The 131,004-nt window shown below is 27.6% G+C and overlaps 6 protein-coding genes and 5 non-coding genes across 21 annotated transcripts; 4 read left to right on the plus strand and 7 right to left on the minus strand.

Annotated features, from left to right (window-relative positions):
• Positions 1–2,834: 2,834 nt before the first annotated feature.
• On the minus strand, positions 2,835–32,637 carry LOC107171481 (hrp65 protein-like). Of its 8 annotated transcripts, none has more exons than XR_016191721.1 (12): positions 32,227–32,636; positions 23,503–23,691; positions 23,216–23,431; positions 22,477–22,647; positions 22,282–22,412; positions 21,913–22,208; positions 21,658–21,848; positions 20,407–20,464; positions 17,044–17,057; positions 16,744–16,770; positions 3,412–3,583; positions 2,835–3,001 (listed from the first exon to the last, which is right to left on the minus strand). XR_016191721.1 is itself a non-coding variant. In XM_089227598.1 (11 exons), exons 1-11 carry the CDS (start codon positions 32,419–32,421, stop codon positions 13,876–13,878), a joined length of 1,635 nt encoding a protein of 544 aa, XP_089083724.1. In that variant the 5' UTR covers positions 32,422–32,637; the 3' UTR covers positions 12,603–13,875. The 8 variants fall into 8 exon arrangements, 4 of the variants coding, with proteins under 4 accessions (XP_089083724.1, XP_089083722.1, XP_089083725.1 ...); XR_016191719.1 differs by having other exon boundaries at positions 20,374–20,464; positions 32,227–32,635; XR_016191722.1 differs by lacking the exon at positions 16,744–16,770 and having other exon boundaries at positions 32,227–32,635.
• Positions 24,125–24,215, minus strand: LOC149055937 (small nucleolar RNA snR60/Z15/Z230/Z193/J17). Its single transcript, XR_016191831.1, has one exon. It is a non-coding gene; the product is annotated as a small nucleolar RNA snR60/Z15/Z230/Z193/J17 (small nucleolar RNA).
• On the minus strand, positions 26,323–26,413 carry LOC149055938 (small nucleolar RNA snR60/Z15/Z230/Z193/J17). The gene has a single exon (XR_016191833.1). It is a non-coding gene; the product is annotated as a small nucleolar RNA snR60/Z15/Z230/Z193/J17 (small nucleolar RNA).
• LOC149055939 (small nucleolar RNA snR60/Z15/Z230/Z193/J17) lies at positions 29,212–29,302 on the minus strand. The gene has a single exon (XR_016191836.1). It is a non-coding gene; the product is annotated as a small nucleolar RNA snR60/Z15/Z230/Z193/J17 (small nucleolar RNA).
• On the minus strand, positions 30,284–30,374 carry LOC149055940 (small nucleolar RNA snR60/Z15/Z230/Z193/J17). Its single transcript, XR_016191834.1, has one exon. It is a non-coding gene; the product is annotated as a small nucleolar RNA snR60/Z15/Z230/Z193/J17 (small nucleolar RNA).
• Positions 30,802–30,892, minus strand: LOC149055941 (small nucleolar RNA snR60/Z15/Z230/Z193/J17). Its single transcript, XR_016191835.1, has one exon. It is a non-coding gene; the product is annotated as a small nucleolar RNA snR60/Z15/Z230/Z193/J17 (small nucleolar RNA).
• A 5,023-nt stretch (positions 32,638–37,660) lies between the features above and the next one.
• Positions 37,661–41,313, plus strand: LOC107163441 (activator of 90 kDa heat shock protein ATPase homolog 1). 2 transcript variants are annotated; one of them, XM_015510884.2, is made up of 9 exons: positions 37,661–37,899; positions 38,053–38,132; positions 38,876–39,152; positions 39,277–39,397; positions 40,063–40,166; positions 40,236–40,346; positions 40,818–40,919; positions 40,989–41,125; positions 41,198–41,313. In XM_015510884.2, the coding sequence occupies exons 2-9, from the start codon at positions 38,053–38,055 to the stop codon at positions 41,280–41,282; spliced, it is 1,017 nt and encodes a 338-aa protein (XP_015366370.2). In that variant the 5' UTR covers positions 37,661–37,899; the 3' UTR covers positions 41,283–41,313. The 2 variants fall into 2 exon arrangements, with proteins under 2 accessions (XP_015366370.2, XP_089082378.1); XM_089226252.1 differs by having other exon boundaries at positions 37,719–37,899; positions 38,881–39,152.
• A 163-nt stretch (positions 41,314–41,476) lies between these two features.
• Positions 41,477–49,392, minus strand: LOC107171482 (uncharacterized). The gene is made up of 8 exons (XM_089226253.1): positions 49,228–49,392; positions 49,008–49,097; positions 46,047–46,182; positions 42,786–42,832; positions 42,606–42,723; positions 42,453–42,538; positions 41,812–41,839; positions 41,477–41,753 (listed from the first exon to the last, which is right to left on the minus strand). Exons 1-8 carry the CDS (start codon positions 49,279–49,281, stop codon positions 41,665–41,667), a joined length of 648 nt encoding a protein of 215 aa, XP_089082379.1. The 5' UTR covers positions 49,282–49,392; the 3' UTR covers positions 41,477–41,664.
• A 1,103-nt stretch (positions 49,393–50,495) lies between these two features.
• On the plus strand, positions 50,496–70,524 carry LOC107163447 (intermembrane lipid transfer protein VPS13A-like). Its single transcript, XM_089225982.1, is given in 57 exon segments — positions 50,496–50,738; positions 50,799–50,906; positions 50,980–51,106; positions 51,254–51,425; positions 51,492–51,691; positions 51,762–51,936; positions 53,926–54,051; positions 54,120–54,264; positions 54,318–54,540; positions 54,604–54,819; positions 54,879–54,991; positions 55,058–55,266; positions 55,344–55,510; positions 55,660–55,946; positions 56,034–56,173; positions 56,580–56,715; positions 56,773–57,012; positions 57,083–57,225; positions 57,292–57,475; positions 57,546–57,659; positions 57,729–57,905; positions 57,999–58,337; positions 58,408–58,749; positions 58,842–59,008; positions 59,089–59,411; positions 59,485–59,696; positions 59,796–59,927; positions 59,998–60,334; positions 60,410–60,495; positions 60,555–60,705; positions 61,031–61,130; positions 61,197–61,303; positions 61,392–61,630; positions 63,781–63,845; positions 64,018–64,145; positions 64,212–64,363; positions 64,427–64,638; positions 64,735–64,855; positions 64,934–65,365; positions 65,439–65,789; positions 65,855–65,980; positions 66,040–66,186; positions 66,261–66,347; positions 66,349–66,546; positions 66,627–66,809; positions 66,870–67,049; positions 67,113–67,247; positions 67,426–67,568; positions 67,642–67,804; positions 68,404–68,594; positions 68,653–68,833; positions 68,902–69,073; positions 69,140–69,260; positions 69,318–69,381; positions 69,440–69,579; positions 69,639–69,765; positions 69,868–70,524. Coding segments are annotated over 57 exon segments (10,038 nt in total). The 5' UTR covers positions 50,496–50,597; the 3' UTR covers positions 70,009–70,524.
• A 1,303-nt stretch (positions 70,525–71,827) lies between these two features.
• On the plus strand, positions 71,828–108,162 carry mAChR-A (muscarinic Acetylcholine Receptor, A-type). Of its 2 annotated transcripts, XM_089226011.1 has the most exons (7): positions 71,828–72,004; positions 82,359–82,482; positions 93,851–94,656; positions 100,700–100,961; positions 101,037–101,160; positions 102,622–102,888; positions 105,328–108,162. In XM_089226011.1, the coding sequence occupies exons 3-7, from the start codon at positions 94,092–94,094 to the stop codon at positions 105,901–105,903; spliced, it is 1,794 nt and encodes a 597-aa protein (XP_089082137.1). In that variant the 5' UTR covers positions 71,828–72,004; positions 82,359–82,482; positions 93,851–94,091; the 3' UTR covers positions 105,904–108,162. The 2 variants fall into 2 exon arrangements, with proteins under 2 accessions (XP_089082137.1, XP_015366378.1); XM_015510892.2 differs by lacking the exon at positions 82,359–82,482.
• A 6,382-nt stretch (positions 108,163–114,544) lies between these two features.
• LOC107163450 (uncharacterized) lies at positions 114,545–128,957 on the plus strand. 2 transcript variants are annotated; one of them, XM_015510894.2, is made up of 8 exons: positions 114,548–114,980; positions 116,281–116,404; positions 117,357–117,505; positions 117,774–117,910; positions 121,132–121,434; positions 121,959–124,295; positions 128,131–128,169; positions 128,240–128,957. In XM_015510894.2, the coding sequence occupies exons 1-8, from the start codon at positions 114,814–114,816 to the stop codon at positions 128,329–128,331; spliced, it is 3,348 nt and encodes a 1,115-aa protein (XP_015366380.2). In that variant the 5' UTR covers positions 114,548–114,813; the 3' UTR covers positions 128,332–128,957. The 2 variants fall into 2 exon arrangements, with proteins under 2 accessions (XP_015366381.2, XP_015366380.2); XM_015510895.2 differs by lacking the exons at positions 128,131–128,169; positions 128,240–128,957 and having other exon boundaries at positions 114,545–114,980; positions 121,959–124,055; positions 124,109–124,249.
• Positions 128,958–131,004: the final 2,047 nt, after the last annotated feature.

A 131,004-nucleotide genomic window follows, 5' to 3' on the forward strand; every position in this document is an offset into this window, starting at 1 on the left:
TATCCTAGACTGACAATTCATCTTCGTTCAGAATCGTTTTTCGTATACAATGATACCTATAATTGCATTCAAATTTAACCTACCCTAGTCAGAGGTCTCATCCCTACCTCCTAATGTACAGCAGAGCGGTACCCACTTACCCGTTTTTTTTAATGGTTAAGATGGTTTTTTTTTTTGAAAATTATTAGTATAAATGTATAATACATCAAAATTCAAACGAGCAGTTTTTTAATTAATAATTTATTTGAATTTTGTAACTTATGAACATTTTCTAGTATAATAAAAACTTGATTAATGCCAGAGAAAAACTCATGCTCCCCAACAACCTATGTGAAATACTAGCACCAAACACGGAAAGAACATCTTCACTCCTAGAACTTCTCAAAGAAACGAACCTTCTACAAAAAATATAACTATATATTTATTGATATCATATTATTTATCTTATATACTTTTCTTCTTTATACTCTAGTATCATTATGTAAATATAATTAAACTGTAACATGTAAACGCCAATAACCCTGGTAGTTGAGGCGTATTTCTAAATAAAAAAAAAAAAAAAAAAAAACTTGATCAAATATTAGATTCATTTTATGTTTAGTGTAGTCATTAATAAACTATTAGGTATTAATACTTAACAGTAGGAACTGACAATTATAGAAATTAAAAATTCCATAACTTATGTCAGTTCTTTCTGTCATACTCTGCAGTAGTACCTATAATATAAGTTATTACTTATTATGTATAAGTAAAATAACTAAATAAAAAATATATTTCCAAGATACGCTTAACTGGTGGTTTTTTAAAATATTCAAAAGAAATACCTTGTATTTTAAAATTAACATACTTAAATTTATAAATTTGTACGATAAAAAATGTACACATATTTATAAATGCAGTACAAATTATCACAGGTTTTGAGTGTATTGTTGTCCAGTAAAACCATTCTACTTCTATTTAAAATATATCATGGTTTTCAGTATTAATATTTAATAGTATTAAATATTAAAATTTTAATCATAGTTTTCATAAGGGAAATCAGTCCTGTCTCCGAGCAGTGTATAAATAATATTAAATATTAAGTCACCTGAAGAAACACAATCATTATCCACAACACTATTTAATAAAAATGTTTGAATTGTGCAATACTAAAGTTTCCTACTCTTAACTAGAACAGCGCTGGCGGTTGACATAGTATAAGAAATAAACTTTAATTGATATTTAATAATATTGTGGAAACAGTTTTTTTTTCAACAAACTATAACATTAAAATCATACTTTTACGTTAATTTAGAATATAACTAATTTTTCATATTTTGGTACTATACAAGTTGATTGTAATAATGACATGGTGTAGTGGGATTTTGTTATTATAAGATTTTTTTAAATGTCAAATAGTTATAACAAAAATAAATTACCGACTATTATACATACGAGTCGTAACTCTTATTTCAAAATTATTTTAAAGCCTGCAGCCCATAAAAAATGATAAACGAAACAAAAAAATGGGAAAATGTGATTAAAATTCTCAACTGTTTATACATATGGCATTTAGCGCATACATAACGCATTATACAATATTATATTACAGTCAATTAAAATACATTAACGTTATTATGCATAAATAGCATATTTGTTGATGTGTAACTCGTAGTAAGATTTTGGTTTTAAGCTGAAGTGTCCTGTCATGTTATTTTAATGTATGTACAATGTACATCATATATATTTATAATATCTGCGGCAACTTAAAAGATTAGAATAAAATTTAGTTTTATAATGAATACGAATAACAGAAGCAATCAAATTGTTAATTTCAGTAACAACTTGTATTTCCTTCCTGTTTCCTAGAAGAGTTTGATGCGTTAGCGAGCATGTTCTAATTACATTTGGTGAATAAATAAAGCTGACCTATTTTCTTCGCTAGTAGTTGTTTTCTATTCGAGGTATCTTGATAAAGGAGTCTACTTTAACATTAGTTAAAGTTTCGAGTAATTAAGGATTTATTAGATGTATAATTCTTACAGTTTTCATTTCTACCCAGTACCGATCCATAAGCAACAACCAATTCGAATGCCTAGATATATTTTAAATGTATTGTACTGGTTGTTTCCAGTAGTACGCTAAAAAAATTCCTCTTTGATCATTCGTTGACCTTTGGTGTTGGTCAAGTGCACCGATCATGATAGATATCATAATATGCTATAGTCGTTATCTTTCTTAAAGTATAGTAGTAACGACACTAAGTTTCACCCGAGATACCAATAGTTTGTGTTAGTAGTTTGTTCTAGTTCCACAATGAGTACTAATCATATTATACAAACCGGACTAGTGAACATGTCATACGCTGTAATAATGAAGCCCCTCTCCACGCAAACACTAGATTTTAGTTTCAATTTATACATAATTATTTGTTCTTATAACTTATCATATTTTCATCACTCAGCGATGACTATTGAAATGTAATTTTTATTTGAATCTATTGACGAAATTGTATGACATTAATCTACTTACCTAATTAATTAAACTATTTTAAAACGTAAAACATATATTAAGCATTTTATTAAGTTTATTTAGATTTATGCAAGTCGATCTATTGCAATTGTTTAACACGTAGTTTGTTGATAATAGCATTAGCTTAGTCTAGATGAGTAATTAATTTTGAATGTATTTGTTTTATACTAAATAAATTAACATATTCCGCAATACATTCGAAATTTAGCCAAAAATTATGGAACGGAGAGATCCGTGGAGTATAAATAAATAATGTTGAAAGCAGACGTATGATGGATTGTTTAATGGAACGCAAAAGGAAATAATATATTAAAGAAGATTGATTATGTTATGAAATGTGTACTTTATTGAAAGTCTTCAATTGATATATAGTCGTCATAAAACATTATTTCTTTTCTTCTTTTTACACTAATCAGCATCCTCTGTGAACGGACCATTGTTGGTCCGAGACCAAACAATGTATGACGTACGCTTAATCCCATCAATTCAGCTGCAGAATTAAAAAAAAAAAATTATAAATCATATCATAAATGTCTCGAAAGGTTAATGCTGCCAAATTTATTTTTTTTAAAGTGTAAAATTTGGCACACCCATTTATGGGTCGACCTTTGTGAAGTGGAGGGTTGGTTAAAAGTATATTATAAAAAAAACAAAAAAAAAGTTGATAAACCGTTGCCAACAATGGCCATGAGGTTTCGTGCTGCAGACACATTCATCCTACAACAGTATTCTACGATGGTATTTATTTACATGGAAGGGCGAAAGGATGGGTTCGAGGTTTAGTAATCCTTTTAGTTTAATTAAGTGAATACCTTGTAATGGTGCATTGGATAGCATACTGCAGTGATATGAATAAGGTGGAGAGGCTTAAGTATAATATTTCAAAAATCAATATCTCACCGTTACGAAGTACTATGCACGTATGGCCATCGTATGACACGTACTATGCTCGTACACACATTCCATGAGAGAAACTACAGACTTCTACCATAATTCCACGATCATAATATGTTATTCCAGTTGATTCTTCGAGGAAACGACGGAGTTAACCGAATGCCGCACAGAGTCGAACCTGTAAATTAAACGTAAAACAAACCAATGCACGTGTTAATACATTTCATATTGACACCTAGTAAAAATGTAGATAGGCGCCTCGCGCGTCGTTGCGGATACCGGGTGGATGTACAATATTTAAAAATTGGAATTATCTTCCATAATCATAAACCTCCTGGACTGTATTAATATTATTAATAATATTCATTTTTTACTTGATTAAAAAATTGATAATTTTAAGCAACACAAAAAACCGAGGTTATGGAATGATCTATCTGTTCCCCAGCTCCAACTCCTTAATACGCCACTTAATTTAGAGATGGCAAACATATTATATTCATTCGTTATTATTTCTTTAAAAATTCAAGATAAGTACATATACACACAAGATGGCCTACAACAACATTACCGTGCCATCTTCCTGGTTCGGTAGAAGGTAGCTTTTTTAATGTACGTAATATATTGTGTGAAAAAGCAGTAAATCGTGTCTCGTGACTTAATTTTTAGGTCAAAACCTTAATCCACGAATGTCCAATAAAATTTAAATCACAAATGCGTGAAACGCGCAGTCGTCCATCACACCGTGAAACCATTAACATTATTATTGCTCGCACAAAATTCATTTCAAAAATGGAATTCGAAACATGCTGATAAAAAAACCATCAAAATATGTAGGCATTAACATTATAAATGTTATGTTTAGGTTTCTTACGATATCCTTGCGGTTCTTGTTTTGAATAATAAATACATACTTATGCACATATGATACGTGTAACTACGACTGACGTGTCTGCAGATCAGATAACACCAGCACGGCCGCCATCCGTGGGGATAATAATACGAGTAGGTACGTACACAGTAAAAATAGGAAAATCTCAGAGTAATATCTACAATTCCCATGACACTTTTAGAAGCTATTTATCTTTTTGAGATCGAGATCATCTAGTAAAAAAAAAAACTAGCACGACACCCAGAGGCGGAAGAAGTTTTGTTTTCGCGATAATAAATCGTAACAGAAATGTATATAGCTCTCGTAAGGTTACTAAAATTGCAACTATAACATAACTTAACTATTTAAGGAATTATAACTATGTTATATAATACTAGGCTATACATACAAAACAAATATTATATACAATGTTGTATTTTGCCATTTAGAGGAGATTAATAATTTCTTTATTAATAAAAACATTTAGATAGGTATATACACCTACAATATGACATATAGGACATGATACATATTTAGTCAAATGTATTAATGAACAAAAATAAAGGTAACAACGAAAAACATAATTAAATTTCTTTATTCAACTACACCCTACACCCTTAAATATATCATAATATTGTATATTTTATATATATAAATTGTAAGTAACTTTGTCTCATGAAATGTACAATGTACCTAGCGTAAGTAATATTGATATAAAATCGGATAGCTATAACGAAATATTTTCTCTATACCCTAGGGCCTATAGGTTAAGGTGCAGACCGGTTAAACAGAAATCGTTAAAATGTATGACTATAAATTGGTTATATTTTAGCAGCACGTTGTGTGTATAAATCAAACTCGTGTTAAATAAATATTATACTGCCTATCTCTATCACAATAGTAGGTATTCATAAAAGACAACAGTTTTTATATAGTATGTGAACAGATGATTCTGTTATCTTAAAACAATCATTTTCTCTCCATTTTTATGATTATATTATAATAACTGTATGAAGTTTTTACTTAATCTGAATTAAAAGTAGTTCTTAACCTACTTTTTTTTTAACAAAATATAAGCTTAATGATTTCAATAAGAAATTCTATTTAAAAATATTTACTGCTCTTGTTATAACCTACCAACTTGATAAGTACTTAGTTATATTAAAAATATATTTGTGGACTATGGATATTAAGCCGGATTCCCACGACTGGTGTACTTGGCCAATATTTGGTACTGGTGGTTACTTGCCATGCCGTCGGATCGCCATACTTGTACAATTATTTGTCACTGGTGTCGTTCTCGGCGATTGTCGGTAAATGTGACACAAGTCAAAGGAACGGTCAATATACTTGTACTACTGATCCCACGACCGGTTGGTATAACAGCCAGCAATGGAAACAGTGTACTTGGCTACTTGTACAAGTGCTCCAGTATTGGCGTACTTTACAAGTACGCCAGTCGTGGGAATCCGGCTTTTGACAAGTAAAACTTGAGTATGTAAACAATAACAACAGATATTTCAGAATAATTATTATACCTTCAAAAACACATACATTTACCAAGAAACCCGCTGTTTAGAAATAAAATATAAATAGATATGTATTATGTATAGGTATAGTCAATCTTTGGTTATCTTTGACTAAATTTAGCAATTCATACGGCACTATACGCGAACACATTTTCACTATTAAGCAAACATCATCCATGTACATACAATATAATCAAGACTAAAATTACATCACACGAAGTTTGAGTTGAAAGACACATAATATTTAGCTGTACGTAAGCCTAGAAAATAACACTGTAATATGGTTTTATAATCTTGTGAAAGAAAAACTTTATCATCGAAGTAAGTAAACAATATTTATTCGAATACTTAAAAATGTATTCAAATATTTTAACATTTTATGTTCAAATTATTGATATACTTTTTCCAAACCCTGTCCCCTTATGGCTACGTGTAACTTATATTTAATTCATTTCTCACAACAAGTATCCATTACATATTAACATTTATTGCAACACTTATTATTCAATAAACCTAATACACATCAACTTTATGTTAACACATTCTTCAAAATTTTGGTTTAAATGACAGGGTTTTTGGTCTTAGAATTATTATATTAAAAATAAAATTTCGAGGGATGAACTATTTTAAGATTCACTTTTACAATATATAATGAATATTCGTGTTAATATACCAAGTAATTTTCACACTAATAAAAGATGCATTAATTCAGATACATTTTAAATACTTCATCTTAAACGAATTCGAAAAAAAAAAGTTAAAATATTTAATTTCAAATACTTTACTGTTTGGTAATAATGTATTTAAATGTATTATTATACATTGTAGGTGCATAATAAATTATTTAGTTCTGCTCCCACCTTCTTAGCCGACACCCATTTCGACGCTAATTAAGTGGATGATCATCGCTCTATCTCTCTGCAACGAATAATTTTTTTCTTTAGACTTACCACAATAGTTCCAACGTCATTTAACAACACGTGAAACAACGCCTTCTGGCTATATATTAATTTAATTTTCGGATCCATTGGATTTGATAAAAACGACTATGTAATAAAATAATACGGCGCGTGATGTAGATGTGCACACACCGATATTGTAACCAAGATTAGATGATTATTTAAAAACTGAGAACGACTTTTTTCACGTCCAAATAACGGCGCGCAGCTGAAAAATAATCATATATTAAATTGTCATCTTAACTGATAGTATGACGGAATCAATTCTACACACTTGTCCCACCCAGTGTCCCAGTTTCTATATAATAACCAATATCTTAATTTGTTCGGAAAGCAATAATAAATGTGTTTCATAACTGTACATTGTACAATGTTAGATACCTATTTTATATTAGTTGAACCAGATTTAGACATTAAAAAATAAACATTTATTTATTCTATGAAAAAAAAAAAAAATGGTTGAAATCATCGCATATATAGTTAACGATTCATTAAATATTTTGAAGAAAATATTAATAACATGAGACGGTAAATTTTCCTTTTAAAAACGGTTGTTTCAAAATCTCATGGTTCATATTATGGTCTTGTATTTTATAACTTTTTAATAATTAAAACCAGAGTTTTTAACTTCAACAACGGAAGAATGTCAAACATTTGAATATGTAATTATGAAAAAAATCTATTATCATAATTCTCAAGTCAAATATAGTAAGTATATGCATTGGCATATATATCTAATCCGTCATATACATAATAAATAATAAACTATTGAAGATTTTATATATTCAAAAATATAACCCATGAAATATACAAATTAAACGTTATGGTACGATTTTAAGTCCACAATTTGTTAATAATAAATAAATAATTAGGTACATACAATAACGGGCGGAAAACGTTATTGATACCTACATGACACTTCATTTTAAACACGCATTTTTATGTTATTTCATTCGATTCATGACGGATTTTTAAAACGAGACAGAAATTGTGAATATATTTTGTCAGCAGTTGTACTATGGTAGTATAAAGGGATATTAATATTGCGTACGCCTTTATTTCTCACCAAAAAAAACCATCAACATCTCGAACGGTATTTTTCCACACTATTTTCCGACGCTTATAAGTCTTAAGTTTTTGGACTTAGAAAGTTTTCGTATGTCACATCATTATTAATACACACTAAGTAATCAACTGTTTTCATGTTCTCGTTCTATAGATAATAAATATATAGTAATTCAATACCTACATTAGAGGTTAAAATTGTTTTTAATGTAACAGGGGTTAGGTATATAGGGTATATAGGGTTATTTGTACTTTAACCCTAAAAAATTATTGACCTAACTATACTTTAAAAAAAATAGCAATTGTATGTTTTTAAATTTTAAAATCATATTTCTGGAAACCTAGATATAACTAGTTTTGGTATAATCAAATATAATTAACGATAATAATTTTTAAAAACGATAAACTACAAGGCTTTTTGACATAATATAAATAGAATTTAACTCAACATTTTAAATGAATTAAGGTTGATATTTAAAATTCAAAAATATCGTTAAAAATTTATCAATTCATTTGTTAATGGAACTATTAAAATGATTCACGGGCCCAAAAATAATACTGTAGTTTTCAAAACACGTTTAAAGGTTTTTAAAAAGATAAAATCTACAAAGAAAGTTGAGCGACTTTAACTAACTATTATATTATCATCATCAAAACAAAGTATAGAACTAGTATATTTGACTGAAACACTCTTTTTTTTTAAAATAATGTTCTTCTCTAATGTGACTCGCGTGATAGTTACTCTTAAATACACTTTAAGAGCCATCGTAAAATACCTACTTACAATACCACACAAAGTATATTAATTCAATTGTTTTGTTTTGATTCAATTATTCAATTGAACTGTCTACATCAAGTTCTAAATCACAACGTTGACATATTGAAAATGCTGAAAAATTATGAAAATACATTGAATATTAAAATAATATTAGTATAAAACCAGGCAATCTTCAATGTATTATTAAACAGCATATACGACATACAAAACTGTGATATACACAATAACTATACCTTAATTTTAATTTTAATAAAATCAATACAGTTTAGATAAAACTGTCTCATCATCTGATTTTAAAACATTATGTCAGTGAAATAATATGAAGATTGTCAGGTAATAATTGCTCACCTTCGTTAAAATTATGAACGTACGTATCATAAGACATATCTTCAGACAAAATTAACGAAGAACTTTTTAATTCTTCGTCAGTTTTAAGAGCGCTATATAAATACCAAACGATGTTGCTCTCGAAGGTCAATTCAAATGGCATCTGCATGTATGTTCCAAATTCTGTATGTAGGAGATGAAAACAGAAACTAGATGCAAGATAAATTTGGATTTTATTATGGAAATTCAAGTAATTTAAAGGAATAAAAGATTCAGGACTAGCCTATTGAACATTAACAAAAGGAAACTCTTTTCATGCATTATCATAAACATTAGGCATCTCTGGCTACTGATAATATAGCTAGACCTACAATTTTCTATTTATTCAAAACTAATTTTTAGATTCCTTTTGTTGCTGGAAATTGATAGCACATACGGAATATCGCAAAATTGCTTTTGACCAGATCTATGAAACATTTTTAAATACGCCGATAATTATAATATAATATTAATAATAATATAAATATTAAGTAATAAGCTTTAGTTAGGTAACTGCTATTAAATAAATATTTTATACTTTTTGTTTTTCTTAAACAACGTATTTTAATATTTTAAACTCTCAGAAAATATGAATAGTATAGAGATCAAATGTATTCAAACTAATTTTATTCCATGGCTTCGTCGATCTTCATAATATTTTAGTGTCTCTCAAATTATAAAGGACACAAAAGAAAATTAAAAATATACATAATATTTTAAACCAAAACAATGAATTGAATAACTATGAATGAAAAACTAAAATTAAATTTTCACGTCTATTATATTAATTGTCAATATTTTTTTTTCACAATTCTGTCATGGATCCTCGGACAAATATTTGTGACGACTCTTGAAAGACTTAATGTCGTTTGAATACATCTGGTATAAACAATTAAAATTTAGATCTAATTGTTCTACTTACTGCATAAGTTGTAATATAATATAAAAATAGTCTGATTAAACCACTTTTAATGAAAATTCAAAATTTGTATAAGAATAGTAAGTTAATAATATTCTCATTTTATTTAGGAAAACTTTAGCATTCTCCCCATGGAATATATCCGCTTTGCTATTAATAGAATATATATTTTACACAACTTGTTTTTTTTATGTTTGTTTAGTATTAATAAATTATTGTTGTGAATGGATAGGTTAAGGAATTACCAATTTGGATTAGCATAACCAGATGTAATCCTAAGAGGAATTGTTCTTCTTAAGAGATCAGTTTTAACCTTTATGAATGGTATTGCCTTCATGCATACAAAAATTAAAAATATAATATAATCTCTATAATAAAAATAAATATTTATCTATTGCCTATAATTTTAGTTACTATGTTTAGAAGATATCTATACCATAATTTTAGTTATAAAATGTATACTACCATTAAGACATTAACCAATTTAATTCTTCAATCGTTAATTACCAACAAAAATAACAACATAGTACCTAGTCATAACTCATCATTTCATCTACAATTTTATGATTATTAATTATATAATAACTCATTGTTAATAGCTACAAGTTAAAATATTATCAATTACATACAAATCATATTATATAAACACGATATATTATTATGTTTAAAATAAGTCAATAAATATGATAAGAGTATAATTAACTCATATTTTAATTATTTACCTTGTATAATTTTCAAGGGAGGACATTAAAACAAGTTAAGATGTTAAAGTTAAGTTACTTCTAACTATGTTACATAAAGAATTACTTTTTTATTAGAAGTAAGGAGTTAAATATTTTTTCCATGCTATGAAGTAAATTAATTGTATTGTCACTTTGTTATTTTTTTTCTAAGACCACTTTTAAAATATTTCCGATTTGAAAAAAAAAATTGTTATAATATTTCATGTTCAAAGATCATTATCATAAAAATGATAGAGAAAACCCACGTCGTTGACAAAATGAGATAAATATTTACTTGGTATCCTAAAACACAGTATATTATACAGTTTGTATACTCACCTATAAAATTAATAACTATCATTTATTATTGTATTTTTATACGTTCATAGCAATTATAATTTAATATATTTGTTGACAATTCGGTAAACAAACACATGAAAATAATTATTTTGTTGGATTGTCATTTATTTAAGTACTTAAAGCAAAATATAGAAATTTATTTTAATGCATACATTGATTTAATTTAGTTCATATTATACTCGGCAAAACCTCCATACGATTTCTACATTATTTGTTAGCTTTATAAAAGGAATTTCAAATGAAGGAAAAATGAAACTGATTTTTAAGCAAGTCACTTTTATTTTCTAATTAACATACAATTTTTCCAAGTTTTAAAAAAGAAAAGTAACTTTTTAACTTTATTCTTACTTTTGTACTATAATAGTTAACTTGTCCAGTTTTGATAATAATATCCAATAGGTATTAGTAATTATTAAAAAAAAAGGTGCCCTATAGTCACACAACGTCGAAGAACTTTCAATAGAATATTTAACTTATTTTAACTCTTAATCAGTATGTTATTTTTTATAATTTTTAAATTTTTATTTTATGTACATTTTTATTACATAGTTATTTAATAAATTCAAGTTTTGAAAAATAATTATTGAATCAATAGATAATGGCAAATTTTTACTATTATACTATAAAAGTAAAGTAGCCAGAACTCAAATAAGTACTCATAGAGCCACAAACTTATTGTAAATATTTTAATTTAATATCACAATTTATTTGATATATTACACTTGGATATACGAGTACATAAATTAAGTGAAATCAATCTATAATATTGTGTCAAACAAACTGAAAGTTGGTGGCTCTACCTACCACAAAGTTTTCAACACATCAGGAAAAAATTATTTGTGTAAAACTAAACAAAATACTATATAGAAGCAAGACCGGATATAGTTATGTGCATGAGTTGTCGTTGCATCATAATAATTGTTACACGTTATTATTTTATAGAATTATTGAGAAAACATCCACTATTGTTGTGTGAATTATTTTAAATAAAACATAATATTCAGATTATTTATTGAAGTCACTAATTGCCAGTTTTTTATATGTCAGCAAAACCTAATCCGAAAAATGAAGAAAAAAATTCCTAAATGGCATTCATTTTTGAAAACTTCCAATTGAAATATAGGTACGAGATCAGCCCTACAAGATCATTAAAAATCCATGGTATAAAAATGTAAAATATATTGAATATTAATGTAGAAAATCAGACTAACACTGAACTTATTACAATATATATTATATTATTTACAAAAAACGTGAACCCAAAAATGTGTTTACTATTGAAACATTTCATGTACTAAGTTTTAAGAGTATGTATAATACCTTTTTAATATCATATTATTAAAGTAATTTCATAACAATATTATTAATTCAATTGTTACAAAATTGAAAAAAAGGTCATTAATTATTGTTTGAACTGTTAGAGAAAAATACTGAATATGGTAAATATGGTAGAAAAAAATAAGGAACATTTCATTAAGATAAGAATTTATATTTATATTTAAATTTTAAGAGCTTAACATTAGTTTTTTTTTTTTTTACTTAAATAAGTCAGTTAACTCCAGTTTGAACAAATGAGGTAACTACTTATTTGAACATTATTTTCTTAGATTAAAAAATCAAACACCAAGTCATAATTCTAGTAAGAAGTATAATTTTGAAAATATATGTATGATTATTAATTATATTAAATGAATAAACTATTTCGTGCACCTAATTTTACTTAAGATTATATTGAAATTGATCTACACACAATCGCACACACGCACACACAAGAAAAGAGTTAATTTAATGAACAGTTTATTATAAATATAAGACTTACAGTTAAGTATATTTGGTTAATTTTACCTTTCTGTTACATAAATCAATCTTCATATTTTATCGTTGTTAGATTCAATATATAAGTAAATATATTTAATACAAAAATTACAAGTAACACTCGCGGTATGACATATTTCTACCAATTGCAGTATTCCTTAAAAATAGCGGTCATAATTAATTTCAATATTTAATTTAACGAATAATCAATTACTTTTTATTACAACTTAAGTATTTTATTCAAAAATACAATAATTAAATCTACTCAATTAAGAACTATTAAATACATTTTAAGAAAATATTTAAAACCTCATAAAAGCAAATAAATATTCATGTATATTCTATACCAAAAATACAATAAATTAATCACTACATAGAAAATCAAAGAAAAGTTGGCCTCTCAATCATCACGCCACTACATTAATACCAATTTGTAAATCATTTATATGATTATCCATAACGATAAGTAATGGTTTTTGAGACGATATTAAGATTGCCTATTGCAATGTTACCTATAATATTAGTACTTATATTAATAACAGTTAATATTTATTATTAAATAAATAATAAATTTCCGAAATCAAGAAGATAAAAAAATTAATAGTTTTTAAGACCATTGACCAATGCAGTGTCAAGAATAATATAAAACCACTTAAAACATTAAATTATATAAAAATTACTAGCATGTTATAGTAGGTAATCGAAATACTGCTGTTTTAAATAGTAATTCAGAAAATCAGCAATATATGTATATAAAAAAAAAACAATAAATGAAAAAAAAAATGCAGTATGAATCAGGATCAAAATTGGTCTTTGTTTATGTTGAAAATTGTAGCATCAAATAATAAATTGTATGATTTGCATTAATGTAAAAATCAGTTGACTAAAAAAGATTATACCTAAATAATTCATAAGATAGGTACCAAAATTAGTTTTATCCTATATCAAGAATCATAAGCGGTTATGTGATATTGCAATAATGAGTAGATAGTAGATAATCATTTCATCTTTAAATGAAGAGATTTAATTATCCATTTCCAATTTTTTTTTTGTTCTATAATCTGTTTATTCTTAGGATCTTTTGAAATATTAAAATCTTCTACGATCCTGGCCGTTACGTCTGTCTTGACCCCACCTTCCGCCCCTGTCTCCTCTAGGGCCAGCGTCGAAAAGGCCTGGTGGCGGCAATACTCCTTGATTGTCACGTACAAAAGTTTCCACGAACGGCGTCGATTCCTATCGGTTATCAAATCAATCAACGCATTCATAGGGAATTAGTCAAGTAAACAATAAATTACCTAATAATAAAATAAATAAAATATTCAAAGAGAAGTAAGTTCTTATAAACTTTTTATTAGACTTGGAATACCAAAAAGATATGCATTGACAAATTGAAGTACCCTAAATACTTTAGAAATAGCTAAGTACTGAAGATTTAAAATAAAAAATATTGGATTTTAATTGGAATTGAATGTTGTTGATTTCAAAATCCAAATAAATACTATGAGCATACAATATACTCTTTACTAAAAAGATAAGTTGATAGATAAAACATATGATGTCTTTGAAAAAACTCAGATGTATAAAAAAAATATCAAGTAAGTAGATATATTTTTGAATTCATTAAATGAAATAAAAACAACCCCCAAGGAAAAATATTTTACTTCAAAAAATATAACACCACTTCAGTATGTATGTCTTTTTCTTTTATAGTCAGGAGAATGAAAATTGATGATGTGAACGCTCCCAGATAGTGAATTTCTATGATGGTTTGTAAAATAATGAAAAAAAGATTAACTTAGAAAGGTAAAAATAGGCAACTACAAAAAATAAAAATAAACAGGGAAAAAGGTCTATAAAAACAAAACTGCTCTTAGTGCTGGTTGATGGCATACCGCACAAAATATATTTTATACCAATCATGATTTGCATTACTCAAATCGAGAACCTCTGTTAATCGAAATAAAAATTGTTGCTATTATATTTGCTCACGGCCAATTTTAATTCTTCTGACTATAATAAATAGACCTAAGACTTCATGACTAATCTAAAATGAAATAATGAATGAATTATCTCCCATAAATATTAAGAAATCCTATTAATTATAATTGTATCAAAAGAACTCAATAGTAAAAACCATTGTCTGTCTTTTTAAGATAATGCTTAAATATATTAAACAATACGCATTATGATTATGAACAAATAAAAATTAATAAAATACTCAAATGGAAAAAATATGTTGTTTATAATATTATCAGAAGTTTTGATGTGTTATCTTCAACTAAATATCATATATTTTTACTTTTACTATACAACAAACATTTCCAAGACTGTTTTTCAACTAAATAACATATATTTTTATTTTTACCACAAAATAAACATTGTCAATACTGTTTTAATTGATAGAATATTCTCATAATATAAATTGATCCGAGGTATACATATTTTAAATAATATAATGCATGTTTTATTATCCTTAAAATTACAATACTAAATGTTTAAATATTTACAACTGCAATTTAAGAAACGAAAATCCAACTTTCTTGTTATTTTATATTAACGTTACAAAATGGATCTATTTTAATAATATATTAATTTAAAAATTATAAATTTGGAATATTTCATTAATAACTCATTTTATCAGAGTTGACATCTGTCTTCATCTAACAAACCTACAACCTCAACAAATTTGCATTAAGCCGAATCAATTTCATGTTATTTCCAATAGTAGTCTTAATTGACCAATCAAACTTAAATGTTAAAAGTAAGAACACCGTGTATTCATATATTAGCTTTTTCTTGACAATATTTTAACTATAAGTATTTATACAATTTAATATTTTAAATACTAAGACATTACTGTTGAAAATTTGAATACAACATAATATATTGTGTATGGAAGAAGTACTTTAAAATCTCAAATACTTTAAAATTAAATATTATTCTAAATGTAGTAACTATTTATAAATAATTATATTTAATATTAAAATATATTCTTGTATTTAACGATTTCAAGAAATTTCAGGATGTAAAATACATAGCTCATTATAACTAGAAATATTTGCTACTCCTACAAATAACTAACTTCTTAGGTTATAATAAACCTTTTAGTTCATTGAACAGGGTTTTGCTCCAAAATATTATAGAAGTACATTATAATTCTACTATAAATCATTGAAATTATATATCTAACAAACTATATATAAGTATATTTTGTAACTGAAATTTAAAAACATTTTCAAAAAAGTTTCAAAACCAGTTATTAAAATAATAAAATAAATATATATTTTATATAAATATATATTTGTATTATTAAAAATTAAAATTTTTATCTTTTTAACTCTTATAAGTTAATGAGTGTATGAATTAATGTTTTATACACCAAATAATAGATTATTATCAATATTAATAAACAGAATACTAGAATATTTTTAATAGTAAAAACAGTCACATGTCTTCTTGTAAATAGTGTAAATAGATCAATATAACCACAAATAGTCAAATTCTTGTAATCAGCGATAATGAGGTGATTTTAAGTAAATTGTTAGATACAACACCAATTCATTCTTAAAATATGACAAGTGAAACTAAACACACATTTATATCATGACATTACTTTTTTGAATAGCAAAAAAATCACGAAGATGTCAAATATTTCTCAACCTGATACTACAAACAATTTTTTTTTTTTGGAACATTTGTAATGTTTTTAATTTGAAAAATACTAGTGTTATTATTTTCAACTGCATTATATAAATATATAAATAATAGCAGTTCATACCTATATGATTCCTGAAAATTCTACCACATACTTCAAACACGACGACGATTCATTCTTAATTATTATAAAATTTGAGTTATAATCAAGATATATGTATTTATAATTCTAAAGCAATCATACTACTAAGAAATCATAGATAATTATTAAAATATTAATTCATGCTTTAAAAGACTGACCTGCTTTGCCACTTGGCTATCCCCACCCTGTTAGGGAATAAGCGAGGAATAATTATTATGTATATAATAATTATTAAGAGGTTTATATTAGTTACATAAGTATTTAGTATTAAAATCATTGATTCACTGTTATCTACTATTTTATCTTATAACTAATTATTGTTGTTAATAAATGTAAACTGATAATTTAAAATCATTAAGACCATTTTTAACATTTTGCGTTACTAAAAATGGTAGCAATAAATTTAAAAAACAAGAATATCCTAAACTTAAAATAGTAATAAAAAAAAGGTACATTACCATTCCTCCTTGTGCTGTAAAACATTAAAATTAAAAAAATTAATTTATCATGGCGTAAAAATTACATTATAAGAATACAAGAATTTAAAATAGGTAATAACATGTTAAAAGCATGAAAAATAAAAATTGAAACCTTACAAATAAATATTAGTACTTGCATAAAGTGACCAGATTTTTTTTTTGTATATACCTGACAGATATTACAGAAATTGTGGGATAAAAGTCAATCACCAAAAGAACTACAGGATAAAAATATTACCTGCAGCATGTGGTTTCATGTGGAAAGTGATAAAATTTATATTTTTTAAACATTTTCATCATCTTTAATATTTAATTACAAATATATAGGAAGATATACTAATCATTTAAAAAAATTATTATTTCTAAGTCTATATATATAAAATCCAAACACCACCCACTCTCTGATCTCTGTAACCCAAAAACTACGCAACGTACGAACTCAAAATTTGGAATAGAGGTTCTTCTCATATTTTCACCGAACAATAAGAAAGAATTTGTTGCGTTTTAGTGGAGTAATTGACAGTTATAATTATTCATTGCCAATATGTATTGTGCAGCACGGCACGGGCTCATGAGGACTCGTGGGTTTTCAGCTACCTGAAACCTATCCTTTTTGTCCAAAGGTGAACAATAAGAATTTTTCCGAGAAGTTTATCGATAAAAATAATCTCATGCATTGCGCGTACACCAATTTATTATACTTAATATACCAATAGAATATTATACTCATTACTCATATTATATAATAATTGTTGAACAATAAAATACACACCGATGACAAAAACCAATACACATACAAATTAATGAAGAAAAATTGTTCATTTAATCGGTTTAATCTCTGTAACTATTTAATTAATTGTAAAATTTTCATCAGAAAGCAACAAAATCCCATGAATTTATAGACTATATTATATCTTGATAAGTTGCCCTTAATTTTTTAATGTAAATTTGAGATTTTTTATAGAAATAATAATAATAATAGATATATTTTTATACAATTTAGTATGTAAGAAATAAGCCATTTGTTATTAGACAGCAATTTTAAAAATTGTTTTACTTATACAAAGTTAAAAATCTGATAAAATATTATTGAATATACTTTTAGGCCGGTGACACACATGAGAAATTTATTTCGTTACTTGAAAACATGTGTATTTAAATGGAGCAACACACACCATTGTTTCCCAAACATTATCGCAAAAATATTTTGTAAACAAGTTTCATATGTAATTGTTTCGTCATTTCACTTTATCAACTCCCGCACAGTTAACGACGTAAATAGGTATGTAAAAATATGATAGTTTATATTGATATTGATTATGATTATATTATAGTAATAACAACCTTTTTAAACTATCTTTTATATTATAAAGGATCAGAAAAAGTACAAATATCAATAGGTAATAGTAAAAATGTAAAAAAAATTATGCAAAAGTTTAATACCTATTGGTTTCGATTTAACCACCACTGTCATCATCGGACGACATCTTTAGACCAACTAAAATGAGCTGGGTGAACTAAATGGTGGGTAGGTGAAAAAATATTTATGAAACAAATTTGTTCTGTGTGTATTGACCATGAAATAAGATGAATGAAGATGTATTTAAACTGTGAGTTGTGAAAGAAGGTGCATCAGAACACAGGAAACCAACATTAATGTAGATCTTGAATAACCATAAACATAAATGTTATTTATGATAGTTATGGAAATAATAACGATACACATCACGCTATCATTTGAAGATTTATTTCTAGTATTTAAGTCACTATAATTATCATCCATATTAGTCATATGGTATCTGTATCGTTTAAATCTGTTTATAATAATTTGGGAACCGTAAAAATATTTTGAAAACACAATGGAGTGTGAGGTAACTAAGTTTGAACACTTCTGTGTAAATTGTATACATAATTACCAAACAGCAAACTAAGAGGAGGGGAGAAATGAGTGATCTGGAAGTATTTTAATAACTATAAAACTTTGGCACCGGTTGAATGTATGACCTATGGTAGGAAATGCCAATAACCAAACCATGGAATGTTAATGGAAAATACAAATTAAGCGATATAAAATAAGCGCAAATGGCGCATCTTCATTATTACCTAGACCAGTAGTCAGCAAACTTTTTAGACTACCTATTCAATACTCGCGAGCCGCTGGTTGCCGACCACTGACTTAGACAATTTAAAGAGGAGTGATGGAGATGATCCCTTACCCCAAACAAGTAAACTATATTTGACAAATTATTTATATAAGGCATGAACGAGAAATGACTTATAATAATAACTATTAAAAATGCAGTATAGGTCTATAGTTTTATGTAGGTCACACGCTGGACCAAAAATGTACGTGTAGGTTCTACATAGGACTGGTGCTAAAAATTGTATTATTGTTAATACTTTTATCATTTTATGAAAGTTATCTTTTACCATGGAAGATATTTTTTGCATAATTATAAAACTGGAGACAATTAATTTATTTTGTTAAATAATAAACCTTCAACATTTTTTAAATATAATTTAAATGACAAGTAGTTGCTCTTTACCCCAGGCAACTGTGTCACAAAACAATGATTACGCCCATAATAAATGTCATACATCAAAAATAGCTAACTTTGAACTAAGTCCAAAACCTAATTTCTGATTGCCCCTGAATAATTTAATACCATCAATGTTTTTATTACATGGCTGAATAGCAGCAGTGGATTTTACTACGTCAACTGTAATAATTATAATTAACATACAGTGTTTTGTACACAATGTATTATTGACGACTAATCTGTTTTTTATAACTGTAACTTAACACACTGCAGGATATTTGAACACACTAATACACTATAATTAACAATTTCGTTGACCAAAAGGATAATCTTTTTGAGGTTCGATTATTGATTTTATATTTTATTATTATTTCATTTTGAATTCAACTATCAAACAGCTGATTTCACTAAAAAAAAAAAAAAAATTCTACATAAAAGTTATACCTATGTTGTGTGCATGAACCAGAGAGAAAACAAACAGTGCACTAGAGGCAACAACATAAACTGTATTATGATAAATTACAACCCACCAGAGATTTAACTACTTACTAATATTAGCAATATTCTATTCACTATCATGCTTTTCTATTAAAAATATGGTATTAGTACAAGAGAAAGACGTTTTAAGAAAATTAGTTAGTTGTAGTATCTTAACTAACAATCGCTAGTAAATATCAGAGATTTTCTGACAGCTAAATCAGGGCATCTGGTCACAATATACAAGCATTAATATATATATATATATATATATATACTAATGATTAGTTACCAGTTAACGCTTCCAGTTCACGAACAGACATACCTTCAACAGGAATAGGAGGTCCATCAAATTGTGGTTTACCCGGTCCTCCTCTATGATCCTATAATAAAAAAATGTATTTATATATACATAAATTATAATATTTTGAGTTATTAAAATTAGGGGTTAGCTGATACAACAATAATTTGAGTAGTTTTATTTTTGTATCAATACCACCAAAATGTTAGATAATCATCAGAGCTAATATTATATATCAGTTTTAAATTATCTGTTAATGGTTTATGCCAAAAATTATTTTATTTATTCATACTAAATAGGAAAATGGTAATAAGTGACATCCCTAACACAGATATGTACATACTACATATATATACTTAACGAATTAAACATAATATCTCTATTCAAAATAAGAATGATAATTGGTTGCCAATTCATGCACAAAAGTACAAGCGGATTTTCATTTCATGCACAGGCCTCGAATGTCGACTCAGTGAGGCAAGTGTCTGACTGTTGCAGATAAAAAATACTCAAACTACTGTTCTTATTTTGATTTTCAATGTATTTTATTAAAAGGGCGCTTACCAAATTTTAATTTTTTTCAGGAAGCAAATGGAACTGATTAATAATTCAATTTTAATGATAGAAAATTTATTTATACATTATGGTTAGCATCAGACTCCATGGTAATATAATTGCATATTAGCAATTTTTTTTTTTTTTTTTGGGGGGGGAGGGGGCGGCCTCTCTTTCCAGAGTTTTAACTGCCTGGAAAGTGATGCCGCCCATGACTGGATTCAAACCGTCTACGTTTCACGTTGCAACCAACACTTTAATCCGCCAGACCACTACAACCCCCCACGTCATTAGTTATTATATTGCCTAAACTACATTTATAATTAATGCTACATTAATTTTAAAATAATGAATATGATTTAGGTATTTTTTAACATTTTAATTTTTACAAATGCCTTTTAAAACAAATCATACATTTGATGTGGTATAAGCCCTTTCAACAATTCTATGTACATAATTTTCATTTTTAAAAGTGTAATTTTTCCATTTGTCGTGGCATATGCCTTTTAAACAAATACCCTAAAAAATAATTAACTCTATTCAGCTAGAGAACACACAACCAATTTTCTACATCCCCCCCACATCACTCTGATATTAAAGAGGTTTTTCTCCTTTTCACTGAATATTGGGCGGGGATGTGCAGAAGATTTTATTGGGCCGCTTTGTGTCTCCCGCTTATCATAAGGTTAGGTATATGATTCATATTTTTTAATCATTTACCTGCATGAATGATGAGTTATCTTGTTGACGCCTCCTCATCTCTTCATCTTGATGATGCATTCTCATACTTAAATCTTCGCTTTGTCTCCTGAAAATATCTTCTTCCCTAAGTCTTTGATCCTCTGCTTGACGTTCCTTCATTTCCCATTCCATTTTTTGTCGTTCTCTATCCATTTCTCGTTGGCGCAATTCTAAATAAACAAATACTGTTAGTATAAAATTTGCAACTAAAAGTTAAATTATAGTAATATTTACGTTCTCGGAGCATTTCAGTCTCATGTTCATAACGAGCATATTCCATTTGGGCCTCTAATTTTTCTTCTTCTAATTTCATCTCACGTTTTAATGCTTCTTCCTTAGATTTATACAACTCAGCTAACTGTTTCCAACGAGTACCAAATTCATGTTCAAAAGAATTTGGATTGGCAAATCTCGGACCAACATCTCTTTGTTTCTGGAAATCCATTGTTTTTTTGGGCAACAACTTATCTGGGAGACCATCTGAACTGTCCACAAACTCATAAGTTTCAACTACACAAGGGCGAAGTGAACTAAAAAATAAATATACATTTTAAAAGTCTCAGTATTTATAAAAATTAATATCACAAAGAGAGTAATTATTACCTGGTCAAAAAGAAACAACCTTCTGAACAACGTTTCAAAGCATTACTTGCTGCATTTTTGCGTGAAAATTCAATGATTCCTTCACCAGTTGAATTACCTCTTTCATCTACCATCACTTGGCAACGTTCAATCTAAAAATTTAAAATGAAGTTTAAAATATAAAAAATATTAAGATATATTAAATAAACGACATACATCACCAAAAATTGAAAAAGCATATTCTAAAAGTTCATTGGACACAAATGGAGTAAGGTTTTTTACTTTGATAGCAGCAGCAATGGGTGCAAATCTTATTTTTAACATACGCCCTTTACGTGTTTGACCATCTAATTCTCTTTTGGCTTTTTCCGCATTGGCGCGATAATCCTATTTCAACAAGCATACATTTTTCTTAATTATAAGTATGTCATACTTGCATATGTTCACAAATAACATGGTAAATCTATGAGGCAAATTCTTAGTAACAATTGTTTATAATTAAAAAGTTGTAGACAATTTTTTTCTTTCAATATGAGTATTTTAAAATTATAAATTGTTTTTACATCTTAAAATACTCATCTCACATTAAAATCAAAATACAACTAAAAACAATGATATGCTCTGTATCTTAATTTAAAATTTTATAAAAGCATCCACATGAGCATGTTAACTAGTTCTATGAATTTGAAAAAATAACTATTTAAGTATATTTACTCAAGCGTACCCATTAAAAAATTAAATATGAAAAAAAAAATCTTTACTTTAAACTTTATTTTCTCATATACCAGTCCAAAAATATCTAACTTTGATTTAATATTAACTATAAGTTAACTTAAACTATAATAAGAACCAGTATTATAAAATTGATTATATTACACTTGTGTAAACACAGACAATAGACCTCATTTAAACATTAATTACAATTCAATTTTAATTATTTTAACTATTAACTTACCAATCTGATAAAGGCAAACATTTTTTCTTTGTTCAAAAAATTTTCAGAAACTTCTCCATAAGGTTTAAACATTTCAATCAATTCTTCTTCAGTACAATCCACCAAGTTTCCTATATAAAGACGACACTGGCTAAGGAACTTTCTTTCAGTGTTATCAGTTTGTGGAAGTTCATGAGTTGGACCCATTATTTGCATTAAACGTTCATTCCATAGAGCCTAAAATTGAAAAATATGAAAATATACATTTTAATCTACCTTTAATCTTTTATTAATTTATAGTGACCCACATCAGCTCTAGTTAAACGATCATCTCCTCGATTTGGTGGACCTCCTCTAAAAACTCCTCCACCAACACCACCACCACGTCTTCCGCCTCTTCCACTTTCAGAATGATTGCGATTGCCTCTATTCATGATATCATTATCTCCTTGATGATTATCACCATGATTATTATCATTGCGAAAATCTCCTCTAGGCTGAAATTAAGTAGAAATTAAATTTTAGTTATAATTTATATTAAATTAACACAATAATAACATAACACATTAATGAAAGCATGGCAGCACAACTCTTTTTTAAAATCTTTTTAGTCAAACAAATAAGAACTCGAATGTAAATAATCATCACATAGGCTCAAAGATCTTAGTAGTATATATTTATAAGTTAACATCATGTAAGAGGAGTAGGTATTTGATTAGCAACACTTGAGGAAAATGTATTGGTTAGTAAAAGTGATAAAATCATACAATGCATCTATAATGTTGACACACAAATAAAACAATTCATTGTGTTTTCTAGAAGAATTTATTTTGTATACTCTTTATATCTTAATAATATGAATAGGCACAGTAAAAATCAATAATTAATAACATACAGAAAGGATTTAATATTATGTATTTAGTTTAGGTATCCATTTTTCAGATAGGAGCGAAAGACAATTGCAATATAGCTAAATTTCATCTTATTTCAAATGAACTATGTTGTCATCATACAAAATGAATACCGAACACCTATCTATTCTTTCTGAAGTGGGCAATAATGAAATTTTGGTTGATTTGATTGAAAAATTGATAATTAACAAAAATGATCAGAATATAAATAGGTATTAACATTATGATACTATAAGTAAACTAATTTAATTATTTCTACGGGATAAAAAGTTATCAAATACTATTTTAACAGTTTGACTAAATTATTTTCATTTTATATCTTATAAATTGTAATACATTCATATTAAAATGACTAAGATCTTTTTATAATAGCTGGATATTGTGTAACATATTATTAAATATTTTACCGAGGTTGGTGGTGATAAAATGATTGTCATCAACAATGACCAGTTATCTTAATACAGATCTCACCATTATTACAAAAATAATATTACACAATATTATAAGAATAACAGAATATCATTTTAGGTACATATTAAATTATTATTTATTATTTAATTAATCAGTAAATATATAATTAATGCATGTTTACTAAGTATAGTAGTTAAATAATTAATTAATCTGACATAAATAAACCAATGTGTTCGTAATAAATGTAATATAATAATTATAAGGTAGTAATTGTTTGAAAAAATATGTAAATCATTAGAAAAAAACGTACTGATTAAAAACTCAGATTTTTTTAATTATCACATAGACTCAAAGATCTTGGTAGTATTTAATTATAAATAATGATCATATAAAAAGAATATAAGAGTGAATAGTTTCTGCTTCTTTAAAACACATAATACATAATTACAAAATAATAATAATAAAACTCATTGTTTGTACTAATAACTTTGTATTGAGATAGTTTAGTTTCCATAGCACTGAAATTTCAAAATTATGAATCAACACAATAAACCCTAATATTTAGGTATAAAAATATGGGAAAACGAATCATACATTTAAGGGCATTATTGGTTTTTCAGATAGGGCCAAAAGGCATTTGCAATATAGCTTATTTTCACCTTATTCTAAGTTAATTATGCAGTTCTCCTGTTATCCTATAAAAAAAAAACTCTAAATATACTTCCATTCTTTCAAAGGTGGGTGGTGATGAAATAATTGTCATCAAAGATATCAGAATAATAAGAAATTTATCTCTTGATAAAGAATAACAAATACATAAAACATCAATATTAAAAATATAGTTTTGTAAATCATATCTTTATTATATATTGTAATCGTCAAACTATAATAGTTGTATACTGAAAGTTCTAAATAATAAAAAAATATAGGCAATACAAAGTAGCTAAGTACGATAATTACTAAATTATAATTGAAACAACAAGTTCAGTTAAAAGATGTCAGTTTTTAGAAAAAATTAATCCAAATCGTGATAAATTAATCAAAATTATTTTATTGATTTGTATACATAATGTCGACACACATATAAAACAGTTCATTGTATTTCCTAGTAGGACAATTTCTTTTATCCTTAATATTTCAATAATATGAATTATTGGCAAAATAAAACCCAATATTTAGGTATCATAGCATACCGAAAAGGCTTTAATATTACAAATTAAGCTATTGTAAATAAGTATCCATTTTTCAGATAGGAGCGAAAGACAATAAGATATATTTAACCACATGTTGTATCCATGACGTTGACACACTTTAGAAACAATACTATGCGCTTCCTTGCTTCCTAGTGAAATTTTACTTATCCTGTATATCAATTAATTTTGATTGTCACAAAAATGATCATGTATGATATTTAAGCATGACATCAAACATAATAATTCATAATTGTATACTTAAAAATCTAATAAAGGTAGGTATATCTCAGATTTTTAGAATTATCACATAGACTCAAAGATCTTGGTAGTATATATTTATAAATAATCATCATGTTAAAAAAGTAGATAAATTTAATTATATTCTTTCGTGAAAAATTGTAGATTAATAATAATAATTAAATCACAACATATATCCATAATGTCGACACACACATAAAAGAATTTATTGTGTTTCCTAGTAGGACAATTTATTTTCTTTACCCTTTATATTTCAATAACATGAATTGGCACAATAAAACCCAATTTAGGTATCATAGCGTGGCGAAAGGGATTATAATATTAGTTTTAGTAGTTAAGAACATATAATTAGGTATTCATATTTCAGATAGGAGCGAAAGACAATTGCAATATAGCTAAATTTCATCTTTTTTCAAATGAACTATGTTGTCATCATACAAAATGAATACCACATGTTTTTCTATTCTTTCAGAGGTGGGTGGTGATGAAAAATTGTCATCAAATATAATCAGAATGATTAGAAATATATCTCATCATTAAGAATAAAATATGCATAAAACTTGTATTTAAAAAAAAAAGCAAATTTAGAATACCAAAGGCCATTGGCAAGATAAAACTGAAAAACATCTCTTAAGCAAAAATTATTTTTTTTAGTATAATTTGGTAACTATTTTTTTTAAGATTTGTACCCATAATGTCGACACACATATAAAACAATTCATTGTGTTTCCTAGTAGGACAATTTAATTTTTTTTACCCTTTATTTTTCAATTATATAAATTGGCACAATGAAACTCAATAATCAAGTATCATAGCGTGGCGAAAGGGACTTGAGATATCTTAGATTATTTATAGCTCAATTTGAGTTCAATTTATTAGCTACATAAAATATCATACAAACTGTATTCATTTAAATACTGAAGAATAATTAATATACACTTGATTATGTACCTTAATTTACTCATAAAAAGTAATTTATACCTATTTAAAACATAGGTTCATAAAAATAATAAAAGCAAAGTAAATAATACTGTATTATTTACTAGTGTGTTTACTAATTTTTTTATTTAATCTATGACTTAAATAGATAAGCCATCTAGTAAAAATTAATTAAATTATCTTTAGTATTATAGTTAATAATTAAGCAAAAAACTAAATTTTTTCTAAATTTTATAAGATATATACTAAAGTATAGTTTAGCATATTAAGTATATGGGAAGCTATATTGGAAGAGAGACAAAACATGAATAAGAATTCAACCACTAGTGATCTTTGCTTGAAAGGTAAATGAAGAAAAAACAGTGATGGAAATATTAGGGAGACAAGAGACAACTAGACAAGAGAATTTAATTAATTAATTCAAAAGATCTCTGTACCACATGTATCAACCGACTGCAAGGTTATTGATTTGAAATGTATGGTTGATTGATCATTAGTAAATTGACAAAAAGTTAAATTATGGAGAGATTCAATTTTGTTAGAACTTTAAGTCTTTATGATTAAATAAATAAGAATTCAGATGTTTATAATTATCACATAGACTCAAAGATCTTGGTAGTATATATTTATAAATAATCATCATGTAAAACTAAATATTTGATTAATTTCTCCTAAAGAAATTTAAAATTAATAAAATCAAGATATATATCCATAATGTCGACACACATATGAAACAATTCATTGTGTTTCCTAGTAGGACAATTTATTTTCTTTACCCTTTATTTTTCAAAAATATAAATTGGCACAATGAAACTCAATAATCAAGTATCATAGCATGGCGAAAGGGCTTATATTATAAATCTTTATACATAAGTATCCATATTTTAGACAGGAGCGAAAGAAAATTGTAATATAGCTTAATTTCATCTTTTTTTCAAATGAACTATGTAGTCATCATATAAAATGAATACCAAATGTTTTTCTATTCTTTCAGAGGTGGGTGGTGATAAAACAATTGTCATCAAAGATAATCAGAAAAATAAGAAATATATCTCATCATAAAGAACAAAATTTACATAAACCTTATATAACGTGTAACAGAACCATTTAACAAATTTTCATTACAAACATAACTATATTTGTCAAATAGAGTACTGTTACACCTTGTATATCTATATAATATATTTATATAAAAAGCTTAAATAAAATAACAAAGTTCGGTTATATGACCAAAGAATATTTGAAATATATTATATTACCTATTATTAAAAAATATAATATAACATTATTATTATATTTTATATATAATATTATATACCATATATTATTCTGTGATATGACCATAGATATTACTGAGATAACAGTCAGGTGTAAGACATTATCTTAAGTAAAAAATCTATACTTTATTTAAATCAAGAGGAACCTTGGCTAGTGGCTACTAATTTGCACGAAAAGACGTGGACACAGATTTTCGACTAAGTAGGGTTGACAACCAAGGTGTTGGCAGAACCTGCTCAGCAAAAACTAGTTGCCTCAAGAGGTTCTTCCTCAATATTAATGAAGTCTAACATATAATTATTTTTAAGAAAATTGGCTATACAATATTTTTTTTGATTTGTACCCATAATGTCGACACACACATAAAAGAATTTAATGTGTTTCCTAGTAGGACAATTTATTTTCTTTACCCTTTATATTTCAATTACATGAATTGGCACAATAAAACCCAATTTAGGTAACATAGCGTGGCGAAAGGGCTTAAATTTTAAATTATTATACATAAGTGTCCATATTTTAGATAGCAGCAAAAGACAATTTGCAATATAGCTAAATTTCATCTTTTTTCAAATGAACTATGTATTCATTATACAAAATGAATACCACATGTTTTTCTATTCTTTCAGGGGTGGGTGGTGATGAAAAAATTGTCATCAAATATAATCAGAAAGATTAGAAATGTATCTCATCATTAAAAATAAAATATGCATAAAACTTGTATTTAAAAAAAAAAGCAAATATAGAATATCAAAGTAAGGCCATTGATAAGATAAAACTGAAAAACCTTGTGAATAGAAAAACATCTCTCAAGCAAAAATCATTTTTTTAGTATAATTTGGTAACTATTTTAGAGATTTGTACCCGTAATGTCGACACACATATAAAACAATTCATTGTGTTTCCTAGTAGGACAATTTATTTTTTTTACCCTTTATTTTTCAATAATATAAATTGGCACAATGAAACTCAATCATAAAATATCATAGCGTGGCGAAAGGGCTTATATTATAAATTGTATACATAAGTATCCATATTTCAGATAGGAGCGAAAGACAATTGCAATATAGCTAAATTTCATTTTTTTTCAAATGAACTATGTTGTCATCATACAAAATGAATACCACATGTTTTATTATTCTTTCAGAGGTGGGTGGTGATGAAATAATTGTCATCAAATATAATCAGAATAATAAGAGATATATCTCATCATTAAGAATAAAATATATATAACTTATTTATTAAAAAAAGTCTATATAAAATAACTAAGTATAATATTATAGATAATATATAACTGTGACAACATATGCATGGAGAGACATCTTAAGAAAAAAAAGCCAAGTAATCATGATTGGTAATTTAAAATTTCAAGAACTATAGTGATAACTTTTTTTAATTGAAGCAAGTAAATTTGGAATACTTTATTGAATTTTGATGTTAAATAAATTTAAAAATATACAATACACATTTTACTAATTCAAGCATTTTGTTTTAGTCATAACTATTAAGTAGAGGTTATAATAATATTTAATATTACCTTAGTTGTATAGCATTTCCAGTTTGTTTATTTATCAAAAGAGGACGTTACACCCGCATGTGTTGTCTCCGTCTTATAAGTGCGTAACATTGCAAAAAATATTTCGCGCAGGAAAAAATCGAGTAAGCTACATTCATAACTAAGAAACAAAATTTTCACCACATAAAAAGGAGAATTTTATCTGTGCAATATCGTTTTTATTTTTTTGATATCACTTATACAAAAAAAAAATCTTATTGTTTCATAATACATTAATTTTGTGTTTTTTAAGCATGAATAACTTTTTTGTAGTGCTGATATCGAAAAAATAAAAACAATATTTAATTTGTGTATTTATGTATTTATTTAAATATAATTTGATGATTATTTTATTTACAGATTTGTATCCATAATGTCGACACACACATAAAAGAATTTATTGTGTTTCCTAGTAGGACAATTTATTTTCTTTACCCTTTATATTTCAATAACATGAATTGGCACAATAAAACCCAATTTAGGTATCATAGCGTGGCGAAAGGGATTATAATATTAGTTTTAGTAGTTAAGAACATATAATTAGGTATTCATATTTCAGATAGGAGCGAAAGACAATTGCAATATAGCTAAATTTCATCTTTTTTCAAATGAACTATGTTGTCATCATACAAAATGAATACCACACGTTTTTCTATTCTTTCAGAGGTGGGTGGTGATGAAAAAATTGTCATCAAATATAATCAGAATGATTAGAAATATATCTCATCATTAAGAATAAAATATGCATAAAACTTGTATTTAAAAAAAAAATTAAATATAGAATATCAAAGTAAGGCCATTGATAAGATAAAACTGAAAAACCTTGTGAATAGAAAAACATCTCTTAAGCAAAAATCATTTTTTTAGTATAATTTGGTAACTATTTTAGAGATTTGTACCCGTAATGTCGACACACATATAAAACAATTTATTGTGTTTCCTAGTAGGACAATTTATTTCCTTTACCCTTTATTTTTCAATAATATAAATTGGCACAATGAAACTCAATCATAAAATATCATAGCGTGGCGAAAGGGCTTATATTATAAATTGTATACATAAGTATCTATATTTCAGATAGGAGCGAAAGACAATTGCAATATAGCTAAATTTCATCTTTTTTCAAATGAACTATGTTGTCATCATACAAAATGAATACCACATGTTTTTCTAATCTTTCAGAGGTGGGTGGTGATGAAAAAATTGTCATCAAATATAATCAGAATAATAAGAGATATATCTCATCATTAAGAATAAAATATGCATAAAACTTGTATTTAAAAAAAAACAAATTTAGAATACAAAAGGCCATTGGCAAGATAAAACTGAAAAACATCTCTTAAGCAAAAATTATTTTTTTTAGTATAATTTGGTAACTATTTTTTTTAAGATTTGTACCCATAATGTCGACACACATATAAAACAATTCATTGTGTTTCCTAGTAGGACAATTTTTTACCCTTTATTTTTCAATTATATAAATTGGCACAATGAAACTCAATAATCAAGTATCATAGCGTGGCGAAAGGGACTTGAGATATCTTAGATTATTTATAGCTCAATTTGAGTTCAATTTATTAGCTACATAAAATATCATACAAACTGTATTTATTTAAATACTGAAGAATAATTAATATACACTTGATTATGTATTTTAATTAATTCATAAAATGTAATTTATATTCAAACCCTTATACTAATAATGATCAATTAGATTTTATTCAAATTGAATGGCAATTTCATCACTGATTTATAATATTTTAACTTAGTTAGGAATATTTAAATAATTATAAAAAATGGTTAGTGGATAATATGGTTTTTGAGGTAATGTTATTTAAAAAATTAATTCAGTTATTGTAGCTATAACATTATTTGACATTCAAATTAGTATGCTGTAGCATATGACAGATTTCTATATTAGTTAAAGCATTTTATATTATGAAATCAATGGTTATATCCTAATAGTTGATAAAGCAATAACCTAACCTACTCAATTCTAATATTTTACCTATTTATGGCAAACCTATAAGAAGAAATTTGGGAAACACTGGTTTAAACAGTTGTATAAACATAATCATTAACCTCAGAATTCAAGAATATGAAATATTTCAATAACAAAATATGTGAAACTAGTAACTACAATAACTACAATATATATATATCAATACATAATTGACTTTCATTAAGAGCAAGATCATTTTTTCCAGCAGTCACACTAGGGTACAGCGAAGCGTTAAGAATTTTCGATATCTTAACCAACCACATACATTACCACCATAATATAATATAAACCAGTTATTTGTCATTACAATAACGCATGCATCTTAGCATTTATAATAGACCAATCTTGAGCACAGATGGCATAGTCTTGTAAAAGACCGTACGACAGCCGCACAATTCGAATCCGTCGTACGTTTGTGTACAGTACAGAGCGTAGTAGAAAACAAATTGAGAAATCTAACTACATATTATTACAACTATGATATTTACCATATTGTTGTCTCTTGGCGGACCACCTTTGCGGTCTCTATTTGGTCCACCATACGGTTGGTAGCGGTTGCCTCTTCCACCTCGGCCACCACCGTGGAATTCTTCTTTAGGCTTATGATTGGCGTTGGGACCGTGGTGTGCGTTAGGGCCATTTAACGACGTGTCACTGATCTTCTCATCTTTGATTTGCGCCATGGCGTTACTGCACAAAATGGAATTGAATTGAAACAATCGAACGATTTGAGGGACTGGTGAAGTAAAATGAGTTTGTTGAAGCGTAAGCGACTGACTCAATGTAATGCGAAATGAAAACGAGAGATGATGAGTTCAAAAATGTACAGTCACAGCATACGACCAAGCAGAGGGTCGATCGTCGAATAAAATGGCCGACCACAAACGCTTGGTAAAGTATAAACACATTAACGGAGTGGTACTTTATGTCTTGGTAGGGGGAGAGTGCGGTGTACGTTTTTGGACGGATGAAGGAGAATATGACGCCGTTACCGGTACAGTATTGCCAACGTGGTAATCGTTACACATCGCGTTTTTCCATGAGTAAATAGTAATGTGCATGTAAATAAATTATAAAAAAATACAATTTTTGGTATAATATGATCTAAGCCACGATGTAAAGAAGATATCTTCTCTACGTCATCATGATTCAAGTCCTAAAGTTACAAGACGTATACAGTTTAGTATACAAATACAATTATGTATATGCCGGTCTGATCACAGTAAGGGGATCATTAATTGGTCTATTCTGTGGTTGTGGTACTCGTAGTAGACTTTTTGAGGACCAGATGCCAAGGACTCGGTAAATAATTTCCATAAGCCCCTTCCCTTACGTTAAAAACCCGCGATATTTAAATTTTCTCTTAGCAATAAACATAATGCAACAAAATAAAATTCGATGAAAAAACATAACTCTATATATAAACTATTGTATTTCATTGATTCATTCAATTGATTATCAACTTTTGGTATTCGGAAACCCCTTAAGTAGAACACGAAGAAAATCTCTCTTTAAAAAAAAATAGAATGGATCATTTTATACATTAATTATTAGTCGGTTAATATGATGTTAAAAATATAAATAATAACTATTAATTATACTTATTTAACTTTCTTTTTCTGCATTAAAAAATGTTTGTAATGACATAATGCTGGAGTTCCTAATAAAATAAAACCAACGTCTTTCAATACTATTATAATATCTGTTACTATACAATATATATATTAAATAAAAAACCACAGTACACAAAAAATGCTACCTACTGATGTACATAGTACATGTGAATTTAAAGTAGGTATAAAAATTATAATATTTAAATAATATAATTATGCCATGATGGACTTTTCCAATAGAATCAGAACTCATAATCTGACTTATAATCATGTTAAACTAAAATAACTACTTACTTTTTATATTACCTATACATATTTATACATTTAACTACAGACCCTACAGTTCAAAACTATATAGCAGAGCCTATTTTTATGTCCACCATAATACATGCACTACGATTTGAACGTGTGTGCACTACTGTCTACAAAACAAAAATTGAATAATATTCCAGCTAAAAGAAAATATGAGTATTTCCTACATTTTGATGTTTTTCACACACACATATATACATATATATATATATATATATATTTACATATATATGTGTGTGTGTGTAATTTATTGGTTTTGCTAATAAGACAATTGTGAGAATACAATTTTCATTCAAAGCAGTAAAATTAATAAGTGCGCAGTCCAAAATTTTACAAATAATAGGGACTTCTATATAGTCAAAAATATAAATATCAACATTCCGTGAACAACGTAGGTAGCTTTCAAATACATATTATAAACGATACAATATTTTATGAAGTTATTTTGAAAACGTAGCACGGGTCATATAATAAAGATGCTCTATGGAAAAGATATAGCTATTAGCTAATATAATATTATGTCATATATATTTATTGTGTATATCTGCGCTCTATAGCGACTGACGTATGCAATTCCTTATCCCTGGCAATTGGTAACACTATACCGTATATTTTGACAGATTTATCGATAGCGCCATACTCTTATTATACATTACATTTGTACTTACTAGTAACCATAGTAACTACTTTAGTAAAAATGGTAAAATTTACTACAATTACTATAAATATAAATACCTACCAATAGGTATAAGGATAATAAAATAGTTATTAATTTATTTTTGTTATATCATATAAATAACATTATTCACAGATCACAGTATCTATAATCTTCTATAGGTATATACTATTCAATAATAATATACTTCAGATTTTTATATTTAAAATCATTTCTATACAACAGTCGACATATTTTGAAATATTTTTGTATATAATACACCGCATCAACATTCAACATCCCCCCCCATCCTTAATTTAGGGTAACATTCGATATCATCAAACTTCAAACGGTTTTAAAAACTTAATGTGATTTTCGCTTTCTAGTCAATTTTTTTACGATAAAGGTATAAAAACTCATGTGGAATCTTGTACTAAATTTGCACATCTTACTATCTTATAAGTATATGTTTAATCTATCCATTTAGCCAGTGGCGTACGCAAGGGGGAGTGGGGCTAATAGACTGAACCCATCTTCCTCATGAGCATAGCATAACTAGGATTTAATAGTAACAGCCTTACAGAGGCTATAGTCCTATAAAAAGAAAACCAAAGTTCTAAATAACCTGTAGAGGGCAGGTGGCAGAGCGCTAGAGCCCCCCCACCTGATATCAATACTAGAATTTAATAACCTAGTCATTAAAAACAAAATGTAAATAATAAAATAAGTAAAATATTTTTATAATTTATAAAATTAGAAGATCCTTACATAATTGTGGTTTGGAGGATGAGTTTTGTTACTTGTCATTGGAGGAAAATGCCAAATATCTATTGCTATTGGCTACTGGAGTTGCAGTACTGAGTACTGCCGCATATAGCCGCATAAAGTATAATCATAATATATGCCATTAAATCCTATCAATCGCCAACTTTACTTCTAATGAATGCATCATAGACATCACTGAATTCTATGAAAATGTTTACCATCCTACTAATTTACTTGTTTCTTAATATGCATCTCATCTAACATCAAAGAACAAAATAACTGTTTACCATTACATTTTATACTCTTCACTGTTTATTTTAAGCGCTATAAATGATTCAGTAGTAAATCCTTCGTTAACTTTTACTTCGTGATACCATGATCTCAATGTTGTTCTGTGAAGTAGACTTGATCCAAATTCAGTTCTAACAAAAAGGTACGCCTTAGGCGAGTACAAATTAAGAGTTCATGCAAATGCTCATAATGCTGGTGAAAAATTCTTAACATTTAACATTAACTCCTTCTTGATTGAAGTCACTGTTTAAAAAGTGATGCTGACATACAAAGTAATTTTTTCCTGGTTCAATATTTAATAACCCTATAGCACTTTTCCATTGGTCTGCTGTTTTCATATCACCAAAAGGAATTCTAAGTATATTTTACGCATTTAAAATTGTATCATTTTATTTTTAATATTTTGTATTGTACTAAAAAAATGTATTTAAATATTATAAATGACATTCATAAAATGTTGTACAAATTGGATTTTTAAGTGTCAATTGATCATAAATATATTTGGTATTAATGTCTCTTAAATACATTTTTGTATTAATGTTTTGTATGTTTCTTATATATTGCTAACTGTTATTTAGTTTATACCTAAGTAAAAAAAAAATGAAAAAAAAAAATTACAGCCAATTTTAGTATTTTACAATAGCTTAATTTACCATATTTTAATAGCAGTTTCATTTATACCATGTATTAAAAATTAACTTTTTGAAGTTAATATATCAGTTGTTATTTAGCTTATGGAACATTTTTTTAAAATTATTTCTATTATAAAATAATATAATTCATAAATTATTTGTCAAATATTATCAATAAAAATACTGTAGATCACTTGAACATGATGCTAAGTCTTTTGACATTTTCCAATCCACAATTTGGAACACAGCATTTTCGCACCATATTAAATAGAATTTAATATCTGATTCTTAATTAAGTTTAACAATTAATTAAGCTTTGGACATTTAATTTGTGATCATAAATGTTGAAACAGTTAAGAATTTGTATAGATGGGTATAATTAATTACAACACTAAAGTTTGTACATAATATTATACACCTTCATAAGTAAAATAAGAATGTTAGTTTTCAGAATTCAGAGTACCTATTGTAGGAACTTTTCATAGAATGTTATCATTGTTATCAATCATAACCAGCCTAATTGTTTTATAATGCAATGATAACTGGTATAATCGTATTATAATTGAAATTGAAATGTAATCTCAAAAATAACATTTTCAACCAGCTGGGGAGGCCCTAGACATAGAAAATCACTGAAGTGATTACCGATTTCAGAGATAATATTGTTGAAATTATAATATAAAACGCACCTATAGATCAGTCAAAACTCATAAAAATTACCCAATGAGGCAAAGAAAAAACAATTCATTGATTAAAATAAGCACATTTATTATTAAAATGAATTTGTACATTTATTATTACAATTAATAATTTTAATTAGTTACATCATTTATAAATTTACTTTGATTATTGGGTAGTCTCTACTCTTTGTTCTTCTTTTTGTCAAATTGCAACTTCAACATATATTGAGTATTCAGAATAGGAAGCTTTAAATATTCATAAAAAAATATCTACAGTTCAGCGGATTAATGTTCCTTGAATAGCCTTTCCAATTTCTGATTATCTAAAAACATAATTTAAAAAATAGCGGTATAATGTTTCCATGAATTATTGCTTATTCCATGAAACTGGAATCAATATGGCGCCGTCCGTAGGGTGGACATGTTAAGATTCTGTGGCGACCACAACAATATTATCAATGTAACCGCGGTACCGGCTCGTCAGCCGCTGCCAGCCGTGCCCCTCTCGTTGTCAGCATTGCACACTGCGCGCGCTCTCACTCTTTTTTTACGGACGTACGTCGTCGTTTTTAACCTCGTGTTTCTTTTTTTTACTCGTTTATGAAATGCCGAAAAGTCGCAAAATAACCTGTAAAATATAACGCATTGTTTTAAACTTTTTCTAACGTTAATTTATGTAATTAATCTTTGTATTATTTTACTCCGACTGAATTATTATTTGTTAAATATAATTAACTACTACATTTAATTGATTTTGTTTTTTTTACTCGTATTACGGGGCTAGTACAGTTCGGCCCCGAGATAACAGGCAGAATAATTTTCATGGAATAAACGAATAAATCGGGGCCGAACTCAAAAGCAGGTGCACCAACATTATGAATTTATGAATGATAATAAAAATAATAATAATATAATTAATATCGATAGTAGTCCGTTCTGGTGTTTTAGTTTCTTATCAAATTGGTCACACTGTTAAAATATTCTAGAATTTTCCATGTTTCAGTTTGATTCAATTCTTTCACTCAAATATCAAATATAAGCGCTGTTCCACGGTTCCGCCGCACTACCACAGCGTTCGCAGCTGTTGTCTGTACCACGGGTCTCTCCGTCATTCTATTTGCGATTGTACAGAACAGCTACTGAAATTTCTTCAAAAATTATATTTTATTAACATTTGATTGAGAATTTTTTATTGATTGATTTTCAATTCAAGGTAAGAATCTTATTAATTTTGTAAATTATCTAGTGTGATGTATTTCTTATGTGAATAATTCATTAAACCTATCTGTCATTAGTGCTTTAAATTATTTAAGTACATCATTAACATATAATTTAATTGTATTTTTTGTATTTTATAATTTTTTAGATGGCTAAGTGGGGTGAAGGAGATCCGCGATGGATTGTCGAGGAACGCCCAGACGCCACCAATGTAAACAACTGGCATTGGTAATTTGTTAAATTATTTTCATGCATTCTATTTTAATTAATAATTCATAGGTTTAAATTTGTTTTTAATGACTCAATAATTTTATTACATATTATTGTAAATGCTTAATCATTGTTATAATATTCTGAATATCTACATGGATATTGCAAGTTAGGAAAAACTTGAAAATGTACCTAATAAGATGCCTAGTTAATTTTAAAATTATGTGAAGTTAATACTTGATACAAATAAGATAAATTTAAAGTAGATTTAGATTTTAGTTTTTAAAGTATGTATATATATATATAGAGTAATTCACCAAGAATGCTCACCCACTTTTTTTTCTTAAATAATAAAGTTATTCAAAATCTGATTTTTGGAATCTTTAAATATACTCCAAGACCATATCTTCAAATTCTTGAGATATATATATATATATTATATAAGAATCTTTTTTTACTGTAAATTATTTTGTGGATAATTATTTTGAGAATCTTTACGACTTATCGAAATAAAAATTTGAATGTGTAGTTTCCTAGTTAGTCTCTATTTTGACTAAGAAATAAGTCAAATTAATTCATATTTAAATATGACCTCTTTAAACTAATAATAAAAAAATATTTTGACTATTTTTTTCAAATTTTGCACTATTTGTTTTGATATAACTTATACCTATAGGGCCTAATGCTATAGGTAGGTTTTATTTGTACTTTCAAGCCTGATAAATTAAGTAATTTATAACAAAACTGTGGTTTTTTTTCAGGACAGAAAAAAATGCATGCCAATGGTCAAAAGACAAACTTAATGCCTTGTTAGTTGGTATGGTATTAGAAAATGATGTAGCTAAATGTGAGATTTCAAAGATTGAAAGTTGTGAAGGTGAAGCTGTTGCAAATAATAGAAAGGGCAAGCTCATATTCTTTTATGAGTGGGATTTAACTTTAAGTTGGAAAGGACAATTAAGTGGTGGTGTCAAAGAGATAGAAGGCACAATAAACATACCAAATTTAAGTGAAGAAAATACTGTAGCTGAAATTGAGGTATTACTTAATTCTAATTTGGTTATAGCTTTTGTATTTATTATTGTTGTTTTGTTAGACATTTTAATAATTTGTTCATAAGAACAGAATCAGCATTATTACAAGTTCATTACTTTGTTTACAGATAAATATTTCATTGAAAGAATCTTCTAATGAAGCAACTATAGTTAAAGATTTTCTTTACCACCAAGGACGTAATAAAATCAGAGATCAGCTTGAAAAATATATAAAGGACCTAAAAGAAGGTACAAATGTTAAATTGATTAAAAAATATTTCCAAAAACTTTAATTATGTTATTTATTTATCTTTGTTTAATACAAATAATGATTTAACGAAAGTTTGAGTTTTTGATGATGCCATACAATGTATTATACATTATACAATGAATATTTTTAACTTATAATTTCAAAGTATTGATTTGAATTTTAGGTGTCCAGTTTTAAACATTTCTTAATATTTTTTTTATACTATTTATGTTTAGAGTACTCTTATAATTTTTCTCTTACTCGGTAAGCACCACCCTGTATATATCATAATAATTAACAATTAGATTGTTATTTTAACTGATCCCAATCAATTTTTAATATTTTTATGTTTTTATATGGTAAGAAGTACCAATTATTCTATTTTTTATAAAATCGTCTAATAATATATTGTTTTTACTAATTTGATGGTAATTTTTATTTTTTTTGTGCTTGGTATTTCGCAACAAGTAACTTACACCTTGTTGGTCCCTATTTTTTTTTAAATGGTTACTAATAAAAAAAATTGTCATAAATCAGATATATTTAAATTTGTATTAAAGTTGATGGATACAATTTATTATTATTAAAGATTATAAAGTAATTACTTTACATTTGTTATATATTACTTATATAATTATTGAATTAATAAATTTTTATATTCTAGAATTTTCAAAAGGCATGATTTTGCCCAAAAAAGATAATGACAATTCTTCTAAACCAAAATTATTGTCAAAAGAATCTTTGAAAGATGTTCACAATTCCAATGATGTAAGACCTGTTGAAGTTATAAATATTGATATAACTTGTTCAATAAATAAATAATTGTTATTATTATAGGGTGCAAAAGATGATAAATCTAAATCTAAAATAGATACTACTACTGTTGTAATGGATGTAGTGTTCCAGTGTTCTGGCGAAGATTTTTACAATACGCTCACAACACCAGAGGTCAGTATAATAGTGTTATAATTAAAATAAAATATATACTACCGCCATTGAGAGAGCTCTACTCCTTCGTGCATCAAGCTTTGTGGTTTTGTACCTAAATATCTACTATACCCTTTTTCACGAAAGAACGGGACCATCATTGGAAGATTCCAACCAAAACTAGTCGCCGCGGCACATTCCCCACCCAAAAACACAAAATTGACAATAATTAGTGACTGGGTGGTGGGGATTTCACAGGAGGGCGAGCCGGCCAGAGCTCATTCTACATGCGCAAAACGGACCCGTTCTCTCGTGAAAAAGAGTATACCACATTGTTGTTGGTGTCAGTGATGGAAGCAATGGCGGCTCTTGTTTTGGATGGTTTAGTGATAGGATATATGCGATAGCAGGCGACCAAAACTTGCCACTCAATAATGTTTTCCCAATGGCCTTAATATATTTATATTTAACTTATAAATTATTTATTTTTAGCTTGTATCAGCTTTTACTCAACAATCTGTTACATTTCAAGCAATTAAAGGGGGAAAATTTCAATTGTTTGATGGAAATATTACTGGAGAATTCATAGAACTTGTAAGTAAATTTAATCATCACTTAAGTTAATGTATATTAATGCACATTGTCTTTATTTATTTACTCCAGTGCCCTGGCAAAAAAATTGTCCAAAATTGGAAAACTAAACAATGGCCCGATTGGTTATACTCAACTGTTACTGTTACTATTAATCAACAAGAAGACCATACTAAAGTTAGAGTTTCTCTAGTAGGAGTTCCCAAAAGGTTATATATTATATATTTATAATTATTTTTGTAAAAATCATTTATGTTAATATTAAACATTACGTTTTTCAGTGATGAAGCTATTACTCGTCAAAATTGGGAAAGATATTACTTCACACCAATTAAAAGAACGTTTGGATACGGGATGTTATTATGAGTCTGAACAATTCAATAAATTCTTAAATATAGTTTTTTGTATTTATTTTTGAAATGTAATAGCTTGTCTATCCAAGAAGTATGCACTTTCCTCTCTTATGTGCCTATTGATATTGATTATTTCATATGCCCTTCATAGATGTTCATTACATCGTTCTAAATTAAGATAGATATTAAGATATTAAAATGTTTCAATTTCTATCACATAAATTAAATTTATTCAACAAAATTAAAAATAATAAAATAAAAAACAGTTTTTTTTTTTAAATTCTGTGTTTATTGTTTATTTTCACGTTAAAATTGTAAATTAATTACATTCAACATAAAGTAAGTATTTTTTTTTTAATCTATAATGTACTTGCTACAGACGAGTAATTTTCAAATTAAATTAATTTAGGTGGTGATTTGAATACTGGCGGGGGCATTTCTGGACATTTTTGCACCAAACTCTTCATATTCAAGCATTCTGTGCCTGTTAAAATTTAAAACATAGTTAAACTAATGCAAACAGTTTCCTTAACACTACTTACTTTCAACCCATATATCTTTGGGACAGTTCTGAAATAAACAATTTTGACTTTAGGTAAATGTACACATTGTATAATATGATATCTATGGTGTTCAATATATAGCACTATTCAGAAATAGAAAGTAGAGCAGTTTATGTTTTAATTTACAATCAGTTTAAATAATGTTAATATTTCATCATTTTTTTCTAATTGAATATAGAGTTTAGATTTAATAAATCTAATATACTTAGTAGTTTGTTCAACAATTTTATTGTGTGACATTTTAAGAGTTGTGTGTAATCTTAATTGCTTATGCTTTCTTGTTAAATTAGTAAACCTTACATGGTAATTTATGATAATTATATCTCATAAAATAACAATTATTATTATATTTAATTCAAATATTTTCAGTTTTAACTGTCTTAAGTAATTTTGATGTTCCCAATTTATTTTAGATCTATTGATGTTTGATTTTTCACTATGTGAATGTGTAGTTGAAATTTTTTCAAAATTACATACAATTTTAAAAATGAAAAGCTATAAAAAGTAGCATTTATAAATTAAAAAAACATTATCTAATATAATATAACTATTGTGTTATAGTTTTAAAAATAACAACTTCATCATTCTGAAATGGATAAATTAAAGAATAATAATTTTACCATATAAATATCTCTTAAGAAACATTTCATCAATCTTCCAGCTGGGGTATTCATAATAGCAATTTGTTTTTTATCTTCTTGTTTAACTAAAATCATAATATTTACATTTTAATTAATGATGATGTGTACCTATTACCATTTATACTAATTCACCATCATTAAAGCATTTATTTAGAGAATCCCGCCATGTAGACTTCCATTTTTCATTATTATTCATTCCTTCATTCATTTTTTTAGTGATAGCATCTTCATTGAGCTTTCCTTCACTAGTCTAAAATTGAATTTTAAAATTATTTCAATATAATATATTGTGTGTATTTATTTTGTACTTACAGTTAATCCAGATTTCATGAAAATACATTGAAAAAGACATGGTGGTTCTATAATATATAAATTAACTTGATCATTTTAAAATTATTATTTGTTAGATATTGTACTAGAAGAGGACATAAACACGTGTAAAGTGGCGGGTTTAAGCCCCCCCCCCCCCCCCCCCCGGAAATGTGGGCATTAGCATCCCCTAGGACTAAGCTATTTTTTTAAGACAAGTATTATGATACATCTATCATAATTATTATATAATAGGTACCTAATATCATCATTGAAGAATATGGACAAAATGGTCTCAACTCTCAACAGATAATATCATTAAACGATTTTCAAAAGTTAAAAAAGAAACTTGGAATTAATAATGTAATATAAATATTTTTCAATTAAACTATTCATTTTTATTAATGGTTTCAGATGAAAATTGATAACAAAATATTTACAAATTAATAAAAATATATTATGTTAATTAAAATTGTATGATATACTATATAGATTTAAAATACAACAACTAAATTCTTGATCATTAATTATCTTCCCCCACCATCGGTGAGCGATTAAACCCACCACTGTACGTGATAAATATCAAATAATAAGATATTATACACAGATTTTCCAGGTTTTCAGTAGGTACAGTCGATTGTCAAGGCTAAGCAAGTGATAATACATTTTCACCAACTTTTCCAAAAGCAAAACTAAATACATATCCTATTTAATATATACCTAAGTATAATCTGTTATAAAAAATATTCATATGTTTAATTTATAGTGATTAACACAATTACGATCTGAATTAAAAAAATAGTTTGCATGTCGAGTAATGAATCAGAGGCGGGCCTGTAACACGTCAGCTCAGGGAGATGCGAAAATCTAGAAGCCCATGTACTTTTTAATAGATAAACGTGTTACCTATAACATCTATTCTGATTTATAAAGCAACCTTGGTTTTGTACAATTTTTATAAAAATTGTGATGAAAAATTTAACTAGGTATCTCCAAATTTTAAATAAGTTTTATTGACAACTGATAGAAATGAGAGGAGGATATATGATTCAAGACTCCTCAAAAGTTTTCCACTCCTATATTAATTATGTCATTATAGTATATAACAGCAGATAGTATAATATACACTATAGACATGTGAACCGGTAGGAATGATGTGAAATACTACTGGACTGTAGGTTGGAGGATATAGGTTAGAGTCGTTTGAGAAGGTAGATGATTTTAAATATTTAGGCACTAACTTAAGTATCACAAATGACAACCATGAATAAATAAAAAAACGCATTTCATCAGGGAACAAATGTTTGTACGCCCTCTCGGGGTTATTGGGGTCGAAGCTACTGTCAAAAAAATCAAAAGAACGACTTCCTGCAGGTCTGTACTAACCAGACCAGTGATAATGTATACATATGTAAGAAATGGCCCACGACCCAAGGAGATGAGAATAGATTATAGTTATCATCACGGATAGTCCGAAGAGGATAAACGGACCAAAAAGAAACTAAGACCAGGCATAGGAAATTAGATTTAACAGCAAACTGCAGGAACTATTCGGAAGACCATACATAATAATAGCAAAAATACGCCACAAGAGACTGAGTTGGCTTGGTCATGTATTAGATGGACCCCTCAGGGAAGGAGGCCGGTTGGAAGATCGAAAAAGAGGCGGATGGACAAGAATAAGAAAGAACTGAACCAACTTGAGGTAAACAATATTTTTGAAGCAGCTCTGAACAGAGATAAATGGAAAGAGATTTGTTTTTCAGCAATGGGCCTTAATGGTTAATGACCTTTAAAACTGGAAAAGGAGAAAGAAGGAACTATAGACAGTGTAACAAAAACCCTGACTAATAAAAATCTGATACCTACCTGTTAAACATATAACAAATATGAAAATTATGTGATAAGAAATATACTTATGTCAAGAAATTCCCAAAAATAATACATATTTTGGAAAAAAATGTTGTGTTACAAATTAATTTACCCCAAACAAAATGGATATTTAAAAAAAAAAAAAATAAATAAAAACTACTTGATTTAAATAAACTATTTTACCATCAAAATTTGTTTAAAAAATTAGCTATTTTGAATTTATCAAAAAAAAAATTGATATACAATTTAAAAGTTTTCATTTTTAAATATCAGTAGGTACCAATTTAAAAAATAAAAAACTAGGTAATTGTATCCCGTATTTGTTGCATAATCGTCTTAAATTAATATATAAAACAAAATGATAATTAAACTTCGCTCAATTTTAAAATGCAGTCAGGCCTCAGAATCTAAAAGTATGAGCTTTAACAATTCTTTTTATGTACGAATATTTATGTATGTACATTGTACATACCTCGAGATATTATAATGTTAAAATCTCAATAGAAAAATAAAAATAAAATGTTTAAAGTTTAAATATTGATAAGAAAAAAAGTTCCATTTGTCAGGTAGGTACCTACCTATTTCTGTTACACCTTGTACCTAATTTAGTAATATACTAATTATAGGTAGGTAATAAGAAAAAACTGGATTAGTTTATATACGTTAGGTATACGAGTTATATACACTCATACGTTTAGTCGAAAAGCATTGTTATGTTTATTTTTAACTTCCTATTTAATTAACTAAATCCATTGGTGTAGATAGTCTTATAGGCTAGAAATGTCTTATTATAAATGAATTTAAAATAAAATTAAATAAATAATTGTTATGTTAATGGAGAATTTTACTTCGTACATTCTAGTATTTCTTAAAAATGTTTTTCCTTCAATAGCTATAACTACACTTATTTATAATAAAATTTATATATTATATAAATATATCTAAATTTTTATTCTCAAATTCCTGATCAATAAACTGAAAATTCTCCATTTAATGTTTTTTTTAACTCATTGAAGCTTTTTTTGCAATTTACCTAATTAAAGAACATTTCCTTTGGATTCCAGTAATTCACATTTTTTTTTTCGTGTGCATATACATGACCATGTTTTGAAAATTTTATGATATTATCGTCAAAACTTGATAGATGTAGAAAATAAATTAACGTCTGTCACTTATTTAGGCTTAATAGGTAGGCATATTGATAATGTAACAAACATTTTTATAATACTTTATGATTCATCTTAGATCTTCCTAATTATCAAGGTTTTTGGACAGAGCCATCATATGAGTATAATTTTCACCAGCCCAGGGAGATCTGTAACTCTCCTAGCTAGTCCGCCTCTGAATGATGTTAACACCAAATAGATACCAAATGGTATTTCTATGATTTACCTTTTCCATGTGACATTTCCTTGTATTCTTGTGTTTCAGGTTTATCCTTGAACTGCACGAATGTCTCAAAACATTTTTCCCAAGTACTGTCCAAGCCGGGTAATATATTTGGCATTTGACAACATGAAGGTAATTTCTGTTTAGTTATAATATGAATAAAAATACATAATATTTATACATTGCTATATAGGTACTTTATAGAAAATCAGAACTGAGAGCATATTGGAACATTGTTAAATGAGTGGAGGAGCGCAACATGTGATACAATTTTTAGGATTAAATGGGCGCAAATTTGTCATCTAGTCAGGAACACTTATTTCTCAGCCTGCTCTGAAGGTAATATTATAATTTATAACTTTTATTAGGGTTAATTTTAGGTTATGGGTACCGTTATTTTTTCCATACATTTATTCAAAATAATTTTAATAGGTACCAACTACCAATTAAATCCAAATACGAATACACGCGGTTAATTATGTTCATTGCATATTACAGGTTATAAGCAATTTAAATGATAGGTAATACTTATATATGTATAATTTAGCAATTATAATATTATATAGGCAGTAGGTCAGTAGGCGCATTTTCATGTGAATAAATGATAATAGCTAAATTCATAAGTGCTTATATTAAAGGTTGTACGGCTATACCGCTATGGGTTAGTATATGGTAAATAGTAATGAAAGGACGCGGATCTAGCTGAATTTGTAATTTGTTTTCTACTGCTCAAATTTATTGCTAAGTGCCTGCGTTTGAAATGCATGTCGTGTAAAAACAAACCAAAATCTAAAAGTTTGAAGGGAATTTTTTGGAATTTTATTGCAATTTCCTAGAATTTTCTTATTTATAGGCACAAATATTTTAGTGATTATAGTCGATCCTCGACCGCCGTGTTAATGTGTTATAGATAAGATTATACTTTAATATCGCTCATGATGTTTTTAACCGGAATTATTATTCAACTTCAGCTGATTTAGTATTTATTAACTCGAATTACTGATTTTTGCTGGACGCAAATATAAAATTAGAAAATCAAGGACTTATGGTAGTTGAAGCCGTTGGGGTGATTAAAAAAGTTAAAAATAAATTAGATGATATATTTTGTACAATTAGAATTTCAGTCCATTAAAATTTAAGAAAATTATTGAAAAGATTTCCGGATTTGAAATCAATGATAATCAAATATTGAACAAGAAAAACTGTTCGATATAAGTTTACCCGAAGACTTGACAGTAAGCGATAGGTATAGCCTATTTTAAATACGTTCCACTTATGATTTATCCCTAGAAAATGATCGATTTCGAAAATTAAAAATTAACACTTATAGTGCAAATAGTGCAATACAGTGATAATTATATTATATGATTATAATATAATATTGTAAGTAATAAAATATATATATATATATTATATTTTTAGTAGAATTTTAGATTATAAGTTATATAAAAGTAAATATAAATAGAACAATAAATTTAAATTACAACAAAAGGTTGTTATTTTTTAGTGCAATTTTTAATACTATTTTAAGAGGAGTTTTTGTTATTTTTAGTGCAATATAGTGCAATTAACTTAACTAGTTTCTAAGTAGATATACCTACTACAATATCCGAGTCCTAATAATGAATATTTTAAATTCTAATTTTATGTATTATCATAAGAATTAAAAATTTGTGGTATACTATTTGGGCATTACCTGTGTCGACCAAACTCATATATATCTAAATATTTTCCGTCTCCATAATTCTATATAAACTATTTATTTTTTATCGATTTGCTTGTTTGCATAAAATAAATATAAATTGTATAATATATTGGTATAATAGATACTTATATTATTAGTTCATAAAACAGAACTATAATATAGTAGTGTATAGGTATAGTAACTTGCAATAATAATATATTACCATTTGGATTATACCTCACATTTCGCCTACCTAACAATCCGATATTTCTAAATACTTATAATACTTAAATCTTAATACCTACTATTAGATCTAAAATAATTACCGTGACAGTGATATAGGTACCTAGTTATAGTACCCACCTACTACATCTATTTTTTTTTATGTTATGAATATTTGAAAAAAGGTATATTGTCAGTAATAGTTTTAAGTTTTAATAGAAGTATAGGATATATTTTCTCAATAAGGGGATAACTATAATATATAGGTACTGTCTTCTATACCTTTTCAGTTATGATCTATTCTATTTTTCTTATCAGAAACTTAATTAATTTTAAATAGGTATCTAGTATCTACCTACCTATTTAGTTACATATATGATATATAGACTGTCGACCATTTAGAAAACCTATAAAAATGTAATATCAATTTCCAAATTATTACACTATTTTACCATTCAAACTCATTAATGTCACGCAGTCACACCTACACACCATTATTACCATAAATTCCTGATAACCACACCGCCGTTTCAAAAGATGTTAGTGTTTTGATCTCTTTAATCCTATGTCATAAAGATAAAACTCCCTGTGACAAAAACTATAATAAAAAAATGTTTAAATACCTAAAACAAAATTTTAAAATATATCTCAACCGGATAACAGTGGTTCCTGGCCTATATTACTTCATATTATGTAGGTAGGACATTTCTTATTCTACATATAATTATGGGTGGTGAGATGGAATATAGTAATTATATTGATAGTTTTAATTATGCTATTATATTATTAAAAATATCACTGAATATCTTAAATGGTCATAGCCGGTTCTAAAATTGACTATTGTAATAAATTGTGTTGATGTGTGAGTATTTGCGTCCTATATTTATTTGTTATGTTTCAGTTACACTTTTGTACAATAATTATGAACAAAAATACCTATTCAAAATTAAATCGATTTAAAAGGTTCACAGATCAGTATTCAGTTCCAGGTATTTAAGTCATTCTACATGTTATGAAAAAGAAAGATTTTAATTTTTTTCAATATTTATATAACATACCTTTTCCGAGCTAGGCAGGAGAGTTTGGCATTCGTCAACATTTGTCATTCGTTTTTGGCGTGAAATCCATGTTCTCTCGTACCCAACAGTCTATAAAAATATATAAGTTTTGAGATATTTTTTTAGTATCTTATAGTAGTTAGAATTTTGTTAGGTATTAATTTTCAGTTTTATTTATATTTTGTTTAATTTACAAATACAAAAATATTAACACACTTACAAATACTGTTTGGTAGATGATCGCAAAAATACATATAAAAACGACTTTTTGCATTTTAATCGTTAAATTAATATCTCATTAAGTTGAATTGACAAGTGACAACTAGAAGGTAGGTAGATCCTCTAAAATGAACACTAACTTCAGATGTATTGTTCATTTGCTTTTATACATAATTTTTTTCCGTTCTATGTAAAAATACAATACAGACAAATGCCATATAGGTATGGTAAATTACTATTTAGTTATTAAATCTTTGTCAAGGCTCGGAACAATTGTTTGAATAGGTAATTATTTATCGTTATTAAGGTTAACTACAGGAAACCAATAACCATCTAGAATAAATACTTATTTTGAAAAACACCATGGACCAAAACAATTAACAATTAACAAGTATGCATGTTGGGTATAGCTATTGTTATAAAACTTAAATAATATTCTCTAGTATTTAATAATAATTTTTGTATTTAACCAGTAATTGTTGATGACATAGCTATATTATTTTAAATTTTAATATGAATTAATATTGATGTTTCTCGTACTATATATGCATCAAACCAAGGCCGTAGGTAGTCAAGTGGTCCTCAATAATCATAAACAACGTCATTGCGTTTTTATTTATATTTCAAAAATGTATCAATACATAAAAATTATATACGGGTACAAAATATCTGTATATTATAGATTATAGATTAAAAATGAAAAATGTTACTTTAACATATAAGTTATTTTATTAAAATTATTCAAAAATAATTTGAATGATATTTAAATGACAAATGGTACCGATATTTTTTGATTAAATATAATTCTATACTAATTTTAGTAGGTACCTATGTATGTATTGCTAGCTTATACAATATTAATTTAAAGGAATCATTATTTTTCAACATTTTCAATCTGTAAAAACACATTTTTATGTAAAATAAACAGTAATGGTGAATATTATTAAATACAAACTTATTTTTTTAAATATGTCAACAATTTTAACTTGTTGATTAAACCTTAAAAGTTACTGCAATTCATTATTCATTGTTAATATATATTAGCTTAATACACTTAAATACATATAGATATTAACAAATGTTTTATTTATGATAAAGTTTTTGAAGTAGTTTTAGCAGATTTATTTTTGTATTTTTGAAATCTCTATATTAGCTACATATTAGTTCCGATTCCGAATGACGTCAACGCGCCCGTTCCCACGTGTTTAAATGGATCAATAATGCCCGAACTTTCAAAGCTTCTCGCTAGGGTTCACCACATGCATTAGTCCTGACTTCCATACGGAAGCTTTTCGCTTGCAATCATTTGAATACAATATGTACGTAAAAGAGTAAAATAAAATCGGTATTTTATGCAAATATCCTTAAGCCATGTTTGAGGGTATTGTTGCATCGTTACTGAACAGATACTTGGGTAAGTATATCGAAGATTTGGACTTAGAAAACTTGAATGTAGGCATATTCGGAGGGAATGTTTTTTTGTCAAATTTGAAGTTAAAAACTGAAGCTTTGGTAAGGTGTTTACATTTATTCATATTTAAATAAAAATATTATGATCGTATTCGATTTTAGTACGAACTTGGACTGCCTATAGAAGTGAAAGCTGGATCAATAGGAAAATTCAATGTGAACATACCATGGAATGGGCTTTCAAGCCAACCAGTAGTTATAAAAATCGAAGTATTAAAATATTATTAAAATTTAAACTCGCATTATTATCATTAAACTGAATTTTAAAATGATTAATTTTTAGGAAATATTCATAGTCGCGGGGCAAGTAATCGATAGAGAATGGGACACAGAGTTGGAAAAACGTTTAGCGAGAGCTGCGAAGAAAAGAATTTTAGAGAGTATCGACAATTTATCAATATTCGGAAATGGTTAGTATGAATATTATATTAATTAGTTCCTTTTAGATATAGAATTTTAACTTTGTAGCAGGTTTATAGGTATCTTTTAACTATAGGTACAAGGTACCTAATATCTTATATTAACGAAAAATTAATTTTATGAATACATATAATTAGGTTCAATGGAAAATGGCGGGTTTCTTGAAACCCTTATAACAACTGTTATGAATAATTTGCAAATATATATTAGAGGTATTCATATTCGATTTGAAGATTCAATAACTAATGCAGATTCTCCTAGAGCCTTAGGTCTATGTATACAAACAATTTCACTGGAAACAACTAACAGGTTTTAGATTATTTGCTTTATTGAAAAAATATGAACCTTTATGATTTAGTTATCTTTTAATTTCAGCAAGTGGAAGCCAATTTTGTCACAACAAAATGGGCAGACTTCGGTGTATCAAATTGTCAAAATTGATTCTGCTTCATTTTATTGTAATACAATGTGTTCAACTTTATTGTATACTAATAAAACTATGGTATCAGATTGGCAGGATAAAATGCGATCAGGTCTTAATAACTTTAATATAAATGAAGAACCTTTGGAATTCAGTGAGTATTAGATCTACCTATATTATCTGTATAGGTAAGTTATTTTCAACTACTTTTTTTGTTTAATTAGTATTGAAACCAGTCGTATTAAAAATCAAAATTATTGTCAACAAGTCAAATGAAGTCAGAGTTCCTAAATTACTTGTTGACTTTGTTCTCCAGGACGCAGCTTTACAAATGTCTAGAAAACAATTTGTTGCATTGGTGGAAACTGCAGAATTTATGAAATTAGCAGAGATTAATAGGTTAATAAATTCATAATAGATAAATATATAATATAAGATATCTATCAAATGTATTACAATAGATATTACAAGAAAAAATAATTGCATTAATATTATAGTAATAATAATACTAATAATAGATAGGTACTATATATTTATAATGCAATAAAATTGGCGGAAGCCCAATTTAACAGATAAATATACAAAAATTAAATGTAAGAAGTTGTATAGAACAAAAATATTAATATAAATATACCATATAAACCTTGTAATATGTATATATTGTACAAGGTATAACAGGTATGACCTGACAAATAACTTTTGTTTTTTTCAATCGGTATTTAATTTTTATTTTTATAAACCAGATAACTTTTTTATCTTTGAACACTCTTTATTTTAAAAATTATAAATATTGGTAACATTTTTTTTTTTGGACGGTGTTTAGTCGTTAAAAACAACATAAAAAAATAAAGGTACCAACCTATATAATTTTTAATGTTTTTAACCCTCAATTTTTTTTTTTTTTTTGCTTTACTGAATAATAAAATGATAATTTAATTTCATATTCCAAAGCAGAATATTTTCTAAGTATTTCGATATGTATATAAAAATTAAATTTAGGACGAGTAGCTTATGAGTTATAACTTATTGATAGTTTTGATAATGTGCATCGTCGACAGTTCGAATCTTGGTGACGGTGGCATCTCTTTCTGGACAGGCAACTGTTTAGGGGACGAGATCGCCATCTCTCAACCGGGTATGGCAGAAACCTACAGGTGGCCAATTAAAAAATCTGTCAAAGTAGGGCGTCTAAAGTAGGCCTTCGAGCCTACTCTCGAACATGGTGCCATCATAGATAATAAATTATTATTATTTATTTATTTTTATTTATTATTATCTAAGGGCGCCATACGCAAAAAAAGTAGTTTTGTCGAGCGGAGTAGTGGACCAACAATTTCCGGCGTAACTGCATTATGCTCCACTTGACTATCTATACTTTAAATACTTAGAACTAATTTATTAATAGTCCAAAATTAGATTTTTATGTACTTATAAAAATACCAATATAGATTAATTAAATAATTAAACAACTCCCAGTCAAGTGCCACTCATGGGTGGCTTCTTATTAGGTACCTGCTCTAAAATTCAACAATTTTTTTCTTGTTGTATCACCACTTACTCTTATTGTGTTAAAGCCGTTAAAGGTATTACAGATTTTGTATGTCTTAAAAAAATTAATACATTTTTATTTTTTATTTCTAAAAGATATATACGATCTGTATCTTGAGGAAAAATAAAAATTTGGGCTAAAATTAACAAAGAAAATGAAAACTTGTTAAAATAAGCCACCCAGTAACCACATTTCCCAATAAATTATAAAAAATAAATACTTAGAAAAATAGTCTGTTTTGGAACATAAAATTAAAATTTCTGTTGCCATTTTAAAGTAAAAAACTTAAAAATGTTGATGATATAAAATATTTAAAAACATACACATATTTTAAAAATTTTGTCGAAACAGTTAGATTTATAGAAATATATTAATGGTAAAACATTTATTTAAGTTGAGTGGTTGATTTTTAAAATATTAATATTTTTAAATGTTGAGTTAATTGAATCAAGACATTATTTTTGGGAATTTTTTAGCCAAAGTAAATCTTTAATTGTCCATATAATTTTCATATTTTTTTCCATACGAACACTAGTACACATTTTTAATTTTTCATTCATTAAATCTTTTAGTTGCACCATGTACATAAAAAATAATGTATTAACTTTAAAAAAACAGCAAAAAGGTAATTACTAATTGACAATAATAATATAACGTTAAACAGAAAATTTAACAATATACATCATTATATAATAGAACATAATTTATTTAAAATTTACAAAGCTAATAGATTATATTTATAACAATTAAAATATGTAACTTTTAGTGGACTGTAAAATAAGAACTAGAAACATTTTAACTTGACTTAATTTAATTGGCTTTATTTTTGTCTATTATAGATTATTTCGGGATATTCGACCTACAAATACTGTATTAAAAGATATTAAAAGTTGGTGGATATATGCTTATAAGTGTGTTTTACGACAAAGAGTTACATTCTTGTGGAACAAAATTAAAATGCATAGGTAAATAATTGTTTAAATAAATAAATAAAATAAAATTTATGTCATTATAAATAACATATGTGTTTCAGGAAAAATTATAAGAGTTACATAAATGTGTACAAAAAAGTTCTTGTAAATCCAAATGATACTGAGTTAAAAATAGATTTGCAAATGCAGGAAGATGAATTGGATATTTTTAATTTAGTTTTAGCGCGAGAACATGCTAAAATTGAGGTTTGATAGTTAATTTTATTTTCAAGAAGTTTTATTAAATGTAATTTAAATAGCTTTGTGAAGAGAATCCAGAAAGTGTTACAATTCAAGAATCTCAGTCAAAATGGTGGGGTCCAATAAATGCTAAGCCCAGGTATCGCCTATGTTTAACATCCGATAAATCTAAAACATTTTGGAATTTACTGAGTCAATCAGAAAAAGATCGACTTAATGATCTACTGTGTAAAACTGGCGGATCAGATACACTCAAATATGATAAGCCTAAACAATATATTGGTATAGTGGATGACTACAATAATTATTAATTATTTATACAGTAAAAGAAATTAATTTGTTTAGAACATAAAATAAATTTAACAATAGCTAACTGCCTAGTTAGTTTAATAAGTGGTTCCAATGAATTAATGGTAATCACAATTGGCCATTTAATGAGCAGTCTTGAAACTAGACCATCCGGTAAAGCGTACAAAATATCTACAAGAGTTGAAAGCATAAATGTTGAAGCTTCTGTTGAGTATAGTTTGGTCCCGATAATTGATACATGTGCAATGAGAGGTAAATATTTTATAATTAAAGTTAAAATTTAATTATTATATGATGTGTAAAAACACTAGGAAATTCATCAAAATATTTTTTGAGTATTGATTTTGAAAAGAATCCACTCAATTCAGAAGCAGATTATGGATTGAATATAACATCAGAATCCGTGGAAGTTGTTTATCATGAAGTAGGTTTTCAATTCAGTATTTATTATTCTTATACCTATTGTCTGGATTTTTTTTTTCTTATATAGTTTGCTATATCTGCGTTACTTAGTTTCTTTTATTACAATCAAAAAATAAACATTGAATCTACTATTGAAAAGTTTTCAAAGACAATTTCTAAAATGTTTGGAAAACTATTTAATCCAAACAGACCAGAATCAAAGTTCAGAAAAATTCTTTTAAACATTGATCTTCAATTACCATATATTGTAATACCAGAATTTGGCTCTATTCAAAGGTAAGTAATATTTTAATTTGATATTTGAAATTAATAAAATTATACTTATTATAAATTATAATGTATTCTAATGATAGGGGTGAAAATATAATGGTGATCGATTTTGGTGGGCTCAAAATCAAAAGCGACTTACAACCGGAAACCATTTGTTTAGATGATGTCACACAAATGGAAATGGAGGAAAAACTATATGATCGATACCATATTGATATTGATGGATTTCAATTAATATTTTGTAATTCAGGTTAATATTTTTATTTAACTACCACAAACTTTAAAGTAGTATACAATTTGGTAACTTAAATGTTATAATTTTAAGGTGTTCTACATACCATGGTTAAATCATTAAAAGTTACGAATATGAGTGTATATGATGTGTATTGTGGTTTTTAGGAAATGATTGGAGAAGTTTAAAAAATGAAATGGATTCATCATTGCACCTTTTGGGAAAAACTGTTACACAAATTGTTGTATCGAATAGCATAAGACCAGAATATAAACAATTGGCAAAAAGAAAAATTAATATATCTGTACTAAGTGCTAGGTTCAACTTATCTGATCAAAAGGTTAATTCCATTTTAGATTTCATTGAAAATACACCAATACCTATAAACCATGTTTCTTCAGCAACATTAAAAAAACATTTTAGCGATGATGATGAAGTTTACGCATTAGATATGGTTTGTGATCTAAACATCTAATTAATTTTTGCAATATAACTGTAATAATATAGCTTTTTTCAATTTAAAATTTATCTGATCAAAAAGATAAATTTGCATCAAAAGATAGAAGAATTACAAGAATTGAAATCCACATTGGCATTGTATCAACAATTTAAGGGCATTAGTACCAGATCAACTGAGGAAAGAGCCGAAGTAAAAAAAGCATTTAAGGCTGTAGATAAAAGGTAAGTTATCAAAATATTAGGCTAGTTAAACAATGCTTAGGTAAGATATAATTTTTACTTTACAGTAAATGAAGTTAGGAATTTTTAAGTACATGCAAGTTGTGGCCACAGGTGTATAGCCAGTGTATAGACATATCACATATGTAACACACAGGGTGATTTTTTTAGGCATGCTTATCCTATTTATTTTCTTAAAAACAACAAATTTGTTTTATAAGGATTAATTAGGTATGGGACACGGTCACAGCACGGTCACAGCACAGTACACTGCACTCTAGCTCCAAAACTTAAATTGGACTTACTTTTTTGATGTATTTAAAAAATATTGGTATACTTACTGAATTTTATAGGTACCAGAATTGTTTTGTTAAATATAAATAACTAAATTGTATTATTATTTTTATAGAAGCATCGTGTCATCAGAAATTAGTGATGAGGAATTTGCTGAACTGTGGGCGCGTACAGTCGATTTACCAGGTTTTGATGACAATGTGTCACCAAATAATTCTATAACATCTCTTTTTAGATGTGTTATTGGAGAAGTAATTTTTTTTCAATTTAAAATGTATCTTTGTTAATTAATAATTTTTTTCCTCTAGATTTCTATTAATTTATATTGTTCAAACGAGATAGTAGAAAATTCTTTTTTGAATTTGACATTTAAACGTTTTTGTTGTGATTTGGCAATTATGGAGTATGGGCCAGCTGTACAAATGTCAATTGGATCAATTATTTTATCTGATTTACAACATATTTGCAAAAATGGTCAAACCGTTCAATTATTTTCAATAACATCCAATTGTTTGGTACAAGAATCTACTAATTTACTTTACAGAAAAGTATGAAAGTATTTATATAATAATTCTCATAGGTACATACTCCTATAATAATTGAGTAAATTTTTTTTAGGTAAAAGCTGACTGTCCTGATTTTAAAAGTCATTTCCACAGCGTAGAAAAGTCTCTTGTATTAGATTTAAATCAAGTATCATGTGTGTTTCATAGAACTTCATTCATAACATTTTACAAATATATGCACTATATTACACAAAAGTGAGTTTTTTAATCTTAGCAGAACAATATATTTTTGACCATATTAAAAAAAAATATTTTCTTCAGAATTGGTAATAGGCGTATTTTTTCATCTTTATCAACTGAAAATATTCAAAATTGTGTGAGCAATTATTTTTCTAACAATGATCCACCTGTGCCACAAGGAGCCACAAAGTTTAGTTATTCTGCTAGAATTTCAAATTTTCTAATGTTAATTTGTGATACTGAATTTGAATTTTTGTTTGTCAAGGTAAATTTTTCTTAACCTGAGTTCTTAAATAGTACTATATAATATTCACTAATGTGCATGTTTAAATTAGGTGGGTGGCTTAGAAAGTGATTGCACGTTTAAAGCAAATGATCGTATGGTATTTAGATTTTATGTAATGCAGATGAGCATTGATGATTTATCTCAAACTACTTTGTATCCTAAGGTAAATATAATTTCAATGTGTATTTAAAATAAATATTCAAATTGGTACATGAATAAAAATATTTTATAGCTACTATATACAGACGAAGATAAGCTTTTGGAATTCAAATATGTACGACATAACCCCAGACTTTATAAAACAAACATTGAAGCACAGACAGATGACGTAAAATCAGATGGAAGTATAAAGTTATATGTAGGACAAGTACACATAACAGTTTTATGCAGTGTTTTACTAGATTTTCAAGTATGCATTTAATAAAAAATAAAAAAATAATAACTTTAATAATATCATACATTTCTAAACTTATTATTTAATTAATTATTCTTTTTGATTTAGTTTTTTATAGATCCAATTATTACTGAAGAACTTGTTGATTTTGGTCGGCGTCTACGTGAAGTTTTTCATCTGTTTACTCCTGATTTTCGAAATGGATGGAAGAGCAAAATGCATCTGTCGATATGTATACATTTTCCTGTGATATTATTCCCACAGAATTCTACCTCTCCCAATGTTATTTTATGCAGTTTGGGAGATCTTACAGTAGAAAACTTTTTTAAAGAACAATCAAAAAAAGATTATGACAATCTAGACATTGTTGATAATATTTTAGCTAATTGGGATGCAATTAGTGTATCTAGAGCTATTATGACATTAGATGGAACACTCGTTACACAAGTACCTCAATAGCTAATTAAAAATTAGAAATTATCATACAATAAAATAATTAATTTTATATTTTTTATAGGAACCAATAGTCGAATCTTTTGGAATTCGTTTAAATATTAAAAGAAATGCTACAAACAAACTTTTATATTGGATGAATGGGGGAATTGACAATATTCAAATTAATCTGGGACAGAAAGATTTTGCAATATTCTTACAAGTTTGGGCAGACAATTTTGATAATGGTGAATTTATTGTAGAAATATTCTGTATGAAGATGCCACAAATTTATGGGAACTTGAAGGAAGATCAAGATCTAAAAAAAATTCAAGTGTTTTTCAATCACAAAACCTCTATTCATGAAATTGATTTCAAATTTTCAATAGATGGTGTCCAAATTGCACTTTTTGCAAATTCAGATGAAGTAAATATAATATATAATATAATATACATAGATTTATTTCAATAATAGATTAATAGAATATTTAACTATTTTAAAACTAAAAACATTTTCAGATATTAAGTTCTCCGATCAGAGATATAAATCATTCATTGTGCAGATTTGATGTGGATGAAATAAATATTAAGATAGATATGTTTTCAGACAATAGAGTAGTTTCAAATACTACAGTACAAAGATGTATGTTAGAAGATACCAGGAGGCTTAACAAATCTGAAAAAATGTTAGTAATATTTAATGATTTAATGTTTTAATGATATTAAAACTTTTCACAAAACTTTTACAAATTAAGCTCTTTTTTAGGATTTTTGAACCTGTTGGTCCATCAGATTCATCTAATGAAGTACATATATCTGTATCAACTCCACCATTATTTGATTTATCTTTTGAAAAAACCTATTCAGGTGATAGAACAATCCATATTCATTTGGATAAAACTAGATTGAATTTATCTATTCCATTTGTTGTGGAATTAACACAATTTGTATTGGACTCTTTACCAATAAAAAGTAAAAATACTGATAGAACCTTAGCGTCTCCGACGATCAATCTTGATAGTCATAGAAAATACCCATATGAAAAGCGATCAGTAGACAGAAAATCAATGAATATTGAAAAGCAGTCAGGTAAAACAAATAAATAATTATACTAATATAAATTTGTAGAACTATTAACCAATGAAATTTTTTTTCTATTTAGCTTTAACTGTATCTGTTCGTTTTGGTCGTCCTGAAATAGCAATATTGCCTTCTGGAGTAGAAGAATTAGATATTCGAGATCAAGTACTTTTATGTCGAACAGAGTTTCTTTTAGATTATGGTCGTCATCCAGGACATGAAGAGAGACTTGTTTGTTCATTATCAAATTTTCATATTTTAGCAGTGTCGAAAAAAAGAAGAGCCGAAAAGATGGTATGTGTGTTGTGTATTGTATATACTATATTATGATCTATGATAGTGATTTCATTAATGCATTTAATATGTGTTATTTCTAATTTTTGGTCTTCATAGGTTTTGCATCCATGTGACATTGAGTTTTCAAGAACTTTAAAATCAGGTGACCGTGATGCCATTGAAATTTTAATTCGTTCTAGTCCCTTAAATGTACATTTATCAACTAGTACTATTCACATTATTCTCAATGTACGTAAATATTTTTCAATTTTTTCAAAACTGTATAAAGTAATAATTAATATATGAATTTGTTTAAAAGGCAATTGATTTCATTGATTTTAATTATGAAGAAGATCCTGATTTTGATAGATCATCTTATTGGGAGTTTAAAAATGATGATTTATGGACTCCAAAATCCATAGTACCCAGTCGTGTCCCTAACAAAGTGTTACCTAAAGGAACATTTTTTTCATTTTTTCAATCAAAGTTTTCTGATACTATGGATGTGAAATCAGAAAATCTTGAGCTCTATGTACAAGACATAAACATATTTCTAGAATTAGAAGAACTAGATTTAGAGGACATTCCTATGATCATGTTAAAATCATCATTAAAAATTCAAGTAAAAGATTGGTCAGATCAGTTTCATTTAAATGGTAATGTACATCAAAGTTTTTGAGCTATATGATTGTATATAATTATATTTTATCACCTATATATTTTATTTATAGGGGGTCTAAATTTAAAAGCATCATACTTTAATTGTAATTTGAGTGTTTGGGAACCTTTTATTGAGCCTTGGAATATAAAATTGAAAGTATGTATACTGAAATATTAAAAAAATATATAATCATATGGTAAAAATATTTTTAATAGGGTTTCTTGGGAAAATTCAATATAAAAAACATGGATTTTGGAGACATGGTACAATCATCTCACCAATCTATTGTGGAAGGCGAGAGTGAAAGTTCAGATGATGAAAGTGAAGCTGAAATGAAATTTATTAGAAAAACAGTGAAGTCAAGGGGTGATTATCATAATGTTAATTTTTATCTAATAAATATAAGAACATATTAAGACAATCTGTGGAGCACAAAGATAATTTTAAAGTTTTAAAAACAGATTTTTGCTGCACTTCACAATTATACTCACTTATTAATCACTGTAGTTCAGAGAAATTTATCATTATAGACTAAAGTTTATATTATAAATTTATAAACTTTCTTGTGACACTAGTGTGACATACACTACCATCGAGAGCACAAGCAGTTGCAGTACTTGCTAACTTGTCTATGCCTCAATGAAATTAATTATTAATTATTTGTTATATAAAAAATAAATACATATTATAGAAACTTCACTTGAAAAATGGTACTCTGATGACTCAGATTCTGATCAGGAAACAGGAGTTATGGATAAATTAGCTAAAGCTGTTACACATTTAATATCCGAGTATGTGAAATGATATGAAAAATAATTTAAAAGACGTAGAATTTAATTTGAATAAATTTTGAACAGTGAATTTAGTGATGAAGACTTAACAAATTCAGATTCAAGTGATGAAAGTGGAGCTGAACAGGAGTCCAGAAATATTAATCAAGAAAAGATTTTAAAGAAAAAAATTAGTAATTTTTATAAATAAATATTTTTAATAATTTATTATTGGTAATTTGATTGAGTTATTACTTATTTTTGACATTGGGATTTTTTAAGGTTACTCTAGTGATTCTGGTTTAGAAAATGATTCTGAAGAACTGGAAACATCAACATATATACTTATTGAAACAGAAAGACTAGAAGTATCATTTACTCCAGCTAATTTATCTGTTATTGACACGCTTATAAAATCGTTGTATAATCCAAAATCTGATGATTGTGATTCAACAGAAAGTTTTGTTCTTGTTAATGATCTTGCAGTGAGATCTATTGTTATGTTATATCAAAAAACTGAGGTAAATAATAATATATATTTTGCTATGTTTGTATGTTAGGTAATTAAAAATCAATAATTACTGAAGAAAAAATTCAGATGGTAAATGTTACATCTGCAAATATCCGATTAATTTAAATAATTTTGTTTATATAGTAATAGTAAACTTACTAAACTATTATAATTTATTTTAATTATTAAGAATTTGTATAAAAATTTCATTGCATAAGAGTTTATATTTGTACGTTATAATTTAAGTTGTATTTTTTATAAATTATAAATAATTTAAATAATTATAATGATTAAAAAAATATTCTATAATATTATCTTATTATTGCACTATACATATTATATTTTCTTAGTTACACCATTTATTAATTACAACTTTGAAAATATAGAATTTTTAAGATAATCTAAAAATGGAAGAAAAAAATTACCATTTAATGCTCATTTAGTTAAAATATAATGTATTAAAATGGTTATAACTTTTTATAAATTTTTTTTTAGGGTTAAGGCTTCGATAACTGAGGTCATTAGCCTGGGGGAACTGTAGGGGAAGGTACTGTAGGTTTTAAACACGTGGGTATTTTGGCAGAATTTTTAATGGGCACCCGTAGGTTTCTGCCATGCCCGTTTGGGGGGCGACGGCCTCTCTCTCCAGACACCGCGTAATGCCCAAAGAGCGATGCCGCCCGTGACCGAGGTTCGAACCAGCGACTGCGTGCATGGCAACAGACGCCTTAGTCCGCTCGGCCACTCCACCCCCAAAAGTTTTATAAAATTGTTATGCTTGAAGTATATATTTATTTTTTAGAATCGGTTTTTTAATTATTAAAATTAAACTAAGGTAATATCAGTAGGTATCATTATCTAATCAAATGTCTGTACAAAATATCTCAATTATTAAACATTACTTAACTATCAATATTATTATGTGTAAATCTTTAATTTTATATGCAATATAGTTTAGCAAATTTATTGAAACAAAATCAATCAAAATCAAAATCACTGTTAGCTGATATTACACAGATTTGATACGTGTTGTACATCAGTAAATATCAAAGTACATTTTTTTATCAATCAAACCAGTGTAATACCAGCTTTAGAAGTTTCATTTCAGTAGCCACTTATTTAAATTTTTGTGAATATCATACCATACTATATATAACCTGCCCAGTTCATCTTAGCATTCAATATCTGATTTAAGAAAAATAAAATGTTAAATGAGTTATAATATTAAATAATTTTGGTGCATTTAAAGGGGTTGTAATTCTGGAAATAAATGTTGTGCTTACAAATAACTGTACCTATAACAAGATATTTTTCTACTTTGTCCATGATTAATTTTTAAATAGATACATAACATTTTTACATTATACTTTCTTGTTGTTGAGCAGTTAAAGTAATTGCAATTGAGATAATAGGTACTCCTAACTTTTGTGATTGTCAAAGCATATTTAACTTAACGTATAACTTAACTTTATTCTAACATGTGTGGTACTGCGGTATCCATTTTATATCGCTCAAATAACAAACTTTACATCAAGTATAATCTATTTTAACATATTATTTTTAATATTAAAGTGAATTATCTTGTACAATTTAAAGGTAGGAAAGAATATTATTTAAGGACACCCTTAAGGTTTTTTGTATATTTTAATTTTAAATTTAGTTGTTTTGTTCATTTAATTCGACTGTCGTGTACATATATGTATATTCATTATTAACTGCACTCTACTTAAACTTAATATAATAATAATCTTAATAGTTAATCATCATTGTTATTATTAAAAACCTAGATAACATAGATCTTATTGCCTAAAATATATCATTACCTTCTTACATAGAATACATTTTATTATTTTGATATATTTTAGTATGGAAATGAAATGAAATAAAATAAATAATATTTATTTAAATTAATCAGTTAAAACTTGTATTTTTTTATTGTATTTATATTTTTTTGATTTATAAGATTTATTTTAAGTAGTTTACAACAGAATGGAATCAACTTATTGAAATACAATGATATTAAAAGACTAAAGATTTTTTTTATACCTTATCATTATTAACTTGTTCATTAAACCATTTTATACAAATTTTAGTTTGATTAATTATTAAAGTTTATAATTTACAAAAATTAATCTAATTCATGTTTTTTTTTTATTTCAGCGAGGATTAGAACAAATATTAGAAGCAATTGATGGTTCTAGAACATCTTCAATATCTAGACAAAGGTAAAAAGTAATAAAGAATGAAAGAGTCGAATGGAATTATTTTTTAAAGTACATAATAGTAAAATTGCATATTTAGGAAATATTAGTGTGTAATATAACTATAATATATCAGATTATTCTGACTTATGAATTTGGTATTTTAACAAGTAAAATTATACTTTTTATGTTCTAGCATGTCCAACGATTGTACTTTTGTAAATAATTTAACAAAAAAAAAGAATTATGATAACATTGATGACAATTCTAGTGAAATTATCTACAAGAAAATTACTGATTATCAACTTAACATAAAAGTTGAAGGTATAATAAGCTAATTAATTGTTTTATGGAAAAAAAGTATGTATTCTTATCAAATAAAATGTTTAGGTTTTGATGATTTGATTGTGGTTTGTCCTAAACGTACAAGCAATAAATTACATGCTCTTTCTCCGATAAAAAATGATACACGGTATTGGATTATGGTGTCTGTAGTATCAAAAAAGCTGAGTCACATAATAACAATAAGATCACCTCTGATGGTATACAACTTTATAAATTATTTTATTTTTTAATTATTTTATAACGACTGATTTATATTTCAGTTGAAAAATGACACATCATACCCTTTGATGATCCATTATAACCGTACAGAAGCAATAGATACTTTTGAAATGGATTCTGGAGTTGTAGAAGAGTCTGACAATCCATTTGAATCAATATGTACTTTGGCAATTCTTGAAGCAGGATCAGTTTTTAATGTCCCAATAGCTTTAGCATATCATTCAAAACTGTTCTTATCTCCTGCTAATTTGCAGTAAGTTATAGAATAGTATATTATATATTTATAAGTTATAATGAAAAAGCTATTGTACCTACTTATAAATACAATTTTGTAAAATAATTATTTTAGGAATTATCTTGTGAGTGATAGTGGTGTTTGGTGGCCAGATTTGTCCGTTGATACCAGTTGTGCAAAAGAATTATTATGTGTCACTTCTAAAGTTGATGAACAACCAAATTTTTCTATTCGAGTGAGAATACGAACATACTTAATCTAATTATTATGTGTTTAATAGTGTTATATAATATTAGTCATAACTTATATTTAGGTCGTTTGTGAAGAAGGAGTACCAGTGTTTAGCCGTGCTTCTAGAACAGTGCCAAATTATACATTAAGAGCAGTTCCTCCAGTCATCATACATAATTTTCTCCCGTTTGCTATAGAATTCAGTTTTCCAAATTTCAAGCATCATATTGAGGCTTCCGAGAAAATTGATGTTTACATGTTAAATATTACAAATAAGGTTTTAAAAACAGATTTAATTGTACCATCTTATCTTGGTATATCGTGGTCCGGAAGCTTTAACTTGCGAAAAGATATAAACGAAAAAACTGTAAACATGAGTACTGAACATGACACTGACGGCGGTAATAAACATTTAAAAATCGCAATAAAAATTACGAATGAAGACTCTTGTCGTATTTTTATACATTCACCATATTGGATTGTAAATAAAACAGGATTACCATTACAATTAAGGGTAATGTATAAATTTATCTATAGCGAAGTTTAAAAGTGACATGTGGATCAATAGGTACTATTTTATATTCTAGGGTTCTCGATCAGATATTGTGTATGAATCACACACTGAAGAACCGATTTTGTTTTCATACAAACGCTTAAAAAAGAGATGCATTAAACTTAGGGCGTACCACTCAAATTGGTCTTCAGCATTTTCAATGGACACGGTTTATTGCCCGGGACTTGTAATTTGTAAAGATAAAGAACGACAAAAAAAATACAGAATTTTAATGAAGCCAGTTTTATCTCACTTATGTCCTCATTTAACTACGATCGTCACATTTTTACCAAATTTCTCTGTAGTAAATAGTTCCAACAGAAGTTTACGGTTCATGGAGGACAATCAAGACGCAGATTTATGGACAGACATTTTACAAGGACAGGTATTACCAAAGTAAATACACAAATAATCTTAATAGGTAATGATATTATGTTAATTTTATTGAAGACATTACCATTTTGGCCTGAGACTGATTCAATGAGGATGTTTGTTAAACTTCGAGATAGCAAATCTGGATCACAACATTTTTCAATTATTAAAGAACAGCATACTGTTCTTAGAATGGATAAAGGAGTAAAAATAACAATACTAAGGTTATATAAATTAAGAAAATAATTTTTTTTTTTTTTTAGCGAGCTCTTGTAGTTAAAATAACAGGTGGTGGTGAAAATCCGTTTTTAATAAGTTTTCACAAATTCCATCAAAATGATGCTCCAGTAAGAGTTGACAATATGTGTGATGACATTTTCCTAAAAATTCATCAAAAAAATTTGGGCCAAGTATGTGAATATTCTTTTATTTGTGTTATTATAGTATTATATAAACGATTAACAAATTTCTAATTAATGTATAGGTAACATTACTAAGTCCTAATCAATCCCTTTTGTATACTTGGGATGATCCTACTGAAGAACGTGTGCTTTACTGGAATGCGTATAGCAAAAAAAAACAAAAGTTATGTAGCTGAGTTTGAAAAAGATGGATTTGGTCAAAAAAAGATAAGTTTCTGTCAAATCAAACCAGCAGAAATTGCAAATATTAACTTAAATTTTATTAAATTAATAACAAATCAACATCTTGAATCACCCGATACAAGTGATACGAGTGATTCAGATTCTGACGGAGGGCCACCTATTAGAGTAAAACATTTTGAATAAATATTGAGAATATTTTTGTTTTATATTTTTTAATATTTCGATTGATTAATGATTTGATTTAGTTACCTCGAACCAAAAAAGCTAAGGTTGTGGTTTACTGGGTAAGTTATATGGATGCCGCAGGTCAAAGAGTATTGCTTTTTACTCAAGATGAAAAAGCAGCGTCAGCTGCTCGTAAAAAAATTGAAAATAATAAATCTAGTATTGACTTAATTGTATCCATGGAAGGACTGGGATTATCTTTGGTATTATACCTATGCTTAACATTTTAAGTTATTGGTTTTTTCATAATTTATATATTTCAGAGCACTTCTCATGGTGTCCACACAGAGGAAATTGCCTATTTTAGTTTAACAGATTCTACTTCTGAATGGATGGTGAGGGTAGGAAATATTTGGAAATCTTTTACAGTTGAACTCGCATGTTGGTTAGAAGATATGTGGAAAAGCGATAATAAAAAAGCACATTTAAAAGATTATGTCCACGTAAGAAAGTATTTAACATATTTTAAACTTTCAACACATGTTTTAAATAAATGTTTTACAAAGGTGGATTTTGACAAAATGCAAATGATAAGACCGTTTTTTGGACAACTTCGTCGTTCGTATAATCCTGCTGCACGGGTTCGATGCAAAATGACTTCAAAAAATACTACCGTGTCCTTCAAAATTCATAGAATACAAGTACAGTTAGAATTTATTTATATTCAAATCAAATATTTCTATAATACTTGTATAATAATAAAATATGTGTAGTAGGCTCATATAAGTATCAGTATTGGTAGAGATTAAAAAAACAAATTATATTTATACATAAATTATATAATATAAATTTGTTTTGCATGTTATTAAAATTTTATAGTTGGACAATCAGTTATCGGATTGTACATTTAAAACTGCATTGTATCAAACACCTATGTGTAAGACATCTCCTCGATGTTATAAATCATTTTTGGAAATATCATATACTAAAACAACAATTTCTAATCATTACGACGTTTACAAGTGTGTTAAACTTATACCATTTCTAATTAATTACGAAAGTAAAATATTCACTACATTTTTTAAATAAATTTAGATATTTTGATATAAGTCTTCAAGATTTTACCGTACAACTCGATAGAACATTTGTGGTTTGTATGCATAAAACTTTATCACCATTCCTTGCAGTTTTTGAATGCCCATTAGATGCGAGATTTAGACAAGATGTAAGTTCACTTCATGCACCTAATATACCACCGGTAAGGATAAGGACATTTAATTGAATAGATTATTGAGTATAATATCCAAATTACCTGTATTGGTTGATAATTTATCAGATTACCACTGATGTTGCATATTTTTACTTTAGATAATTATTTCCATTAAATAAAAAATAAAATCAATTTTGTTTCGAGAGAAAATACAGTCGAAAATAAATGATAAAAATATTACGTTATGAAATAATAGGTATTAAATTATATATTAATATTATTGTTATTATTATATAATTTAGTTCTTACTTATAGTTAATAATTATTATGGTATATTAGATATGTTTTATGTATTATTGAATTATAATCATTTTTCTCGCATTAACGAGATTTTTTTTGCCAGTTTACCACATATATTAAATTAATAATACCTCTGTGTAGTGGTGCTAATGTATTGCGTTAGAAATTAATTAGTATATTTATATTAATTTTAAAAATTACGAAAAACCATATTTCTTCTATATAATACAGAAAATACCATGCTATCATAGTCCAGTAAATTTTCAGTTTATTCTTACAGGTAGTTCGGATATTACGTATTTAGTAGTTATATTATTTTTATGATTTTATCAATGAATATATTTTAGGGAAGAAAACCTGGTAAGGTGTTTGCTGAGTATTTTCATTGTTCTCCATTTAATGTACAATTAAGTTTTTCGGCTAAAGTACCCGAACTCAGCCCGTTGAAGAGTTCCAATAGTTTTACAACAGATTCTCTTTTGTATGTACTTGATGGCCATTCGAACCGTTTAAATGACATAAAAGCCGTAAATCTCAAGTATGATTTGGTAATTGTTCGATGTAATTTATATTAATTCTTTATTCAAATATTTTAGTGTGACTGGCTTAACACGAAAAGGACTTTATAAAGAATCATTTAACTCAATGTTTAGCTACGGATTAAAATATTATGCTCGGCAATTATTAAAACAATGCCATGTTTCTATTTTTAATTTGGATGTATTGGAAAATATTTACGAAATGAACGAGATTGATGCTGAAAAAATTAACTTCGAGGTAAGCAGAAAATTACGCATTCTTCAACACTTTATACCAATAATTTTATTTTATTTTTACTAATGCAGGAATACTTAGGACCTTTTGTCGAAGAAGTACAAGGTTCGTTTAGGTTCATTGAAAGTGAAGAAAAATGGAATTTTGAGGAAACATTTCCTGAACAGATGATTTCTGCTCACAAAGGAACAGAAATGTCTGTTTTGTTATCTATGTCTGGTGCAATACAAAGACCTCATGTTGGTGAGTATTATTTGTAATGTTTACATAGATTACATCGTGATTATTCATTTAATATGGAATATCAAGGTGGAGAGGACGAGAGTGCTGCAGAGTCGTTTTTCAGAGGTCCTGGTCGGAACTTACTGGCAGTTCTGTCAAAATCAAACGTTTCCGACAAGGTGTCAATGGCTTATGATGGAGTTAAAAGGTATTATAAACTACATTACTTGCGAATGTATTCACAAAATATATTGTGTGATTTTAGAATTATTGAGTCAGGCGAAGAGGTAGTGATGCGAACACGAATTCCAAGATATGTCAATCCAATGGTTTGTTGTGTAAATTAATAATATTTAAATAAATAAATAAATAAAATAAATGTTTTAGGGAATGAAAAGCTATTCTATGTATGAAGCTGTCGGTCTACATTTGTTTAAAATGTTGAGTCGTTCTCTATCAAATGATGGTTATTGGGCACACGTTAGTTTTCTTCCAGAAGGAAAAAAAGTCCTACTTATTACATTAAGGTATGTAAAATTTAGTATTGACATTTTTTTTTTTTTTACTGATTTAAATATTATTTTAGACGAGTAATTTTGGCCGAAAAATATCGTACTAAGGGACCGTGGGAAATCGAATGGAGTATTTATGTTGATAACATCATAGATGTACCAACAGTTGAAGAAAATAAATTAAGCTTCAAAGTTCGGCAAGTAAGTGGCGGAGCGAATGTACTATTAACATAATATATAACATTTTTTTTTTTTAAATAACGATTTTAAAGTTTTGAATACTCATTTTTTTTTTTGGCATAGGATGAACATCATTCGAGTTATTTTTTTCATGGAGATGAGAAATGTATCGAATACAACGACAAAACGACTTTGAAATGGATTAAGAATAAAATTCAACAAGTTATGGTTTTAGGATATGAGGATAAACCTCTTAATTTATAAGTTATAATCAAAACGTATACACAAATAATATATTAGAATATAGTTAAGAATAACTTCTTAGGTACATGAAATGATTTAATGATATCAACGTTGATTGCCGTTGAATAGTATAACAATATAGGCATGAATAATCCAAAGTAATTTACTATTATTGTTTTTCATAATATACTTGGTCAAAAAATATAATAAAAACTATAATCTATAAACTATAAACTATAATAAACTATAATTTAAAATTGATAGTAGTCAAATATTTATGTGTGTAATTAACTACCTAAACTTGATGAACTATTATGTACGGATGTATATCCTTTTTGTATTGAATATTAAAGTATTGAAGAAAATCCATAACTATCTATATTCTACATCTTATAAATTATAAGTCAATAGTAAACAGTAACTTTAAATAATTTGATTAATTTTCAAATGATTGTTGTTACTTGATTCAAAAATAAATATATTATAATATAACATATACCTGCATATGATAAATAAACTATAAAATATTCTTCTCTACTTGGTAACATTATTTATTCCTTAATGTAGTACTTTTTATCATTGCTGCAAATATTTTTTTATAATTATTCTAATGCATTGGATTGAGTTGGATTACTTTGATTGGTAATATTAAACAATCTTGACTGGTATGTATTATTCTTACACTGTACACGAGATTATCAAATTTAATTTTCATAGTTAATGTAAATCAAAACATAGAACACGCATTAAATAAAAAAAATGAGGACATTGATTACCTCGAACTGTTCACACATCCTAACACTCGTATGTCATATATATTTTGTGACCATTGTAGTTGACAATATGTAGATAGTATTCAATAGCTAAACGAAGGACGGCGTTTAATATAGGCAATTTCACTACTCTAGTGTGTAGCTTGCATTGTATACGTATGTGAACATGATAATAATATTATTGTTATAAATATCTTGTAACTACATATTATTAGATATTTCTATATAACATAACCAGGTGATGTATTTTTTATTTAATAATTTTCCAAAAGTTTCATTGTTGCGACCTAAATAATTGATTGAATACGGTCGTATATAGGTCTTAAAGGCGAGCACGTGCTTAACATGAAGACTTTAGGTATAAATGGGTTATGTGGTAATAATTTCGCTATATGATCTACACCGAACGAATAATAATTTACGTCGCGTCGTATTTCAATAACACGTTTTAGGGACTGCACGATTTATCATTTTCTTGTCAACTACCAATATGTAACGGTAATAACGACAATAATAAAAATGTGTCATATTATAACATATTATTATGTATCTAGATATTTATAATAATGATGCGAGGTATTAAAAATAATATTATGTGGTATTCATCGACTGCGAACATCAGTGGGCTATAAATAAACGGCCAACGAAACAATATTGTTTTCAACAGCCAATGTGCCATATTGTTTTCATTTCCCGGTCGACTTGGTGATATCTGCCTACTTCAGTCCCCTTCCGGAACGATAATTATTTTATATTACTACAACAACGCTCTCTTCTTCGTTGCCGCCGCGTCCAAGGCGCGAGGGTGATCCACACACAGCCTCCCTCTCACATCACCCCGACCTGGGGACGGACGACGCCACCGGGGCGTATTTTTCGGAATCGATGCACTCGGCGATTGGTTGGGCGTGAATCGTTCTGCTTCGGTGCAATGTGACCCGCGCGTGGTGACGGGCGCGCGTGGCCACGGCCGTGCGGGCTGGAGAGACGACAACGGGTGCCGAAAATCAATGAGCCCCCTGACCTGCCGGTGGGACTGCTCGCACAGCTTCCACAGTCCCGGACCAGCGGCCGCCGCATGAGCACGACGACTTTCGGGCGCATGCCAGTACAACAACAACAACAACAACAATAATAATAAAAATAATAATATTAATAATAGTAATAACAACGTAAGTCAGTGTGTTCACGTGCGTATGACCGATGTGCCCTTTTACCAAAGTATACAATATACAACTGCACAGGTACTCGTCATTAGTATGTGTGTATATATATATTATTAGTATACACGTGTGCATAATATATACATACATATATATATATATATATATATATATATAGTGCGTAGGTAGTGTTAAATATATTTATATATTATGTATATATGTGTGTGTATGTGTATACATTTATTTGTGTGTATGTTTAAGTATTAAATATTATACATAACTTCTATATTAGTGTATATTATATTATTGTAGTGTAATATTACGTAGGTGCGTGCATCATATAATTCTATAAGACAGGACCTAGGTATGTTGCATTATTTTGTTGCAATATAATATGTGACCATTGGTGTGGTGTTATGCGCTTGTAATTTATTTTAAACCGTGACTTTACGCGACGGTTATTTTGTCATCGCACCCGCCGCAGCACCGCCACCGTAGTCGGACGGCGACGGTTTTCGCACTGAAACGGCTGCATGTGCGCAACCGGCCAATATATTATATTTTATTTCGTTATTTTTCTTTCGGTTTTCACACCCGTCGACGATCGATCCGTTCGCTACAGCGCAGCGGTCTTGGATCTATAACATTTTATCCCCGACGTCGTACCATGATATCCGCAAGTCGTACACGATTTACACAAACCGTGCACGCCTGCAGCTAATAATACTGTAATAAGTCTTGTTCGCTCTCTTCGCATAATGTTGCATGCACGCGGCGTTTTATCTCGCACAGTGTTATTTTATCGGATCGCTTTTCCGCCTATGCCTGCGGATAACGCGTGTGCGACACGCGCTGCACCCTGCCTTTGCATGCCGCGGACACTGTTTGCGTCTGTTACACGCGACGTATTATTTTGGGTTTTGAATTTTTATCAAACGCACCGTTCCGCCCGATTTGATAACGGCGATATCTGCACGACGTGTATATTAACTATATTGTTATATTTTCTGAGCACATACCATCTACGCACATACAAATATAATTAATATGTATATGTGTGTGTGTGTGTGTGTGTGTGTGTGTGTGTGTGTGTGTGTGTGTGTGTGTGTGTGTGTGTGTGTGTGTGTGTGTGTGTGTGTGTGTGTGTGTGTGTGTGTGTGTGTGTGTGTGTGTGTGTGTGTGTGTGTGTGTGTGTGTGTGTGTGTGTGTGTGTGTGTGTGTGTGTGTGTGTGTGTGTGTGTGTGTGTGTGTGTGTGTGTGTGTGTGTGTGTGTGTGTGTGTGTGTGTGTGTGTGTGTGTGTGTGTGTGTGTGTGTGTGTGTGTGTGTGTGTGTGTGTGTGTGTGTGTGTGTGTGTGTGTGTGTGTGTGTGTGTGTGTGTGTGTGTGTGTGTGTGTGTGTGTGTGTGTGTGTGTGTGTGTGTGTGTGTGTGTGTGTGTGTGTGTGTGTGTGTGTGTGTGTGTGTGTGTGTGTGTGTGTATGATATCATTATATCGTTATGTATTTATTTATGTACATATCTATACATATATATATATATATATATATACTTTTTTCATGCTATAAATTCAATCCGATTTACACATCACCTGAGTATATATACGATAACTATTAAGTAGAGTGCACTGTAATATAGTTCTATGACTATGTGTGACGATTTATAGTCTTCATCTGGTATGCTTGGTACTACCTCCAACACCGCCGCCGCCACCGCCACAACCGTTATCGTAATCTAAACGAGTGTATTTAATATACAACGAATATGTCTACTCCGGGAATCATAAATCGCATCGCCTTTTGCTGGTTCTATACATCTACCAATCGTAATTCATAATATCTCGCCGGTCGTGTTAAAGTCACGTGATATTATTTACTGGTCAGAAATCGCTCACGTATAAAGGACTATATACGTAAAGGACGATCATATTATATAAATAGTAAAATATACGTAAATCAGGGCCGATCTCAAATGTAAAACTTACTGTAGCAACGATAATATTAGTTTGTGCATTTATTAGCAATTATGATTCATATATATATAAATAGGTAGGTTATTGATTACTGTTCTCGGGGGTGTACCCGAAATCACGTCGATTATGAAATGGTGTGGCGTTTTCTTATCACACATACTTATTTATATATTATATTATAATAAATACCTATATACATGATTATACAGAAAGATCTGACCAAAAAAAAAAAAAATTATGCTAATTCAACGTATAACAAAAATTGTTATGACAAGTAAATAATTTAAGAAATTTACTCATATTAGTAAATTACCAAAAATCAGTTTTAAAAAAAAGTTAATACGTTCCAAATTAACTTAACCAAAAAAATATTGATTTATAAAATAAACTATTTAGATAAATCTTTTTACCATCAAAATTGTTCTTATAATCAGATTTACAATTAGGCTATTTTGAATTTATCAAAAAAAAAAAAAAAAAAAATGTTATTAATTTTCAAGTTCTTTATTTTCAGTATTGTTAAAAATATAAACGTAAAAAATAATTTATTGTCCATTATTAGGGTCACTTAATGAACAAAAAAAAAAATAAATTAAAAATTAAAATTTTAATTCGAACAAAAGTTATTCCAAAAGTCAGTTCTATCTGTTATACCTTGTTTAGTTGTATCTAGCAGTTTATGATAATCTCGAATTCGAGATCTATTATTACGCATGATAATATATATTGTATAAAAGTTTTAGGTACACCACCTATCATAATAATTATTTCGTCATTACCTATAGCCAACAGGCAGAAATTTGTTTATGTTAACAAATATCATAAATATCTTCACTTAAAATAGGTATACTAATGTCGCATCAATTTCGTAAAAAATAACGTTATACTACACAATTATTGAATAATATGCTTAATTTTATTTATTTTTTTGTAAAATTGACAAAACTAATTTTATTTACATGGCGTAATCAATTATTTTTATATTATTAAATTAGAATATTCAAAGATAATATTATTGTTTTATACAATTACATTACCTACAAACAAATATTTTTGTGGTTTAAACAAGTTCATATTGATGTTCGGCATTAGATTTTTGACTTACATAAACAAAAAGAAAAGCCTTGTCCACCTGATGTGAATGAATAGTCAGCTCTTTATCCAATGAATCAACTTAATTTACTTTTGAGAACACTTCACATTTTTTTCAAGCGGTCGCCACCATATTTTTTATGCTTATCACATCCTTTGATCATTCCGTGTTTTGTCCCTAATTTCTACAAACCATTTTTTTTTTAAATATTACATTTAAAATGTTTGGTTGATCAGCCGGTTCTCTGTTGACTTTGAGTATAGCTTTAACGATACAATAATCATTGACATCAAAGTCTGGTACGTTTGTATGACGTATGGATTTTCTTATGCTTTATTTTTATATATTAAGTTAGATTAAAATTGTACCTTTAACAATTTTCCCTAGCATTTAATTATATTTTAAACAAATAAATTTTTGATTTTAAGAAGTTTATAATTTTGTTGTTTTGTTCAGGGTTGGGCCTAATTGTAGCGTCTAGGCTTTCTGTCATGTTGAGATCCCATCGATCTAGTTCGTGTCGTTGATATTCCGCTAGTAAGTGGCTTACTGTGAATGAAATACCACTTGCTTCACATATAACTATATAAAATATTTTTATTTTTCCATAAGAAATCCGTATGTAAGTTTTGTGTACCCGATTCTTAGTCGACTAATAATTTGGTTTATATAATTTGCTTCTGCTCTTCTTCTTCTGTAGTTTCTATTTCAGTAAACACGGTTTTAATTAAGTCATAAAAAGCACTGATAATTTACAGTAAAACCACATGTTTGTGTAATATATAGAAATGTATTTCTTCGTCAGTTGTAAATTGTAATTGCTTTAACAAACCCAAATGGTAGTCTTGAACTCATCAATCCAACTTTGATTTATTGCAAATAATGTTTTTTACTACATACTTAATGAATGATGACGTGACACGTGAATAGCTTTTTTACTATTGAACAAATCGAACACCAACTGACTACTGACTATTTTTCACTCATCGTCTTTCATTCGCGATCTTAGCATGTGCTCGATATCTTAATTGGTTTATTTGTGGGTGAATTGGACGTCCGTGTAGGAAAACACAATCTTTAGTCAATGTGATTTCAATTCAAAATTCATATAGACTCTAGGCCATTATTACTTTGTAGTAAACTTGGTTCTTAAATCACACAAAAATATTAAGCAAATGAGTCTTAATAATATAACTTCTAATGATTTTTTACTTTTCATAGTAAAAAGAGATACAAATTTTGTGTTGATAAATTTTATAACTTTTTACATCAAATCATCATCTAATAAGGATATTACTTATAATATTTTCTGATAACGAATTGTAGAAATTATATTTTTAACAACCAAATACTATGTTATGTTAAATTTGTAATATATTTTTATACCTTCCTACTTATATTCAATATTTTTAAAATTTGTATTTTATTTTATTTTATTTAGAAAAAAATATATATAAGTTAATAATTTGTTACATTATGTGCTTGTTTAACAGCAAAAATGTTTGTTTGTTATGAAATTACTAATTGTATAAAAACAATTATATAGTAAAATATTTTAATTCAAAAGTATAACAATTATTATGTATTTATAATGTGGATGAAATTATTTTTGTCACTTCACTAAAAGATCAAAAAATCATCCAATTTATGTAATAAAATATAATTTTCACAAAATGAATACATTTCATGACATCCACGAAAAGAGCAATTTCAATAAAAGGATGCAACATATCATATATGTATATATATATATATATATATTGTATACAGGATAATTATTTGTTTAACATCGCAACCCTAACTATATTTATAATGTCCTTTTGAACAATTTAAGTTACTTATTACATTCAACTCATTTATTTTGACTATATAGGCTTATTATTATCGCTTTTCCGTTATATAATTAATTGACTCGTTATATTTTTATCGTTATTATAGTATTTAAATTTATTCATTCAATTTATTGTATAATATAATAACACGTACAATGTAAAGAAAAAACTTTAGTTATAACCACAAACAATTGGTACCTATTCGTTAAATAACGCTTTACCTACATGTTATTTATGGTTAAGTAGTACTTTTCGAAATGTAACTATTAGGATAATACTTATTATTACTCACTAGTTAATGAAGTTTAAAAATCACTTGAATAAAATAAATGTTATTGGATATAATTATTCTGTGGCCGTAAACTACACATTTTGGGTATCGGTAATATTATAGATAGGTAATTTATAGAATAAAATATGGAATAAGTATAATTATTAGTACCTACCTACCAACCAATTTAAAACGAAATTTTGCTCCCAGAACACAGTGTGAGTCATCTTGTCTGTTTTCAGTAGCACGAGTCTATACTACTTACATAGCTACTTTAATAGTATTATAGTAATTTAAAGACATTAATTTTTGGTTGAAAATATGAATGAATAGACTTTAATTGGATCTTTTGACCAGTTTTTAGGAATTGAATTACATTCGTTATACGAAATACATCACAAATCTTATAATATACAATTATATTATTCTATTAAAGTACCAAAGTGAATTACTACAAAATAATATAAGCAAGTTAGATAAAGAGACATGGGGACCTTAGGTTTTACAATCTTCAGTTTGGAGAAAACAGACATACAAGGTGATTCACCAAGCATGCCACCCTCTTTTTTTCTTAATAATGAATTTAATGAAATTCTGAATTTTGGAATTTTTAAATAAATAAAAAGACAGTATTTTTAAATTATCAAATTTAATGTTTTTACTACATATTATTTAGTAGATATATTTTTTGAAAATTGCAATGTATGTACTTAATTCAAAATATGAACGAGTTGGTTCCTTAGTTATTAAAATCTTTATACTATTATGATAATTATGGTACGTAAAAATTATTTTACAAATAAAATAGATACAATAATGGATTTATTACCTATTTATTACATATAAACGATTTACAAAGAACAAGTTACAAATTATTATTACGGATCACTAATATGTTTAAATCACAATAGCCCTCATATCTTACAAATTCATTACTATGGATCTGTTCACTTAAGTGCACAAAGTTAAATAACTTTAAAACAACTCATTTAAATGTTGATTAATATTTTAAGAAAAATTATCTAATAAATAATTTATGGTAGAAAAACGGGGGTTTCATTTGAAAAAGAGAAGTTATCGTTTCTCTACATGAAGTAGTACAGCAAATTTTAAGAATTTGAAAATATGATCTTTAAGAGGATATGTTTAATAATTCCAAAATTCAGTTTCAAAATAACTTTATTATTGAACATTAAAGAAAAAAAGGGGTTGAGCGTGTTTGGTGTATCGTCTTAAGCGTGGCTGTTTATGTCTCTATACTATGATGGATTAAGATTAAATATGGTGGGTATTTTCTCATATCACTATGTAATTTTAGATTGGACACTATTTTTTATACCTAATGAACTGTTTCTATGATCAATGTAGCAACTAACAACGACCTGAATCATATAGCTGTGATCTGCTGTTTTCATATTTATAATATAATGTATGCATACATTTTTTTTATGAACAATCAGAGCACTTAAAGTAGAATTGGAAAATAATTTATTGTATTATTTTGTAATATTAAACCCATTTTATTGATTTCCATCAATATTTATAATAAATTGTGATAGTTGTTTGGATGAATATTTTAATTATATAAATATATATTTTTACATGCCACCTTATATTATGCATATATTTGTATTTATGTACTGAGCTACTGCAGTGTATACATTCAGACATTCAGCTATAGAAATATGTACATCGTACAATAACACACATTATAAAGATGTGTATTGTGACTGTCATTATAAATAATTTAAAATTTACAAAAATGTAATATAGTAAATATTCATTAGTTATTACCATTAGTTACTACTCATATTACATTTCTCCGTTATCAATAAATATTTATCTGATCGTTACCATCATAGTTCATTATCATGGCGTTAAAAAAATTAATCAACATATTATCATATTTACTTTTATTTTTTATTGATATTGATACTGAGAATTAAGCATCAACCAAATATATATCATCTATGTTATTTAAACACTATATTATATTCATTCATTATTATACTTCGTATATATTTTCAGTATATACTGAATAACTAACGTCGATATTCTCTGTGAATACATAGACAAGAGCTATAGTGACATTAACTCAAATCGTGTTCTTCTGAATTAGTGGAAAGTAGAGTTTCAGAAAAATAGCTAAGGGGTATAATATATTACGATTTTGCGAAACAAAAAAAAATTAAATCTACTGCAGGTTTACAGTTAAAATGGACGTCCGGATAAACATTTCTTATTTAGGTTTACAATGTTAAGCATCTCTAAAGCTTATATTTTTAAATTTAAAATAAAATATATGATATATATTTAGACATATTTTAATTAATTAAAAATATTATGTAAGCAATTAAAATATCGATCACACAGTACGAGGAATTATTTTAAAATTGATCATTTCCTTTTTAAAGAGCGTATCATATATTACTTTTAAGTGATGCCATGCAAAGATTTACAATTTTTAAGTGGCGGGCGGCAGAAACGGTTGTGAACTTCATTACGTTACAATCTTCAATGATTAGTAAAATCCTTATTGGGCAACCTTTGTATACAAACGATTTACTAAGCTATTCAATATTCTGTTGAGGTTATTTAGTTCGTTCACCATGGAAAAGCGGTAATCTTTTTTATAAAAATTTATATTATTCAATGTATTATCGGCTATAATTTTTAAACCTGTAGCTGTAAAGTCTACAGGTTTAATTAATTACAATGTTAACAATTTATTAATTTACTTTATATAATAATATTAATAATGTGGGAAATTAAGTTTTTATTAATCTACAAAAAAAAGTAGTACGATGGGTGTAAGATAATTTCAAGTTTGGTATATTATGTAAGTGAGTGTTTCCTTTCCTAAATTGTTACAGGTTGATTGCGATTTCACTTTCAGACCGTCGTTAATAGCTTCTTAAAAAACTATTTTAGATTTAGATTTATTATGGAACTCTCAAATTTCATAAGTTATCATCATTGTAGTCGTATATTTTTTAGTGAGTATACGCTTAAATGTGCTTGATATATAAACGTGGGGGGCAAAGCCCCCAACACTCCTTATGACCCTATATACTACGTTATTATGTGTATATTTATCATTGCATATACTTTATTACTACGCTGTCGCAATTAATCCTCTGCAATTTGGAATCATACAACTAGAAATATACTAATATACATTTTATTTTTTTATGATTACCTATGATTCTTAGATATAAATAATATTAAGTAATTTCCTATATTAAGTTTTGATTAAATATTATGATTTGTAAGTGTCAATTACATATATAATTAAATATTAATCAATAAAAACAAGAAACAGGATTATAGGAAAATATTAAAAATATAAAATAAAATTTATCTCATCTCCTTTGAAATCTATCTTAAAGATACTGTTAAATTTGGTATTTTTAAGGCACCTAACATGCTTAGTTTATAAAATACTAAACAAATGACAATTAAAAAAAATATATTTTAAATTAGCAAATAATTTAACTACCGAATTTTCCACAAACTAGCCTTTTCTTCATTTAAATTTATCTGTCCAACTTTTGGATATCTGTTATCATTTGTAGATCTGTGTTTGATCAGCCAACTTCTTAAGAGTTAAGAGGATGCTACATCCGTACGTATTGTCTCCGTCTTACAAGTGCGTAACATACCAAATTTTACGCTCAGCAGATCATGTTTAGCTCTGTTAGTTTAAAATTAGTGGATAAATCTTATAAAAATTAAAGGTTATATTATTATCTAGAGCAGTGGCGTACGCAGAATTCTTTAATGGGGGGGGTTACCATATCGGGAAGAGACCGACCGACAAAACGCGTAACATGATCCTAGCCTAAATTCCATAAAAAAAATCATTATTCGTATTTCACTTGGGGGGGGGGGATTAACCCCCCCCCCCCCCCCCCGTCGGTACGCCACTGATCTAGAGCATCTCAGGCTTTTTTTTTATTTTTATTTTAAAGCGAATATGAGTATTTTTTAAATCGTAAATTGTTTGTATATCTTAAAATATTCATAACTCGGTTTAAAATTAAAATATAATAATAAGTCTATGAGATAATAATAACGTGACCTTTAATTTTTATAAGGGATCAATTCATTCTAAATTTAAAAGGGCGTAACACGTTTCCACCAAAAGTAGACCTTTTCCTTTTTTACCAATAACCGTTTCCACCAAAGGTATATCTTTCCCTTTTCCACCAATATCCGTTACTACCAAATGAGATCTACCTATAATTTAACCACGGTTAATTTACCAAAATAATTTGTATACTTCGCTTATATTAAAATCTTTAATACGGTCATAAGTTTATATAAAATACTAATGCTGGATTGAAAAAATGTTATATTAGTGTATTTAGTTATGTATATATTGTATCTACTTATATATTAATATATAATTGGTTGATATTTTTTTTTTTAATCGTAGAATATTGTAGTATACAATTGTTTTTTTTAAAAACGTGGTAAATAATTTTATTTGGTGGAAACGGATATTGGTGTAAAGTGAAAGATACACTTTTGGTGGAAACGGGTATTGGTGGAAAAGGGAAAGGTACACTTTTGGTGGAAACGGGCATCGCCTATTTTAAACTATCAGAGTTAAATTGTTCTGCTGACCGTAAAATTTGCCATGTTACGCACTTGTAAGACGAGGACAACACTTGCGAGTGTAATGTCCTCTTAACACCGTGTGTTGGTGGTGTTGTGTAGAGTTTATCAATTGCATATAATACGTTTAACCGCAATGTTTATAAATAACTCTATAGTCAGTATACCTCTCAGATAATGATGTCTAATTACAGTGTCGTGCTGTCGTATATATATAATATACTAAAATACTATGAAATATAAATACGTTTAATATAATCAACTGTTTTGATTATGGAAACCGTCATATCAATAAGGTTCATTCGACATTTATATTCGCGTATACCCGCGTATCATGTGTTATTCTATATGTAAATGATAACTTATCATAATGATTTAGTTTTATTATTCATATAAATTTATTGAGCTTTATTTTTAACTAAACTAGAAGAGAAAGAAGTATAGGATTTTTTTTTATCAAACCACAAAGGTAAAATAATTATAGTGTTAACAGTTTTTATGGGACAAAATATTGTTAAGGCTTCTTAGTGCTTCCTGAAAAATAAAAACAGCTGCTTAGTTTTCAGGATTTCTTAAATTGTTTAGTTAAAATAAGTTTACTTTATCATAATTAACTCTATCGATTGAATGTGATAATTTTTAATGTTTTAGGTGCGTTAATGGGTAATTTTAATAGTATTTTAACTGTCGGATGATAAGTGCCAGAAATTCATGGAATTTATTGGAATTAACGGATCAACCTGAATCAATAATAAAGCTAAAGTTCGAGTAGTTGGTATGTTTTAAATTGTTTACATCCATACTGAGCTTTGCTCTCACAGTTGTTTTTTATTTTAATATTTACAATTTTTTGAATACCTTTATAAAGAAATGAACTTTCTCGTAGAGGAGTACTAGACTGTACTAGAGTACTAGACAATACACTACGAATGTACAATAGAAATCTGTAAACATATGCATAATTACTTCATAGGTTGGTGACTTATGTGGGACTTACCGACTTCAAGTGCCGCTCTTTGCTCGTAATCCTCGTGAAACTCAATTCGTAGGACCGAAAGTGAGTGGACTCGTAAATATACGTGTATATTAAACTCTCTTCACAGTAGATTGTCGAGTCACATTATAAAAAACTTGACGGATTTTCAAATGTTAACTTAAAAATGTTTTAATCGGATGGTGTGCTGGTCACCTAAAGTGACCAGATAATAATTCTATAAAAGCGGGACAAGTTTTCAAAAGGAACCATAGGCTAAAATTAGATTTAAAAAAAAAACATAATTTTATAGTTAAATAATAATATTATATAATAAAATAAGTAATAACAAAAAAAAAAGATAAATATTATTATCATATAGATAATCATATGTTATAAATTATAATATAGACGCAAGTAACATTAAAAGTAATATAATAATAATAATAATATATTTTATTATTTATGAGAATGGTATTTAACATTTGATGTAATAACTTTGAGCAATATAGGAGATTTTTTCAAAAAATTATAAAATTCTGAACAATTCATATCTATATTTGTTTTGGTAACTAAAATTGCTTTACGAGTTTCTATTTTAAACTGTGACTTTTCATTTGTCCATATTTTATTCATTTGGCTAAATACTCTCTAAACTAATATAATATAATACTATATAGCCATAGTTACTATACATAGTATAGATAGTAAGAACTGTCCGAAATAATCTCATATTATGATCTGATGGAACATAAAATAAACAACACACTCGGCATAATAAGTGAAACATTTTCACTGAAAATAAGAGCCAATTAACTATTATTTGAAATCGGGACAAAAGCGGGACAAAAGCGGGACGAAAAGTATAAGTCGGTACAGTTTACTGTCCCGCTTTGATCATAATATTTAGCGGGATACCTACTTGAAAATCGGTACTCTCCCGCCAAAATCGGGACGTCTGGTCACTTTATGGTCACCATTCTCTATTAAGACTGACCAAGGAAATATTATAGCTCTGTAATCTAGCTGTGAGCAGAGCTAGATTTCCACTACCTATACACTTACCGTATGGTATAGAGTTGAATGGTAACTTGTTACTGTCATTTTGTAGCGAATGGAAATTTGCTTTACATAAGGTGCCTTCACTTTGCGTCATCACATACTCTATATGTTTTGTATAATATAGTCAATACGTATAAAATATTCGCGACACTTACTTTAGAAGTTGAATTTATTTCAAACACAACGGCACGATGTAGACGATGCAGATGAAGGTCCTGTCTTAAGAGCTTCCTCACAACTGTGCACCATGTCTCGTTATACGTTTATTGTGATAAAAAATAAATTCGTCCTAGTATATTACATAATAATATAGTAACTATTAAACACTTATTATAACCACATGGTGAAAAGTTGAATATAACCCAACTTCACGGTATCATATTGGTATGTGAGTACTGATTAGTACGGATTACCGCAAAATGAAACCAGGAAATATCTGGTACCTATATCAAATGAATGTTGTGGTCAATCAGGAGGGCTAAATTATTACACGGTACACGGTACTCATATGCACTACTGCAGTTGCATATAGAAACCCGGTTTAAACCATACTATAACAAAGTCTGCCCAGTCAATCACGGTATACATTTGGTTACCACAGTTCACAATGTATTTATATTGTATTCTGCGAACGGTTAACAGTAATATTTTCCGCGGTCTTCCTAAAATTTTTATTTTCCACGTCCTTCAAATTATTTGGTTCTTGTTCAAGTCGTTTTCGCACTGTCGTTCCACGAGTGCATGTTAATAATGGTTTGTATTACAATGAATTCCAGTGAAATAAGTTATGTACCTACGTATATATTATGCGAGCCTAATTTCCGGTCCGTCAAAACGCTTTGCCCATTTTCCGAGGATTACGAGAAGCAAAGGGCGGTGCGTCGAGGTAATGCCTGGTTTCCACTTTACCGTTTTGTCTTGGGTTCTGTGTACATCTAAAACGCAGGTAGCCACGTTGGAAAGGTAACAAAATGTTGGTTAAATATACGTTACTTAAAAGTTCAACAATGCCCAACTCTGTAATACACAGTACCTATAGTGAAACCTGGCTTTATAAAGCAAAATATAATGTCCCCTATTTATTATTCACTGGTTAATTGTAGGGATGCACATTCATACGCTTCTACGACCATCATAACTGCCATTTTTACTGTTTTAGAATTATTTTAATATTCACAAATCATTGTATTGTAAGCATGTGTACTTAGATAAATTATTATGATCTAAATCCAACCTCGGTGAAAATTTCACCGGTAGATAGTCACGTAACGCGCTGGTAGTCATTTTATAGTGACGGGCATAACATAATATAGTATAATAATAATAATAAAAATGTAATAAAATAATTATAAATTAAGAATAAGGCGAGGTTAATCTTGGTTAAAACATCTCCATGTGTGTGTATAAAAACAAATTATTATTAGGACTTTGTCAGTCTGTGTTTAAAATTTAAATTCTCTATAATTTTAAGTACTTACCTACATTTTATTACGATTCTTTTTTCATTATTTACTGTATTATTTTATTCATTGCTAGTATAAGGTAGAACCAAGGTAAAAAATGTCTATATTATATTTAAAAATTATGAAATATCGAATATCAGCAGTTCGGTACATAAAAACTTTTTATTTATATATTAAATTATTAAACTTTTGAATAATGACGAGATATTGTTAGTTAGCTCGTTAAAACCAATAAAACGTGTTTGTTTAACTAATTGGCTCAACAGTTGGTTTATTTTAAAGTAGGTATACGTATTTTTTACGACACGTTTTTAAACTAAAAATTATGTTCTCAAAATGTGTGCTTCAACTATAAGTATTATTAAAACATTAATCCAATACAGGGTATGAAAATCAAATGAGTGAACTTTATTATGAACAGGAAAAGCTGCACTATATTAAATTATCAGTTATATTTTGAGGACGTAGTTGACAAATATTGAATAACGTCAATTATTTATGTATAACGAAAATTATAAAAGTAATTGTAGACATTTCTGTATTTTTTTCGATAATCCATTTAATTGTTAAATTATGCTTTATAGGTGATATAATATAATATTAAATTCATAGGTATGTCATATTGTCATATGGATTAACTGCCGTCAATATGAAATACTGAAAAAGTTTTTGAATTGGATAGTTTTTAAGATTTATTGGAATATAAATCAAAATATGTTGTCATGAACTGGATTTGTACACTATTGAAATAGCTCGGTTGTATACTTGTATGTTAAGTCAAATTATTTAATATTATCGACACGTTATTACTTATTTTTATACATATTCCAACAACAAAACAGTAAAACGGAGGTATTAAGTAAGCACATCATCATGATCAGTGTATGTGCATTACTACATGACTGATCTCTTGGTACCTATAATAGTACCTATACCATCAAAAATGATAAATTAACGACAAAGGTATATTGTAAACGTAAGATAAGTAATCAATGAATTTCGTTCAACGCTGTATGATAATACATTATTTAGTATTTACTATGCGTACGTAGTTGCATAAATATAATACATTATAGTCAAACCACTTATAACGCGTTTATTTATAAATTATTAATGTACCGCAGATTACCAACGTATGCGATGAATCTCAAAATGTTTTAATTAATTTTATGATTATGTGTAAAATTTAAAACTGTTATTTTTACTCTGTAAAATAATAATAAATATTTTAATCTTTTAATTTCGAGTCAAAGAATAAAATTTTGAGAAAATGCACCTATTTAAGAACTGACGAAAAACTCTATTTTACAATTTTATTATGCTCTGTTCATGTATTTTAATTCCCATCTTCTAGTTTCTTCTAAGTGTTATTTCAATTTAATTTGAATTTATGTGCGGTTACTTTGTATGTATATATTTTTTATAAATTTTAAATTTAGCATTGGAATAATTCAATGGTAACGTAAACTAAAATTATCTCAAAACAAAAAAAAAAATGTTGAAAGTGATAAATACTCTATTTAAAAATAATTTGAATTAAAAAGTATTATTTCTATATTAAAATATATATTATTCGTTTTCTACATGTATCTTATCGAGTATTTTGAATTTGGTTGCTTTTTTTCGTGAATATAAATTGATATAAAGAGATGCCGCCGGAGTAAAATATATACGCATAATGGAAAAGTAAACGGCTGAAGCGTATTCCAAGACAACCCTCGCGGGGTAACATAGTTACTACTTTACTAGTACAAAGTGAAATTGCATTGAGAAAATTATTTAATAAGAAAAAAAAACAAAATAAAGCTGCTTTTAAATTAAATTCTTATTTTACATTTTTGTAACAACAATCTTATTGATAAATGTTTTTACACTTTTCCTTACTACCTTTTTTTGAAAATACAGGATCACGTAAAATACCTACAGTAATATTTGCTTTATTAAATTTAATAATAGTAAAAAAATGTGGTTATAAAATTTTCAAAATATTTCTTACACTTTATATGTATACTTCTCACTTTTATTTATCTAAAAATAAAATATTTATTGAACTTAATAGATTTATAATATTAAAATCATTACCTAGGTATGTAATGTTTTCTATAGAAATATTAATCGATTAACAGTTTATTGTTTTAAGTGGCTTAATTTTTATTTGTCATCATGTTGATTAGAACACGCATGCAGCATTTCTGGGTTAAATTGTAGCATTAATTATTATTTATCCAATATTAATATTTTACAACCTCTAAACCTAACTAATTTAATTTCTTTCATCAGTTAATTCAGTATAATTATTAGAAAGTTGATTGTTTACTTTCTCACTTTTTCTGAAGAGTGAAGTTTTTCCTAAAGTTTTATTTTGGTTAGTAATGTTTAGAAGAGAAATAAACAGTTTTTATATTTAGACAATACATTGTTTAATAGATATAGGTTGGTAGTGAATAAACGATACGGGACCGGGTGGTAGTATTGTGCTAAACATTTCCCACCCGTTCCCGTTGTTTGAACGGAAAAAAAAGATATAGGTTGGTAATATACCTACAAATATAGTACAGTAAAATGATACCTGTACTAATATTATTATTGATTATAATTTTGGTAGATACCTTATAGACAGGCTTATAGCAAATTTTAAACAATTTATTTTTAATTGGATAATCTATTTATGCACCTTACAATGTGGTAAATGACGTGTTAAATCTGTTTTTTTTTTAAATGTAATAAAAGTCAATTAAGTAAATAATTATTGGTTATCTTCTGATCTTCATATTTTACTTAAATATATTATTATATTATTAAAATATGTTGGTCGTTTTTAGTCTTATTGGTACTATAAAATAATCAAATATTAATATAAAAATATATAATATACAATACACATAGGCCAAATACCCAATTAAAATAATAGTGCATGCATATTTTATAATAATCAAAAGTATAAAGTTATAAGACGTACCTACCTACCTATTATTTTAATGGTCTTTATAATACATAATATTATACAAATATAAAGTAACTAGGTACCTACTACGTAATATAGCTAGATTTTTCCTTGTGATATAAATAATAATATGATAATGATTTTTAAAAATTAGTACTGCTTTAACATATTTTATATTATATAATGTTATAATACAATTTATATAATTATATGTATAAGCTGAATAATTGTTTTTAACACTAAATGAATAAAAAAAATTTCTTTGCTCTTTAATTTTCACATAATTTCACAAATAAACGTATAAACACCGATGATATTATTTAATTTTATATTTTCCAGTTATTGAAATTATTAAACTTAAAACGGAGGTAGTGGTATTCTGTTAATGGTTCCGTCTTGTTTTCATTTCCTCAGTAATCCACCTACAGCTCATTTACACGTCAATACAAGTTTTCTCTTCCTTCCTCCATTTCCATATCATTTCACTTTCCTTCAACAAATTGAAATATGTATGTATTTATTATTACTCCACTTCTTTATCTGTGATTAAAAAATTCAATTATTTTTGTTATTTCTCTAAAAATATATATATTTTTGTGGTTTTTTTTTATTGAAGAGCATTCAGTATTGTTAATATGTTTTTTTACATACATTACATTATTTTTATATCGTCCTAAAACAAAATGTTTCCTATCTTATATCGTTACCATCTTTTAAGTTCTTACTTTTATACACGATAACATGCATTTTAAATTTTATATTTTTAAACAGAATATTATTCGGAATATATCGTTGTATAAAAATCAAATTTCAGACAATTATAATAGTTAATTAGAATAAGGTAAATATTTAAAGTTTAGATAAGTAGAGTAGAGGGTAAATGGTTAATCAAAACTTTGAATACTTATACATTATATAAGTTTATGACTAATTAATTACTCATTTAAAATTATTTTTATACAAAATATTATGAAAAACATTTTGTTTGAGAATTTGAAATTAAAAATGTATGCTTTCATTCAAAAAGTAAAAACATAAAAAATGTCAAGTATAAATAATTTAAAAAATATTAAATTTTTTCCCAAAAGTGTTGTTTTATAGTGACTCAAAAGATATATAAAAAAATATTTTCAAAAACATTAATGGTATTTTAAGTTATACGTATTATTTGATAAATTAATTGTTTTTATTAGTTGTAAGTTTATTACAATATACAACTATACACATACTAAAATCATTAATACTACCAATGACAGTAATGTGTATAGTTTTTTAAGTTACATTTGATTATTAGTTCTTTGTAAATATTCTATTGCTAAGTCACATAAAATATGTATTTAAAAGGTTCTCTAAACGAACCATTACCTCACTATAATTATATTAAATTTAGAAATTGTTCATGTAATCCAATTTTAGAATTGTGCATTAACAATAACAATACGGCTTCAAATTTATAAGTTGTTTTATGAATAATATCATGGCTGAATTATATGTTGTAGCCTTATAGTTAGGTGCATATTAGTATACGAGTATTACTATAGAATATAGATACATAAATCGGTAGTATTCATTTTTCACTCTTTTTTCAATCGAATAGACATCACTAGATTATGTTTATGTTTGTAAAAATGATCGATGGTTTTTCAAATAGAATGTATTTATTAATACAAAATATATTCAGTTGGTTTAACCTCGCAGGCTATTAAATAAATATTATAATGTTACTATATATATATATGTCATATATTACTATATTTTGGCATTTAAATAATTGAACACGTTTGTATAAATTTATAATAACTATACAATACAATTAGATATCAGATATTAGTGATTAGTAGGGCCCAGATTTTAATGCAAAGTGCATATATTTTTGCTTGATCTTAGACAAAGCTTTCCAAGCACATAATTCGTTTCATGTAATAATTTTTTCGCATATTTCAGCGTTTTTTTAAGTTTTAGAGCATTTTTAGCACTACTACGGCATTTTTTTGGTTAACATATAGTATATTATACACTATATTATAAATAAACTATACAAATTTGACGTATTTATTTATTTATTTATATTTTGGTAGGTACTTATGCTTAGAATAAATAATATTGCCCCAAAATATATGCGTATCAACAACATAGAAAAGTATCAAATCAATTTTTCCAATTTTCTGTTTTTTTTTTTTTTTTTTTTTTTTTTTTTTTAAATAAAGCAATAAATAATGATTATATTTTATTTATAAACTCCAAATTAAAATACCGATTTGTATAAAAAAAAAAAAAACATATAGGTGGGATTTTTAAGGTCATGTTTTAAAGATATTTTTAGATATTTTTTGAAGCATATTTGTATGATTTTAAATTCAGGCCCTAGTGATTAGTTAGAACAGGTAACCTGGCAATGTGTAAAAGTAAGTACCTACCTTGTACTCTATAGTTTTAATGGTGTTCTTATTAAAATGTTTGCAAAATAATTATTAAACCACAGACTTGCTTGGTATTTACATTAGTAAATATGAATAGAATATATTATTATTGTATAGTCACAAGTCCTGGTGTAGTGGTATCTGATTATTAGTTGTATTTCTGAACATTCCAAACCTTAAAAGCGGTTGGTTAGATTTAGATTCGATGTATGTACCTACCACGAATTTACAGTTAGGTATGTCATGTATGTTATTGTATGACGTATGTTATGTATATGTAATATACGTCACAACGACGATATTATTAATAATATCGAGTATAGTAATAAATGTCGTAGTCTGTACCTATGTTACGATGGAATACTTTGCAGTGTTATATTTGGTGTAAATACGTGTTATTAAGTTATATCATAATAAAGTTAAAATTAACTCATTAAATACTAAATGATACAAACTTAATCGTTATGCATATTGTATGTAATTTACATAATACTCGTATAATTGTCGTGGCTATAGCTGTACATCTGTGCATTGTCTGTCTAACGAAGATTTTGACGTATGCATAGATATAGTATACATAGTGTGAACTGTAAATGTGTGATAAACATATTGAGATGGTTAAATTAATCCCATCACCTTATTACCTTAAACTTTAAAGTAGTAAATTTTCGAAAGTACTTATTTAACCTATACCTACTATGCATACGCGAGTACACATACATGGTCAGGTATATAGACCAGTTAATAATAAAATATCGCTAGAAATGTACATGACTCTAAATCTCTCGAAATTTGAGAATTTCTTTAGGTTTAGTGTATTTCTTATTATACCACCGGCATTAAACGTTAAACGATTAACTCTAGCGCACGTATACCTAAATAAATTAGTGGTATCATAAAAAAAAATCTTGAAAAATAATCTCTTAAACCTTTATTCATAATGTGGTTCTATACAAAACACTATAATCTGTTCTGGATAATCTTGAACGTGTGTTAAAAGTAACGTATTATGTAATTTATTAATTATTTATATAATATCAACTCAGGTGTCTATTGCACATCGGTAAATAGATTATAGCTATATACTACAGATTAAATTAATTTATAAAAATATAATATATATTTTTTAAATAGAAATTTTCACTGTCATTTTTTATTGAGTGATAATAGTTATAGCGATTGTATTTAAATCTCATACTGCCTATACATTTTTTCAAACTAAAAACCACAAAAAATATCTGAGAAAATGATTATTATGTTTACAAATTGGCCTGTTTATTTGTATATTATAATTTATTACTATTTATGATATGATTATTATTTTTATAACGTTTTCACGATGGTAAATTGATCGTCACCGAGCGGAGGGAGTTTTAACAACATACATGACATATAATAACACGCTACCTTTCCTATCCTTCAACTGCTGGCGCACACGTATAATATATCATTCTAAATAGTATAATAATACATTTATTAAAAATGATATGGTTTAATAATAAATTATAACTAGTTAAATATTACAATATTAACGTGTACCTGCGTATAATATTAACAATTATTATTCGTTATTAAATCGAAGTCAAGCCATTTTTTATTGGATTTATGATCATCAATCAGTTAAATTTCAAAATATTTCAATTTCTGTGATTCAACCTCGGTCTATATGAGTGACGGTAGAATGGGATGTTTGTGTGAGAGATAGAGATGGAGAGTTACTTCTTGGATTTATGTCATGGATTTTACTTCATACGTATAAGTATATGTATTTGTATACATTTATATGCATTACAAGCGTTTACAAAATAACAACATTAGGGCGTAAAAGGTTTTTATTCATAACGTTCGGCACAAAGCCGACTACCTATATGGTCCCTATCTCAAAAGACTAAATATTAAAAAAATAAAAAGTAAAATCAAGTTAAAAAGATACAGTTATGTTGATATAATAATTTCTGAACGTGAGCTTTTTAAGTCTAATAATCTTTGATATAGGTACTTTCAAATTATTATAATAAAGAGATGATTGCACTAAAAATTAATTAAACCTATAATACAAATAATCTCGCTAAATTTCGTTGTGCTTAACTAATTAAGATTAAACTAATTTGTATACCGATAGGCTGATAGATATCATTTATAAATCACTTGTATTCAACCGGAGATGCTGAATGCGCGGTAATTAAATTAGATAATATTTACATTTCATGAACGTACATACAAAAAAAATTACGATGACATGGGACTATAGTTTAGTTTAAAGCATATATTTAATGTTGTACAGTGTACACTGACAACGAAAATTATTTTAAAAGAATATGAAAATCTCGTGAAATTATTGTATTCTTCTAATATTGTTTTTTTTATAACTTTGAAGATTTTCGTCTACAAAGCAGTAATAATGTAATATATTCTAAAATAATTTTGATGCAATGTTTAAATCTGTTTTGTAATATTCGTTAGTTCATCTGTCAGTTGATTACATGCGTTCTCGCGGAAATTAATGTTATTCGTTCCGCCGAATAATATGAGGACATATTTTACATTTAACTCTAACAAAAAGGGGTACCTATATTTCCTTATGGTCCATTGAATTTGTTATTTAAAATCTGATTTTAATGGAGCATAAACAGTACCTTTTTATATTTAATCCTTCTGAGGAGTGCTTTAAGAATATACAGGTGTTACTTAGAGAGTCGATTATAGGATTGAAAAATATTTCATTTCAGAACAACCAAGTAAGTACCATATTCACTTTTCACTCTCATCACCTTAATTTTTAGGGATGATGTAGTTACAAACACGTCCTAAGTAAGGTATACAAAAATAAACTTTACAATAAAAGTTGGTCTATAATGTAAAATGTTACAAAATTAAAAATAATAACATTGGCAGTTAAATGTATAATGTATATTATAGGTACGTAATTGCGCTCTTTGGTTATGTTACAAATTTTAAAAACATATGCTTATATAATATGTCAATACTGGTCAAAAGGCAAAAAACGAATTAGAAAATACATGCATGAACATAAGGTAAACATTCGTTTGTTAAAATCCGAAATTAAAACTGAACATTTGAACTTGTTGATTGTTGCGTTATAACAGTATACTTGCAACAGTATAAGTATAGTACTTGAGATACTTGAAAAGCTATTTCGGAGGTACAAAATCTTCTATGGGTACCTACCGGTCAACCTAGTCCTAAATTATAATATAAAAATTGAATCGACCATAACAATAGTAATATATTATTATTCTGTCTTAATTTGTTTTCGATAGAAAAAAAAACACGTAGCGGTGGCGGAGGAGGAGGCAGTGACGGCGGCGGCGGCGTCGGAGGAGGTGTTGGTGGTGAATACGACTACTGCTGCGACGACGACGGCGGCGGTGGTGGTTGCGGCGTCGACAGTGGCGGCGGAAGTGGTGGCGATGGCAGCGGCGGTAGTATGGACGGCAACGGCCACTGCAGCTAGTGCCTAGCCCGCTGTGGAGACACCATGGAGACGAGAATGGCCGCGTAATGAACGCGCTCGCGGCTCGGGCGGCGTTGTCTGCACTGTACACCGCGTCGACGTCATCGTCGTCACTCGAGGCGGCGGGCACCCATGCGTGGACAACAGTGGCGTCGGCGGCCGCAGCCGTTGTTTCGAACGGCACCACCGCCGCCGCCGGGCAACCCGACGGCGGATCGCTGCAGCCCAGGTTCACGCTGTCCCAGACGGTGTTCATCGCGCTCGTGTCCGGCATGCTCAGCTTCGTCACCGTGTCCGGCAACATAATGGTCATGGTGTCGTTCAAGATCGACAAGCAGCTGCAGAACATCAGCAACTACTTCTTGTTTAGCTTGGCGATGGCCGACTTTTTCATCGGGCTCATATCCATGCCGCTGTTCACCGTGTACACCATACTCGGCTACTGGCCGTTCGGTCGTCACGTGTGCGACGGTTGGCTGGCGCTCGACTACCTGGCCAGCAACGCTTCCGTGCTCAACCTGCTGCTGATCAGCTTCGATAGGTACCTGTCCGTCACCAGACCGCTGACGTACAGGGCCAAGCGGACCAAAGGCAAAGCGTTGCTGTTCATATGTAAGTATACGCGTATGATAAGTCATCGTTTTTAACAAACGTTTTGTGATTGATACACGATCACGATAATATATCAACGGTATAAGTTGTAGACGGCTGTACTATATATTTTTAGTCTAGGGTTTGAATAGTAAAACACTGAAAATCGTTAAATGAACAATTATATTACACCTTTTTCATCATGCGTTGTGAACAGTGGTTAACTTACATAATAAAATATACATTGAAATTATTTCTACAATGAAATTGTATATTTAATTTTTAGTAAGAATATTGTTTAACAATTTCGTTTGAATATATTTTTGCATTTTGCTAACATTTCTCTACCATAAATACGAATTCCACATACGCGACTGATAATATATTTCCTTTAAAATAAAGTTGAATATAAAACTAATTAAAATATTACTATGTCTTTGTGTATAAGTATAATGATAATAAATAATAATATAATATAATAGGTACTCGCGTGTATATATAAAGCGCAGGACATACCTGCATAACGAATCGCTTACTAGATTCAACATCTCTAATAATACCTATGTGGTATTTATTATGTAAATATTAAATGAGCCAAATAAGGTTTGCTAGTTTGCTACCCACTACGCCAACCATCCCTAGTTCTAACATGATGTAGTTCTATCTAGGTGCAGATACTCTTTACATTATTAAGTATGACTTGTGTTAGTTATTGCATAAAAAGTTTTTGAATTTACAAAACACAAAACAAATATTAGTTCCAACTTCAATAAAATTTAGTATATATACTGCACTGTGTGCACTCGTAGTTCAAAATCCAATTTGCTAAAAACTATTATAATATATTCCATAAATGTACATTGTACCTAATACATTTCCAAGAATTAGTGTTTTTATTTGGAATAAAAAATACACAACTAACTGTATTATTTTATTACCTACAATATTATTTGAACCAATAATATAAGTCGTTAATATATAATATTTATATAATTTTAATATATTTTTATTATAAATAGAGAGAAGATTAAATAAACATTGAAGACAATTGATAATTTATAAGAAAATTATTATAAACGCTGAATGTTTTTTAGTTATAAATTATGTGAATATGTATATAATATACAAAAAAATAACAAAGATTATTCACAGAGAGAAAAATAAAACATAACCAGAATACTGAGTGTTTTTAAATTATTGCGTGACTTATCCATATGGAATACTTGGCAGTTCCCATTTAAAACTTACCCAGACTTACTGCATCTTCTAAAACTCTTACACCTTTTCCCTATAGTAGATTCACAACATTCTAATAGGGCGTACTGAAAAAAAACACGTGGATCAGGATAAATCATATATATAAGCCGTAAGCCATTTGGTATACGTGGTCCAGTAGTAATCTATTTGGACTATAATCTTACTTCAACGCCACACGTGTTCGATGGGCGATAGAAAAGGAATAATTCCACATTATTCTTCGTTGACGGAGATTGAGAGATTATCTGACATTATTACTGCACAAATTCTTAAAATAATCTAAAATTTCTTGAAGAACAAGAAAATCTTCGATTTCCGAAATAGTATAAAATATTTTTGAGTCATCACTAAGAAGAAGTACCTGATAAGGATAAAAACAGAAGTATTTCTATTTTGACTTTAAATATATAATACTATATTGGATATTCTATAAATTATAATCTTTTGAATTGCGTATTACGGAATGAAAAGCTTGTAAATATGTTTTCTATTATTTAAATAGTTGTATTGTTGTGAAATTTCTCCAATATTCCCCTTCAAGATACTAAAATAGAATTGTATTTATAAAATACTGATCACAGATACTTTAGTATAATTATAAAGTTTTGTTAACACAAATCAAGTTTACAATATAAATCTTATTTAGAATATTGATTATCAGTAAGTTATTCCATTATTCAATTTATTTCAGACTCTCTGAGCAACTGATTGTAAATCAAACTTCGAAAAAAATTATGTTAATGAGTACGTTCATAAACATATACGCATATATACATATATACCATTCGATATACTTAAAACACGTGGTACGTGATTGTACCTATCACATACGACATACAACAAAGTTGCATGGAGTAAAATTTAAAAAAAATCCGTTCAATTATGTAATTATAAGTGCACGATTGCGTCGTGTCTATGAATCAATGGAGCTCTAATATGTATATGATTACGACACTACAAGGAAAAATCAAATTTTATATTTTTGAAGTTTCTACTCGAAATGTTGTAAGGTTTCAAAATTAAATCCATTTACAGTTTATAGATTACAGTGTATATCGAAAAAATATTTTTAAAGACACGATGGAAATATAAGAGTGATTAAATATTTTTAAGTTAAAACAGATTAATGAAAAACAAAAATCATTTAAGTTGTTGTGGATTAATGGAGTATGTATAAGTAGTATGCAACCATCATTTGCTGCAACAAATCCAGTATTAATCTGAAATAACGTAAAAAAAATCTTCATTGTATTCTGTTTATAATATGGTCAAAAAAAAAAAAAAAATTAAATTGACAAAGTGTGCCCATGGTCATACAAGTAAAAAATTATATAAAACCAAGGAGTCCGCTCTCAAAGAAGATTCGCTGGCTGCCAAGGCGTCACTGCTAATGCAAGGCAGTCATTCAAAAAACCTAAAATAAAGGTTAGATTGCAGCGGAAACAGATCGGCGTCGTCGTCGTGATACCAATAAAGTTCGAGTAACCGGAAACGCGCATGAAATCTTTGCACGTGTGTAAGCTGACGTTTATCTGCAACTGTGGTCACTGCGTGTCGGTTGAATAGTTCTGTTGAACAGCATGCCAGCATTCAAATGAAGACAGGTCCCAAACCCCAGCATGAAGTACCTAATTCTTTGGCTAGGGTATCGAATTTGGAAAGCAAAAAATTCAATGTATTTAAAAAAAAAAAAAAAAAATTATAGAATTTTAAGGCTAAACCAGTTTTCTATAAAATCTATTTTGTTTTCTTTTATAATTGAAAAATAAATATTGGTAAACTAATATTCTTCACTGAAATTTAAAAAATATATTTTATAATAGCTATTTTGTGTTATTTATAGAAAATTTAAATTGCTTACTCTTTTTGTTTTGTTTTTTTGAAAATGCCGCGTGACAACAATTTTATTTTTGGTTAAAATAGCTTCATAATTAAATACAAAGTTTCTCATATATTCACATTTTTGATAAGGACATTTCAAGGGTTAAATATAATTCGTAGGAACTTGAAATTTATTGTATGAGTAGAATATAATCTACACAATGTGTTTTTGCCAGAAATTAGTTCAATCCACCGGATCACTAGTGGAAAAATAATTTTTTTATAGAAATATAATATATATATATATATTTTTAATTATATTATATTATGCTGACTTAAGATTTATTATTGAATTCAAATTCAACTCATCCATTACAGTGATCTACTCAATGTATACATCACTCGAAACCTACAATCTAGAGTTGAGCATCATGTATCGATGATTAATATATATTATTCGTGGCTTTATCTATGTTTCCATACACCTTGAGTTTTTATTTAGAGTTATGAATTTCCACCCGATTCATTATATTATTATATTATTCATTATATTCATACTGCGCGTTATGTATTTTAAAACTTGTCATACAGATATATTTTAATATAATAATTAATAACCTTATGACAAGTGTAAATTAAATTGTGTAATATGTATTTTATCGTTCAAGACTATATTAAGATTAATGTATTGCATAGTATAATGTACATACACATAGACAAATACACCGCCAAACACGTAAAACCAGGAAATACAATGAAAATTCGTACCTATGTAATTTAATACGATAATAATATAATGTAGGTCCCACACGAACAATGTAAATTTATTGTAAATAGTATTGTATTGGTTACTACGGGCGTTGTCACTAATCCTTGCCAACAAGTGTTGTCGAATTCGCGTATTATACACAACTCATAGGTACTTATACGGACAAGTATCAGATGATTTGACAGTGCCGAGTAACGAGTAGATTGCTGTATGACAATATATCCTCCACATGGTAGTACATAATATATATTATAATGCAGATAGTCATCGGATTACGGACCGTGATGAAGATGTCGCAATTAAATATTGATTAATGTAGAGCGTTTGATAGGCAGTCGCGAACAGCGAACAGCGAAACGTATCATATTATTATTATCACGGTTAGGGGTACAAAGCACAGAACATTTTCAAATATTCATTTTATTCTATATGCCACCAATTATGTAATTGTATGGACCAAATTCGTATAAATAAGCACAAGTATATTTACAAATTATATGATTTGTAAACGCTTCAAAATAATATATATTCTGAATAACAATAAATAAAAAATATAAATAAATATATTTGTTTATAATTTAACAAGCTGAATTACCCGTCGTTGTTAATTAAATAATGTTATCTAGTAAGATTAAATATTGTCTAGTTCAATTAAATTTAAATAAGATCGTTTAAAAAAATATGTCATATTACATTAATTGTTTATTAAGCTGATTTTTATTGTAATATTTCTCTATAAACTACATTAGCTATAATTCCTGTTGGTGCCAAAATAACTAAACTCGTGGGCGTATACTGACTCTGGACTCTGGAGCATGCCACATACAACTGGCTATGTGAAAATCAATCTTCTCTTATATCGATCCCTGCAAATTTCAAGGTTTGTCCTTGTGATTTGTTTATTGTCATGGCAAAACATACTTTTTCAGAAAACTGCATTTTCTTGAATTGGAATGAATAATCTGATGGTATCATTGGTATGCGAGGAATAAGATAAAAGCTTCAATCAAATTCTTTTTTAGACCAATAATCTGTAGACGTGTCCCATCGCACAATTTTAGTGGATTAAGATTTGAAAAACAGTTATAAATTATAATTTGAAAATGGACTAATAGAAATATTTGCAGATTGCAGCCCCATAATGTTGTTCTAAAAGGAGTTTTAAAAAAAAAATTATATAAGTTTGAAAAATATTATTGCACCATACCAAACATTAAATTTGTGACCTAACAGATTTCTAACATTTTTAAACTTTATTCAGTAAATGTAAATTTTAATTATATTTTAAATGTTGAAAGTTCGTTAATGAATATATAACACATTAAAAATATAACAATCGTTATGTATGACTTAGGGTATCAAAGTCATGCAAATATGTTAAGTAAAATTTAACTGTCAAAAAGTATATATCGATTTGTCTAATATTGATTATATGTCTCATAGACTCTGCTTTACTTTTATATACATTACTGATAACAAATTGCTACAAGTCCCAAATCCCGAATTTATAAAATATACGTGGTAACTTGTATAGTTGTAGTTAAATACTTAATTGATTGAAAAATATTAAAGTATTATGCTGATAATAGATTTTTTTTATGTTATATAACCAAATAATTATGATTTAGTTGTGCATTTTCAATAAAATTTGTTTTATACAATAGTAGCAAATCAAACGTAGGTTTTAAATTAATATATTTGACGTGAAACATATTCAGGTATAAAATTAAAAATATTAGCTACAAATAGCTTTTCGTTTTATTTTATTTTTTTGTTTGTCTAATACTCTAATTCAAAAACTGTTGCTGTGTTGAAGTATGCTAGTAGTTATATATATATACAGAGGATAAATGAGTTAAGAATAATCAAAGAATTATCATTCAGTTTAAGTATCTAGCTATAGTAATTTACCTATTTATATAATTAAATAAATATTTAAAAAAAAAAATGTTTTCATTAAGTGGACAGAGTTTGATGGCAAGTTATATTTAGTCAATGACGTGTTGTCGTGATTTAATTTAAACATACATATGATTTAAACGAACTGTTAAATTGGATTCTCATAAAATTTTTTGATATTATACAGAACTTCGTCATAATGTACTACGATAATGATATATAATATCTTTAAGGCGTATTGTTCACCGTGACTTTTGAAGTGCACGTGACTCGCATAACAGTTTTTATATCTACTTAATATGATTTTTTTATTTTTAGCTGCCGCCTGGATTATTTCGCTGGGCTTATGGCCACCGTGGATTTATCTGTGGCCGATCATAGAAGGTCGTCGGACCGTGCCAGAAATTCAATGTTACATACAGTTCATACTGACCAATCAGTACATTACTTTCGGCACGGCCATTGCCGCCTTTTACGTACCGGTAACGGTCATGTGTTTTCTGTATTTCCGAATATACAGAGAGACAAAAAAGAGACAAAAAGATTTTCCAAATTTGCAAGCCATGAACAAACCACACAAGTGAGAACTTAGAAAAGAACACCAAAAATCTTTTTCATGGAGCAGTGGTTACTAATCTTTTAATACTCTTTTTAGCGATCATCAACACGAGGAATCGTGGGGTCGCATACGATCTGAATCGAATCAAGTGAATTCGTTGGATCGACGGGAAATGTATGAGACCAGTTCGTTGCGCAAAGCGTACTCTCAGTGTTCATTGGTATTTATAAACTAACGAATTTAATTTCAATAAAATAAGCTAATGTTTCCATTAAAGATATTTAACAGAATACTATTAGGTACAGTGGTACACGCGTCTAGGTAGGTATTAAATTTAATAGGTACTTAACGAAAAGTTAAAAAGTTCTTAAAAAATTAATATTTTCTTTTAGTACATTTTATAATATTTTTAAACAATTATTTCGCATAAAATGTCCCTTGTGGAAATGTAGGAAAAATATCAAGACATCGGATTGTCTCTTATTATATTCTTATATAATATATATAAATATAAGATAAAAGAATATATACCTATTAAAAAATAACCTCAAAAGCGTTAATAGTGACAATAAAATTACGGATTATCAAATTAGCTATAAGACATATATTCTTATGTTAAAAGGATGTTTTTACTTCCGATTAGTCGTTCCCGGGAGCAGCCCGAAATAATTCGTTTTTGTTAGTCGTCGAATGCGAGCAACTCCCGAGACGGCGAGTCTATATATATACAGAGCATATAGTCCAACCCTAGAGCGCGCGTATTGACCGCGTGCATTCCTCCAGGACCGACCCGGTGGCTTAGTCTGGGAACGGAAACCTAACGAATTCCCACAGGGACTGTAATAATAATCGTTTGCTCGGTAAGAGAATCCCTGTTATGTCAGAAAACATAAATAAATTTGTATTTTATTTATAACGTTCTTCATAAACAGTAAACTTGTAACATGAAATTTTATCATATTGTTCGAAAAAATAAATTATATTCAACGGCCGATAACAGCTATATAACGCGGCTTACTGAGCATTGACACAGAAATAGGTTTTTATGAGTGAATTTATGAGGCTATTTTCTTTAAGTAATCATGCAGCAGTGTGATTTTATATTACCGTATTTGAATTTCAATTTTGATTCTATTTATATTCGATAAGATATTAAGTAAATATTTTATGGTAAAGAGTAATCCTATCGAGGATATAAATTGATGCAAGTGCATGTAAAATATGTGAATGGTCTTATAGGAAAAAAAAATGGTTTGTTTATCAAAGACTAAAATTTGCATGTCACGGCGTTCAGTTTAGAATAATAAAATCTTTTAAGCCCTAAACGTATTTTTGTCTCCACAGTATTTGTTATTATTCCACCCGTAATATATTATACATATAATATAATATATTATTTTAAGTAAATATAAGGATTATTACTTCTAACCTATGATTAAACTTATTTTTACATATCTTTAGGCCTTTTGAGTTACAATATTAATTACATTACTTAATTAATATATTATTCAGATTTACTATATTTATTTTTTTATCTTTTTCACTAAGCGTTTTTGAACAGCTTTTGGGACAACGCCGTCCGAACGTCCGATTATTATCCGCTTACTCCTAATACCTACTCCTTAGCCCATACGGCTTACCAGCTAACCAACCATAACAGAAATTCGGTATATTGTTTTAGAAAGCGAGGCGCCTGCTAACGTGGTCGTGGCTGCGTGATTGGTGCGTGGACTGGTGGCACTCAGGCCGCGACGACGAGTACGACGAGGAAGACGACCAGACGCCGAGTGACGTGCCCGGTGGCATTAGCTACGGTACGACTGTGTCCAGGTCGACGTCGCTGAATGTTATACACCAGCAGCAGCCCACGACACCGACGCCGATGAAATCTTATCACGCGGTCAACAACAATAACCGGCTGGCCAATCGGTCCTTGTCAAACGACTCGGTAAGTACGCCGTTAATTTGTCATACTAAATAGAGTACATATTATTTAAAAGTTCTAAAACCCATTGAAAATCATTTAAAACAAAGCGAAAAACCCCTTATTATATTTTATTACTGTAAAATTGGGTTTTTGATGTTTTTTGGTTTTTTTTTTGATTAGCTTCTATTAGGAATTCTATGAAAGCTCTACAATATTATGCAACAAGAAAATATTATTACAGCTAGTACAAATAAAATACCAAACAAGATTAGTACAATATTTTTTGTTATTATTTATTACTTTTAAAATTATACCAACAAAACTGTTAGTATCATGAAACTTCTGTACCTAACTTTGATTTATAATGTAACAGGTATGTAGGTAGTATAGGTTAGGACGGTTAGGTTATAGTATAGGTAAATTGATATTTATAATTATGCATTTGATATAAAAATAAATATCTGATATAGGTACTACAAGTAAAATATGCTTAATTTATATTGAATTCCAATTTTATTTAAAAAATTGTCATCAAGTTTATTATTTCAAAAGAAAAATACAATTAGTATATTTTTTGATGTGAAACATGTATAATGCGGCGGGCGAGACCGGCTGTTGGCTTGGTGACGCTCATAACGTACGCATGCGCAAAAAGCACGCAATACGTGAAACATCTTAATATGTGCTTTATAATAATAATAATTTTTCTTAGATAATCTAAATAATTTGTTTCGGATTATGCCATGTTTATTTCCTTTAATGTACCACCCTGTCAAATGTAACGAATATTTTCTATACAAAATAATTTCGATGTTTTACATCCCGTGACGGCTCACTTTTTTTTATTAATTGCTAGTTAAGTTAGTATTTTACCTACAATTATTCTAAACTTTACGAATCACAAGCATAATATATTTATTTATATAAATATTTATAAAAAATAATTGTCATTTAAGACCTTAAAATCAGGAATTTATTGCATTTAAAAATGTCGATTTTCTTGTTATCAATTTCTATTGTTTTTATTTATATTAAGTCTTATTTTTTGTATAATTTTATCTGTATTAACTGTCGAGCTATTATAGTTTATTACCAAAAGCTATTAATAAAAAAAAAAATGTTGAAAAAATAATAACGCTCGGATTTACATAATATTATAAATTTTACCAACGAAATCAATTCGATGCCATCAATTAAATAATATTTGTCGATAGAAATAGTATACTATGCATAGGCGCAACTAGACCTCTAAAACGTGGGGTGCTATACTATTAAAAACATAAAATTGATGTTATTTTATTATAATTATAATAGTTAGATCTAAAATATCAAGGGGTGCTAAATTAGAACTTGGGGGTGCTAAACACCCTTTTGCACCCCCCTAGTTGCGCCAATGATACTATGTAATATATTACTTATGTATTAGTATTGTTTTATCTATATTACTATTAATTAAAAGAGGATACAATAGTATGAAAATGTATTTTAATTCTATTTCACGTTGAATTATAATAATCTACTATATATAGTAACCTTCCCGTCTACGTTAAGTGACGCCACTCGGCATCCGATGTATTTTTAAGTTTATGAAAAATCAAAGTTCAAAAATATTATCATTGCGTACACGTCGATATTGTACGTCATGAATCTGAAATGTCATATAATCACAAAACATAACATTATGAGTTTTTGTTTTATTATTTATTTTGTAATACTTCTTTATATAGCTACCATGTTCGAAATTCATAATTTTATCTGAAAAGCAAATTTGTAAACACACATGGACATTTAAGATGAAGGTCGAGTGGGTATATCAAATAGATTCCTAATATTTTTAGAAATGACGGTAATCGAATTACAAGGCATTTTCAAGTAAGACAGACGTCGAACGATAATATATAGACATTTTTTTCCTCCTTTTTAAATTATATCGTTGTTATCGTATAGACTAAAGACTCTTTAAGTTACATATAAATATATAGTATGCGGAGGATATCTGCATGAGTATAATTTTTTTCAATTTTTCTCGAACGCTTAGATATTAACACAATTCCGTTGTCCATATAATATATATTTTATTTCTCTATTATATTATATGACCTCATTAAAAACGTCAAAACACGTATAAAGTTATACGATAAAGGTGCGTATAATGTTTTGACATGAGACTATGATTATTATTTTGATTAAAATTCATTCCAAAATCATCTCCCTCTCACCATAAACCTATTGTTAATATAATGTCATATTCTTGAAGAAAAATCGTAGTAGTTTTAAAAATATCATTGAGCGCATCGATACTATTAGTTTTAAAAATATCAGCTCAAACACGACAGCAATACCAATAATATCAACTACCTACTAATAAAATAACAAGAATAGTGAAAATAATAGCAATAATAGTAATAATAATATGAATGCGTGGTCTTTTCGTGCCACGTTCGATAATAAAATGTGCAGGTGTACACGATCGTGATTAAGTTGCCGGGCGACAGCGACCTCCAAGACGCGCCGTCTGTGAAGCAATATCACGGGTGTTACGAGGAGTCACGGCGGCACGGAGCGGGCGGCCCAATGTCACGTAGGCCGTCGTCGCAGGACATGCGGTTGCCGCTGAGCGCGGCGAAAATGGTGCAGCCCAAGCAGCTGACCCGGGCGCAGGGAGCCGCTTTCCAGGCCAAGGAGAAAAAGAAGAAGAAGTTCCAGGAGAAGAAGAGCGAGCGGAAGGCGGCCAAAACTCTGTCGGCCATACTGCTGACGTTCATCATCACGTGGACGCCGTACAACATACTAGTGCTGCTGAAGCCGTTCACGGCGGCCACCGGCGGCGATGACGGCAGCGGACACGAGGGCGACAGCAACAAGGAGTGGGTGCCGCAGGGCATGTGGGACTTTTTCTACTACCTGTGCTACATCAACAGCACCATCAACCCGGTGTGCTACGCCCTGTGCAACGCTACGTTCCGCATGACCTACGTGCGAATACTCAAGTGCAAGTGGAACACCCGCAGACAGCCACCGCACTTCCGCGCGTGATAATGACCGCCGCCATCACCGGTTGGCGGCCATATAGCGCCATAGTTACCGCATGTCCGCATATGTTTAGATAATAATATATTACTTTTATATATTATTATATACAATTTTGTTTTTTTCGGTTTTTTCTCGTCGCGCGGCCCTTTCCCCCACTATCATGCACCACCGACAAACGTGCTATTGTATATACGATTGAGCACGTTGATTGAGCCATTGATTGTGTGAATTATTGACTATTGAGTGCCGACTGAGCATAATAAGCACATCAACGGAATAGGTATCGAACACTGGGAATATAAAATATAATTGATTACGATTTTGTGGTTTATAATAAAAAAATAAATTGCCATCTCAATTTGTGTGAGAATAATATTATGTTTTAGTTGAATATTCGAGTCACCGACGATTTTCGTTTCAATAATTTTGGTGACGTTTTTAATATTGAAAAAAAATTATGCGTGTTCAATTGTTAATAACATTTAAAGTGTAGCTTGAAAATAAAAGTGTGCTTAATCGTATATTGTCCGTGTTAGGTTACATTACGGGTTACTATACTCATTCATATTATTTATGACAGGGCAACCTCGTAATACACGTGTGTTTAAAACTGTCGGAGAACGTTCCACCACTAGTGTATTGCACGGTGAATGTAGGGTGTGCAGCAGAAAGGTGCGTGGGAGCTGCAAGGCCGCTAGATAAAGAACACTAAAACTTATTGAAAAAAAAAAAAAAACTAAAAAAAATTAATAAAATGATTTTAAGACTGTTCGCGGGATCCACATGGTTATCCAGGCATAAGCGTGTATTTTATAAATTATTTAATATGCCAACGAAGGCACACGCGCGTATAACATTTAACGTTTGTATAACATGTTATATCATATAATGTCCATAGGTGAAATGTACCTACGTGAATATCAGTGGCGTAAGACATGCTGAGGCGCATTTACGAAGCATCCAAATCTGTCTCCGTGGCACTTTTTAACTCTCTTTTTATTTTATCGATATTTTTCGCGGTGTGAGGAACAATCATCTTTATAAGTACCTGCCATATTACATAATATTGAAACGATTTAAAAAAAAAAAAAAAATGTATCATCTAAAAAATATCCTTGCAATGCGCAACAGAAGTGCTAATACTAGCTGTGTAAATTTCCCAATTACGCCACTGATGATAATATAATATGAACGCGTGCGACCTATTGTTTGTATAGCTTTTCATCGGCCCATATCCATATTATAATAATGATAGTAATAGTAATAATAATATAAATAAATATAGTAATAAAGATAATAACAATAATAATATATATGAACAATAAAGATCGAGTGGTTCATAGAGGTTATTGCAAGGAAGACGATTCGAAAAGCTTGTTTGCAAAGAGGCGTTATGGGATTTCAGCCAAATATAATTAGAGAACGTGTTCGATATCATCATTATCATTATACATAAAGGCCAACAGTAAATAATACCAAATATAATATGTTAGGTGTATCGTGTATGTTCAAGTACTAATAATTTAGTGTAATTTATTATCAATGAACGGACAGACAATGGACGAGATTATTATTATTATTATTTTTTTAACAGTAATTTGAATAATTTGACTAAAAATTTAATTTTTTTATTTTATACTAAAAATACACTCACTTCAATATTTATTTAAATTCAAACACGATACACGTGATTTTCCGATGTTAAAATTATCATAGCATATTATAAATAAACACTGGTTTAGTGTCATGTACATTTAAGGTAGCTGAAATTTGTTATTAAATTACCAAATAAATAAAACCATAATATAATAGTATTATTTCATAGTGACAGCAGGGGAAAAATAAATGGTACTAAAATTAAATATTTGTTTTTATTTCATAAGTAATTGGTTAACTTTTAATGTGTCTAACGCCAACGTAATAGTAACGTATTGTCAAATAGCCATACGGCATAAGTATATTATTGTACATGATATTAGTTTATAAGTATATTAGCTTTTAAGCGGGTTGAAGGAAGTAAAACATATTTCTTTCATAAACTACGTCTATTGATTATAAATTAAAATTAAAAAAGAAATCTGTTATTTTGATTTTGACAAAATTGCAATATGTTCAGTAATTTTCGGGAAAAATGTACAGGGAGATAATAACAATCGGTATAGGTTAACACGGCCTTAATATTTTCAACGCTGAATTTTATAAGAACATTTTACCTGTAAAAATAATGAATAATGTTTGCAAACAAAACCATTTGATGATTAATTTGTGTATATTTTTGTGGAGCTTATAATTTTCTATTCATTGTACTGAAATCTACTGTGACTATAAAAAGTCCTAAATATTTCTGGTTTTAATGAACGATTTCAAGAGATTTAAGAAATACATCTAACATCTTACAAACATTTTATAGGTACTCATATTCATATACCAAGCATGCTGTACCCAGGTTTTTCTTTTAATAAAGAACTTATTCAGATTCTGATTGTATCGGAGTTATATTTAATTATACAATAAGGACCATTATATTTTTAAATATTTAGAATTTTTTACACAATTTAAGAAATATCTGATGTGGTTAAAAAAACTTATTAGTTTCAAATGAAAATAACTATTTTTCATAAAAGTTTTTAAGTAGATAACTATTTTGAAATTGTTGATGTATCAAAAACGAAATTTTAGCGAATAGTTTTTGAGTTATTTGACTTTATATAACTATAACTTTCATAGGTACCCAACAAACATTAAACAGGACGCTTTTTGTCCCTTTTTTAGAAAATGGTCCCGTTTTAATTCCATTATTTCTATATTATTATGTGTACAAAAAAATGAATCAAAGAAATAAGTACAAAAAAAATAACAATATAATATACAGTTTAAAATTTGAAGCTTGAAAGTTATTAATTATAATAGTTTTTGTGGAATGAGTGTTGATTGTGATGATTTATAATTTAAAAAATGATGAGTAATCAACATCAATCCAAAAAGAGTGAGAATACTTTGACCAATTTTTCCAACCTCACAACAAAAACTAATCCAAACAAGACGTGTTTTATTGAAATTGTTTTTTTTTTTAAGAATATTTACCTCCAACTGTTTGTCCCGTTTTTTATTTTTTATAAAAATGGTCACCCTAGCTTTAAAGTTACCTTCTATAGATGTATGCAATAATAGGTTAGGGCTGCAATAATGATTTACCATAGGGCACTCTTGAATGATACTTTTAACAAATTCAAATAGTTTAAAATATTGTCCTTAAGTATGGGTACTTAAAAAATCGGAAAATTTTGATTAATTTATTATTTAAGGAAAAATTAGAATAATCATGCTTGGTGGATTACCCTGTATATTGTATATATAATATATAAGTTTAAAGACCGACAAACATCAATTTTTATGATCAAGTTTTCAGATTTGTAATGAAACTTATTTTTTAGGGTGAAGGTAATAGGTACCTATGCATAATATGCATTTTCCATCTGTAAATAAACGTATAATAAGATATTCAGGTTGAAGTTTTCCGTGGTAGTGTTTTCTATTATCGGTTGCCGTCTAACCTTGTTACCGATTAATTTTAGAGTAGGAATAACATAAACACACTTGAAGGAATGATCTCATGTATAAAAAGTGACCGATTTGGGGGTAAAACCAATATGGGGTAATTTCTTTATGTTTTAGGCCTGTACATAAATATGTTCCTAAAAGCAGGGACCAAAAAATGGGTCGAAAAGCACTTATTATATTAGGTACAAGGGATTGTCCAAAGTGATACAGAAACTTTTCTTTTTATAATTTAAGTCTTGTACAAAACAGCTTTAATAAGAGAAGGGCAATGTGTACCAAGGTTGTTTTCAATAATGGAATATAAATTATAAAACTTTTATCATTATCTTAGATGTCCTTATAACTCCTAACAACTGCCTTGAACAATTTTTACTATTTGAAATTTTTATATTTTCAAATTTAGTCAAAATGTAATATATTTATGTATAACCGCCCAGTATAATAAAATATAAAATAACATACAATTTAAAATAGACATTTTATCGAATTTTTCTTTTTATATTTTACCATATAACTACCTAGCTAGGTACCATCATATATGAGATATAACTTAAATGATCAGATTAAAAACCTATTTGCCTGCATAGAAGTGATTTAGTACCTACCTATCTATATGTCTGATACGTGAAGTTGTGATTAATTGTTATATATATAAAATATGATTTACAATTTATATTTATTATATAAATTGAATGTGAATTTAATGAAATTTAATCAACGATATTAAAATATATTATAACTTAAAAACTATTATATTTCAAAGTACTTATACTGTTATTAATCATAAACAAATTGTACTTTAAAATAAAATAATTTTTTTTTATTAGTTTGATATTCTTAAGAATCGAGGTGTATAAATTATATTATTATCAAAATTTGTACTATTGTCAACAAAAAATAAAAACAAAACAAAACAAATATATTTTTTTAATGAATATTAATAATATATCTAATGTTTTTTCAGGCGAATTATTGAATTGTCAATAGGTATTTTGATGATGAAACAAATTACTACTTTTCTGGTGAGATAGGTGCCAACAGAAACTGAGGAACACTGAATGGTCTGAATGTTTGTTACATGAAATTTCGACACTTCATAGTTTTACCTACGTATCGCGACACTAGCCATCGTTCATTATAACTCTAAATTGGGGAACAATAAAAATCAAATAAATTAAAAGACGATTCTAAATAAAACTCTTAGTTTCCTAAGTATTGAAAAAGTAATATTGTTGGTTTAGTATTTATAAAATAAATAATAATATAAAGATTATAAAGTAAGACTAGATAATTAATAACTTATGAAGTTATAAGTATGGAAAAATAATGAAATCCTCTGAGTATTTTTATACTATACCTATATAGTTATTTAGATAACATTCTAAAAAAATCTAATATAAACATTACGAACTTTTTTATCATTAAAATTAAATATACTTCACTCTGTTTATCAAACAAAAATATTAAGTAATAGGGATGTTTACAGAACAAAAACATTAAGTAATCAGGATGATAAATCACATAAGTATAATATACAAAAACATTAATGAAGAGGATACCATTCATTATACCTACTAGAATCATAGAAAAATTCATAACAGACTTGGATACCCTACCCACTGTTCTTAATTTTTGGTTTGGTGTATCCAATTAATATTTATTATTATAATATGAAAATGCTTTCTAATTATCATTGCTAACAAAGTACTGGTTAAAAGCAAAATGTCTATGTTGTACTCAGATCAGAGAGAGAAAGAGAGAGAGAGACAAACAAACAGATAGAGTGAGTGAGAAAGCGGAGGGAAAGGGGAAAATAGTGCGCACTGCGCCGAGTGCTGACAACTATCCTTAATAACTATTTTTTTTATAGTATATACCTTGTTGGGCTAGTTGAATAGTTATCAGTGATAACTATTGGTGATAACTTATTACCTACTTAAAACTACAAATTGTTTTAATATCATATTTTTTAAAAATGTTTAAAATAAAAACAAATAATTATTTTTGAATGCAATATTGTAATAGGGTAACAAATACATTCTCATTTAATTAAAATTAAGTCACTACGTTAACTAAAACGTTGTGGTAATGGAAAAAATACTTCTCATACTTGAGTTTACAATTATTGATAACATGGGTCTTTTGATTTTATCCTATTTTTTAGAAAGTCCTGCATAGAATGTCAAAAAACTCATTTTGATGGCAGAATCTTAAAAAATAGTAGGCATTACAATATAAAAGTTTTGCAGTCAATGGTTTTTTTAAACTGCCACTTGTATCAAAGCTTTGAGCAGTGGCATCATTCAAACAAAGAAAAAGTTTTTTTTTTTGTATAGGTACTCATGCACAGAACGACCCTCATTTATTCTTATAATCAACTTTGTGCAAGAACAACGGTTTCTATATTTTTTATATTTTTTTATTTTTTGATAGTAATTCTTAAGTGATTATTTTTAAATAAAAAATGATATTGTGTTCTAAAAAATAATGTAACCGGAAATAAACGCATCAGTATAATATAATATGTGGTTATACATTTTCTACATAAATTAATCTTATATAAAAACTAACATTGGAAATCATAATAATATTATATAGGTATAGGTACAAGCGGTGGAAGACATAAGCGCCAAAATAAGATAAGAAAAAAAAGTCGTATCCTACAAAAGCGCCAAAATCGTATCGTTCATAAGCGCCAAAATGGGATAAGAAAAACAATTCGTATCGTACAAAAGCGCCAGAAATTAAATGACAGATATTAAATTTAGAACTATATCGCTCAAAAACTCCAAACGCTTAATTTTAATCGACAAAATATGTATTATCTGATTACGATAGATTGTCAAATAGACAGTGTATGAGCAGTTTGTGTTATAACAAGTATTGTATTATAAAAAATCGACCAATTTATTAAATCTATTGAATATTGATGTGCATCATCAATCAGGTAGGTACCTATATTATAATTTACTATCGACATAATAATATTAATATAATATAATTTTTATAAGATATAGAAATTTTTAAATAACTACCTACTTAATACTTATATAAAATATTAAATTAAATGATAGGTCATTTTTGTACCTTTGGCGTTTATGTCATACAGCCGGTACAAGGTACGTACAAAGGTATTGTAGTTATGAGTGCGTCTGAACATGAGTGCTGATTGTTAGGGTGCTGTAACACTCAAGCACCCCATGATCCATTCCATGGGATGCAAAAATTAATAAAACAATAGGTACATAATATTACGTAGGTACCCCATGCATTTCGTGTAGGTAATCGTGCTTATGGGCGTATATATAGCATATTATATACTATAAAATATGTTTTTATTTTTATTTATAAAATAAATGTGGTATTATTATATTTATAGGCATGTCATTAGTTTATAAAATATAATATTTGTGAAAATAAAGTTAAAATGTATAAAATTATTTAATCATTCAATAATAATATACAAAAGTAATTCTCTTATAAATTTTTTTTTTAATTTCCGATCAAAATTGGTCTTAAAAGGGGCTTATACGTTATACATATTAATATAGTGTATTTTAATATCACTTATGTAGGTACCCATACTTAGTTTCATTAGTGAGAAAATAGTGGCAAGGCGTAATCGGTTTATTTATAATAGGAAGATTACCTGCTGTATGGCTATATAACTCAACTATATAATAGCTGGCAATTATGGCAAAACCAACAGAACTATACTCGTTGGATCACAGTATTTAAATCAGAGAAGAAACTATTACTGTTGAATATAGTGTCATTATTGCATATTTGCATATCCTGCTGGCTACTATCCGTGTGCATACCAATATTTAGGAACGGAAGTGGGAACAAAATACCATGGTTTGTTCTAAGAACGACAAGAACGCTATTTTTTATTTTTTATATATTTCAATGAATTTTTTTGATTTATTTGTCTATTCCTGTTCCGTTATATTTTGTTAAAATCCATTGAACATTAATTGTTCTAAAAATTATGTGGTAGTACCACAACACTTTTATTGGAAATAATCACTAATATAAAATATTACTTATCTTCTCTACATCGTGAAATGGAATGAATAATTATTGTGGAGTACCTAATGGTATATGCAATTTAGCCGTGGTGGCATTATATTACCATTCTGCATATTATAAAATAAAACCCATGGGAGTTTCTCATCTCATTGGTTGATAAATATTAATATTGGTTAATATTTGGTACAATAAAATATTTAAATTATGTATTATTATTGAAGTGAAAATTCTTTACAGAGTGTACGAAAAATAACCATTATAGTCGTCTTCGACCCCGTGATTGGTTTTTTATTATGTTTTATTAAGAACCTTTGGAAAGTTTCACTTCATCCATGCGTACACACAACACGCATTTTTTTTAAGGCATGTCAACTGCTTGGTTATTATCCAGTTTTTACTGTATGTAACCAATCGCACTTTCAGAATCGTAAATAAATTTAATTGATTTAAATTTTTTTTCGAATATCCTAGCTCCTAGATTTTTTCATATTTTTTACGTTAATAAGTGATAACTTATTTCAATAACGTGGAAAATAACACGTTATTCCATAGAAATTACTTTTAAAAAGCATTCCATTATTAACTGTAGTTCGAACATTTCATTTATTAGTTTTTGTATGCAATTAATCAACCCACTTTTCGATTTCTTATACATTATTAATTAATCATTTACAATATTCAGTTTCAACTGTTTCAAGTACAAAAATTAACAAAATGCAGGTTTATTGTACTACTTGCCTATGCTAAAATATTATCAAAGAAGTAATTTAAATATTTTATGGCGCCAAACATTGTACCAATGAGAAAGCCATTTATTGTTATGGTTATAGGCATTGACCTATTTTAATAGGTTAAATGGTTATAGGTATTCTGATAAGCAGTGCATCACGGATCAGGAGCTTGTATATTTTGCTTATTTCTTCGCGAACCGTGGTATAATATGATATACCAGATTGCTTTTTCAACGGTTTTTCATTTAGCTGATAACGTTAAACTGATAACAGTACAATAATTGAATAATAATACTTTTTATCATGGTACAAACAATATAATGTCAGTGCGACAGTCGTGCGTCACACACGATACACACACTCCCTCACTCATTCTCAACATTCTTACAGTAACGCACTACTACTATTACACATTTAAGTATTTACTGTTAAAAGTTAAAACTACCAATTCAATAACACGTTGTTTTCGTTTTTCAGTATACTGTACTAATTAAACTTAAACGTTCTAGTTCTCAATCAATTCAACTATTGACTTTTCATTTTGTCAGTTTTTAAATTATTGTGTGGTTTAAAATTACCGTAACTTATTATGTTTTCGTTTTTGAAGTTTTTAAATTCTAAATCGGATGCTGATAAGAATAAGGGGCCCAACAGCTTAAATGGTAAAACTTTAAACCAAAATAGTCCACAGGCCAGGGCTCTCAATGTTTTTAATAATAAGTCACCAAAATCAAATGGAAGTAGAACTTCATTAAGGTATGTTAACAAAAAAAAAGTGTATTTTCTATTTTGGAGCTATAATTTTATATTTTTGTAAGACTAATATACATATACATGTACTTAAGTCTAAAATGTAATACTTGAGTAATTTACATACATAAGTACAATTCTATAAATATGTGTATTAATATCATAAGCTTTTTTTTTTAAATTAAAAAAAAAAAAAATATACAATCTATTCACAAAGGCAAAATAAGAATATGTGCTACAATATAATTTAAAAACATGAATAAGGTGAGTGAAGGCACCATCCAGTGACCGCACTTTTTTTTGCTTAAATATAATTTGATATCATGAGCTCCTTAATGTAATTTTCAATTATTAATATTACCTTTAGAATTTAATAGTTTACCAGATGCAGGGATTATTAGCTATACTTAAAGTTGAGTTAAAAAAATATGTTATATATTTATCGGATTTTTAAATAATCATAATTGTATGTTAACTTATAATAATAAATAAATAACTATGAAGGTTTTCATTATATTTAAATAATACTCAGGTATCTGTTTGTTATTGCTTTGCCATCATACCATATACATTTGATCATCCCCCTCCCACATGGTGACAATCTACTATGATATATTGTATATTTATTTCTGTATATTGTTATAACATTTTCAATTTTCTAATATAAATAAATAGTCATGATAAGTAAGTACTTATATTGTTTACAAATACTAGTAACATAGTTAATAAAAGTGCACATAAATTAACTCAAAAAATCTCTTGAAGATCCTTGAATGTCACATATTTTATTTGTTTTTATGATAAGATTTTGTTGTAAAAATTTAAAAATGGCTCACATTTGAATTAATTTCCTATAATATTTTAAAATAATTATTTAAATTGCACATAATCTCAAAAAATGCTTGCCGATAAACAAACGAACATGGCTATAATAAAATTAAATTTAAAATATTATAATATAACAATATTTACATATTTTTTTTTGCAGATTATTAATATAAATATATTTTAAATAATTATTTGTATACTCCAATAAAAAATATTAACAAGGATGATAATTCTCATGTATTTAAATATTTCAAATCAAAGTAGGTATACCATTTGCTTCACATCAAAAGGTTGATTTTTCTTTTTTAATTAAAGCATTTTCAATTGAAAACTGTTTATAATCTTTATTTTTGTATTAGGTAATTAATAATTTCAGTTCTGTGTAGTGTTAAAGTATAACAATTTTAATTTAAATACCTCAATACCTAAATCCTATTACTAATTTTATAAATGTTAAGCTTATTTTGATTTTTTTTAGAAATAGTTTGAATGGTAACAATTTAAATTATGGCAATAACACATCAAAAGACTTACATGATAAGAAGCGGAAATTGATGGAAACATTAGATAACTTTGGAATGAGAAAAAGAACTCGGCAAGAGGTAATATATGAGCTAATATTTATAAGTACATCTGCTTAATATGGATCAAAGCATTATTGAACTATCATTATTAATTTGAATATAAAACATGCATTTATACTATATTTTGAATAATAATGCCCACTTCCATGTATGCTTACTGAACTACCAGAATTGTTCAGACACTCTGATTTGATTCTGGTGCTGCTGTGTATATAGATAACAACATATTATTTCATTTCTTGCCATTTTGATACTTAATAATAATTAATAGCAAAATTAAAAAAAAAAAATTGTGGAAATATCGAATGGTGCGTCTTTTGATTCATTGCGGAATGAATCAGTAAACTAGTAGTGTAGTATCATGATAACTATGTGATATTCTAGCATTTCTAGCTCAGTATGTACACATCATGTGATGTGGCGGCAGACATCAGCGCTAACTGGTTTTTGGTGTTGAAGTGGGTATTCTTATCATGAATAGAGATTAGTTTAATACATTATTTTATTTTAATTTAATAGTATATTAAACTTAAACAAATTAGTGTAAGTAATGCAAATTAAATACTTATCTATGCATAAGGTAAATTATCAATAATTTGCTTTGGAATTTCAGTTAATTAAATTTGTCAAACGCCTTAAAAAAAGATTTTTTAAATAATATTTTTTTTTTTGTCAAGTTCCTGATTTTTCTATGCTTAAAATTATGGTATAAAAATTGTTTCTATAAAGCTATTATAATAATATATGTATATATTTTTTGTAGCAATATACAACTTATGTATGTGAATTGATTTGAGTGGTAATATAACGTATAGGGACAAACTTTTAAAAGCAATATAGCTAACAAAAAAATTTATATACCATAATATTAAGCCTACAAGATATTAAAAGAAAAAAAAATGTATGGGACCATTAAAGTGCATTTTGCTGATTGTTTTTTTAATTACTAATATTCAATTCAATTTTAAAGAGTGGTGTTGATGCATTTGTTAATCGATGTCGAAGAACTATTAGTGAATCTAATGCACCTGACCATGTGATGAATGGGCATAATCATAGATTCAACCAACCTACCCCAACAGTAACAAATTCTTCAAGTGCCAAAGTAGAAAACAAAAAGTTAGTAATAGCCACTGATAATAATATGTTTAAAATATGCTTGTCTTTTTACATAATATATTCCTTGTTAAGTTGGTCAAATATTTTGACTATTTTAAAAACAGATTTATAATTTAACTCAATTTTTAATGTCATTTAGTTATTTAATTTATATTAATATGTCAGTAATTTATGTATTTTCTGTCTAAAATAGTATTACAATAGTTAATCTAATAAGCTGTTATCATTACCTATATTTTTATGTCTAACTTGTTATTTGTTTTATTAGAACTGTAAGACAAGGAGATTTTGGAACAAATATTTGTCATCCTCAGAAGAAACCTAGGACTCGGAATAATGAAATATTGAGCTCCTATAGTTCTAGCAAGTTTTTAAAGCCTGGTCAAAAACGGACTTATCCATATGGTAATTTTAATGATGTTGAATATTGAAGAACTATTATAATATCATATTTGTTAATTTATTTTGGAAATGGTTGATACTATTATACTACTGCCATTCAGAGAGAGAGAAAGCTACTCCTTCACTCATTTAAATGATTGTGCTCCGCATTTTTGTACCAGAATTTTATCCACTTTACCTCCTAATTGTCACCGTTTTGGTGCGAAAACAAACGAGTTTTGGCCGCCGTCTAGAAACTTTCTCTCGATGGCCATAGCATAGTATTTACTCTTATACTAAGAAGACATAATGCCCATATGTGTTGTCCCTATCTTACTTACATAGCACCTAACCTAACATACCAAATACATGCTAACACTGCAAATTTAGGGTTTTTAACATAAATATTATGTGGTGTCTTACATAAACCCAACAAATATAATGAGTATTAGTATGATCAATTTCTGTTCTTACATGCTATTTTAAATGTGTCCAATGCGATGAAATACAAGGTGTTTTGTTCATATCTGTATACATTGTGTTTACATAATACAGGTTAGGTTAGGTTGGAGTAAATTAGAGGTAATAACAATTATTTATATAGATATCTGTTTTTTTGTCTGTTTTATTTTTTAATTTTTGATAGATATGAATAGGCCTTGGATTTATGTATAAATTATTCTGATAATTTAATTTGAGCGTGTGATAAATTTGTTTCAAATGGTTTATATGAGCCATAATTTGATGTTACATTTTTTTTATACAACTCTCAATAATTCCATTTTTTTTCCTAAATATTCACACAATTTGGAAATTATACAATTGTATTTTGTTAAGTATATAACTTTTTTTAATTATATGAAAATATTGTGTTCTAAAAATTACGTGTACATAATAATATTTGTCATGAAACCAAATTTATGATCAATATTGATTAGGTGATCGAGTTTTGTTGACTCAGCCAAACAATAATTTTTTTTTCATTTATCCAAAATCATACTCATGGTATTGTAGCAAGTCATCCTGGTTTAAACTGTCTGGACATTGAAAATATAAAATTTACACCCATTGCAAATGTTGAAGTCTAGTGTTCTTCTTGTCGGTACTACATATTTGGGTTAAGACTAAACCGTTGAGCTAAATAATTGTCATCAATATTTATTTTACTTTTTGTATTTTTATATACTTCCATGTTTTAATTTTTTCTAATAGTATATTAAAAAGAATTTTTTTATAACATGCCTACAAAATGTAACAAAAATATCAGTCATCTAATGTAATAACTTACGTTACAATCTGTAATGTTTTATGTTAAGTAATGTTGGTCACATTGTATTTACATTGAGGTTTATATACACTGACACATCATAGTGATCAGGAGGCATGGCAGTTACAAACTGAGTATGCACTTTGTAAAAGATCCCAACTATTTGTATTTTATAATAAAAGTTAATTATTAATTATGTATATTAATCCGAGTTATTATTATTATTTAATTATAACGGTTGAATCTTAAATATAACACAATCAATATTTAAAAAAAAATTATATATGCACTATATATTTTATAGTATATTATTTTCATTTTTATTTATTTATTTATTTGGAAATAGTTCTTTAAAATTACAAAAAAGCTAATTTGTAAATCTGATTAAAAGTTAGCAAAAAACATTTATCGAAGTCGTGGTTTTTTTTTTAGAATTTTTTAAAATATCAATATTCATTGAAGTAAATTAATTTAAAACATAATAATTTTTTTCAAAACATTTTTGGTAATTTCCTGCTATGAGTATATTTCTTAAATTATTTACTTTACATATAATTTTTGTCATATGTTAAATAAGAATCATTTTTTTTTGGTTTTATCTTTGTTATACCCTGTATATTTAGTATTTACCCTTTTTAGTTTTTATAATACATATAATTTCAAGTCCTAGTTACCACAATTTTTAACTAGAAATATTGTTCTATTATCTTGTTTACAAATTGAAATATCATGTAAAATTGATGTATTAACACAGATATTTTGTTATTACTTTTATGTTGAAGACTAGGCGTTTATCCATTAAAATGTCAGAAGTGCTAAAATTTGTAATATCAATGTAGTCCTGAACTTGATCTCACATAACTAAAAACTGTATGTTTTAGAGTGAGGCCTTCTTGTGGTTTAAGTCTTTGTAGTTAACTCACTCCAATATTAAAGCTAGCAATATAACATTTTGTGTACAGTACATTTGTAAGGGACAATACATGTAGGTATGTCATCCTTCTAAATTATATTTCAACTTCAAAATATTGTTAGTTTTTTATCTTAATCATGTTATAATAAATTGTAAAGAAGAAATATAAAAAATCAATAGGTATGTACTTAGTTCTATACTGTATTCCAATTATGATTGTAAAAAAATTATAAGGGAATTAGTGGTTTGTGTACAGGGCCAGCTCAAGGTATTTTGACGCCCCGGGCAATTTTTTGAAAGGCGCCCTTAATCAAATGTTCCATAATACATTTAATACTTTTTATACTTACCTACATATTTTGTTTAAAATTCTTATATTTATGAATAGGTAAAGGACGGCAAAACTTATTTGGATACAATTTATAGACATATCGGCTGTAACACATAATTTTTTGGTTTTCCCGAGATAATGATTATATTATATCGTATATTATTTTTAATTATTTGTAATATAATGATAAAAACTGGAAAGTGGAGTAAAATTTATTTAAAAAAAAATGTATTATAGAATATTCCGTCATAGATAATTTAGTCATTTAGCAATTTGAATAATTAATATTACGCTAAAATTTATAAAATATTCGTATATTAAAAGCACCCCGGGCATCCGCCCGGTTTGCCCGTATCTTGGACCACAACATACAGTTTTGCTAGCCACTGTTAGTGTGTGGTGACTACTAACCAATCACTTCAGTCATACAGTTCTGAAACTGTGCAGTTTTTCCAAACTTATTTGGAATTAAGTGTATAAATGTTGTGATCTCATTACTTTTTCAAAACTTAATCTATGGTAAATTTTGTCGATTTATAGTATAATATAATAATTTCTTTAATTATTAAATATTTGTATCTATATCAAATAACTCACCGTTTTTCTGATTTGCTACTGAGTTAACATAGCTTTTGAAACTGTATATTTAGATATTTATTTATTAGAAATTCAGTTAAATATCTTAATTTTTATCAAACTGTCAACTTTTTATATAATCTATATCTATGTTGTAGATCAAGAAGACGAATCACCAGATCGTAAGCATTGTAAAAGCTGTACATGCTGTGGTTCTACTGTTTTACTTCATAATGACTGGAATAATTCCAATAAAAGTGACAAAACCACAGAAACTGACATGGCTGATGATCTAGTAACAGTTGCAGCAAGTCGCATATTTAACAGAAGTGGTAAAACCCAGATTGTTAAGAAAGTATGTATGAAAACTATACTTGATGAAGTATTTGATGACATTGATCCTATACCATATACAAGTATTGAAAAACTTGAAGAAAAAAAGAAAAAAGCTCTGAAAAAAGGTAACTTATTTTATATTATATTTAATATTTTAATATTAATTTATTAAAATATTATATTATATTATCTATAATTTAAGTCTGTATGATCATAATTATAATTGTTAATGTTTTTAAATCATAGATAATAAAAATATGGATTGGACGTTTTTCATTTGTTTTATTGGTGGTCATCAGATTTTATGAAATTGAGGCGAATTGTTTGGAATTTAAAAAGAATTTGTCATATAATCTAAATACAATAATATCTATTACTGTAAAAATATAGCCTCAATTTCTTATCAGTTTAGGATCTCAAAAATATTATAGTAGCCTCAATTGTTAATGTCCTATCCATTTTTTTTTTTATATTTTAAATATAAATAAATAATGGAAATTACCTGTTATTATATTCTTGAGAGAAAATGTAACCATAGTTTAGTATTAAAAGTTTTAAAATGTTTATCCTCGTGCACATTAATGTATAAGTATAATAAAATCCTAAACATATCATGTTCATTAATAATTATTCAAATAATTCGGTTTAGGTGATGATAATTTTCAAACTGGAGGTCAAAATAATTTTAATAATGACAAGGATAAACCATCATTTGAGTCGACTGTCCCGACATCTAAAACAAGTGAATCTGTAACAAATTCATCTACTGTTAGTGATTGTTCTAAAATGAATAATAGCAACTTGCATATACAATTTGAAACTGGAACGTCAACAGACAATTCAAAGAAAGAAGCAGCGCCATCATTTACACTTGGAGTACCCAAAGCTGATGAAAAGCAATCAACACCTATAATGCAATTTGGTGCAACTAAAACAGATGCCATTCAATTAACACCTAAAACACCGTCAGAAGGAACAAAAGTGTCAGAAACCCCAACATCTACTCAATCGTTATTCCCTATTAATAATGAAAAACAATCAACACCTGTAATGCAATTTGGTGCAACTAAAGTTAATGATAAACAAACAACACCTGTAATGCAATTTGGTGCAACTAATGTAGATGATAAACCATCAACACCTACCATACAATTTGATGTAACTAAAGCTGACGATAAACAATCAACGCCTGCAATGCAGTTTGGTGCAAATAAAGGTGATGAAAAGCAATCAACACCTGTAATGCAATTTAGTGCAACCAAAACTGATGCCCTTCAATCAACACCTAAAATGCCATTTGAAGCAACAAAAGGGTCAGAAAATCTAACATCTACTCAATCATTATTCTCATTTGGTAGTGAAAAACAATCAACACCTGTAATGCAATTTGGTTTACCCAAAACTGATGTTGTTCAATCAATACCTAAAATGCCTGTTGAGGCAACAAAAGGGTCAGAAACCTCAACATCTCAATCATTATTCTCATTTGGCAATGAAAAACAACCAACACCTGTAATGCAATTTGGAGTGCCTAAAGTTGATGATAAACAATCAACGCCTAAAATGCCGTTCGAAGCAACAAAAGGATCAGAAAGTCCAAAATCTACTCAATCATTATTCTCATTTAGCAATGAAAAACAATCAACTCCTGTAATTCAATTTGGAGTGCCTAAAGTTGATGATAAACAATCAACGCCTAAAATGCCGTTTGAAGCAACAAAAGAATCAGAAAGCCCAAAATCTACTCAATCATTATTCTCATTTGGTGGTAATCAAAAATCTATAGAAAATTCAAAATCAGCTGATCCTGTGAAATTTCAATTTGGTGCTTCAATGTCTGATAGTACACCTTTAACAGAATCTACAAATGCAGTTTTTGGGTCAAATTCGCAAAGTAAAAATGTTTTCAGTTTTGGTAAAACAGATAGTATTACCTTGCCTACTGGTAATCCTCCAAAGTATGATGCTGCAATCGAAAAATCAACTCCCAAATTACAATTTGGCGCTTTGCCAACACCAGTATTTGGAGCATCTACAGCAGATCAATCAAAACCTCAATTTAATACTTCTGTTAGTCAATCTGCTATCAATCAAGGCCCAAAATTAGTTTTTGGTAGTCAAACAGCTGAAAACAAACCAACAACTTCTGCTGCTTCTAGTATAGGGTTTGCTAATAATACAGCAAATCCCATTTTTCAATTTAACAGTTCTGGATCAAAACTTGGTGATAAACCTTCTGAGACGCCAAGTGGCTCATTTTCATTCTCTTCTAACAAAACTTCAGCAGTTTTTGGAGCTTCTGCTCCACAAGATTTAAGAGATAAACCAGCATTTCAGTTTAATACTCAAAAAACAGAAGAAACAAAAACCCAGTTTCCAGCTCCAGATTTTGGAACTCAAAATACAAATGCTCCCTTTAAATTTGGTGGGAATGAAAAACCTGTTTCTTTTGGAACTTCTTTTCCTACTTCCAACCAACCATTACAATTTGCAAATAATACTGAAAAAACAGAACCATTCAAATTTGGAAGTTCAGTCCAAACGAGTAATGCATTTCAATTTGGTGCCAATAAAACTGATGATGGTCCAGTAAAATTTGGCCAAACTTCTAACACATTTCCTACATCAGGATTTAGTGGTTTTGGTAATACAGCACCTCAACAAACCACAACATTTGGTACTGTTCAACCACCTCAACCATCTCCATTTGGCAACATAACTTCCCCAACGGCTGTACCTACATTTGGTAGTGTAGCATCACCTCCATCTAATACATTTGGAACTAATCAAAGTTTTCAGTTTGGTAGTACAAACAATGCTCCTACTAGCTCATCTACATTTACCTTTGGCAGTAATACACAACCTACTAAACCAGATGGGGCTTTTAGTTTTAATGCTGCTTCTACAACTGCTTCCCCATTCCAGTTTGGCCAAGGCCCATCACCATTGTCAACACCACAGTTTGGAGGAACACAACCTAATCAAGGTATTTACCATTTTAATCCTTAATATATTTATTCATTTCACTGTTTAAATGTTTTTAATATATTTATAAACCTAGTCTCATAGGAATGTCAACTTTCTGCTTATAAAGATAATGTTTTGAACTATGTTTCCTATAAAAATTGAGTTACTACTCTACACTTAGTGAAAAGTAATAATAATATTCAATTTTTTTCTTTACATATCTATCTTTACACCTTATAAAGTTATAAAATTTAGTTTCTTTAGATCAGATCCTGGTTCAGAATGTATTTTTTATAAACTTGACAAAAGAGACTGGCCAGAATCGCCATTTAATATTAATGAATTATTTTAGATTCTGAGTGGAGTGATGAATATATTGATTTTACAATGAAGTGTGTGTGTTTTTTCGTGTGTATACGATAAACTGCTTAAATAATGCTTTGAAACTTCAGTAGCTTTTTTGATGAGATAGTGAATCTAGTTGGTGCATTGAGAAGGTCAAAGTTTAAATTCCCCAGTAGTTTTTCAAAAGCGCCAGGAAGACGAACAAATAATAAAAATTAAAAAATTAAGAAAAACAGGAAGTTTTGCACAAAATCAATTTTGGATGTTGGTGTAATTAAATAAAATTACCGTGGATACATGGGAATTTTTACTAAATATTGATATTGGCATTTCCTATACTTGTTTAAATTTTCAAAATATTTCAAATCTTTTTCAGTTATTTAAAAACATTTAATATTTTTAATAGCATGTAATGTGCTGAAACATTTTAATTTAGGCCATCTATAAATTTTAATAAAATGTTATAAGCTAAATCATGTAATACAATGCTTCTTATATTATATTGTTACAATGGTAGTTAAAAAATTTTAAAAATCTATTGTCACAATTTTTTATAGGTAATTAACGTTTGTATTTTGATAGAATGCGTAACAATGTACAAATTATTTTGTGTTAGAAATTCATATAAATTAATCTTTTTCAATCTAAGATTTGCAAATGTACGATTCCTTATAAGTTAGTCTACTTTTATCAAATAAAAAATGTCTACTGGGAAGTCATATTAAATTTTTATGGGCGATTGAATTTTAAATTTTTACAACATTGGATATCCACTGATTTATTTTGTACCGAGATTCTTATCTTGTTGTTATTCAAAAATGAATAACTGTAAAAACTTGGAATTTACACAATATATTGATAATTACACTTCCTATACTTGGTAAAATTTTCAAAATATTTCAACTCTTTTTAAGTTATTTACAGACATTTTCAATTTTTTTTTGTGGTTTTTTTTTCTATAAATGCCAATAAAACTTTATTTGTTGAGTCAAAAGCTTGAAAACTGAATACACGGTTCCTCATACATTTATATAGAAGTAGTTGGAAAATATTAAAAATACATCCACTTTTTTTTATAACTTTGTTTAAAGTTCAATTTTTAACTTAATTTACAAATTATTTAGTTGTTAAAAATTTATAAAATGTTATAGCTAAGGATTGAAATTTAAAACAAGGTTTCGCGTAAGTAGTTAATTCTGTAACAATAAAATCTAAAAACTATACAAATACAGTTTTTTTAAATAGTTATTTTAAGTTAAAATTTGGACAAAATTATACATTAAATAACCAAGAATAACAATTTTAGGTATTGTTGTAATTTAAAATATTATTGATGGTTACTTAACATTTCTTGAGTATACTTTATATTCTAATTGTATTGGTTAATGTTGATAATGACTTATACTAATACTTGATAATATATTGTATAATATGCTATGAATGACTGAGTGAGTCGGGTATCGGGGTACATAATAAATCTGAATTGATTAATTTGGAATTTATTTTATTGGTACCTACATTTGTTTTTAAATAATTACAATATAATGTTAATATAGTACAAAATATCTTAGACTAACAAACTGTCTCCGCTCAGAATCATTTTTCATATACAATAATATTATATCATTTAATTCAAATTTAGTACCATGCATTACAGTAACCTACTTATAACTTATTATACAGCAGAACAACTTCTACTTATTCACTTTTTTTTTATTTAACCAATAGTACATATCTACTGTTCAGGTTTTTGGCATTTTGAAGAATTACTTAATGAGACTAATAATGATAAGCAACTAATTTAAAATACAATTATACAATGACAGACACCGGACATATTATTGTGTCTACTAAACTGGTGCCAATGATATGTTATCATTAGAGTAAACTAAGTTATTTCAGTATGCAAATAATAAAATAAAAGCAAATGAATATAATTTTGATCTCAAGTGATAAATAATAATATTAACATTATATTTATTACATTTCATCATTTATATTTTCGCCTTATAATACCTAAATTCAAGTTATTCAGATCAGAATTGCATTAATAATATATTACACCGTGTTATTCTTTTATCACCGAACACTCACTATTTCAAAAATTATTAATGTTTTTGAAAATATAATTTTACATAGTTTCAAGTTTATAAAAAACCACGTTTTCATTAAAAAATTATATCTTTAAGTATTTTTATCCTTATCATTTTATAAGATTTTTACTTTTTTGAAAGACAACATAGAGTTTTAATTTCATATTCCTAAGCAGAATATTTTTCTAAGTATTTCGATTCATAAAAATCGAATTTAGGGCTAGTAGTTTATGAGTTATAACTGTTATAAGTATTTAAAGTTTAGATTGGCAGAGTGGAGTGGTTACCCCACCAAATGTTTGTCCACTACTCCGCTTGTCTAAACTCTAAATACATATAACTCATAAACTACTCGTCCTAAATTCGATTTTTATGAATCAAAATACTTAGAAAAATATTCTGTTTTGGAATATGAAATTAAAACTCTATGTTGTCATTCAAAAAAGTAAAAAACTTAAAAAATGATAAGGATAAAAAATATTTAAAAATATAATTTTTTAATAAAAATGTTGGTTTTTTAACAACTTGAAACTATGTAAAATAATATTTTCAAAAACATTAATAATTTTTGAAATAATGAGTGTTCAATGATAAAAGAATCACCCGGTATATGGTGTTCATTTAAAAATCTTGACTGATAATGGCCATTCTTACAATGTCTAGTTAAAGTTAAAGGACACTAACCTGTGGAATTCTGCCTGTAAAACTCCTATTAACTGTCAATTAACTGTTAATGAACACTTAACTGGACATTGTAAGAACTGGCCTTAAACAATATTAAATCACTATAGGTTAAAATCTAAAAAAAAAAAAATTATCCGATTATGAAAAAAAAAAAATAGATTTCGCTAGGGCATTTTAAACAAAGTGTATTATACAATATCGCAAAATCCAGTATTTTAAAATTGTTTTTTATTTATTTATTTTTTGTTTTTGTACTGTTTAAATTATTCAATAGCTCTTATAATTTTAACTGTCCCCATATTGGCTATTCTATAAAACCAAATTTAATCTATAGATACCTTATATTTAATTAAACTAAACATGTGTGTTTATACGTTATAACTCATCATACTATTTTTAAAAATAAAACCACTCTGTAAACTTACACTTTAAGATGTAATATATTGAACTCTGACATATAAGTACAATAATTATTTTTTGTACTTATTGTATTTATTTTTATTATTCTATAGTGGTATTTTAATAATTGAACATTAAGTGTTGGTAGTTTAAATCAATTATTGTATATTTTAAAAATGTATACTTAATTTGTTTACTCTTAACTTAAGGTTTTTAACACATTTTAGTAGTTTACTATTCTTATTTCTTATTATTGTACAACATTTTCTAATTGTATTAATTGCTATAATATATTGCATTATTTTAATATTTAAACTTATTTTGTTCTTATAGGATCATTTGGTTTTGGATCACCTCCAATGTCTGCAACTGGTATGTTTAAATGGACAGTTATAAAAATTTAATGCATTATTCAACTAATAGTTTTATTTTCTATTTAAAGTTATGCCAGGATCAAGTCAACCGTTATTCTCTATGGGAACAGCTCCTGCCGGTGAAAGACGTAAAGCTAAAGCAGTTAGAAGAAGACAATAATTTAATGATTACAATTTCAATTTTTCAATTGTTATAATACTCTTTATTTATAGAGTTTCAACATTCTATCTTTACAAAACAAACACACTGTAGTAATATCTCATAATATCCTTATTTGACTATTACAATAAGTTTGAGGTGTAAATGTAATTTATTTCTTGTATTTACATTTAAAAAAGGTCAAATTTTAATTATTTGTCAGCAGACTATTATGTTGTTGCTTCTATGGCTATTTTATTCTTCTGTGGCATTAATTTGTTTTGATTTTAAAATATATATTTTAATTTAATTTTAATATTTATTTGAATTCTTTTGTATAGTTTTTATTGACTTAATTTCTTAAATATTGTACTTCGAGTAGGTAATGAAATATTTATTTTATAAATTGTTAAAACCACAGTATACAAATTATATGCTGTATGTAATAATGACAAATAATTTGAATTATTCAACTTTCCAAATATATTATTAAAAAAATTGTATAATTGTTATTTGTAATTATCTGCCTAAACAGTTGTGTAGATTGTATTTGTATGAGATTAAACTAACAGAATTGAATAATTGTATTATTATATTTAAGTGTTTTATTGCAAATATCTTCCAAACCAAATTACCCATGTTAAGGATTTTTAATAAATTATTTGTCTTATATGATGTAAATTGTTAAAAAGTTATTGTTGTTTCTTACATGTTTTTGTATTAATAAAAAATTAAAATGTTATAATTTTAATTTATTATAAATATATTTTCATTTATGTACCTAATAATTAATTATGTATAATGATATTGATAATAATTGAAAGATTTGATACTGTCAAATATATTGTAAAATTTGTTACGTTTTATAACCAACAATTGTTTTTATTTACTTTGTTATATGCCGTGAAATTAATTAACAACTAGAATTATGAATATTATCCTGTGATTTTATATTTTTATTTATCTTAGTAATGACTAATGACTCAGATTAATTAGTGAATGAAGGACAAATAAATAAAAAATACATTCCTTGCTCCGCTCAGAATCTAAAATAATATCATTACAAAAAATATATAACTTAGTTATCTACTCTATTTCTATAAATACATTTGTTGGTTTTACAATTATGTGTATTTTTTTTATTTTCATCAAAATATGTGATAATTAAAATGCTCTGATTCTCGACATTAACATTTTTTTTCTGATAGAAAAGTGAATTAGTACTTTCGAAAGGTCGAAATTGAAAATTCCTAAGTTTTTTTAATCGTAACTTTATCAGGTGAAAGTGAAAAAACAGTTATTTTTAAATAAATCGATTTAAAATTTTTTATATCCTAAAAGTGAACAACCATAGAATTTTGAAATGTTTACTAAATATTAGTATTTTCCGCATGGTAACATTTTTGAAATATTTTGCCTTTTTTGAGCTATTTAAATTTTTAGGTAAATCATCCAATTTTTTTGTTTTATATCTCTTTAAATTATTCTGGATAAAAACTTTTTCATTCAATAAACTTGAATTAAACGTTTAAGAAACCTTGAATTAAATTTCTTATACGTTTATTAAATAGAAGTTGAATAATATTATAAAATTTATATTAATAATCGTTCAGTCTATTAGATATACAAACGTCAAACACCGACTATAACACCACCACCAATACGGTTATCGTTATTTTGACCTCCCAAACCGAGTGTACCTACATGTAAAGATTGTCACCATCGACATCTTACATTACTCCGTAGGTAGGGCACCACTAATTTACATTAGTTGAGACACCATTACTGTCGGGTGTGAGAGATGGGGTGGCTACTAGTTGCGTCCCGCGGTAAAAATTTCTTCCGAATTGCGGCCCGAGTTTTTTTGGGATGCATACGAATTGCGGCCCGAGTTTTTTTGAGTTACCTATGAATTGCGTCCCGGAATTTAAAATTAAATTAATTATATATATGTAATTATATTTTATTATGTTATAATATGCATTGATTTTCATTCAAATATGCAAAAATATGCTAACAAAAATGCATGTTAATTAAATTTATTTAATTTAAAAATGACAAATATATATGTATAATTCATTAAATGAGTAATATGGACAAAAAAATGTATTAAATATATATCTATTTGAAATAATTGATGTATACCTAATGTAGATATTTAGCTATGTATTTTGTATAAAGTAGGATGTTGCATTTTGAACATTCACTCATCTAAATAAAAAGTCATGAACAATAATAAATTAAAATAAATTAAGTATATTTTTTAATATTTCTAAGTTACCTGAAGAGTTACAGTTGACTACTAAAGACTTAAATTTTCAGTAAATATACTCTAAAATCGAGAAAAACATTCGTTCTACATCCGTTGAAGATATCAGGACGTACTTATAAAGTATACCAAGTCACTGCATGATAAGTCTTTCGGTTAAGATTAAATTATCTAAAATTGAAAAAACCCGGGCCGCAATTCGGATTAGACCTTTTTTCGTAAATGTTTTCGGGACGCAACTAGTATGCAGCCGAGCGATGGCAAATGTGGTCGAAAATGTTTATGCTGATTAGGTTTTTTCGTACGTGTCGTAATTAATGTCCGACCAGAATTCCACGGACTACCAGAAAAAAAAAAATGCAAAATGCATATAAATCCGTTCCCTATACAATACCTAATAATAATAGTTAGTTGATAATTACATT

The sequence above is a fragment of the Diuraphis noxia genome, unplaced genomic scaffold (assembly GCF_037042655.1).
Source record: "Diuraphis noxia isolate RWA-SAM2 unplaced genomic scaffold, SU_Dnox_SAM2 contig0004, whole genome shotgun sequence".
Classification (NCBI taxonomy): Eukaryota; Metazoa; Arthropoda; class Insecta; order Hemiptera; family Aphididae; genus Diuraphis; species Diuraphis noxia.

What these genes read in the sequence shown, in the direction of transcription:
- LOC107163441 (XM_015510884.2), top strand. Translation starts at nt 38,053, where the DNA reads ATGGCTAAGTGGGGTGAAGGAGATCCGCGATGGATTGTCGAGGAACGC. An exon ending in AATGTAAACAACTGGCATTG is followed by an intron (nt 38,133 to 38,875) that starts GTAATTTGTTAA and finishes GTTTTTTTTCAG; the next exon opens with GACAGAAAAAAATGCATGCC. An exon ending in ATACTGTAGCTGAAATTGAG is followed by an intron (nt 39,153 to 39,276) that starts GTATTACTTAAT and finishes CTTTGTTTACAG; the next exon opens with ATAAATATTTCATTGAAAGA.
- LOC107171482 (XM_089226253.1), bottom strand. Translation starts at nt 49,281, where the DNA reads ATGCAAAAAGTCGTTTTTATATGTATTTTTGCGATCATCTACCAAACA. An exon ending in TCATCTACCAAACAGTATTT is followed by an intron (nt 49,098 to 49,227) that starts GTAAGTGTGTTA and finishes ATATTTTTATAG; the next exon opens with ACTGTTGGGTACGAGAGAAC. An exon ending in AAATAAATGCTTTAATGATG is followed by an intron (nt 42,539 to 42,605) that starts GTGAATTAGTAT and finishes TTATGATTTTAG; the next exon opens with TTAAACAAGAAGATAAAAAA.
- LOC107163450 (XM_015510894.2), top strand. Translation starts at nt 114,814, where the DNA reads ATGTTTTCGTTTTTGAAGTTTTTAAATTCTAAATCGGATGCTGATAAG. An exon ending in AGGAACACAACCTAATCAAG is followed by an intron (nt 124,296 to 128,130) that starts GTATTTACCATT and finishes TTGTTCTTATAG; the next exon opens with GATCATTTGGTTTTGGATCA. An exon ending in ACCTCCAATGTCTGCAACTG is followed by an intron (nt 128,170 to 128,239) that starts GTATGTTTAAAT and finishes TTCTATTTAAAG; the next exon opens with TTATGCCAGGATCAAGTCAA.
- mAChR-A (XM_089226011.1), top strand. Translation starts at nt 94,092, where the DNA reads ATGAACGCGCTCGCGGCTCGGGCGGCGTTGTCTGCACTGTACACCGCG. An exon ending in GCCATGAACAAACCACACAA is followed by an intron (nt 100,962 to 101,036) that starts GTGAGAACTTAG and finishes TACTCTTTTTAG; the next exon opens with CGATCATCAACACGAGGAAT. An exon ending in GGTCCTTGTCAAACGACTCG is followed by an intron (nt 102,889 to 105,327) that starts GTAAGTACGCCG and finishes TAAAATGTGCAG; the next exon opens with GTGTACACGATCGTGATTAA.
- LOC107171481 (XM_089227596.1), bottom strand. Translation starts at nt 32,421, where the DNA reads ATGGCGCAAATCAAAGATGAGAAGATCAGTGACACGTCGTTAAATGGC. An exon ending in GACTGAAATGCTCCGAGAAC is followed by an intron (nt 21,849 to 21,912) that starts GTAAATATTACT and finishes TTGTTTATTTAG; the next exon opens with AATTGCGCCAACGAGAAATG. An exon ending in ATAACTCATCATTCATGCAG is followed by an intron (nt 20,465 to 21,657) that starts GTAAATGATTAA and finishes TTTTTATTATAG; the next exon opens with GATCATAGAGGAGGACCGGG.